The sequence below is a fragment of the Helicoverpa armigera genome, chromosome 1 (assembly GCF_030705265.1).
Source record: "Helicoverpa armigera isolate CAAS_96S chromosome 1, ASM3070526v1, whole genome shotgun sequence".
In the NCBI taxonomy this organism is placed as follows: domain Eukaryota; kingdom Metazoa; phylum Arthropoda; class Insecta; order Lepidoptera; family Noctuidae; genus Helicoverpa; species Helicoverpa armigera.
The window spans coordinates 13,516,150-13,624,796 of record NC_087120.1 but is presented as its reverse complement, the minus strand read 5'-3'; the positions used below and the strand labels follow the sequence as shown (position 1 = coordinate 13,624,796).

At 37.4% G+C, this 108,647-nt stretch overlaps 4 protein-coding genes and 1 long non-coding RNA gene across 9 annotated transcripts; 2 read left to right on the top strand and 3 right to left on the bottom strand.

Moving 5' to 3' along the window:
• Positions 1 to 3,562: 3,562 nt before the first annotated feature.
• Positions 3,563 to 30,474, top strand: LOC110374231 (eukaryotic translation initiation factor 4 gamma 3). Of its 3 annotated transcripts, XM_064035834.1 has the most exons (30): positions 3,563 to 4,130; positions 9,110 to 9,135; positions 9,424 to 9,587; positions 9,947 to 10,053; positions 10,780 to 10,908; positions 11,656 to 11,717; positions 13,485 to 13,664; positions 15,686 to 15,745; positions 16,137 to 16,207; positions 16,795 to 17,533; positions 20,495 to 20,878; positions 21,234 to 21,563; positions 21,649 to 21,782; positions 21,865 to 22,018; positions 22,100 to 22,272; positions 22,348 to 22,551; positions 22,639 to 22,785; positions 22,872 to 22,956; positions 23,419 to 23,641; positions 23,731 to 23,857; positions 23,971 to 24,141; positions 24,277 to 24,436; positions 26,004 to 26,081; positions 26,168 to 26,468; positions 26,560 to 26,746; positions 26,890 to 27,066; positions 27,410 to 27,571; positions 27,706 to 27,937; positions 28,023 to 28,124; positions 28,205 to 30,474. In XM_064035834.1, exons 1-30 carry the CDS (start codon positions 4,075 to 4,077, stop codon positions 28,282 to 28,284), a joined length of 5,205 nt encoding a protein of 1,734 aa, XP_063891904.1. In that variant the 5' UTR covers positions 3,563 to 4,074; the 3' UTR covers positions 28,285 to 30,474. The 3 variants fall into 3 exon arrangements, with proteins under 3 accessions (XP_063891904.1, XP_063891899.1, XP_063891900.1); XM_064035829.1 differs by lacking the exons at positions 3,563 to 4,130; positions 9,110 to 9,135 and adding an exon at positions 7,922 to 8,776; XM_064035830.1 differs by lacking the exons at positions 3,563 to 4,130; positions 9,110 to 9,135; positions 13,485 to 13,664 and adding an exon at positions 7,922 to 8,776.
• A 1,779-nt stretch (positions 30,475 to 32,253) lies between these two features.
• On the bottom strand, positions 32,254 to 33,152 carry LOC126056946 (uncharacterized). The gene is made up of 2 exons (XR_010276712.1): positions 32,655 to 33,152; positions 32,254 to 32,577 (listed from the first exon to the last, which is right to left on the bottom strand). It is a non-coding gene; the product is annotated as an uncharacterized LOC126056946 (long non-coding RNA).
• A 74-nt stretch (positions 33,153 to 33,226) lies between these two features.
• LOC110374236 (uncharacterized) lies at positions 33,227 to 41,803 on the bottom strand. The gene is made up of 11 exons (XM_049839694.2): positions 41,661 to 41,803; positions 41,446 to 41,570; positions 40,572 to 40,752; positions 40,108 to 40,321; positions 39,857 to 39,978; positions 39,396 to 39,574; positions 36,768 to 36,940; positions 35,125 to 35,257; positions 34,481 to 34,645; positions 33,705 to 33,863; positions 33,227 to 33,507 (listed from the first exon to the last, which is right to left on the bottom strand). Exons 2-11 carry the CDS (start codon positions 41,567 to 41,569, stop codon positions 33,362 to 33,364), a joined length of 1,596 nt encoding a protein of 531 aa, XP_049695651.2. The 5' UTR covers position 41,570; positions 41,661 to 41,803; the 3' UTR covers positions 33,227 to 33,361.
• LOC110374256 (uncharacterized) lies at positions 37,488 to 39,050 on the top strand. The gene is made up of 2 exons (XM_021331900.3): positions 37,488 to 38,186; positions 38,576 to 39,050. Exons 1-2 carry the CDS (start codon positions 37,936 to 37,938, stop codon positions 38,958 to 38,960), a joined length of 636 nt encoding a protein of 211 aa, XP_021187575.3. The 5' UTR covers positions 37,488 to 37,935; the 3' UTR covers positions 38,961 to 39,050.
• Positions 41,804 to 42,365: 562 nt separating the features above from the next.
• On the bottom strand, positions 42,366 to 92,879 carry Pico (pico). 3 transcript variants are annotated; one of them, XM_021331842.3, is made up of 15 exons: positions 92,580 to 92,879; positions 71,656 to 71,702; positions 55,720 to 55,812; positions 51,839 to 52,028; positions 51,610 to 51,746; positions 51,298 to 51,387; positions 50,978 to 51,212; positions 50,739 to 50,888; positions 50,422 to 50,613; positions 50,034 to 50,281; positions 49,387 to 49,479; positions 48,189 to 48,301; positions 47,277 to 47,368; positions 46,856 to 47,050; positions 42,366 to 46,767 (listed from the first exon to the last, which is right to left on the bottom strand). In XM_021331842.3, exons 3-15 carry the CDS (start codon positions 55,810 to 55,812, stop codon positions 45,548 to 45,550), a joined length of 3,048 nt encoding a protein of 1,015 aa, XP_021187517.3. In that variant the 5' UTR covers positions 71,656 to 71,702; positions 92,580 to 92,879; the 3' UTR covers positions 42,366 to 45,547. The 3 variants fall into 3 exon arrangements, with proteins under 3 accessions (XP_021187517.3, XP_021187518.3, XP_021187516.3); XM_021331843.3 differs by lacking the exons at positions 71,656 to 71,702; positions 92,580 to 92,879 and adding an exon at positions 59,042 to 59,338; XM_021331841.3 differs by lacking the exons at positions 55,720 to 55,812; positions 71,656 to 71,702; positions 92,580 to 92,879 and adding an exon at positions 52,647 to 53,618.
• Positions 92,880 to 108,647: the final 15,768 nt, after the last annotated feature.

Here is a 108,647-nt window from a genome sequence, read left to right as displayed (position 1 = left end):
ACAAATGGAGTATTGCACACGATGTTCTAAATTCAAATCACTTTGCCGCTCTAGAGAACCCTAAAAAGGGATATTTATTTCAATAAATTCCAGTGAAAACAATTTACTCGATCGTAATTGTACAAGTTAAGTTTTTCAAAACTTCATTATCTTTGCCAGTCCTGGATTTATGTATAGGCCATGTAGGCCGCGGCCTAAGGGCGGCAGCGTCACAGGCGCGGCAGTTTTCAGTCAAATAGTAGCCCTTAAATAGTTCAGCCCTTGTCAAAAAAATAAAGAGAATAAAAAAAAAAAAGTTCCGCCCTAAAAGAGGTCAACTTGGCTGATCCGGCACTAATCTTTGTTTTGACCACCCTCAACTTGTAAAAAAATACGCTTAGTACTTAAGCGTAGTATTATTAGTATTAAAGTACCCTCTCTCGCGCATTTTGTCACTATTCATTTACGGTGGCCATTCGCATCAGTTGAACGTTGAACTTCTTTCTGAAAGTTCCGTGAACTTCTTAAATCAAAATGGAAAGATCAAGAGATTCCGCCGCCGAAGGGAAATTATTAACTATTATACGATATTTGGACGACACAGCCAAATTATTGGAATACAAGGCCGATTCAAAGCGGAACGATCTTACTTTGCTTTGTTTATTTAACATTTGCGGGTGTGATAGCGTCGACAGGAGAAGTCTTTCGCCTGATTGTTCATCGGACGAGGAGACTTTAGATTTCTACGAAAAAATTCGAAGAGGTAAGTGACAAATCTTCAACATTTCAATTTCATGACATTGATTAAAGTAGGTGTGTATTTAGTTCACTTCAAATAACTATTTATTTATTTACTGCAAAAATGTATACAGTTACAGAAATGCATCCTTATTTTAGGTATACCTACATTACCCTGTTAGGGCGCAGCAAATTAACTTAAAACTATTTAATTCTTAACTAGACTTACATCTAAAAGGACAATATAGTTATTTATTTACATTATAATTGTGACTTAATAAATAAATACATACATAAATATGTATTACATGTGTGTATGAGAAGTTAGCAATGTTATTAATTTCTTAATTATTATATCGACTATTTATTTCACAGTGTTTATAGGAACAATATAATACTGTTTTGTTAATTATAGTTATTTATCACTTTAAGTATCTATCTTCTAGGTATTCCTGTACACTATAGTAGCATTTTTTAATCAGTAAACTATCAACTATCTATCTGTACGTCCATATATGTATAGGATTTATTATAAAACAAAGTATCCCGCCAATATCTACAAATAGTATCTGTACGCTCTGGATAACTTCGAAAACTACTGCACCGATTTCCATGCGGTTTTCACCATATGTCCATTTCTTAATGTTAACATAAAATCTATTTTAAAATGAACTGAATATTTGAAGACAAATCACTGCAACACCATATTTTTGTTATAGTTTGACTGTACTTACTTACTCTTACCATAGTCTTTGGTCCCAACCCTGGAGTGAGTTAGTGGCCTGCAAGCTGAGGAGTAGGTCAATCTGCAATCCTTTTTTGGGATAGGTGTAGAAGAAAACACATATCTCTGAGTCGATGAAAATATATTTAATGCAATTAAAGTTTGATTTAGCAATTAAACTTAATTATTCGGTTTTTACATTTGGGAACTTACATTTAACTTGATCAAGTACTAAACATCACTTACAAAATCACCATCAACGCCTGCACTTAGAAAACTGTTAAAAATCCACAATAAATATAACAAGGAAGAACAATCGGAGATACTGTTGATACAGAGGGGGGAGAATATTAACCAGAAGATGGACCAACTTGGAGCTCAAATTCAGGCTGCAGGAGCTGTGGCTAAAGTTGCTGAGTTCCGGCCTTTCAGTGACTTTATCTGCAGTGTCTCGGGTTTGCTTAGAAAGCAGTTCGCCAAGTGTGTGCTGCACATTGATAGGTTGGAGATAATGCATTGCCGAAAGGCAAGGGCTTCCTGAAGCAGAGAATGATGACTGCTCTTCCATAGTACTTGGTGTCCTAGCAGCAAATAAGGCATAACAGTGTTTAATATAAAAGTTGCCTTCCAACTTGACAGTAAAGTTCGTGCATGGCCCAATATTGTGAGATTTTCCAGTTGGGATGCCGAGTCGACTACTTGGAAGGCTGACTGGTTTCAAAGGCACCAAAATCAAGGAAGTACATCAAATTCAAAATCATTTATTAAAACTTGGCTGCAAAACAGCAGTTTTTGAACGTCAAAATTTACAAAAGACGGCCCCTTATACGCCCTCCCTTCACCACATTCGGTGTTTTTGCTGGAACGAAGATTATTCACCAATGCATGGCTATGCACGTCGGAATGCATTTTTGTTGGAATCAGGATGGCGTCATCGTCATTAAGGCATTGGATGGGCGCGCCACAGGATTGTGTCGATGGACTAGCTAAAGCCTTTCCTGGAGAAAATCTTTCCGTCGAAATCTGATGCTGAATGAATAGACTTCTTGAGAGGCCCTGGAAACTTAGATACTATATATTTGTACCTGAGTCGTGACTGACGTTTGAGTATTGGAAATGAACCATAATTATTACTTATACTCCTTGTTACTACTACTGAAGTTTATTGTGTTGTTTTACTTTATATATGATTTTTGGAGATAAAAACCAATTACCCCCCAAAAAATAATAATCAATCATTGTTCGAGATTGTCACTGTCAGTCACTTCAGTTGTCAGTTGTCACACTTTACTCAAATGTCAAAGTCAATGCATGGACAAACTTTTTTTTTTTTTTATCTTGCAATGTATGTATGTATTAACTATGTGTGTTCGGGTGGAATTTACAACTCAATTTTAAGGCACTTGCCCTCAACCGATTGAGCTGAAATTTTGCATACATGTTTAGTTTGGATGACAATGCATGTTAAGCTATGTCACGTCATCCTTAATCCAACATGGCTAAATATACAGGATGGCGGACTAGTTATTTTTAAGGTACCTATACAATATGGGTATGCATTTAAATAAAAGCTTGTTTTTAAAGATTTTTTTACCATTTTTTTATTGGGATCCGTGTTTATCTGAGTGCCATCCCATTCACCGTATACAATCCTCATATTTTGCATACTCAACTACACCCAGCGCTTTAACTACTTTAGGTTATTTACAAAAGCATACTCGGTGTCTCTCTAGTTATTACAAAACGTACTCCGAAGCCTGGAAGTTGGTGATTGATACGCCTGTGCATCGGAGAGCACGGAAATGTCGGTACTGCGCCTGATCTCACTCCAGACGGGCTATGAGAGCGAAGGAATAGTGAGTGCACCTGTGTCTGTGCTTGTGCACATATTGATTGTGATATGTCCTGCGCAGTTAGCTGATCTCCTTATTCTGAGAACATTAATAATCTAGCTCTAGCTAGAAGGACATCACACAACGTGCTCGTATGACAACACAGACTAGAATAATTAATGATACGAAGTAACATAACTGACCAAGCAAATCTACTAAAGCTTAACTTATGGTGTCTATTGCTACTCTACAGACTCTACAAACTCTACTATCACAAGACAGAAAAAAAATGACATGCTAGCGAAGCATTGCATGCGTGACGTGAGTAGACGTGAACGATCGAATGACAGTTTTAAGATTTCAAAAAATACGTGATAATATTCATATTGAGAAGAAATATTTTTACATTTTTTATCATTATTTAAACGAAATAATACATTGGCACCAGTAATAAAATTAAGTGAATAGCAATAGTTTTGGACTCTATCAGTGACAGTCACGTTTGTTTATTGGTTAACATCCGCCATTTTGTACTGTCGTTTGTTTAGTGACTGGGGCTCTATTCCTAGTGATGCTAATAGCATTATCCAGGAAACATATATTGTGATTTCACAAGTGGTGTACAATGTTTTTGCTAGAAACGTTGCTTTCAAAGGGTATAAATTAAATCGTGTGACTTGGATAACTGACGTCGGTGAATCGACTCTACCTATGTGCCGGATGTGTCCTACAATCGGTTAGGGCGATTTTACGTGCCACCTTGAGTGGTGTACGTGTCCCGATACCTATGCTGCCAAGAATATGAGTAGCAACGGGAATCAGGTGCCGTTGGCGCCGAGTCAGCGAGGGCCCGGACCGTATCCTTTATAATATAGAGTTTATTAAAGTTTGTATAATTTTATTTACGTAATATATGCCACTTCAGCAAACAGTAGAGCCGCAATTGCGAATAATTACCTATGTTGTTATTGTTGCCACTCTTGTAAGTAACATTGTGAACTGACTGACTGACACAACCACTTCCATTCTGGCTAAAGATTAACATTGAAGCAGTTTTAAATGGTTGCATACTCCATATTAATAATCAAGTCACATGAGAAATAGTATTAATAACTTTTTGAAAATATTTACATTATTAGTATATTTTGTTTTAACCTGTAGAGCAAGGCGAATGTATTTTTATTGTTTTGTGTGTTATGCGAAGTGAGTTGTATTTATGCATGTTTCCCACTTTTGTGTTATATTTGTCACTTTGCTCTACAATGTTATGTTAAATTTAAAATGTGCTTTTGGGTGTAAAAGCATTCAATTGCACATACTGATAAGTAATAACAGTTTACTGCACTAAAACAAAAGAGACTTGATATATATTATTTCTGACTTTGTTGTGTTAATTTCACAAACACCCCTCTTTTTTGCTAGAGGGAAAGACATTGATTACATTTAACATTAGTTTATTGTAAAAACGTTCTTAAGTCATGATTTTTTTTATAATTTGTTTACCTATCACAAATAATTGATTAATATCTTTGCAGTGTCACAATGCTAAGAAAACCTGTAAAGAGAATAGAATAAGAAAAACATACCTATAATTAAGGAGAATGCCCATAAACATATGGACAAAAAACCTGGAATCAATTGAGACAAGTTATTTGGTAAGGTGAAGCAGATATACTGCATCCTAAATCCGGTAATACTTTTTGCTTAAGCCATTACTAAAAGAAAATCATAAATAATTCAATAACACAATAATATTATGAAGGCGAAAGTTTTGTATCAGTAGTTGTCAATTGTTTGTTGTAGCATGTATGCACAACGCTGCTACGAAAGGCACTGTATAAAATTACAAAATAGCTACTGTCAAGTTTTTGGTGTTTCTGGTATCTCATTGGTCAACTTAGGGCTTGCCAAGGAGTCAAACACAAGAACTAAACAATGAACCAGTTATACACACTCTACTGCTCTTATTGTTAGATGCTACTGGCCAGTTTAATAGATTTCTGCAATACAAGTTACACACATATTTCTGACATCAATTGTTTGAATTGACTCCGGTTTTTTGGGCATTCTTCTTTCCAAGAACATCTCTAAAGGTATGGTTTTAATATTTGCTATACAAGGTATTTTTTTGGTTTTTAAGTTGCGTTTTGCAAACTGTTTATTTTTTTCATTATTATTATTTAAATGTTGACTGCTTGATGATGAATGTACAAGATAGTGAGGATGTCTATGTGGCTGGGGATTTTTATGGTCATGTAGGAAGAAAGAGTGATGGATATGAAAGACTGCATGGTAGTAAGGGTTTTGGAACGTGGAATGCAAGCAGCGAGACATTACTACTAGCTGTCTGTGTCTTAGACCTGGCCATAACAAACACGTGTTTCAAGTCAGAGTCGAGAGGAAAAGGTTTGATAGATAGAGATACATGGCGGTGGAATGATGAAATACTCCCTGGACAGTCCAAGAGGCCAAAAAGAGCTCTACCGAACTACAAAAGAGAGAGAGAGACAATCGAGGGACATAACCCACATAAAATGCACGAAAGATGAAAAGAAAAGAGTGCGAGAAGGGAGTGAAAGTGAGTTTTTTTACCATCCATTTATGTCACTATTTTCTTTTATTGCACCTTTGATTTTCTTGCTAACTTTTTATAGAGGCAGTATAGCGATAAATTATTAAAAAAATATTAAATCCATTAAGTTAATTTCCGTAAATAACGCTGTTGCACACCACAATAAATTTTAAAAAGGGTGCTAATTAAACAGGCTTCTTTTTAATATCATTATTCGCCCCCAAAAATGTATTTTGCCTTCTAAATTACTAAGTCAGCCACAATTAACGAGCATCTAATTTATTCTAAATAATACTATCTTAGCCACTCGTTATCTTCTAAGTAAACCACTCTAAATACAACTCAGCATGATGGTTATTTTTTAGCATCTAAATTTGTAGCATGCATTCTAAGAGCCCTGCCTGACTAGGACGCCATGGCGACGTCGCCAGTAGCGCAAGTCTGGCTACCTATGGCATCCAAAGGACGCCAAGTCGAGTGGCCATGGCGTCTCAACAGTCAATTGTTTACGTCGTCTCTGAAGAAATCGCATGCTGACTGGCGACCACACTGGCGATTGAGTGAGGGAGGTGCACTGTACCGTGTACATTATATTGGCAACCGTGGCAACGTCGCCAAGCTGCCAGAGTAGCCAGTAGCCACGTAGGAAACTGTAGCTCGTGGCCACGCTTCCAATTTGGCGACGTTGCCAAACCGTCGCCAAGTGAGTTAGGTTCCATACATTTCAATAGTAACTGCTTGGATACGTAGCCGGCGACGTCGCCATTGGCGTCCTAATGAGGCAGGACTCTAAGAGCTCATTAGGACGCCAATGGCGACGTCGCCTGCTACGTAACCAAGCAGTGTTAATATTGAAATGTATGGTACCTAACTCACATGGCGACGGCTTGGCAACGTCGCCAAATTGGAATCGTGGCCACGAGCTACAGTCCTCTACGTGGCTTCTGGATACTCTGGCAGCTTGGCGACGTTGGCACGGTTGCCACTATAATGTACACGATAAAGTGAACCTCGCTCACTGAGTCGCCATTGTGGTCGCCAGTCAGCGTGCAATTTCTTCAGCGAAGACGTAAACAATTGACTGTCGAGACGCCATGGCCATTCCACTTGGCGACATTTGGATGCCAAAAGTAGCCGGACCTGAGCCGCTGGCGACGTCGCCGTGGCGTCCTAGTGAGGCAGAGTTCTAACAGTAAACTTCTAAAATACTATTACATGACATCATAAGATATATTTAGGTATTTAGCTTCTAATTTTTTAACTTAGTATGTTTAAAATGTAAGCATGCAACATGCATCAACATACAAATAAGTTATAAACGGGTGTATAATGATCAGTGAAAATCTCAACTAGGTACCTATCTTACATATCACGTTTCCTGAGATACAACTTGGCAAACTGACAGACAAGTATTTCAAATAGGGTCCCATTTTATCTCTTGCGTAAGGGTTCCGCTTGAATGCATTTTGGACATATAAAAAAATTCAATACTTCAATATTTTTTCATTCGATAACACATTTCTTGTCGTAGAAACGGAAAATCGTAAAACGTAAGTTCAGGTGTTTGAATATTAGCGCGTACTACGAAAACAGTATTTTCATACCTACCATTTTCATTATAAAAGTGTGATATAACGGAAAACACCCACGTTCAGTTTTCATATTCAAACGATACGATACGAAACGTTCCATATAATCGGATCAAGTACTCGGCGATTCCTAAAAGCCCGTCACTAGTTGAGAGTGTTTTTGGAATAGCAACCCTGGCAGCCCTCAGAAGTCTTTACAACCCCTGCTATTTATCCGTCCCTTTCTCGCGCAAGGCCATTTTAATAGGGTGTCTTTCGTTTGTCCTCCATTACTGGCATAGTTGGTGTGTAGTCTGCGCGCTGTATGGCAACGTGAACTGCAATGGATGCCTTTGATCCGTTTCGTCGCTAACTTTACTCTGAACACGCTACGGAGGTAACTAGGGGCGTCTGGGAACGCCCCAAAAATTTTAGCGGGGGTTGTAGATACTCTTGTCTCTTTCTTTCGCTGTGTCGTGGTACATTTATGAAATGTTCATTGCTGCGAATCTCATCAGAAGATTTTGCGATATTGATTATTACTAATATTAGTAAAAACGTTTATGAATAAAATCAAAGTTTTCTATTTTCGAAGTTTGTGAAAACCAGAAGTTAATGTGGAAGTGTCACGTTGACATATATTTGGAGTGCGAGTGTAAAGCAATGTAGCGTGTAGAGAGCGGTTTGCTTATCGATTTTCTCTATGCTGCATTAAATTACTATTTAAATCGTGAATGCGGACTGCATAGAATAATATTTTACCATGTATTGGGTCTATTATTATATCGCAAAAATTATAATGGTCAGTTTGGTGCAGTGATAAATATTTTTGCGAGCTCAGGTTACGCCGTTACTTAAAACTGATCACAACAAAAGCGGCGCTCGTTTAGGCTGTGAAACTTCAAACTTACACAACTCGTGTAGAGCTTCGAGATGATATATTAAATTATAAGCCGCCTTATGCCGATGATCGTGTCTCCTTTGTTTTGGGAATGGTTCAACATTTGGCTTATTCAATTTCTAAAAGATTTATATCATGAAATTAAAATGGTGGCGCTAAGAGGAACAAACAGTTCTTTAAATACATTGTCACATGGATGTGTTAACCATGGCAGTCAGTCACAACAGAGCGCGATTGATGTGGCGCAAAGTTTACAAACATCATTGAATATGCCACAATCGGCAGTAGCACAGCATATCAATGCGAATCAAATCAATTTGCAACCCTTGAATAGTGTTTCACTGCAGTTTATACCGCAGCATACGAACGCTAACAATATTAAACATGAACAATCGTCTTCTCGCTATTCTAACTCTAATTGCATGCAGCCTTCGCATCATTACCGACTATTAACTCAAACTAGTAAGTTTAACTGCTAGTGTCATTCACGTCTTCACAAAAATACATGTTTTGCTTTCTATGATTTGAGTTGCATTTTCAAGACGAATGTTTCTTATGTTCACTTTATCTGAAGTATCGATTGTAGTTTATGTGCTATTGTTATACGTGGATGCATAGCTAGACGTTCATTATCTACGTTTGCCTGATACCTATTTACGTTTTTTTTTTTTTTTTAATAAATATTCAGTTTCGTTTTATATGTGGTAAGAGTAACAACTTAGATAAATATCGATGATTTGAAATGTACATATTTTAAGCACAACCTTCCTGCAATAATAACTTAGCGCAGTACAGTTATCCACGGGCATCAACACCACACAGTGAGTTTGAAAACACAGCAAGCAAGAAATCGCAGACTATTCACAAATCCACCAATAGTATAAAACCGAAGAGTTTGTATTGGTCCGCGCTCATCTCAGGAACTGTCGGCCCGATTTGAAAGTGTGTTAGGCAGCCCATTTATCGAGGCTACCTATAAGCACTTTATCCGGGTGCGCGAAGCAGTTCCTTCGATACGCGGGCGACACCGCGGGAAACAGCTTATTTTGAATAAATCATTGTAATATATCTGTAGATTGAATTGTTGAAACGTGTCGTTGGATTTTCAGGACCGGTGGAATGTTACCACCCTTCAGGCGCCGCCGGGGCCGCATACATGCCGAGCGCTGCCGGCGGCGCTCAGGCCTCGGCGCAAGCATCCCTGAGAGTCCAGCCGACACCGCAACCATCGGCGCCGCCGGCACCTCAGCAGGACATGTCCAAGACTACCATGGTAATTATACTCTCAATGATGTCGCCTACACTGCCGGACGCCCACAGTCCCACGAGCCCACACAAGCCAATGCCTGACACTTCAGAGCACTATAGTCAATACTATTCTATGCTCATTGGAGCGCAATTTCGTCTTTTGATAGAATCCTCCTTTAGATAGTATTGTTAAACTTTATTTTCATTGTATTATGATGATCAATGTCTGACTGTCGACTATCGCTCAAAATAACAAACCGTAAGAATGCGCTTACAAGGTATATCCTAAGTACACATCCTTTAGTTAAATTAATAATTAATTTCTGAATACGCGGCTGATTATTATCGTACGTTATAATAGAGCTGGATTGTTAATTATTCCAGGCTGGCCATACTTATGTATCGCAGAACCAAACGCCGCAGCCTCGGCCGCAGTTCGCCAACTATCAGTATAGAGCGCAGCATGGATCGAGACCCAACGCACATCCCAGGTAACAGTCATACCAACTATATATGTACTATTAACCAAGGTGAACAAAATCACCAGTGGAGATGTCAAAACGGATATTTCCTAAGAAAGTAGCGCGCCAAAATGAGCGGTGGACGAGGAACGTTCTTGTCTTCGCACTGCACTTGTCTTGTGCACTCACTATTCCTTCACTGTCATGGCCCGACATGATCGGAGAGATATCAGGCGCAGGACCGACATTCACGTGCTCTCCGATACATGGGCGTATAACATACTTTTCAGCAGTTTTGACAAAGTCCCTAACAAAGTTATAGTAACATTTTCCTAACAAAGTTACAGTCTGGATTAAAAGATACTGAAAATTTTCTGAAAACCGCCCTATAACATAGTCCGAGAGTTTGGAACATTATTATGCCAGGTGTACCTCTCCTATAAAACCAGGAAACTTTATTTATTTCATTTATTTGTTATGCTAACAGTTATTACATTAAGTACAGGAAAAATGTATACGTGCAAAAAAGTTACAAGCTAAATGCATAACCTATTACAGGCAAAGACCACATGTTGAAAACTTCAAATGTACTTGAAAGAGAGGTGTAGGACAATCTACAATCTGCCCTCATACATCAGCGAGGTGTGCGAACAGACAGTAGTTAGGCCTCCGCCTTCCCATCCTTCATTTTGCTTGTACCGCTCGAGTCACTAATACTCTCATGTATCAATAAAATGCCACAACTTGTGTTCGCAGACAACAACAGTCGTACATTCCTAGTGCTGCCGCCACCGCTACGGGACCCGTCATGTATCCGACACTCGTGTTCCAGCCTTCGCCCATGGGAATGCAAACTTACCAGCAGCCTCGTTCCACTACACCAGGGTAAGATATTCAAATCGGCTCGTGGTTTCGTCTTTGAACCAGATGAAAAGCCTGTATTTATATAGTATTAATGTAACAGCAGCAGCATTGGCTTAACAATTTTTTGGCACTATTTGGCATATTCATATGTGAACAATGTTAGTATCGATTTAAAAGAATGGGTATCTCGATATTTCATCATCATCATCATCATCTCAGCCATAGGACGTCCACTGCTGAACATAGGCCTATCTCGATATTTACTTTCAATAAATTCTTGGTTACAATATTGTCAATATGCTGGAAGTGATCTTAAATCAAGATCGTTCAAAATGGCATTCCAGCGACAACAATGTTTCATTTTTAAGTATTTTAATAATATGCAATAAACTAATAGGGGCTCTGTTGAAAATGTTATGTGAAAGTTGTCAACATTTGCATACCGTGATATTTAAATTATTTTGTGTTGAGTTGTTCCCTGCTGCTCTTGTTTGAAGTAAGAATATTTTTTTAAACTCTGTTTTGCCTATACCAATAAAATAATGTCTTGTTATTGTAATTCTACTAGTTGATCGTCTAAAAAGTATACGGAAAAGTTATGCAGAATTATGGGGAAATTCTTCCTTTATGTGAATAAAATATAGCATGTGAAACCAAAATCGGTTCAGAAACTCCTACAAACTCTCAACTTTTAGCTCTGCATTAATATTTTGATTGTATGTCAAATCTACACGTTTATTTATCGAGTGAATATTTGTTTTCTTTCAGGTACTATCCATATATGGGACATTACATAGGTTATAACACACCTCCGAGCCACACCCCACCATGTATGTAGTTCAGTTAAATATTATTTTATTTTATTAGATTATGTTTTGTGCACAAGATCTTATTTTGAATAGCTGGACTCTCGCGGATTGATAAAACAAAATGGTAGATTCTTATACTTACGGTATAAAAGTGAAAAGGGCTTGCCGGGTAAAAGTTTGACTTATTATCTAACTACACAACAACTTCATGTTTCTTATTTTAAGTAAGAAAAAGAAGCTACTGTGGCTGAACTTACACTAATCACTGACAGTTCATATTAAATTAACTATTTATCTATAAAGGTTGGTGAGATATTTAACATACTTGTACCTATAGCATTGTTTTCTATTTTAAAGATTTCTGAATGCAAGATCCTTTTTGCTTTTATATAATATATGTTTTTATACTCCTCTTTTTATGTTTTGAGATGAATTTATGTGTCGCAAAGTTTCATCTGTAGAAACTGATCTTGTTTTTGGTGTTGTCTATGTTCTTATTTTTCTTATACATATATGTGTATATCGAAATAATATCGGGCAGTAAATCCTACAATTACTACTTGAAAGTACCCTGTCTTATCGTTTTTATTTACTTTTACTTTGAACGTGTGAAATGCGAGATAGTTAGATTTTTTATATTCTCTGTTCACGAACTAGTTAGTTGCACGGCGTAATCGTCCCGTGGTAAGAGAATCCCTTTAGAGTCAGAACAGAAATCTGACGAAGCTGTTTTCTTACACGTATATTTCATAAAGCTCTGCTAACGTAAATAGTAGGATTTTTCATTAAAGCGAATTGGACGCTAAGCTAACATACCTTTTTAATATTTTTAATTCCGTCTTTCTGTAAGACTAGTGTTAAATGAACTTTTTCTTATATATTAGCCATTTTCCTCGTATTCTCGTGTTCCCTCAAGAACCGTTTTTGTATTATTTCATATAAAACATCATGTTTTACTCACACTTATACTCGCTGTTGCTACTCCAAGTTAACTAGAGCAGGGCAGACACAGTATTGAGTTTACATATTATTATTTTTTAAGATTTTTTTGTAGCTGTCTTTTTATATAAATGTTGTGTGTCTTGTATGTTGTGATGTATTAGTTTTCTTATATGTTGTACAATATATAACCAATTTACTAAGTTCATTGGATAAAATTATCTAGTGAACTGGAGAAAGAGATTGCTTACAGCGTTATTGGAGTTTCTGGTGCGTGATCCTGTCTCAGGGTCCTAGCCTTAATCTGCTAAGCAGCGTCGCCATTATATATATTAAACTTACCTATCACACGACATTTTTCGTGTCCATGTGATCGTCAACAATACTATTATTAGCTTATTGCGGCGCCAGATAACTTGGCTTGTTAAGTTTGGCAGATTTTCTAAATAAAATAATAAACATTTTTAATCACTTATTTATATCAATCTACACAAACTGCTACAAAGCTATACGATAATATACACTAGATATGAAATAAATAATACATTTAGTGACGATAAAAATGAATCTCATAGCTATACTTTGTGTCATGCAACTCATCTTGACGTGAACAGGGAATAATTTGATAAAGAAACGTAGGACAGCCGCATTTAATTTAACCTACAATATAAAAATATAATTAGTGACCGTGAATAAAAATAAAATAAAACAAAACAAACCCCAAAGGATTCCCTTCCCGAACCTACTATTACCTAATTTATTTTATTATCCGTTACTTTCATACTATCTTTCTGACCTGTTCTATTTATTTTTTAATTTTTTTAACATTATTTTGGTTTTATCCCGCAGATTACTACACTTCGAATAATCCTCAGCTGCCAACGCCAAACTTACAAGCCAACGCCCCAGGTGGTAGAAGTAATCCCACTACTCTGGTGGGGCCACAGGGTACCCCCGCCACCCCCACTGCGCCCACTGCCACGCTTCCTCACCCACAAGCTTCTACACTCATGCACCATACTATGCCTGGTAATCATCGTCTTATATTTTATTAATAACATTGTTTTACAACCCTATCGGGTGACATTTTATATGCCTCTGACACTATCTTCTATTCCACTCACCTTGTCATAATTAATAATTTTACCATTCAGCTTATTTCATATCCGTCTTCCGACTGTGCCAAACTAGCCAAGTTCAAGAACTTGAGCAAAGAGGTTTACCTTTTATAAAATTCATAAGATTACTCTTCAGCTAATCTTCAATTTGATACCAAATTCCTTTCAAAATATCCTCACTTTCCCTTCGCGCGAATAATACTAAATGTAAAACATTCGACTAAGAGCTATGATTTGATAAAACACAATTCTATAAAAGTAATGGAACGTGGGTAAGGTTGATGGTTACCCATATAAGAGAAAGGAGTGCGGTAAACGGGAACGGTACGAATTTGCTTTTGTTTTCCAACTTAGTCAAATGATTCCAATAAAATGTGGGCCCTATATTAGAATACCTATATGTAGTTGAGCCCGGTCTATTTGGTTTAAGTTCAACCAACGATCTTACATCAACATTATTATCAGTGATTAGATAATGATTATACAATAGTATTAATAAATGATATACCTTTTCAACAAATATGAGTTGCATGACACATGCTTATTAACTAATCTACACTAATAAAGAGGATAGATTTGATTGTTTGTTTGTTTGACACGAAAAGGATCCGAAAATGATGACTATCATGTAGGTGTGTAAAGTGTATATATAAATTAAATTTACCAAGTGGCGGGAAAAGCATTACCGCTTCCCAATGATAATAACTAGCTTCAGCCCGCGCTTTCACCGCGTCCCGAGGGAACTACTTCCCGTATCGGGATAAGGAAAAAAATATCCTATGTATATAATATTCCCTTATGTCATTCAAACTACATAAGTACCTACAGAATGGGCAGTGGCAAAAAATGGTAAGTAAAAGATACCATAGAGAGTTGTTCTTATTTAACAAGTTTTACATATGTTAGCAAACGACAGTTGGAAATACTACAAGTTTTGTGTACAACGTGTATAAAACATTTCATAATATTAATATAATCCTACTTGTTTGATAACTTGGTGGTCGAGTCCAGCGTGAAACTGATTCACCACCTTTACCCACAACTTGACAAGTGGAAGGCAATAGCGAAATTGTAACTTGTAAAGCGATGCTGACTACCATTGTCTAATAGAACGCAAACGGAGTGGCATTTGTTATTTTAATCTTAAATAAATAGTAATAAATAATAGCCGTGGATAGGAAATGTTTCGTAATGAATGAGGAATTCTCCCGCTCACTGGTCGGTAATGTAAAATGGTGGACATCCATGGTAATCGTACACTCACCCCGCTGTCACGTGACCCGCCAAAACCGCTACACAATCTAAAAAATCGAAATTTCCATTCAGAAATTCAGTAAAGAGGAGTTTTTTTAGTTCAGAGTTCAGATTTGGGTTAGGCGACATCTCGCCCACGTCAGGCCTGGCCCAGTGATACAAAAACAGGCAAAATAACTTTTATTTTATTATTTTCAACTTTTCAAGACCTACTTGGGTACCACTGTTAGAATATATTTATACATAACATATTAGAATCTATAAAGTTATCCAGGTTATATTCTTCGTTCGTGAAATCCCCAGAAGGTTAGTCTGGGGGTGCCACGGGTACTTTTTAGGACCCATAACAATAAACCACAAAAACCCATAAGAACAAAAAACCCAAGGTTAATTTGTTCTCTAAATAATGACGTCGAAGGTGATTTGTTACAACAATGAACTACTTGTAGAGCTCTAGAAGTGAAAGCGCTATAATTTCCAAAAACTTCTAACGTATAGGTATTAGGAAGCGTGACAAATGTGGAACATTATGCAACGGTGTAGCGTTCCATAATTATACTGTTGCGCGTCTTGTTAACAAAATTGTTCTTATCGTATCAACAATAATAAAACCACTATTGGGCCACTTTACCATAATTAACTAGTAGTTATTAATTAATAACCTTTTTTGTCCTCAAGGTATACGTCAAGCAGCTCCAAAACGAAGTCACAGGGTTCCCATCATACACCCTGATACAAGTGAGTTTAAAATTAGACATTTATTTAAGTTTTTCATAGAATAATTGTTCACAAACCAGAAACAGATTTTGTCAAGTCAACTATTGGACTCAGTTGGCCTTACTACAAAAACGAAAACGTCTGTTTTACACTTGTCTAAAAAAATTGTGGCTGCAAAATTAACCATATGTCAACATCATAATTTGACATTTTTTTAGACAAGCCTTATACTGACGTTTAAAAGTTTTTGTGGTAAGACGGTAAATCTCCAATGTGCCCCAAAATAAATCTAAATACGTCGCCTGAAATTTGTTAAAGAGTTCAAAAGAGTATAAAAATATAGCAGCTCATTTCTCAACAAATAAAATATGATGTTTGTCTATTTAATTTAATATTGTTTTTTTTTTCACAGGACAAGAAATTTTCTCAGATTATAACGATGGTTTAAACAACGAAACTAACGATCGCCACATCTCACAACCCGTAAGTATATCGTGTTATGTTGTGATTTACTGTCGATTCTCTGATGAGACACTGCTATCCTAAATAATCACTTCGTATCATTGTGAATTTAGTGCCAGTTCTCTGTTAGACCGAGACATAGGAAAGGGGGTTTTATATAACTATACAAATATGTATAACATAATAATATGTATGTTATTTTAATAATTCATGCCATTTAATTTGAATAATGCACAATGCAACAGCGTTTGAAAGAAAAGTACATACCTACCTGTTTGTCTGCCGTATCTATCGTGGCTATCGTTTGACAAGGAGATACGACGAATTATTTCAAACAATCTATGAGAAAACTTGAATTTGTTACACTGTTGTTGTGTAGGCAATTCACGTAAACTAGCATTTATTTTAACCTATAGAAAACTGTCTAGTGTATAATGATGGAATATTAAAACTCTGGCCCTCTGCCTAGTATAGTCGTATTACTTGTTTTTAGTCGGTATCTGTATGTATGTATGTATAGGGTACAAGTTCTGCTTTAATGTGCAGAAACTGATAGCTTGTTTATGTTTATACAAAGAAGTTTCATGAGTTTATTTTTGTTTATCCAGGAGCCATCAGCACACAGTATCGCAGAAGAATTTAATAGAATGGTCAATGAAGCCGTCAATCAGCCTTCTTGTGATAACTCTTTTAAAGCGAATTTTGTATCAAAGAACGTAGATGCGCCCGCTCCGCCTACGCCAACCTCTGTCCAAACCCAACCAAATGCAATAAGCTCTATTAATAATAATGTAGTAAAGTCTGAAATATTAACTGTTAACGAAAGTAAACATTTAGGAACTGATGTTGCTGTTGAATCGAACGAAACGCCAATTGTATCAGCAATATCAGACAGTCCTGTTATAGTGCCTAAAATGCCTATGAATATTAAGCAACTCCAAAAGAATAGTGAACAGACAGTTCAGTCTTTAGTCCTAGATACAAATAAGAGTATACCACCTAATAAGCAAATGAAACAAAGCAAAAATGTGCCTCAAATCGAAGAATTAGAAAAGCCTCCAGAAGATATTAATAGTGCGCAAATAGCAATAACTACAGTAGCTCCAATTACGAGTTCGACAGCGATTACGTCTACCGTCACACCAGTGCCTGCAGCAACACAAGCGACTTCCACTGTAACCACTCAGACCCCCGTTCCTACTGCCACGCCGGCTCCGCAACCGCAGAGAATAAGAGAACCCAGGGAAAGACTCAAATCAGAGGATAAAGAAAAACTCAAGGAAAGGGAATCCCAAGAAAAAGAGACAGTATCTGCTTCCAGCAAACCTAATGGCCCTACACCTGCAGGTAAGTGAAATTATACCTCTAGACTAGATTCATCCTAAAGCCGTTTATGAAATATTTTCCTCAGATTATATATAATCTCTTACGGTTCCTTCCCCACTTCACAGAAGGGCCATGAGAGAGTAGAACACTTAATAAAATCTTGGTCGTCAGGATTTCGTTGGTACATAAAGTATTTTTCTCTCTATAGAATTATTTATTTTACTGGATGTTAGCTTTTTAGCCAGTTCAAGAAAAACCGAAATTTCGATTACGTTGACTCATAGGTAAAATAAGTGTATTTTTATAGTGCTGCACGTAGAGTACGGAGTCACCGAATTTTTTTAGTAATGTAGTATACTCATCACAGTGCCACTCATTGGTGTAATATCCCCTATTCGCAACAAAATTCAAGCAATCTGTCATCGGACTTGTTCTACTGCCAAAAAACAGCCATAAAAATTAGCTTATGGAAAGAGTTCTAACCATACAGATTATTATTTAATGCAGAATTAACTAGCTAAATGAAAAATAGTTTGATTTCCCAAAGACAGGTATCTACGGAACTAACAATACCTATAGGAATTAGAACGACTTATGTCGTGGCCAAAGGTCATACCAAAAAGTATCTAATGAGATCGTAGTGTGGTAGTGTTAATTAAAGTCGATGAATAAATCGATTTCTCGTGCGAGAAGTCATTTTTTGTGAGCTCCAAATGTGTTGTATTGTTAGATAAACTACCCTTATTGGTCAAACTATGGAACAGTATACATATTACTAACGAGCCGTGACCCACTGCTTCGACATTCTTCGAAAATTTCAATGTTAAAATCGCTCATTATTGGTGCAATATTGCCATTCTTTTAACCCAGCAAAACAGCTGTGTGCTGGTCGATCGTACTCAAAGTTTTTTGTTTTGTGTATGTAAGTAACATTACGGGCTCATATTCACTAACAAGATAGACCTTCAATATTTTTTTTCCAAAAACAAGTCAAAAGTCCTGGGGCACGATTCTGCTAAGTTAATAATGTCAAAATTGAATAGAAATTGAATCGCAATAGCAGTTTTAACCATATCGGGCATTCTGATACTAATATTTAATAAGACCAGCATTCATGGACACTGCGAACAAACGAAACTTTTTTTTCCCGATCGTCAACAGTGTTGACGAAAGGGTGTTCCCGAGCGGGAACAACCCATCATAGAAACGGTCGTGACAGAATCGTCACAGAAAACAAAACAAAAACAGAATCGTGATTACTACTTTCGGTGAAATTGTGCAGAGCTTTTATGTCTCCCATTAGTCCCATCTAATAACTTTGACCCAGAGGCAGTTCAGAGTTGACTCATTTTCACTCGAGTCTCGTATTAACTTCAGCCCGTACCGGAATGAAATAAAACAAAACAAAGAAATTATTTTTATTATATTAGTATAATTAATTAAACAATCATTAATTTCCAAAAGTGACTGTTACCGTGTACCTATAACCATAAAAGTTATCTAACTATATATTATCACGTAACAAGTCCCGATTTTTTATAAAATAATGTAAACTTTTCCGAACTCAGTGGTATACCGAGCACACTGTACTGTAAGGTATCGCGGTGTTTACTGCGACGTAAGACTAAATGCTCTATTTTTTATTCTTCTTAATGAACCAAATGCATTATTAATCATACAGACAACATCTAATAAAAGAATCGACATCCATAATAAACTAGAAATGCACTTACTTTTTTAAAGCCGAAACACAACATTAATAGCTTACTAATAAAAATATTACAATCGGATCATCCGTTTGAGAGCTACGATGCCACATACACACACACACACACACACACAGAGACACGTCAAACTTATAAAACCCCGTCGTTTTTAAAAAGCGTCGGGTGTTAAAAATGATCCATACAATACAAATGAAGTATATTTTACTTGCGTTTGTAATCGTTAAAAGTGCGAAATAATATATAAAAATAATAATTTTAACCTATTCTTGTTCATAGTCGGTACTAAATTTTTTTTTTACGAAATATGATTCGTCGTGAAATAACTTCGAATCGATTAGTCGTGCACTTGCGCACAACACTAGCTACTCCGAGCCGCCTGTCCGGCATGGAACAATCCAAGATGGCGGCTCTTACCTTACAGTCACATTGAGCATGGCCGCGATTTAAATAGTTTTGAGTTTTTTTATCTAGATCTTTTTATACGCACATCAATTATTATATTATTATTACTTAATTAATTAGTTATTTAAATATTTATTTAAGTTTTAACACTAAGTAGTGCGTTATAAGTGCAAAGTGTGTCGGACGTATTCTAGATCCTTGAGTGACCTTTTGATTATACTTTCTTTTACCATATTGTTACATTACCTTACAATATTTTTATTGTGTGATGATTATTTAGATAGCATAACGCATTATTATACTGTGATATAATTTAGGTATCAGTGCCACATAAAGTCGGATATTCAGGTAGATATACTGTGCAAGACTCCCACGTGGAAATATCTCACGTCTCTATTTATAGAATACGAACTTGGTTCTTAAAAATGAATAGGATAGTTTACAACTATATTTCACGCATTTAATTCAATGCAAGTCGACTCAGTATCTGTTTCATCATGATTTACATACATCGTTTATTATGATCAAATAATATCCCCGGCAAACTAATTCGCTAGCGAACTATTTTGATTGTCACTCCATAACAACACAATGTATACGTTAAATGCTTCTGCCCATAGTTTTATCGCAGAATATGTTGTCTCCTGTCATTTTTTGCGACAACCTTGATTTTAGTAAGCGGTACAATAACAATCTAAAGATATGTGTAATTTAAATATGGCCTAAGGAAGATATTCATGAACCAGTTCATTAACTAAATATCAAATTACATGAACCTACTATAGTGAAATCACAGTGTTTATTTATCAAAAATGTATGAATTATATAATTAATATAATTTCATTTTTTACAGTGATTATTTCAGTTGATAGCTTGGCAGAAGCTTCAATATTTCCAACTAGTCAAAATCAGGGCTTAGGTGTGGAGCAAACAAAGAAACAAGTAACCATAAAGCAATATTCTCCAGCTTTAGAGGCTGAAACCCCAGCTGATGTAGCGTCCAATGTTGAACCAACCTCAAGCGAGCCCCTTGTTGAAACTACTCCCACTGCCACACAACTGTTATCTGCTAGCATTGAAAAGGTTGCCAAAGAGCAGCTGTCCAAGGCACCAGAGTCTAAAGAACAATCAAGTGCGATAGAAGCCCAAGTTAAATTAACACAGAGTATATCGAGTGTGCTGCGCACTAATCAATCTGATTTAAAAATGAAAGATATTAACCTTAATAAGACTACAGGTTTGTTCTTTTCAATATTTTATAAGTTTGAGTGTATATTAGATTTTATATTCTTTCCTTTATTTGCCTGAATAATAATCCTGAAGTAACCATATGATTTAGGATTTTTTATTTTAACTCTACTGTAAAGCTTGACAGAAATGTAGAGAGTTGATTTTAAGATTGTTAAGTATAGATATTGATAGATAAGTATTTAAATCATTTAACTGATAGAATTTGGAATTGATACAATTCTGGGTTAAACATTTATAGGCTAATAATGAAACACTATAAAATTCATTCCCTGCGTCTATCAATAATTGAATACTAAAATAACTCAGGCTATATCCTCAATCCTTATTGTTTTCTCTCTTAGATCCTGATACTGCCAATGGAAATAATACTGAAATTACTAAAACTGAGACTGTTAAAGAAGACATCAATAAAAATGAAAAAGTTTTAAAGAATATTAAGAATTCTAATAAAAAATCTTCAAACAAAATGGCTAATAATGAGCCAAATATTAAAGAAGCCGAGTCATATGAAAACGGTAAAAATGAGACTGATAAAGTAGTTAATGTAGAAAATGATAAAACCCAGCCTGCTGATGAAATGGCTGCACCTAAGCCTGCACCCGAAGATACTTCAAAGATTGAGGCACAAGCAGCACCAGCAGTCTTTGTGCCTAAATACAAGTACAGTGAAGGTTTGTCAACTTATGCATAGAGTACAATTATCTCTAATCCATTATCTACTTAACAGGTGTAACTAACATTAACTATGTTTCTCAGATCAATGGTCTCCGCTCAATACTGCTGGCAAAAAGTACTATGATATTGATTTGCTCAAGCAAATAAAGGATGATCCACTTTCAAAGAACAAGCCCGTTAATGTTTCTGTTTTGGAACACTGCAATGTCATAAGGGTAACTACACAATTCTGTTTAATGATGCTTTTAATATTAGCATGTGTACATATTTTAATGTGTTGTCTTACTTCTTTTATAGACCACGCCAATGCAGGAACCGCAACCATTCACGCCTATTTCAAGACCCATGAATGACTCTCTATTTCCTCCATTTGCCAAACCTGCAGGCATGGGATCCAGGAATAACACATCTCGTGATGCTAAGAAAGATTCAAGAAATGCTGCACCAACTGGTAATACTCTGCAGTCCATATTTAAATGATAATTGTAATATTTCCTCCAAAATCATATAATTTGTTTGTTTTATTATTTAGGCAAGGGGAGCGTCAAGTTGGCTCCAAGTCCAAGTGTCAACAGCGCTCATAAACCGGTTATTCACGTTTCTTTGTCATTGAGGGAGGAAGTCAAGCTAAACGAAGTTGACTCTGCATGGAAACCTACAAGATTCCGCAAAGATACTGTGAATGAAGAAGAAGCCAGGACACAGGCAAGTTATTATACCTTTAAGATGAAAAGAAATTGACTCTTTTTCGTATTCTAATGTCCATGATTTTTTTTACAGGAACTCTACAAGAAGTTCAGAGGCATATTGAACAAGTTGACTCCACAAAAGTTTGATACCCTTCTGGAGAGAGTTAAAACATTAGAAATTAATAATCAAAAGCGCTTGGAAGGCGTTATTGATTTAGTATTTGAGAAAGCCATTGATGAGCCCAACTTTTCTGAAGCTTATGCTGCTATGTGCAACAAGTTGTCTGTACTGAAGGTATAAGAAGCTGTGCTATTATTAGACAATTGTCTCTATGAATATGATGGTAATCAGGACATATATTCATATTGAAATTATTTACAGGTCCCCGCTGACAACCCAACCTCACCTGACAAGTGTGTTAATTTCCGAGCTCTCATTATCAATAAATGTCAGAACCAATTTGAGACCCACAAAGTGGATGAGCAGATATTGAAATTAGAAAGTGAATTAGCAGCTTGCACAGACCCTGTGAGTCAAGATAGCTAATACTGCATAATAATTACAAATGGTTGTACAATGTATGGACATAATAACAATATTTACACATGTTGCAGGTCAAGAAGAAGGAACTTACGCTGATGATTGATGAAGAGAATAGGCGAGTAAGAATGAGGTCTGTGGGAAATGTCAGATTCATTGGTAAGTTCACCTTCTTTACATTACTTCTTATAAATTATTTTTCTTTAACTATGATTGATAGTATTTTTTTCTGAATTTATACAAATCCTATGTTGTGTACTATGTTGAGTTTAAATGAAAATGCTTAATGATTTACCCACCTGCATTAGCAAAGTAGCGAAAGCATTGATTTTTTTTGCCTGTGTGCCTACTGGATAGCTGCGAATTTGTATAAATTATGATTTTGCAAAACTTTCTTCTCAATTGGAGACTTTTCTAATTCACTTACCTATAAAATTAAGCTAAGCTATATGTGCATTGCCAATTTCTTCACTTACAGTATTTAGCCAATGCGATGTAAAAATATGTGTTTTGACTAGCGATTTTTATTGTGCCTACTTATTATTTCTTTTAGAAAATGAAAACACAAAATTAACGTTTGTATTTATTATGAAATTAAATTGCTATTCATGATTGTTACAGGTGAGCTGTATAAATTGAAAATGTTAACATCCAAAATTATGGATTACTGTATGAAGTATTTAATTGATAAAGTGGAAGAGGAGAAGCTTGAATGCCTGTGCAAATTGCTGACAACGATCGGTGAACAAGTTGAGAATGAAGTAAATGGTCAACTTGATAACATTTTCAAGAAAATGCAGGACATTGTTGATCGCAAGTCTAATAAAATAAGTAGCCGTGTTAGGTTAGTTTTATTTCCTTCTTGTTGTATAAATTTTGCTTTTCAGATACATATGCAGATCTGTGCTATAATAATTTTGTTTTTTCATATAGGTTTATGCTTCAAGATGTCATTGAACTCAGGAAACGTAAATGGGTGGCTAAGACTGTTATTGATTCACAACCTAAAATGATGGATCAAATTCAAAAAGAGGCTGAACAACAACAGCGTCACATAGAGGTAATTTAAATGAAGTCATTTTTGTATTTATGATATTAAACTATACAATAAGTACAAATTATTTTTACACTTGTCCACTGTGTGCTCTAAATAAAGTACTTTATTTTTTTTAGTTAATGAATGCCAATCCCATGGGTGGATTCCGTCGTGATGAAGGCGGCCGGGGCAAACGTGGCGATAGCCGGAGGCAGAATCCTAATACCGCCTTTATCGACAATACATGGAAGTCTTCCAGGGCGAACTACCCTGTGGACACACTAAAACTTAAGGCTGTTACACAAAAGGTATGTCTGGCTTTCTTTATAACGAGGTTATTCTCTTAAAAAATTTGTGGAATGTAAAAAAACATTCAAAAGTTTAAAAACGAATATATAATTTAATAAATTATCATTGTTAATCATAAATTTCTTTGATTTCAGAATCTGAATAATATAAAATTGGCTCCACATAATTCGGCATGGAACCATGGTTCAGGTACAAAGAATACTGCACAGGCGAGTAGCAATTCCATGATCAGTATCAGCAAAAACATGTACAGTGTCCTCGAGAATGTACAAACTGATCCAACTTCACTTAGAGGTAAGTCACACAAAATGTATCTTATACATGTTGTTTGTCTATTGTCCATTAATATTAATAGTGCACAGTCCTATAAAAGTCAGTCTTTCATTAATGTAGCTTTATTTAACCTTCAATGTCAAAGCATCTACAATATAAAAATGAATCGCAAAATGTGTCAATCGCCTAGCTCAAAAACGCCTGCAAAAATTTTACCAATTCTATTTTTTTAATATTCGTTGAAGTCTTGGAACTAATATTTTAAATATACTGTTTTATCTGATGTCAATAGAGATATTAAATTAGGCACTAAACAAGCTGGTTTCCGCGCTTTCACTGATGGCCTTGAGAGTATTACTTTCTTAGACTGACGCATGCAGTATCATTTATGGAATTATGTTGCAATAATCCACTCGCAATCGTGCAGGTTTAATTGTGCATTGACTGATGTCAGCCAGTAGATTTCCTTCTTTACGAAAATAAATATGATATGTATTAGCTATGCATAGCGATATTTGAGATGATGGATCAAATAGATGACAAGTAACAAATGTTAATGTTAACTTTTTAACATACACGCATATTATTTGAAACAAATAGCTTATACATAAACTGTAGGTATGTTCCAATTATGGTGCAGTATCATGTAGGTTGGTACCTAGTTAGCATTTTGACCCATTGTAATTAATGGAGATACCTACCTGGCATTATAAGGACATCTATTGGATACTTCTATCCAGCTGAGTCAAACATAGACTCCAATTACGAATGTCGAAATGCTGCAAATGTTGGCGTATATAAAGCTTGTCATACATATATTCTTTTGCGAAAAATTCGGCCACTTAATAGAAACTTGGTTTTAAGGACTTTATGTCTGTATAATAGAATATTACTAGAGTCTAAAGGGTTAGAGTGGCGTATGAGAATTGCTAAGAAAAGTATTAAATCCTTTTACTAATTCCTGGTAGAAAGTTTGTCGGCGTTTTGAAAAGCTTTTCGATGATATTTCAAAAATTAAAAGCTATAAAAAAACAGTGAAATCTTTTTTTTAAATCGACTAATTTTAATGATACCCTTTTGTAACGTCAAAACATTTTTGAAAAGACTGCACATTTATTAGAATTTTCAAATGTACTAAATAGTGTACTAAATAAAATTTTGGTATTTTATTGTTAGCCTTCCTACTGGTCAAATGTTGTCCGAAAGGCATTAAATCCCTTTAGCAAAAATAAGCTCAATTTTGAAATGAGCAAATTTCTGTGCCGTCCTTTACTTTTTTTAATAGTTATTCCAGAACTAAACATTTTAGAAAATATTATGCAGTTTGAAAACTAGACACTTTGAGCCTACTTTTGCTGAACGTTAATTTTCCTTTTGCTTCTCATGAATATTGGTCTACTATTACTTTGGGATAATTTCAATGTTATTTAGTAATAATTTGCCAATGCCTTTGGCCTTTACCCATAACAATAATTTTGCTATGGTGATTTTAGCTGCAAGATGCAGCTAGTTTCTTATAAAACCATTCATGATTTTGGTTATCATACCAAAAATATTTTTTCAAAAAATTGATTTTCGTTGCTTTCAGCTAACAGAGACATGACACCTAATTATTCCAAAGGAGCGTCCATTGAAAGGTCTACATTCAATTCAAGAGGCGACTTTAGTAAGTTCCCAAATTAATATTTGATTCAATTTTTGCATGTTAGCACCGTTTGGACATGTGATTAATTGTACGTACGATTTGAACAGATGCAAGTGGAAGCAGTAGCCGGTCTGGGTCGGTAGGCGTGGCGCGGTCTAACTCCGGCACGCGAAGTACGAGTGCCGCACCTACTACGCCGCCAGTTGCTAACGAAGCACCCGCGCCTGCGCCCGCGCCCGTGCCACAAGAGCCCCTCCCTGAAGCTAAGAAGAAGTCAATCAAGTCCTTGATAGACCTCTGCATCATCAATTCGGATGATGTTGAAATGGTAGCAGATGTGAAGCAGCTATTCACAGCCCAGTACCACGCTGCTGTGGTTAATGAAATACTCAATATTGCTGTAGAAAAGTAAGCAAACACCACAAGAGTATAAGTAAAATGTATTTGCTATTATAGTTTATCTGTATGACGATCTATATTCCTTTTTTGTTTGTTTTAGGCCAGCCAAGGCAATTGGACTTATTTCAAAGGCATTGCTCAATTTAGTGACATCAAATATCATCTCTCCTGAGAATTTTATTTCAGGCATGAAGGAAATGCTAGAATTTGCGCCAGATCTGTACATTGATATTCCTATGTTATATGATAATTTAGGAAAAATTATTGCACCACAAATCGAAAAAAAGGTAAAATATAAATCTATGTTGGTGAATATTCGTTCAAGCAAAGACGATAAATAAGTCTCTTCACTTAACTAAACCTTTTTATGCACTTTACGTACAATGAAATCGTAACATTCGGTGATTTTAATAATATTATTCATTTTCAGCATATCACCTTTGTACAGCTATTTAAGGTCTCTGAAAGCATAATTTCAGCGCACCATGGGCATCTATTTTTGAAAGCGGTGATTAGGGACCTGAAAGAAAGTATGGGACCTTCCTTTGTTAGAAGCAAATGGCAAGAGTCTGGTATTCAGATTAAGCAATGGATGGATGAAAAACTCGTAAGCGTCTTCAAATATATTTTCTTATAAGTGGTTCACCTTACTGGGCACATAAAACATTTAAACATACAAAATAACACAGGGGTGAAAACAGTTTTTTGTAGAAACTAAATATGTAGTTCTAAAAGTAACTTCTAATATTTGTTACTAGCAGATTCCCCACGGTTTCACTTCAGTCTCGTGGGAACCACTGCCCGTACCGGGATAAATATAGCTTGTTACTTGGGTAGCTTTCCAACAGTAAAAGATCCAAAACGGTCCAGTACAAACAAATAAAAAATATTTTTTTCCTGTCTATAATATAAGCATAGTTTGTTATAATAATTTATCTGGTTAACTGCAGGTCACGACGTGGTTAGAAGATAATAAGTTCGAATTTTTGGAAGGAGATTCCAAGGTTAGCGAAGAAACGAAGAAAATCCTGACGCCAGTCCAAACTCAAAGCAAACTAATTCAATTAATGAATGCTGATGAGGGTTGTGAATGTATAAAGGGATGGATTAAGGTAACACATCCTTCTGAATCTAAATCAAAAGTCCTAAAATTAAAAATGTTATCTTTACCAAATTCTGTATACAAATAAGTTACTGTAATAATAGATGGTATTTTTAATGTTGAATGTTTAATGTGTTTTTGTAGGATAAGTTTGGCAATACTGCAAATGAGGATTGGTTTATGCGAGCACTGATTCAGGCAATTTGCGAACATGTTCTTTTCGGTCCTGAGGGACGCGATGTGCCACACTTTAACCAAGATCGCATGAATAAATATGCGAGTCTTATACACGACTTCGGCGAGACAAAACAGTCGAGAGAAGCAAGTTGCTTGTTCGGCATACAACAGCTTATACATAGGCTAGAACACCCACAAGGTATTTGTTAAAATAATTATAATTCTTTCTATCTAACTGAACTGAGGCAATACAATATTGTAATCATATTTTTTATTTGTTTCAGGCTTAACATTAGAGATATTCCAATATCTCCATGACCAATATATTATTTCATTAGATGGGTTTATCGCATGGGAGGAATCCGAAAAGGAGCCAGAAGGAAAAGGTATTTATTTTGTTACATGCTCCGTACGTGGTTGTAAGTAGTGAGTTATAGAGGTGTTAATGTGGTTTGTGTTGTCGCAGGCGTGATGATGAAGGCGTTGACCTCGTTCTTCACGAACATCAAGGAGGCGGACAACGAGGACTCGTGCAGCGAGGACTGACGCGCGCCGCGGCCGGCGGGCCCGCTGCCGCCGCTCTTCGCGCCGGTCATCGCGCCCGTGCTGATCGCAGCCACGCCCGAGGCAACATCTGCATTCAATGTCTTCTATATTTTTATATATTAGAATCATCCTAAAGGGAACTCATAGATTATATTATTATGATTATGCTTTTAAAAGTTAACAAGCTAGAAAAAGTTGTATAATATTTTTTATGCGATAGTTATTTATCAAGGAATTTAAATTTGCTTCAAAATTTTCATGCTCGTACCTAAACAAATTATGGAATACATCAAGTTGAATACGACGTGCATGGTGTTATTTCCGGGGTACAATATAATCATTATTTTACGGTTTCATAGTTTTTTCTATACTGAATTAATGTTGTTTCAAACACTTTTGTAACGAATACGCAAAAAATCTGATGATTTTTATATGGACTTGTTAAAACAGATAATTACCGCAAGTGCATTATTCTCTGTTCTCAAGATTCACGATAACGTTTTAATATATTTCTTTATTTCAAAGTTTTTACTGTTTTTAATAATAATTCTAGAGAGTATACTTATACGTGAATTAATAAGATTGTATGAAATGGCAAAGGTTTTATCCTACTCGATGATTATTTAATTTTTTGAATTGTATTATTTTAACAGTCAATCTTGTCAGCAGAGAAATAGAGTAACTTATCTCTGGCACAATCAACAGTTTCCAAAGTTTTTCTTCTAGTTGAGCTCCTGATTAGATTACCTTTGCGTATGATGTCTTGCGATAGTCAAATTAACTGTTTATTCTCTTTATTTACTAAATTGGTTGAGTTTTGGAAGCTGTCTTTGGCTTTATCTTAGTGTGCTTCATTTGAGTAGGCACTTTTAACAACATTTTATTTTAAACATAAGTTTTATTGATATCAAGATTGTTTATCTTCAGGTAAGCGCCTACTCATATGGAGTATAGAGAAGTCACTGTTTAGAGAGACGTGTACTCCTGTTTATAAGTTAACTGTTACCTGTCATGGAACTAATAGTTAATATATGGATCTAATTATTTACTTAAAACATATATGATTACTATTACTATAGTTAATAAAATAGCAAATTTTGGCGTGATGTGTTGTAGGCAGTAGCGGATTTTTCATATGGGGATTCTAAAGCGTCTGATTGTTGATGTCCTGTTAAACATAAACTTTATTTTTGTGAATATCGTTTTATGGCGCTTGGAGTTATGGTCAGTCTGTACTGAAATCCTCGTCTGCAAACAGATTGTGCAATCTGTTGACAACACAACGCCAATTCAAACTCAAGGAGAATCGTTGATAACTATGATACTTAATTAATTACGAAAATAGAATGATTGATCTATATTTACACAGTTTACTGTTATTGGCTTGTAAGTTCATTGAGAACTTATTAAGTACGTTAAAAAGTAAAAATACGTATGCAATTGCTTCATTCAAACTTCGACAAAAGTTTTATTCGTGATTTCGCTTCTTTTTAATTCATTTATTATAGTTTCCTTTTTCATAATTCAGTTAGTTAAAATTTTATGTTTTTATCTAAAGTCCCGAGTTAAAAATTATTTTATCAAAGATTTAATAGATATTTTTGTAAGTTTAATTTCACGACTTATCAAAAACCCAAGTTAATACTTTCATACGTTTATCATGTAACTTTGATTTAATAGATATTTTTATTTAGTTTTAATTAATAGTTAGCTGTGACTCAGTAAGCAGTGATTCCTGTCTCAAATCTTTAGTGAAATCAGTTGGTTGGGCCCGAGATGCGTGACCGTAGTGCCGGCGCGGGCGCTTGCATTTCGCTTTCGCGTCGGTTGCACGCTCCGCACTCCGACCTTTGCTTGTTAAGTTCACTTCACTGTCTCCGCTGCTGAGTTTTTATTACTTATAGCTACTCTTGTCAGTTACTATGTATGTTATGTAAATAAACTTTTTGAAAAAAGCTAATTTTTACTGAATATTCCTAATATTGAACACCACTATGTAAAACTAATATTAAAAGCAATAATGAAAATTCCCAGCCTTCATAAATATAAAGAATAGAAAAACATAGTACTTTTATATTCCATTGAAATGTATATTCAACAAGAAATTTAGTAACAGAACACGTTATTTATTATTAAATTTTATAAAAAAAATATAAAATAAATCTCTTGTTTGAGATTTTTGTAAATAAACGTGGTTTTCATTTGTAGTTAAAATATGTAAAATCCCATTATATTATAAGCGTATTCCTAAACATCTATACTAAGTGACCTTACCAGTGTTTTGTATTAGAATACCTATCTTTGAAACTAAGGCTACTCAGGCTACAAATGCTAACGCGCGTTAGGCGTTATAAAATGTATGTAGTTGTAAACGCGCGTTGTGCACTTGTCATCTGAAGGTAGCCTAGTGATTCTATATCAATAGTTTCAAGTATCAGTAGTCAAAAGAGGTTAAACTTAACACTCCAAAATTGCAGACAGGTTTTAGGTGTACTATAGGTACTGAAACGCGCCACATTCATTGTGTCTATGCTCCCCACTCAGAGACATTTAATGGTTACTTACTTAAGCCATTCCTTAGTGAAGGATTTATATGACATTCCGTCACTTAGGAGTAACTTAGGTAATCATTAAATGTCTCTGAGTGGACCAACATACACAAATCGTCTCTAGAACACAATGCTAGATGGTAATAAACTGGATTTGCCTTTACACTAAACCTGCATCTTGCTTCCGTAACATTTAGGCAACTTACTGCTCTATTTGCACCTACAATTAAACTTACAGTAAATAAATGCCTGCGAATGTTTTGTGGGTTCTTATCTAAACGATTGCACGCCTATTTACATTTTACTTCACAAGTCAGTCGAAACTTAGCCAGGCTAGTAAATAAAAGAGAAAATCAGAATTTCGACGGTTAATATCGATGTTAAGAATTAAATGTATGTACCTGCTTAAATAGCTGTCAAACAGTAGTGGGATCCTAAATCTGTACATACGTCTGGTTTCGGGTTACAGGAGTTGACATGGAAAGTGTGTGTAACTGCCACACTCAGAGTCAGTTAATGGTTACTTAAGTGGCTCCTTAGTATAGATTTAAAAAAGCTCACTCTCAGAGACAATTAATGATCCGTTACCATCCCTTAATGACAATTAAAGTTAAGTAAAGCAAAACCTTTACTTAACTTTCTAATGATTGATTTTGACATTTATGTTTAAGGTTATAAAAGTAAATAAAATATTTTAAAGTCTCAGGAATAGAAGTATTTTAACAATAAAGTAAAGATGAGTGATTTGCATGACTTTATTGATTGTGTAGACTATACCAGAAGGTTTAGAGTAGTGGGTCCAAATAAGAAGCCCAGGAGGAGTAACATTAGAAGTCTATAGGAATATAAAAGGGTATTTTTCTATCAATGTTCAAGCAGTCACTGGGACAAACTTGGAATTTTATGATCTAGTAGCCCGGTGGCCTGGCAGTACCCATGATAGTTTTATTTATAACAGCAGTGCAAGTAAACAAAGACTGAATACTGGTGTGTTAAAAGGGATAATTTTAGGGGACAGCGGGTATGCAGTTAGCAATGTGCTACTGACACCGTTTTTATCTACAAATTCAACTGCACAAGAAAACTACAACAGCCAAATAAAATATAATGTGGAATACTGTGGAAAGATGCTTTAGCATTTGGAAAAGAAGGTTTCCTTGTCTCCAACTTGGCATGGGCATTAAGATGGATACAGTTGTGGCTGTTATATGTGCTTGTGCGACACTGCATAATATTTCTTTACAGGTTGATGATTTGGTTCCAAAGAACTGGGAATCTCCGCATATTGAGAATGATGATGTTGTCCTGATGAGTGAAAGGCGTGAAAGCACAACCAACAGCAATGGATTTTTGGTGCGACAACCTATAGTTGATAGATTTTTCTCATAATATAATTTTTAATAAATAAAAATCCATAAAATAAGAAGAATACTTTTTTAATTGTTGAACAAGAGGCCAATTATGTAGTACAAAGTTTATTTGACTTCCTCGTTGATCTAGTGGTCGCAAGCGCGGCTGCTGTGGGTTTTCTTAAACTTTCACAAAGCAGCCCGTAGTCTGGAAGTTGGTGATTGATTCCTGATTGAACTCCTGTATTATACTATCCCATGCTGCTTGTTTCTGGGCGACTGACTATTTAAGATGCCACGATTGGTCTCTTTTTAACTAATTGTGCTAACAAAGCTTTTTCGTCCGCCGTGAAATTAGCCTCACGTTTGCGTGGGGCTCTTGTTCCTGAAGACTCCTAAAATGAAACAAGCACACGTTAAATTCTTCAAATACATATGTGCAGCTACTAATGTACATAGAAACGAAACTTACCATGATAATATGTTAAGATAAAGCTATTTATTTCAGAGCTTATCACACTTTTCTTTCCTGATGGTTAACGGAACAAGAATTTTAAACGTAACCTTGACACTGACAGTACAATATTGACAGTGATACCAGAAAAAAGTTTCCATGTACTTTATATCATTTACATGAAAATAGGTGTTTTTACGTAAAAACGATGCCGAAATTAACAAATTCTTATTTCTATTGTTGATATACAAGGTTTTAATGTATTTAAATAACAGTTTTTGCTACTTAATAATTTCACATTTTAAGGTGCGGCTACACCTTTCGTTTATCGATAAGCATTATCAAAGACAATTTGACGATACTCTGCACTACGGATACTTAAAGCTGTCATTAACTAATGAAAACTTAAATTTCGTCTCTGGGATGTATCGTTCATTAACAGATTTAATGATAATTAGTTAAGGACTCGTTAGGACTAATTTAAGTATCCATTATGAGTGTGGCAGTAAGTATTAATTTTTATATCTATCGGGAAATACTTTCTTTACCACAGAATACCAAGGAATAAGAAGTCATAACATCAGGTAAATATGTATTAAAAATAAAATTATAGGTATTCTTTAAAAACAAATTAAAAAAATTGAATAAATATTACTACCGTACGTAGGTATATCCAAATAGTTGCCAATAGATACAGCTGTTACGTTGAGAGCGGTGCCTTAGTTTCAACTTTTATAAACGCTTAAACAGAATTTGATTTCCAATAACTGCATGACGTCTGCAAACTGTTCCGTGAGAGATTCTACAGCATCTTTCCAATAAGATACTCTGTCTTCATCATCTTGTATTTGAATTTTGATCTGTTTTAAATCTGAAAAAATAGATTTTTTTAAGAGACATGTTTCCCACAGTAGGTATTCCTTAAGCAAACAAAGTTAAAAAAAAGTTGTTATAATGTATGGGCCAACAGTAAGTAGATTTGTAGGTAGCTACAATACCTACTTTCCTAGTTGCTAACACATCAAAATATTCTAACAATTTTTTTTTTGTTTAAAAATAGGTACTAACCTTTGCAAACGCCATACGAAATCAGCTTCAATAGTCTAGTGAGATCACCTTTATCTTCAACTGTGCCGACATAGAAGAGGCGGACCAGGTTAGGCATTAACTGTAAGATATGGTGTAACGGGAAATTTGCAAATCTCCACTGGTGAATGCTCAACGTAACTGCAATATGAAGCGTAAAGATAACTGGTGAGTAATGTACAAATGACTTCCTACTTTTCGCAATAGCCTAAAATGCTACTGCTACTGAGGTACTCTGGAACTGCCATAGTTCGACGAATGTCCTCAGTCCTCGCAAAAATAAATATACCTACGGGGTGTCATAAATGCTCATGATTGCCTCAGTGTTTCTGAGGAAATACACTTATTAAGCCGAGGATTCCACCTGTTGCACTTTTGACACAGGTCATCAGACAAGATACCTATCTCTGGGAACCATACATGAACCCTTCTGTAATGCCCAATGTGCCCCAACAGCTGCCCACAATACTTACGTGCTGCCACTGACCATGCCGTGAACGTGGTGAATCCCTGGGCCACTAAAATATAAGTCGGTTTACCATAGACTTGCAAAGAAGATGACCTCACTCCGCCCTCCAATAGGTAAAAGCATTCATTTGAACATCTTTAGCAGTCTTTACTTTTAATTAAATGCCAGACAAAAAGTCTCATCAAAAAGGTAACGGTTTGTCCGGATAACTGGGTTTTGGCCTGATCATCCATTGAAAGCTGACCCCTACGAACGTGGAAGTTGGGAAAAGACTAGGCAGATGACTTACTTAAGGTATTAGCGTAGCGGTATGCTAAATGCCGGATGAAGCAGCTAACGTCCGAATCCTGTCGCTGCTGCATTTTCAAGTCGATGCCGTATTGCAAATGCACTTCGCGTAAGGGTATGCTTGGTGTTAGAAAACGTCTCACATTATCGTAGTCTCGGATACGAACTGTTTTTTAAAAACAAAAGATATAGGTAGCTAATACTAGCTTCTGCCAGCGGTTTCACCCGCATCCCGTGGGAACTACTTCCCGTACCGGGATAAAAAGTAGCCTATAGCCTTCCTCGATAAATGGGCCATCTAACACTGAAAAAAATTTTCAAATCGGACCTGTAGTTCCTGAGATTAGCGCGTTCAAACAAACAAACTCTTCAGCTTTATAATATTAGTATAGATTATATCGTAAAAATTACATATTATAAATCAACTAGCGGTCGCCCGCGACTTGTCCGCATACCTACAATATTTTTTTTTTATCGTAAGCTGGCTAACTGTCAAATTTGAAGACCCTAACTTCTAAATTAGGACTTCCATGCGAACTATCAAGCCCCGTTTAACCCTGAGATTATCGGGACGGACGGACAGACATGACGAAACTGTTAGTGTTCCTAGTTGACTACGGAACCTTAAAAAAATACGATACTTACAGAATGCAAAAAGCAGGTAGATATCGGGACAGGCAATAGCCACCCGTCGCCAGGCGGTGTCAGGTATATCGTAACCTCCCACTCCAAGAGAGCCATCTGTGCGACCAGGTATCTGGTCTTCTCTGCATATTAACTGAACAAAACACCAGATCTTGGGCACACATTACTCTAAGAGCTCTGCCTCACTAGGACGCCATGGCGACGTCGCCAGCGGCTCAGGTCTGGCTACATTTGGCATCCAAAAGTCGCCAAGTCGAGTGGCGTCTCGACAGTCAATTGTTTACGTCGGCACTGAAGAAATCGCACACTCAGTAGCGGCCTAAGGGGGGGGGGGGCGGAGGGGGCGGTCCGCCCCGGGTGCCACATCTCGGGGGGTGCCATCTCGGTCGGCACATATCTACTCGACCAGGATGGCGCGGGCAGAAGGGACAAGTCACTAAGGGTGCCATTCTAATCTGCGAAGCCTAGATTCACTACCATTTACTGCGCGATATTCAAATTTTAAACAAAACTACAACAGTGCATGTGTGAGACATCGAGGCGGTCACCCCTCTCAGTTCGACTGTCACCCTTCTCTTGTATTTTTGCTTTTATCTGATTAATTCCTCAAAGTTAGAAAAAAAAAAGGTTTTCTCTTCATTTCTAATTTGTTCTACGCTTACGTTTTGAGTCCTCAATCTAGCAAAAAGAAAGCACCGAAGCAGCAAAAAAAACTGACGCCCGCTTAAGTCACGGTTTCTTTTAATTTGTGCTTAATTCTGAGTTAGAGTCCTAAAAAAAAAACAATAAAAAAATATATTTTACAGTGGATATTTCTAAGCTATTTAGGTGCTATTTGTAAGAGGAGGTGGAGGACTTTGGTGTCCCAAATCTCAATAAATTTTGAACTCGCTCGCAGCTGCTTCAATTTTTTTTTACTTTAACTTGTCTGAGTGTTCCAAAACTCAAAAATTTCGCGCTCGCTGCGCTCGCGCCTTACACTTGACAGTAACTTTCTCTAGTCTCTTTACAGATCTTCTTGCGTCACAAGTATAAAAACTTACGCGCCCTTCTTCATTTTACAGTGCTTTTTTCAAACTTTTTTTGGGAACTTTTGTGTTTAAAAACTCAAAAATCCGCTCGCTTCGCTCGCGGTTTTCTCATCATTTCTATTTTGTTCTACGCTTACGTTCCCGTGTACATTTGAGTGGCAACCGTGGCAACGTCGCCAAACTGCCAGAGTAGCCAGAAGCCACGTAGGGAACTGTAGCTTGTGGCCAAACCGTCGCCAACTGAGTTAGGTTCCATACATTTCAATACTAACTGCTTGGATACGTAGCCGGCGACGTCGCCATTGGCGTCCTAATGAGGCAGGGCTCTAAATACCTACTAATTTCTACTATGCAAGTAAGTTGCATGACTTGTATGCAAGTTATAGGTAGGTACTTATGATATATGGTTTGAACTTGTAAGTGACCTCCGCTACTCGCGAAGTTCCCAAATCAATATGCAAAGGTAATATCGCAATATAAATTGTGCTATTTTGTTAATGAACTTAATGGCAGGTTCAACTTGACGTTAACTACCTACTCGTTCTAACCGAGTACAAAAAAGGAAGAGTGTGTGAGAAGAAATTTTAATGTGCTTACTAGGCAAACCCTCACCTGTAATCGAAAATGAGGCCTCTTTATCACTGGTAACAAATACAACAGCGCCTCTCCCGTTCCATCGGCGATATGAGCATACTCCAGTGCAAGATATCGAAGGTTCCGTAACTCTCCGAGACTTCGAAGGAAAGTGTATCTGCTATTCGGTCTGGGTATGTATTGACCGCTGCCTAAAATGTTGTTTTATTTTGTCATTATATACTTATATAGTTAAGGCCATGGCACACATGCAACAGCACTCCATGGCTCCAACCCGTTTGACTTAAATCCGATCTCAAGTAAAACCAGCGAGCTTACAGCTACCTAACAACAGCTGCGCAGTGCCGTGCTGTTTCAGTGTGTTGTGACCTTAAGTCGACCATTTAATTTTAGTAATAAGATAAATGTGTAAGTATGCCTGTATCTGGGTACATATTATGTTTGTTACTCTTTCGCATCGCAGGTGCTAAGTAGCCATAATTTTTGATGGTTTTTCACTGTTTTTTTATTTAATAAGTTAACTGTCGGATCAAAAGGTAAAGCCGACCTTTATGCTACCCGGATGGTTTCTTCAGTTATAATTATGTAATTATATGAATTCTTGATGGTAATTCTAGTTCGGAAGAAAGTCGACGCTCAGCAATATGCGATAGAAAGCATACAAAAGAGACTTGTTGGATTCTTGAAAACTTTTTATGTAAAAAAATATGTTGGTGTCTATGCAAAGAAAAAGTTTTTTTTTGGAATAGCCTTCAAAATTATTTATTTACATTTTATACAAAATTAACCTTAAGTAAAATATAAAAATAGGAAACTTATAAAGTTCCACTTAAATATTGTGAAAATAAAGCTACCAGCATGTTCAATTGTGCACCGTTATTTCTCTTGTGTCCGAGTATCAAACTGTTCTGTTTTTTGATTCCATGTTTAGCATTATTGGCTATGATGGGAATTTACATCGGCGGATTGCTTTCATACTTTTCAGGCGTAGCGTACATTAAGCTCAATACGATTGTAAACAACACGTCAATCTGAATATGAGGACAATAATTTATTGATATGAAGACGCATTGGTTTATTTACCACATATTTATCTCAATGACAATCATAGAGTAGTCGCCAAGACAACGGTCATTTGACAGAACATGTGCGTTGCCGTGGTGACAAACAGACGTAAAACTTAGAAATGGCAACAGACGAAGAAAAATCGAAAATAATCAAACTCCTGCAAGATATAACTGTGCCTGAAGTAAAGTTAACGGAACGATGTTTTGACCTAGTGAAGGTATTTCAGCAGAGGTTCGGTGGAGAGGTCGAAGCAGAAAGTCGCCAAGAGGAAGTACAACAAGACTTAAGTGAAAATCCTTACAGGGTTGACAAACGATTACTAGAGGAAAACGAAAGGAAATTGCGAGAATTATTAATTGCAAGTCATCGGTTTGTATGCTTCTATTATGTAGGTATTTATTTTGCTACAAATGTTGAACTTTTTCAGGGCGATATTGCATAACTATTACATTATATTCTATTATATTATATTATCTATATCTATATATATAAAAATGAAACCCGCTTTCCGTTGTCGCGACATAACATGAAAACGGCTTGACCGATTTGGCTGATAATTAGAGAGGAAGTAACTTACCCCCGGGAGAAGGTTTTAGGATAGTTTTTGTCACCATCCGGCTACGGGACGCGGGTGAAACCGGGCAAAAGCTAGTAATTAATACATATTATGTAGGAGTATAGGCACATATCTACATAAGAAGCCCTTCTGTGTCAATTTGTTTCAAACGGCTGATTCGTCGTTTTTATTTTAATTGCAGGGCCAAAAAGCTCAATTCCAGGAATGTAATAGTAACTGGTGCAGATCCTAAAAGACCTTGGCGAACAAATTCTAGTAAAGAGAAGCTGCTTCGTGTGGACCTAGAGCTGAAGCGACATCAGGAGAAATCCACCGAGATGATTGTTCCCTTAGCTGACGATGATATGCAAGATCTTGTTAAGGAGTGCCGGGAGGAATGGCGAGTGGCACCAGCCGTGGGGCCCAGCCGGCTTCGGGATACTGTCGACGCGGCCAAGAAGAACTTGCCTCATTTCCAGTACAAGAAGATCCACAACACCACAGCCACCTCCATTATGCCGCAAGCGCATGCATTCCATGCCAAGCCAGCGCCTGCCACGCCCAAAGAAGCTGCTACCACGGAATGATAAGTTTTACGTAATGATTTTGAATGGTAAGTTTTCGTATATAATTTATGTGTATTTTGATTCTAATAAATTTTGTTGATCAAGCGTTAAGGGTGTTTCTTTTCATCTGTGCTAGGTATATTGGTAGGTAGGGTACATCCCACTATCCTACTTCCTACCAATATTATAAATGTGAAAGTTTTTGAGAATGTACGTTTGTTATTCTAACACGCAAAAACGCAAAAATATCATCACACCATGCGAGCGAAGCCACGGGCAGAAGCTAGTAGTCTTTGAGTGATATACAGTTCTAAACTACCGAGGTGTGTAGTGTAGTGTAGCTATGTATTTTAAAACTAGCTGTTTTCACCTGGGTCCTAAAAGGAAAAAAGGCTTTTGACCCTACTTTCCTTTTTCTCTTAAAAAAAACTATTACAAAATTAAAATGATACTAACCAGTGATGTATTTGTAGTTGACGAGGATAGGGTTCTCGTTAGGCAATACAAATCTCCACAAGAACAAGTATTTTAGACTATGTGCATTAAAGCAAGCCAAGTGATTTATCAGGTTAACACCCTCGAGCCTACTGCAGCACATATTCTCAAAAGACACTAATTGAAGGCGATCCTGAAAGCTGTGTTATAAAAAAAATATATTACATCCTTGATTTCCATCTTACAATTAATTCGAGTAGATGACATACCTAATGGGCATATTTTAGATCGATGGGTCATCGGCCCATACAATGCTATATGCTGCTAATGCCATCTGACAGTGAAGAATGAACAGAACTTCTCGACTAAAACTACCTCGAACTAAAATATTATATTTGTGCTTGATCTTAAACAATGCTGTATTTACTTATTTCCATTTTTCTAAAGTAATTAGTAGGTAGGTGCCAACTACCAAATGTTACCTTATTACATTGCACAGGAGTCGGAAAAATGCTTCTCTTCTGAAATAATCAAGTTTATCAAGCTTGATGATGCCATCGGAAACTATTAGTCGATCCATTTGAGCACGTTCCAATACCATTTTCTGTAACACAAGTATAATAAGAATAGGATACAATAAAGAATAGGATACACAGTAGTCGCGTAATGCGACAACTAGAGGTAGAACAGGGGTGAAAACAGCAAAACTCAAGTAACCAAATAAACTTCAGACCTTCAAAGTGAGTTCTATGGAATTCTGCAGTTCTTTCCTGTAGAGGTTAGACTGGACTTTGAGAGCTATATTAGCTCTATACAAGTAGTTCCCGAGAGTCGTGGGCATCTTGAGGTTGGGGTACTGGTAGGTGAACAACACCTTCCCGCAGTGCTGGTCGCCAGTGAAGTAACGCGATACATCACTGATCTCCTGGTATTCAGGCGCTTTAGCCCTGTGTTCGTAAAAATTATATCATAAAGTTCAAGTAGGTTTTTGATAGAATTTTGCTATAGAGACTATTAAGTTTGTGTTAAATAAACGTTAGGTACCTATGTTAATAACAAATCCTAAGTACCTATATTTACCTAATTTACCTAGGCTGACAAACGTACATTAGGTACTTAGCACTTTAGTGAACGGAAAATCAAACCAAGGAAAATTGTATTCCTTTTGATTACTAATCCATAGGACAGTTTACTTACAGTAGTACGTCATCATCAGCCAAAATACCGTCTGATCGTTCCACGTGATATAACCAAATAAAGGGGTTTGTAGTCCAGTCACCGAGACCGAGCAGACCCGGGCTGGGCCGATACTTTCGGGGATGAACCATCCATTTCACACTCTCTAAGTGCCCAATAATTTTCATACACTTGCATTCCTCTGAATAAGTTAAAAAGTTATGTATTTTATTTGTAAGAATACTAAGAAAGAAATCAGGCTACGGAAGGGTGTATCAATCACCAACTTTCAGACTCCGGGCAGCTTTGTGAAGGTTTTTATAAGCCACAGAGCGATTCCCCTTGCACAGCAGTCGCGCTACCGAACACTGGAAGACAACCTATTCATACCTTTAAATCAGTCTTTAAAGTATGATTAAAAATCTTAGTATAAACCAATTAATTAATACTCCTTCTCCAGGTACTAATCGTGAGTAAACAGTGAGACTATCTTGAACCAACGTCTCAAGTTTGAGTGCGTGGGTTCGATTCCAGGTCAGGCAAGTACCAATGCAACTTTTCTAAGTTCGTATGTACATACTTTCTAAGTATCTATATATCTTGGACACCAATGTCTGTGTTTTGGATTGCATGTTAAAATGTACGTCCCGGCTGCCATTGAACTGATTGAACACCCTTGGCAGTCGTTACGGGTAGTCAGAAGCCAGTCTAACCAGTAGTAACCAAGGGGTATTGGGTTGGGTAACTGGGATGAGGAGGTAAGATAGGCAGTCGCACCTTGTAAAGCACTGGCACTCAGCCGCATCCGATCTGGAAGCCGACCCCAACATTCTTCGGAAAAGGCTCGGGAGATGATGATTTTCCATTTGTACATAAAGCTGTAGAACACAATTACCTTCAGTGTTTGTATTAATGATTTTAACAGTAGGTTTCGACGGCTTTATTTCAAGCTTCGTAAATATGCTCGGCCGTCTATATTGCACCAAGGAATCCATCTCATCACTCTCTTCCATGCTCATGCTGAAGGAGAATCCAATATTAGTAAATATATAACTAGCTATATTACTCACTCACTTCATTAGTGCTATATAGAGATAACTGAATATTTACATTAAAACTATTGGAAGAAAATACGTAGATAAAATCAATTATGAAAAAATTAAATAAATAAGTTATCAAACAGTAAACATTACACTTTTCGTAAACAAATAATGTCACGTCATTTTTAGAATTTTAATGTGTTTTTTTTCATGTTTTTTTAAAGGCATGGTTACGAATAATATTATGTCGATTAATAAATAGGTAAGTAGATACTCTATTATAATTCAAATTGTGCTTTATCGAAGGAGGCCTTAGTTCATACAAACGGTTATAAAATTATTTCAATTTATAGGTAACGAAAACCTTTTTTATAGTTAACTGTAGCTTCCGCCCGCGATTTCACTAGCGTCCCGAGATGCCTGCTAACCGTAGGTAGCCATAGCCCTAGTATAAGTAGGTGGTGACAAAAACTCTCTATGTCCTTCTCCCGGGTCTAAGCTACCTCCCCTCTTATTTTTAGCTGGAACGGTTCAGCAATTCTTGAGTTACAAGTAGTGTAACTAACACGACTTTCTTTTATATGTTTAGGTTTAATTTTTTAGTAGTAAGATCAAGGATACTTGTACTGGTAATAATACCCAAAAAGGTAGTACCTATTGGCCTCAACGTATGTACAATTAATACAGTACATACAATTTCAAAGATCCTATTTTGCCTACCTGCAAGGCAGTGATTTTATGTAAGTACCTATTACAAAATCAATAAAAAACGATCTTCTTGGAATTTCATTATATTTGAAAAAATATACAAAGAATTAATGTTTATAATTAATTTGTTCTGTACAATTTAAACATATTTAATTAAGAATACTAATAAATGCGTTACACAAAACTGATTACTAAACCGTTTTTCAATACATCATCAGGTAGGTATGCGTCGAAATCATGAGAGTACAACCCGTATCTAACTATTAGTTTGCTGTAAACAATTTTAAATTTAGATCTAGATTACTTTATCAGATATTATATACAAACATTAATGAACAGTTAATGATTATTTAAGATTACTTTCGGTATTTTAAGTCCCGTTTTGAGACTCACGACACATCAGAGTATGCAGAACAAGTTGCCTTTATAACGAATAGATCCAGCTATGATTACAAACCATAGCACATTGCACACAGTGTTGCATGTTTACAAAATCATAATACAGAACATTACAGATACATTACAACAAACACTCATCATTTCGTATAAATGTAGATTTTACCACAACATAGTTCAATACAGTAAAAATTACATTCACATAAAACATCTAAAGCAAGAACGACTATAAAATGAATTGTGTCCAAGTAATGTTGCTCATTGAAATTTTCAAACTTTTCGCTTCCTCAAAGTTTTTCAAAAATTGTGGATACCTACTTAGTTATAATTTTTTATTTTAATGAAACAGCAGATTTTTCAGAATATCAATGAGCTTGTTTTAAATAGTGTTGGAAGTCATCAGGTCAATAGCAATAAGAATAAAAACGCCAAACTCGGCTAGAGAAATTATTTATAATTCGTTTACCACTTAGACACATAATTACAAAAAGTAGTGTCTTCTGTGGACACCACTTAACGAATCCGGATTTTATGGACGCAACCTTATTGTCAATATCGGATTTTTATTTCATATTTTCAGTCTTTGAAATCCGAATTTCATTGGATGGACTTTAACTGGTGTCATGTAAAATTAAATTTTTATGTAGTTACAGAAAGCATGCCTGATGTACTATACAAACGCAGTCATGGCATTCACATCATAACATTGTAAAATTTTATAAACAATTGCTAAGTAAGCTTTAACCCAGTTCAACGAGGATACAAACGTACATTTTTGTATTACAACGGTTTACTAATTTCCACGTCCAATTTTCAAAGTAGGTAAACAGTTGTTTTACGAAAAACGGACGTTTATGTTATCAGTGAAAATGGGCCTCATTCCATCAAGTGCAACGCTTATTTTGTGACAAGCTTACTTTTATTTCTTAAATGTTGTTGTTTTTTTTTATATAAATAAATACAGTTAGATATAGTCATATTATAATTTCGAACTATAGGAATGCAGAATTTGAATATATAATGAAAAAGTATATTTAATTAAGGCAGTTGATAGCTACGCGTACTGCGAGCAAAGACAGAGTAAAATATGCGTATTATATCTATAGTATCCTAATGGAAATGTGCTGAATTCACGATTTGTTGTTGTTTATTAGTGTCGAACTTATTTCACAGCTGACGCTTCAGTTTTATAATTTAGATTCTTAATTTTAATGCGAATGGTTCAATGACAGGGTTCTTTACACCTAGATAGAATTATCGTTAAGTTATCGATATATAAGGCCTCTTCACGCTAACAAAATATCCATATTACACTGTCTTCACTCCACAGTATTAACAAACTAGGATAAAAAAACAATCGTACGTAATTTTAGATTAAATAAGTAATTATATCTAGTCAGGTATTCAAAGCTTAATTTATAAGCTACACAAGGACCGAGTTCCATCGCTGTAGTGCTTCGCTAAAATACATAAAACAATTTACATAACATTTATTAGCTGTTTATGATACAATATCGGAAATGAGTAAGGTATTCAAAACAGTTTCCGATGTGTATACATCATTCAATAAATTGGTAATAAAAAAGTACTAATTATCCTGCCGCCGTCGTCTCATCGGGTCGTATCTTGGAAATAGCTCAGACACGACGTAATCACAGCCCAAACATAAAAATAACGCTTATTGATGACACAGTGAGATCAGATACATTGGAGTTCTGTATATTTTTCATTCTGTCCCCCTTCAATCTCTATTTATAACACTCGTTTCATTCTTTGTATACTTATTCAAAAGAATTTAAATGTTCATGAACAATGCTTGCTTCGGAAGCGCCCGCGCCTTTGAAATCGCACTTGTCAATCACAACAATAAAATCAGAAGTTATGGCACACAAGAGGATAGTGACGACTTCAGTGTGATCTACGGAGACGGCAAGCAAGAACACAGTTAAGCTTAATATTACGAGTGTGTATAGCCCTACCATGACTTATCTTTTTACTTTTACTGTTCTGGCGCACATAAATAAAATGCACTCATCCTTTTCAGCAACGGATAAGCAGGAGTTTCGTGCGTCGTGGTAGGTCTCGCATTTGCAAACATTATTTTCTGTGAGGCTGAAATAACATAATATCGTATCATCTAGCCAATATCATGTTGCAATTATACTATACAATGATCCTAAACGTAGACTGCCCGAGTTCATAATAAAACATTTATAATAATAATTAACTAGGAACATAATATAAAATTGACAAAACTCCAACTCATGCAATAAATATATTTTGCAAGTTCACCAGCAATAATTATATTATCTATCAGCGTCCTTGCACTCTTTAGTTTGGATAACCCGCCTCTTTCTAACGTTCAATTAAATAATTTTTATAACACTTGCCTAAACTATGAATTCTACTACAATTTTTCTCAATATGCAAGTGAACTTGCAAAAATGCCAACCTACACACCCTAGTACATACCTTTCAAAATAGCACCCCATTCTGATTATCATAATTTTAAATTGTTTTTAACTGCGTTCCAAATGATAACACTTTCAGATTGGTCATTTTTACGAAAACACGCTCTACATACATTTGGGATAAAGTACCTACCTATGCAGTTAGTTGCCTTTAATTTTTTTATACAAGAACATTTATTACCTAACTCCAGAGAGCTTAGTTATAATTATTAGAAACGCCTAAAGTTACATGAAAACATTTAGTTTCTATTCGCTACACGTATTTGTTCGGCGACGTATGAGACACCGGTTTCATTACAGTGGTTCAAGGGTTTAACATATAATCTAATAGTGTATAATGATTGAATATGAATAAATATGTAATTCCGGTACATGTAGCCGCTCAGACGGCGGGCGGCGGCGCGGTGCTGAGGTGCGTGGACTCGCTGCGGCGCGGCGGCGCGGGCGGCGGCCGCTTCTTGATGGGCTTGGGCTCCTCGCGGCGCGGCGCCGCCTCGCGCCCGAACACGTTCTCGTAGAACGGGTCCTCCACTCCCCCGCCGTAGTGCTCCTGCACCCACATCGACACACTCGTCTCCTTATAATCCTCTGACAAAGGATATTCCCTAAAACCCAAAACCTCGTGCGGCGTTGTCGCAGGCTCCAATTTACATTTTTGTGCTACCTGCCATTTTTTTCTCATTACCCTTTGCAAGTCTCTAAGGAACTCTTTTGGAGGATTGCTATTCGAATCTGCTAATTTCTTTGGTGACGATAACCTTGTGCTTTCATTGCGTTTAGGTGGCGGTGGCTTCCGAGGCGATAACGGAGGCTGCTCCTTTAAATTGAAAGATATTTTTTTAGCCTTCTTGCTGTCGGTATTAACCGGGAGGTCATCAGCGAAAATCACTTTTTTCATTGAGCCCGTTCGTTCTTTAGAAGGATCAGCTGTTATCTTCTTCTGAATCGAGGGACTGCCGTTACTGATTTTCTTGGTCTGCAACTCGGCGAGACAGGCGCCGTACGCGACGTTTTGTTGACCATAAATGCTCTTGTCTGAATGAAGAGACGATGTTCGGGAGGCTTCCGAGTGGACGCTGTCGAGTGAGGGTTGTCGCGGGAATGTGCGGCTCTGGTCAGTGCGCGTGGCGACGCGCGACTGGCCGGCGCGGGCTGCCTGCTCCACCTGCTGCGCCGTCAGCTGCGTCACGATGTCGTGCACGCGCCCGGCCGCCGTGTGCGCTTCTATGGTATGCTCTGGTGGGGGCGGGGGCAGGCTCAGCTGAGACCCGGTCAGGTCTTCGATAGGCTCGAGCGGAGGCGGCGGCGGCGGCAGCGAGTCCAGGCTTAGCGTCGAACTGAACATCCCATCGGGAATATCTTCAGTCGGAGGGGGCGGGGGCAAGTCTTCCACGGTACTCACGACTGGTGGTCGCTGCACTTTATCATAGATTGTGGTGTACCCATATAATGCGGATCCACTATCGGAGCTGTTTCGGTACAAGCTGTCGCGGGGAATGCTCTCGTAGTGGCCGTAGGTGGGAGAGGGTGGGTCGAGGCGGACGGGGCTGCCTGTAGCACTGAGGCGACTGGCGTTGCTGTATACAGTGGTGTCTGCTGTATCTGTAGAAGAGGAAATGGGAGCATAAGATTGGATTATTATAGAACATTTTTAATAGTAAGCATGTGTTTATTGTGTTAGGATTCTGACCGATGGTGTGGTGACGTTTGAGCGTGGAGTCGTCGGACCGCGCGGGGCGTGGACGCCGCGTGAGGGTGCCGGAGTCGCCGCCGCCCTCGTCCTCCGCGCCGCAGTCTCCGCCCTTTTCCACCATCTCCTTCAGTTGACGCGTCATCCACGTCAACGGAATGTTTGGTTTCATGGACGGTTTGCGCTTTATCGTACCTGCAAAGTGTGACACGCAAATAAGTAAAATGTGGTCCCTTACAATGGTATCGCGTAAGTCAAAAAACAGCCATTTTATCAAAAAGGTACCTAATGGTAATTTATAGATAAGTTCGGAAAATAAGAAGATATTTTTCTGTCCTGTAATTTTGACAAATACCTATATTGTTATATATGAAATTGACAAGCATACATACTCAATTAAGTTACTAAAATGTTCAATTACCCATGGGGAACTCGCAGTCGAAGGCGCTCTCGGAGGCCGTGCCGCCGTCCGACAGGCAGCCGCTCGAACTGGACGACGATGCGCGGGAGTGTCTGCGCACAACAGTTATTACAATCATTTCTATTTATAAACAAACCATTTCTATGAGTTCGCCAAATTTTACAAATAATCGCGGATCAAAGTTGTGCCAGAATAAACATACACTTTTATAAGTTAAAACTTGCACTAACTTAAAAAAAAAAAACAAAAGTATTATCTTTTAGCGTGAGTGCGTGAGGTTAAGTTTACAGGAAAAATGCACATTGTTGTGCTCGGAAATTAGTTGCGAGCCACCATTATATTTGGCGAGCACAGCTCTCAATAAATTGAATCAATTAGTTTTGCCCTCCGAAGTTAGCTACTATTGAGTCAAGTCAAATTGTTAGAAAAAAACATGGCGATGCGCGTGCGCGAGCTGGCTTCGGAAGTGCAAAGTTATTTGACGAGCCCTATGCTTTATTTATGAAACAATGGTCGGAATAACTTCACATTATAATTAAGGACACATGAAAAACATTCGCATTACAGCCTATTTAGAAAACTACCTAAATAAAAAAATCCGCAAGCTTTTTAGATAATAAGATTCTGTAGAAATTGCAGTGACATTTGGAAAGGGCAATTTATATCGTCGCTTGGAACACAAGAACATTATTAAAAATAAACATACAAACATTAACAACATAAGGGTGCATATACACGGTGCATGTAGCTGGAGCAAGTTAACATGCGCAAGTGACAAGAGCACGCGGGTGGATATTTTGCTTTCGTACATGCGCGAGTCGCTGGACCCGCACGTTTTTAAACTGCATGTGCCTCAACATGCGCAAGCTACTTCCACCGTGTAGATGGCCCCTAAAATAAGTTGATACCAACCTGCCACTGCTGATGTCTGAGTTAGCCACACTAACGTTGCTAGAGGTGGATTGTGCTGGACTGTTGATTCCCAGCGCTGGCATGCCGTTCGTCTTAGTGGGGATCGAAGTTATCTGAGGGACAACAATTTAACATTACATACTCCGTCTTAAGAGGCTGACATCGTCCAAAACAAAATATGTACGAAAGAGAAGCCTGATGACGGCACGTTTAAAATGAGTTGAGTAGTCAAAATCAACTAAGTTCTGTATTTACATATGGATTAGTTAATGTTATACATTTTATCAATGTACATTAATAAGTAATACATATAATTTTGTTGGAAGATCATTTTAAGGGTTCTCAGAAATATGTTCAAGATTAATGTATATTTTTTTCAGCAAACTGCTATGTACAGCAGGGGTAATCAAAATAATGGATTTTGGGGGTAACTTGAATACATCAGGTTTTATGGAAGAATGGTAAAATCCTGCTAAACCATAATAATGAGCTTCTAATTAATAATAAGTGTGCGACTTTAGAGTAGCTCTTTAGATAAGCAAAAATACATTAAAGCGTTGGATTCTGATTAAGCCAGTAGGTATAATACTTGCAGATAAAAGAAGTACATACAAAAAGGCAAAATACCTTTCTTCTAAACAAAAAAAGAAACAAAAGCTAATAGAGCTTTTGTTAAAATTGTGTGAACAATTACAGCAGATGTTTAGCCGATGATTGTTTAGTTACGAGGTACAACAGGCTAGCATTACTTAGAATTGTATTTCTATACAAAGAAAAGTCTAAGTCTTTGCTTTAAGCTTTGACAAAATGTTGCTTTTAGTACAGATTTTATGTGCGAATTTGACGCGGAAACCAGTCATGTTTTTTTAAGGTTGGTCAGCAAACTAATTATTCTAATAATTCTAATATTATAGTGAGGAAAGTTTGTACTGACCAATTTTGATATATATATATATTTTAATTATTTATTTATTTATCTTATATCACAAAGGTAGCCATCTTATATGCTAAGCCCCACAAAACCGTTGTAATGGTTTGACTGTGGGGTCAGTGAGTATCTTTAATAACAATTAAATTTAATTTGAAAGTGAATGTTACTTTATACACTTCTTCCTCCTGGTATGTTCGTCTATACACTGCGCGGGCAAATCCGCTGGTATAACCTTGTGCAATAGGGTATTAATAACTATATACTTACTGAACATGATCGAGCGTGGGCGAGATGGTCTAAATCCTCCTGAGTGAGCTCTTCCACTAATGAACGGTAATTCTCCAACAGCTGCCTCCCGTGCTGTTAATAAAATTAATAATTTGTCATTATTCATTATGCGTATTCTACTTATAGTATTAATATTGACAAAGAGGGAAGATTTGTTTTTAAACGAATAAACTCAAAAACTACTGAAAGAATTTCAAAAACTCAACGTTAGTGAGATAAAATGAATATAGATTTTGTGAATAAAATTCATGTAAGTAACTGAGAACTATTGAATATTGCCCACGTTAAGGTTAACAATAAATTATTAATAGCCGTCTGTCCAGCCTTTACCAACTCCGGTTAAAAGTCGCTAAGTTGCCTTGGTTAGCTTCTGGTCTAATCGGCTGTTCTGCAATCATACATGAAGCGATCACAACATATCTCGGTTTTGGCCAAATTACTCGAGAAAAAATAACACACCTACGACCGAACCCAGCTCCGTAAGTCTAATAATTCTGTACCTAAACCTTCCTAACAAAAACCGAATAACTATTGGAAAAACCCGATTCAGTGGTTTTCGAGTTTATTCAAACAAACTTAGAGACCACAAAACTATTGCAACGCTAGAATAAATATATTTTCCGTACCTTTGCTATTCGCATGGCGGTCACCCATCTCTCCAGCGTTCGCTGATCATCAGCGCACAAGAACTTAATAAACTTAACACTCTTTGGTTGCTGCAGCCTCGGGTGCTTGATCGCGAAGCAGTAATCTGTTGGGGACTTGTACTTCTTCTTCCAATTCAACCCTATGTAAACTTCGTTATTGTCGAAAGTAGCCAGGCACACCAGCTCTTTAAGTGTCTTCACCTTATCTTTAGGCGAGTAGTACAGTCCTATTTAATAACAAAATATAAACAATTAAGGAAAAGATCAGGTCACATATAAATAGTTCGCATTGGCCAATTCGCGGGGCTTATAGTTAAAGAGATAAGTTTGTGTGGCCACACAGCGCAGCGTGTCATGTTCTACTAACCAGACGGTCTCAAAACGCAGTATATTTTCTTCCATCCCTTTTTGGCATCGTTTTTGAGATACAACGGGCCTTCCATCGGCGGCACTGGGTGGCCAGACACTGAGGGCACCGTGCTGGTAGTTCCTCCGCTCTGCCCGAAGAACTCTTCAATGATGACTTGTCTCGAGTGCTCGTCATGCTCGCTGGACCAACCTTAACAATCGTAATTTATGGCAATAAGTTATTGTTTTACATGTATCTTGTGTAAAAGGTTCAACCACACGAGCGTGGAGCGTGGAACGTGGTGGGAACGTGGGGTTGATCTATGATCTACTTACCTCTATCATCCTCAGTCAGTAAGAACTTCTCAGGAGTTTGGAACAGAGATATTTTGTCTGGTCGCTCGGCAAATAGAATTTTGTTCTTTGATTCTCTAGTCCATAACATTAAATTGTCGACAAGCATCTCATGGTCTTCGTACACTCGTTCTGAAATTAAGTGTTTGAACCATTAATTTGTTAGTACACTTACTAAATCAATATATAAATGTGTTTCTAGTATGTTTTGATGGTCTTACCCATGTGTAGGTCGGGTAGGTGCTCGACAATAGCCCACTTGGGCTCCATGGTGACATGGTTCTTATCTGCCAATAGACGAGCGACGTATCCACAAGTCATCTTCTCGTCGACCAGCAGACTCTTGGACGATCCATCCATAGAGAAGGCTTTGATGAAGAGCTTTTTAATGTTGGCTTCGCGCATGCGTTCCAACGCTAACTTAATTTTATCAGCTTTGAGTTGGAAACTAGCATCCTGGAGAGTTAATACGAAAAGTTAGTGTGCATTTACGTAGAAATTAAATTGTTTTATTTGCGTAAAAGTAGTGGCAGAACTTTACCTTCTGTGTTTGGTGGAGATTCAGTTTTAGTGATTTACATTTCGTGCTGGTGCTACTGGATGCTGAAGATTCGCTAGACAGCATGGATACCTAATAAGCCAGAAAACTACAAGTCAGTAGGCAGTAACATATCGTTAAAGGACATTACAGAAAATATTTATTTTGTCAACTTTGTGAGGAGTGTAAAAATTGCAAAATGTCAAGAAGATATCCCGATACTTCTAAATCAATAGTTACGAAATTATCACTCTAAGGGTACGAGGATTATATTTACAGTTGAAATGACCGTGTTACTAGTTAATGGTAACTCACAGTGTCGCTGAATGCGGAGTCATTGTCGGGAGAATCAGTGCGGGCGATACTAGATGCTCCGTCAGAGCACTCCTTATCTTGTCTCTGGGAGCCCTCGGCTGCACTGTTCGCTCTGGACTTGGATGCCGATGATAGTGCTGTAACCAAACCCATAAACATTCAATGTTAGCTAGCTTTCATAATGAGGCAAAAAACATCTGTGATAGCAGTGTTGCATTTCGTGTATTACCTGAAGATACCCTAGATATCTCTTCATCATACTCGGAGTCCAAGGCGCAGAGTTCTCCCAGGATGGCATCCAGATCTGCATCCTGCGTCTCCTCTAGGTTGGCCATAGAGAACCGGTACGTGTCTATGCGCGGTGCCACGATCTCCAGCGGCCTCAGGCCTCCCGTGCCATCACTCGACGAGTTCAAACCCTGCAATTTAAATATTCAATTTGAATCCTCCTGTTACCCGATTAGTATTACAGTAACTAATTACAATCATTCCTTTAACACGTTTCATGGGGCCGGTAACTATTCCCGCGCCTTAAATAAAGCGACTCGATGCAATGAATACCAATGCTGGGCCCTATACATGACCTTATTTGTCCAGGAATTAATTATCTACTCACATACAAACTGACATCCCAAAACATAATTGGGAATGCATTGTCTTCAAACAATGAACTTGGTAAGTTTGTATGTCTATCCCATTGTGACAACAAATTATGTTGACTTATACTATTTATATTTCTAATGAGATACAGACTTATCTATCACAGATATAAACTGTGTGAGCGTAACAGAGAGTTATCATATCACGAAGTCACTGACTTAGTTCAACGTGCTTGACTCCCAAGTGTTCGTTAATAATCTCCGAAAATTAAAATTGAATTAGCAGCGAATGCGTTTAAAAAAACGCTGCATTCACATTGAGGGTACTTTCAAATAAAGTATTTAATAAGTTATTAACTAGTTAATTGTACTGTTTCTATAAACATAAACAGAAAATAAATAATGACTTAGTTATCAGCAGACTCATTAGTCACGTACCGTTACCGCTGTTGTCATGTCCAAACTTTGTTCAAAGCTTTTAGTTTCTGTAGGAGAGTTAGTAACACTCCGTGCTTTCCCGCTTGCTAATCGAAAACTTCTATTGAGAGTTGACAGAAACCCTCCGCGCTGCCACTTACTGGATTCGTTTATTTGCACATCCATCATTACGTCTACATCGCAACGTGCAATGACTCATAAAACAACACTTCTCACTATTAGCAAAGCGTGCCAAAAGCCGGCGCTATGTCGTCGGGACCGGGACTCGCTCCCGAACCTAACAGCGGCCGTCTTAATTCATACGTTTTAATTCAAAACTAATTGTCAATAAATGCCATTTTGTTATTTCATACTAGTATAGTCAGTCAGTATGCACTTAGGATTAGTATGTATGGAAACGAGTTTGTTATTTCAACGGAGCACAGAACACGGAGCCTGCGCGGAACTGCACCACAAGTCTACCGCACTACAGTTAGTTGTTATATCGTAGGCGACCTCGCCCGTTCACTTTGCCGAAAACAAACTTTTTCGCGCCTGCTATCACGTTTGGTAAAATCACAGAACAAAGAGCACTAACGAGGAACCCACAAAACGCGTACGACATTCGCGGGCTCCAACCACAACTAGGCAGCGTCGAGCACACTGAAGTGAGTAGTATTACAAAATGAAGCATGAGCGCTCGCTGAGTCGGCCGTTCGAGGCAGGCAGCGCAGGGGGGGCGCAAGTAGACAAACGGCAACCGTGTTTTGTGACTTGCGCACGTGTGCGCGGCCCGCTACGCTACGTTGTTTGATTCCAGAATGAGTGGACGAAGCTCGGCGCGGCTGTGTGCGTGAGGGGACCGGGCTCGAACCCCGAGCGTGCCGCGCGCCCCGCCTTGCGCCCGGTGCCCAAAGTCGACACGATGCTCCCTCATTCACGCATATCAACATTTTTTATCACTTTTTGCTAATGACCCCAGAATTATTATTTTATCACGAGATTGTTGTATATGGTTGTATATCAAAGAAATAAAAAGTTTATCTCTTTGGGGACTCCAACAAAGTTTTGTCATAGAATATTAGGTGATAAAAAACAAGTAGGTATGTGTAATAAATAAACTGTTAAAAGCACGAAAGCTCTACTATAAAAATAACAACTAAATGCAGAAAGTATCTTCCCACATTTTGGAAAAAAAGGACTAGGTATAACACGCAACCAGCACGTGACAATGAAATAAGAAATCGACTGGATGACCTAGTTTTGTTCGGGTTTTGTTTAATACAAGGAAGGGCCGCCCTCTGTATCTCGAACAATGATATGCATATTAGAGACTAGAGAGTAAACTGAACTTATAACGAGAGGCCATAACTCTGATACAATAACTCTGTTTCGAGAGTTTTAACTATCGAGTTACACAAATGTACCTTATTCACAATCAAAATCCTGAAATATTTCAAATTTTTGATGCTATTTAAAATCTAGGTCTCACCTATCACATTTTACCATATCTACTTCTTGTAGATTGCAAAAATATTTAAAATAGTTGAGGGTGTAGCGAAGTTCTAAACAAAACGTATTTAACCACAAATAAAATATCGAGTTTAGTAATCATTAAAGCAAATTTCAAAATGATGTCTTTAGGCGGAGAACGTATAATGGATTTTGTGAATTGTACGGGACTACACCAGAAGTTATATGAAAAAGGTTGGACAAAAAATGGGAAACAGGTGTTGTGATGGAAACACCTGCCCGCACGAACGAGCGATACTCGACAGATGTGCAGGATCTATATTTTATCGATGTCTGACTTACTTTAGCATAACTACTCGATAATAATCTGAAATATGCAAAGAATAATAACTTGACACGGTTCACGTTGCGTTAATTACGTAGCTTTTTCTGTGAATGTTGTTCGAAGTCAAAACATATAAAAATGAATCAGAGCGCACCCCTCTAGATGGACTTTAAATAAAAACAAACTTATTTATTTGAATTTAATGTCTGTTTAACAATATCGCTGCATGGAGCAATTTGTCAGTATGTTCATACATCTGTCGCTTTACTGCTGTACCTATTGTTCATGAGAACAGTTGCCTCAATCTGTAATTATTATGAAAATTGGCGACATTGTTCAGTGGGGGAGCTTTATCAAATATGATGCAAAAGAAACAGTAATCATGTCACGAAAAGGTTAATAAAGAAACAGCTAAAGGTCTGTTGAAAATCAAGTTATCGCGTGTTCGTAGCCGAGATGTTAACGCCGTCGCAATAAGCTTGTCCTGGCGACGCAAAATCATGGCAAAAGCGCATATGCGCGCGCGCACCTGTCCCGCGGCGCTCGGGCCGCGCCGGCTGCAAGACACACGTGCTCTCGAGATGCAGCATCAATCATCCCTTTCGAAGTTAAGCAAGCACTCCGTTTTTATTTATTTAATTAAAGAAGGTATACTTATCTTTCGACTAAATTACGAACTTAGACCAGATGCTTCTATTTATGGCTCACGTTTGGGTTCTATGAGGCAACATGGAGTTTTCAAAGAGCTATCTAATAATAAAGTAAGTGCGTAACCTGTTACTTTTACTTGGCGTAAGCTAATGAGAGTGTTACTGACTAATTGGATTAGCAGGAATTGGCTGGAACTTTAAATATATTTGCGGACCCACGGCTGAATAAGGTGCTATTTTATAGTTTTATGTTTGAGTACTGAAGGATAATGTTTAACTTAACATTTTTTTTTCATATCATTATGTGTACCTATAGTGATACATGTACAAATAGCTCAGACTTTTAAAATAATGCCAGAATAGCGGCGAGATTCCGAAAAGTTATCTCGTCACTTTTAAAGTTTCTAAAGGACTTGAATATCATATGGAAACTATTAAAACAAATCTAAGCCAAAAACTACTAGACCTAAGCATACAGTGAGCTCGTTCTGGGGCGCGATTCTGCTAGACGACATACGATTCACATCCGACTGAGATTCAATCACGACTCAATTATGATTGAAGCGTATGTGGCATTCCGCTATTTTTTTCTTTTAAATAGTATCCTGTACGGTTGATATAAAAAGGGAAAGATTTTGTTGCTTACCGCAGTGAGCACGGTGAGCTCGCCGAGCCACTCGTTCAGCAAGGCCTCCGGGTCGTCGGCGGCGCCCGCGCCTTGTTCCTCTACCAACGCCATCTGAAAACAGTTGATTTATTTATTAGTAGGGAGTATTAAATCTTCTGCCTGTAAAAAAAATCAGTACTTGGCAAAATCATGTACAAGGTGTCTATAAAATCTCTTTTAAATATGTTTTTAAAAAGTCATAGTGTCAGATTTTTATGAAGTAATGTTTCTTGCATTTGCCAATTGTTTTCAGCCTTGTTAATAAAGGCATCGATAAGCGAAATTGCAAATTATTATCGATCAGCATTCATATTGTTCGGGCATCCATCCATTCACTATTTTGTACGAACGGTTTGCGAACAATATTGTGCGAAAAGATTACCTCAAAGATTAAAGTTAAGCTCGAAAGTTACTCTAGTAGTGTAACTTGCTAAGTAATAAGTAGCTAGGAACTAACGGCTTTGTTTTAAAGCTTAGGCGAAAGCTACCAAACTTTATGACGCTTATTTGAATACTGATGAGTGATTTAAGAGCTTAAGTGATGTGTAGAATTTGTAAATACTCGGTCGCAGTCACATTCGGTGAGAAGTTACAAATGTGTGTGAATTAATTTACATTAATTGAAGATGCTAACGAGGATTAAAAAAGCCTTCCTGAATGAAATAAGGAAAAATAACCAGCATAATTTAGTATATCAATAGCTTAATAATCATTCATGATCATCAGTCTATGACGATCACTCTATGAATTGGAATCCACATGTGTTTAAAAAGTAAGCCCATGTTTCAATCAGTTCAGACGTTGGACCGCTACACCGTAACTCAAAAGAAACTCACTTTAGCATTTATAATATAAACCAGGGATTTCACTGAGAAGTTTACGTCAGAAAGCTAAGTAAATTGTAACTTTAAGTAAACTTAGACATGAGATAATTGCGTTCAAAGCGAATCCAGAGTAGGTACTATTTATAGAATTGTTAGTAGAGCGGTCGTGGCCTCGTGGCCAGTCTGGCACAAGCAAATTATGTTTTGTGCTCCTAGCTTCCATAACCGGGAAGGAAAGTTGAATTGATATAACATTTACGTAATAATACTAACAGCAGTAGTAATGCATATAACAGATATTTTCGTAACTTTATTACAATGGAGTATCAAGCCAGTGTCGTGGTCGTGGCGCATGATTTTACGGACTGATACGAATGAGTACCCACAGAAACGGGCAAAAAGTGCATTTTACTAGCAAACGTGATCTTGGTTCTATTAAATATCGCGTTTGCATTGCAATTGCTGCTAACGTCATTGCTATTTATAGAAGAAGTAAACGTTGCAATCGACGTTTTCACAATATTTGTATCGATCGCGAAAAAATGTTTTTGGCAATAACCATTAAAAGCTCTGCAACGACTCTTATCAATACTTTTGCCTAACAAAATGTAAAAAAAACACACTTAACTAAGAAGGAGCAGCCTAGATGTTAAACTAGCATCCAGCTAGTAATGAAGACATTAGTAACAAAAATCCTGACGGCTCCATCTTAACAGCATTTGTTTTTGTTGTTGCTAGAAAGTAATAAATAACATGTGAGGCTAAATTGCAAATTATTATAAGTTGTCCATACAATAAATGCATGTGTTGTAATAATATTTAAAGCAAACGAGCTTTCTCCTAAAATATGATCGCGTTTAGTTAGGGGAAAGTGTAGCAGTAGTTAAGATTATTAACGGAGCGGGCGTCAACTTGACATGAACTCGTCAATAGACTGTGATGCGGGTCGGTTTAACACAATATAAACCTATTCCAGAATATTCTTGTACCTCACATAAGCTATTTTCCGTGCATTTGATTATGTTTGATATTACTCCGTTCCTTATACATTAAAAAGTTAAATGTTAAAATGCAGTGTTCGCTTGTACATATGCCTCCCGATAGTGTAGCTTCCCACCCAATACTGAGTACACGGTAGTTTCGGAGACCAAGATATACTTAGAAAGTACATACATACAAGTTTAGAAAAGTTGCACTGGTACTTGCCTGAACTGGAATCGAACCCACACCCTCATACTCGAGAGGTTGGTTCTTTACCCACTAGGCCACCACGACTTTAGGGTATTTAAAAAAAAACCTGATATCTAATATGATATACCCTGCGAATTTTTACGAATATTGATTTCATCTCCCGGTAATTGAGTAAAGAGACCATAATTTACCGCTTGGATCATTTCGCGTTTAATCAGGTTATGATGCAATCTATCGATTATTCAGTGTTCATGTAGGTGGAAGTATGGAAGGGGCATACACAAGTATATGGAAACATCAACACTTCCCCTGCCCTTCAAACCGCCCCTAACACATTATTCTCGCATGGATTCTACCTTTAGTCGTCTAAAATTAAATTCGGCGGAGAGATGACTCATACGGCTATTTTTTATTATAAATACCGCTTATCTCATAGGACAGTGATGAATAACAAATAAATATTCAGAGTTCTTAATACAAAACGATAAAATGTCAAGTGACAGGAAATTGTTAAAGTTTAATGACCATCTCGGAGAAGAGGAGTGTTTGTGGCTCCATTCAACTGCGTTTTCCTCAGAAAGTTTAGGTCTTGAAAGTTTCGGTCTTCGGAAAGCTTATTTTCTGGAAGATGACAAGTACAATGCATAAAATTCTGAATAACTTCCGGATAGTGTCCAAAGTTAGTCGCTGCGCTATTCTGAGCTTGACGCATAAGAAGTGGCGAATTCTGTCATTTAGATGCTTGGAGCCATCATCATCATCCTCCTGCCCGTATACTTTTTGGCGATGGGGCAGTATTCCTTCTTCTTCATTTACCAGTAACATATCTGTCTTTCATACACCCGTCGTCTCTTTGGTCGTATATTCCCATCCTATGAGCTTTGATACAGCCAACGAACTGGACTACCCTTAAGGTTCTTATACCACGGAAGTAATGTGATGTTATGCCTACGTCATATTATAACTCTACTTAGTATCAGTTATCCTTCGTATGTCGTGGTCCGTGGTCACCTTGACCGAATATAATCATTCAAATGGTTATTACTGCTGCTTGCCATTACGTAGGGAACTGGCTGTCTACTGAATTATTATTTTAATTACTAAAGCAAGAATTAATTATCAGAATACACATTTAGCGATGTCTTAGAATACATGTTTAGGTGTACCTATTCTAGTCAGACATACAGACAGACTAAGCTTTCTTCAATATCATTACTATCAGGTTCCAAGTCTTTCCGTCTACTATAAATCTATGAAATAATATTGCGATAAACGACACAAATTACCTTGAACCATTCAATTCACGCCTTTGTCGATGAGCCACGGTCCGATACGGCTGCGGAAAGTCCTCGACACTTCGAGCTAACCGGTAAAAGTTTTAAAGTGAACAAACAATACAATCCAATTTCTTGAATGCTGCACTTAGCTCCGTCGGTCTGCACAATAATACGTTTAACAATAAACGCGATCCGTTCCGCGATTCGTTTCGCTCACAATCGCTCGCGAGTGATCCGGCCAAAGTGCGAGCCACATTATAAATGATATTGCAGTATAACATGCGTACTTGCTGACCAACACTAAATGAATGAATACTCTATGAGGTCGTGTGACGCGAGCCATCATCATTATACTAAAAACGCGTGTTACGTCATTTTTAACAAACACAAACACGCTCAAGGGAAAAGTGAAAAATAGTTCGCAGAACAAGTTCTTGGTCACGTCGCTTATCAGTTATCATACTTCGACTATAATACTCGTTGTTCTTATTACTGTGACGATCCATGGAAGGGTTATATTCTATACACAAGTTATCATATCACACAGTTACATTTAACATTTCCACATTCACATTACTCATTGAGAAGGTTTGTTCCATTCCCATGAGTAAAATTAACAAGTACATAGGTACATATAGTGTCGGAAATGCTTGTCGTAAATCCTAACATTGAGGTTAGAATGAATAGTTTTACATTTCCATACATTTTACTTATAGTGTTTCTAAAACGTCTGCCTACGTTCTCACGTTGTTTACATGAGTCGGTCCAAGTCGATGACTGTTCCATCGGCGAAGCTGGTTCATGGCGTGAATCATATCGCATCGAAATTATTGTTTGTACAACCGGATTAGTTTATCTTCTAAACATAATGTTAAAAATATTCCTATAGCTTTGAGTTCTATGTCGTTTAATTTGATTGACAAACATGTTTTTATTTTTTAAACCGGCCAAGTTCGAGTCGTACTCACGCACGAAGGGTTCGTGCCATTATCGAAAAAAAACTCGTATTTTGTAAGGGAGCTCCATAAAATGTTTGTTTTGTTTTATTCTAGTTTTCAGATTCATTGTTATAGCAGTACCAATAAGACATTAAGTATTTGCGAAAATTTCAACTGTCTAGCTATCACGGTTCCTGAGATACAGCCTAGTGACAGACGGACGGCCAGTCGGACAACGATGTCTTGTTAATAAGGTTCTGTACCTAAAGAGTAAAACGGGAAACTAAAAACAGAAAACCCGCTTGCATGAACATATCTCAACTAGCAGAAAATGGTGAAAAAAACTTGAAAAAATGGCAGCTGGGAGACCTCCTAGTTAGACCAAGTGTTCCATTTAACGATAGAAATAAAAATAATAGGTACCTACTATGCCTATAACAGTCCCCCAACTGCGGTTTTTGGCAGTCAGGCAAAATATTAACTTAAATACCAAACACGCGTGTACGCCTCGGGCTTGAAACATCAATAAAAGCAAATGTATCAGTTTGAAATATTGGCTATTAAAAATAAATGTCTGGTGCAGACTGCAAAGGTAATTCGAATATAACACTTTAATTTGGCAATATTGAGTTCGGAACCTGATAAATAAATTCCGATTCCCCAAATATATTTGAATAGTTGAGGCTCAGTGAATGAGTAAATACGTAGGTAAATTCCGATGTTTTTATTTAAAATCCAATATTTCCGTCTGCGCTTATCTTGTTTCCTTTGAATGATCGACAAAGCCAAATTGTTAAGTATTTTAATAATAATATATGATACATCGGAGCTTGTGGTTTCGCGAAATTGCTGCGAGCCTTTGCGGGGATTCAAGTAACTTGTGCGGTAACCATTGTTAATAAAGTAAGCTTAATTAAAGACTACGAGACATATAATTCCGATGTGTAGTTATAATGTTAACCACCTGTATCTGTTCTGCAGTAAAAGCTAATAACAACAATGGCCGTAATAACAACTTTATAAATATGGAACATCAATGCAAGCAAAGATACGATCTTTTCTCGGAATATCTGGTTTACATTTCTAGTCCAAGCTTCAGCTACATACACATTGAATGAATATTTTTATCTCATTTTGTCAAAGGACTCACTGGCAGAAACTAACTCTTTAAGCTTGCCTTTGAATACACCGGTCCATTCGTAAGTTATAAACATTTTCATTTTATGTTTAATTACGGAAAGATTTTCAAAAGGTAGAATAAGACTTACTTCACCATTTTTTACTTTGATAAAAGCAACGTTGGAAATGGAAATATTATTTTAGCTTTATGACACATCTGATACATAGAAATACCAATGTTTTTATTTTATTTACACAGACTTAAATGAACATCGTATTTACAAATATAAAGTTACCTTTTAATAAATATTAAATAACATTCCATGATCATCGAGCTCGCGGCTCCGTCCTTCGAACTGTGATGAATAATAATTGCTAGTAGTCATGATGATAATACGTACAACACTTACATACGGAGTCCAAAAGTGTAAACAAGATCGTTTCAAATATTTATTTAAAATATAGACAGTTTTGAGATTCTTGCATGAGACATATCCTATCTGACCCTCCGACCCAGTCATCCAGACAACCCGATACCCCCTCCTCCCCCCTTGCTAGTTGTTGCACAGACTTTCTGGAATGAAGGAAGAAAAAGACATGCTGCGCCGATCTCAAAGACAATTGGAACAAGGAAAGGGAATGGTGATGATATAGTAGAATGCATGGAGACATCTTCTCTGATGGTAGTAGTGAGAAGAACAGCCATTTATACTGAACAGCATTATACTTGCTTATAATATCAAAATAGCAATGAGGAATTGAGGATAGACTTAAATAGAAAAACGTGTTCAGATGCAACAATATCATAAGTAGGTACGTAGTTTACTGAGAATTACGTCCATTGCTAGTAAGCATGAATACGAGTAAGTAAAATGTTTATAATTTGAGTAAGTACTATTCCCATACTTCCAGCATTATTGATTGCAACAACTGCGCAATTCAAATCATTAATAGCTCACGATTAGCTCATTGTTATTGTAAATTAATATTGGCTTTATTTTCTGCTGATTTGGCTATGCTAATGTTCATTGGTATGGTAGGCACGAAGTATGTTATGTAGCTGTAGGCTTGTAGGCCAAAATAAAACCTACGTCATCAACTTCTTATAAGGTATCCCATACTAAAAGATTACATTCTATGGCAGTAGATGATCAATAGATGTGTACAGCAATGACCTCTTCAATAATTCAAGAAGGTACTGAGGCACCGGATCAGCAAATCTGACGTTCGCGAGACGGCGGCAGACGGAACGTTTCCTGTGCACACTGTTTTAACTCTAGATCTAAGTCAGTTCCTCGTTTATGTTGAGAGCTTGTTCAAATTGCATTACCATAGGGAAGACTTCGCTCCAGTTGCTCCTTTGAGATATTATTTTGAGTTTATTCGGCAAGGGAGGTTGTGGCTGACCAGTATTTGAATACGGGAACATTACATTAATATGAAACAATAGGCTATTGCAAATAATATAAAAGTATCAAATTATCAATGGCACCACCGTTCACGACATGTGCATAAGACATTGGAGAGGTTTAAATATCAAAAATGTGCTGAAACCGTAAATAGCTTTCGTACGGACGGTTTAGCCATAAACTGCGAAAATGTAAACAAGAAATAGCGCGCATGGCTGCATACCCACTTTGTTATGCGCTCGCGCAATTTCGTTTTAGAGCTTCCAAAATAGTTTAGTGTCGTGGTTTCCGTACAATACAGGCAGGTGTGAGCTAAAATCCTTATTATTGTTTGAATTGAGTGGTTACACGGTAAAACGGCTGTCCCCAATAGGAATTGATAAGAAGTTGTCATGGAGATGGGGAAATGTGTATTTGAGAACTGTAGAATAAATTCTGCGTAATGCGTAAGAACGGGCTTGTGTCCAGTAGTAAGTAGTGGGAAAATCAAAAAGGCAGATTGTTTTATTATCAAAACTTCATGTTTATTATGGAACATGAGTTAGATTCTCCAATTCTCCTTGCACCTAAGATAGAATTCTCAAGAAAAATGAAACCATCGGCGAGCGTGGCTTGTAAGATCTCAGGTAAACATAAGAGGTTCATGACGCGTACTTGCGCCGCTCGCCGTGCCCAAATATAGAGCAAATTCCAGCTTGTTGAGGCGACCATTAACATCACCCGTCCCCCTCCATGCGTGCTTGCCAAGCCGCGCGCATCAAACGCTGCGGCGCCGCTGAGCCGTCAGCACACGGACTTTGCCCTCCACATTCTTCCAGCCATGTCCAGACATGCACTTTATTGTCACAAGACTGGCTATACGGTACACATACCAAGGACAACTAATACATTCGACAGACGCAAGCTAAAAAACAAAAACTGAGAGATTTCTTGCAACATTGCGTCAGTATTGCGCGATAACAACCTACAGAGCTATTGACTTCACAGACATATAATGTTTGACTGAATAAAGGCGTTCTTGTAAGTCTTTACTATCAGAACATTTTAAATGAATGTAACAAGCTGGTTAGACATTAATGCTGTGAAACAATGGGCTCGTGTTCGTATAACATAGGCGAACATTTGTGCGAAAGCTTTTAAATGCGTTTGCGCCCCAGACGCATGACGCTGCATATTTTAGACACATGAGAAATGCCTCCGCCCTTAATGTATGCGGTTCGTACGCATGTTACAACACCCACTCTGACGAGGAACACTGTTATTGCGGAAACTATGTCTGGAAAGGGCTTAACAGATTGTGGAGTTTCTCAGGTAAGCCCCCATCTAAAGTCAGCCAGCATAAATCCCTAACAATCTATACCCATACAAGTAGAATATTCCCTTCGCAGTTTATTTCCATTTGTGAACCACTAACGCCATTTCATGTTAGTCTATATAAAATGGCCATCCATGGTGGACCTAAATAAACTCGTTATTTTCAATCATCATCTTCCGAGCATTTTCCCAATGATAAATGGGAAAGTCTAAGTCTATTTCTACGTCTGCCGTCATACGATATGTTTGAGCTACCTAAAACTTTTCAAAGAAAAGGTGACAAGTTCCACCAAGTTCGGAGTGCTGAACGACGGGGGATTTCATAACTCGGGGAGAGTGGGGTCTTAATTAAAATGAATTCCTCTGAGGAGCGAGTAGCGGCGTAACGAGCCATTGTGGCTATTAGCAAAGAACAATTGGAACGAACACGCGAGTGCAAGCAAGTTTACTGAACATCAGGAAGCTATTTATTAACATTTAAGAAAGAAATGCATTGTTTAAACATGGAACGACAGCGTTTTCATAATATTGTATGTAGTACTCGTTTATTGGTATCAGTTTCTCGGTGTGCTCATTAGTGTTGCTATTTTGATCATGCGTTCGGATATTGGGTGGTTCCGCAGTTATTTCCTGTGCCGTTTCAGAGGCATTGCAATCTCTATGGCGGAATGTTTATTTCCGTGTGCGGTTCCTGGGCCGTTGTCAATTAGCGCCGATACCGGCGTGAACCCCGTTCTGGTTTGTTTACTGTTCTCTATTCATCCGTGCGCACATGAGCTTGCAACTAATGGCTTTGCATTGCGCTAAATAATGAACTACTCCCTAATTGTATTAGAGCGCACTGTACGTGCAGACCTAGCCTGCAATAGGTCACTTTACGATAGCTCTTAATAACGTAGGTCCTTCTTACTAATAGGTATTATTAATGCGAAACTAACTAAACTAAATGTCAGTCTGTAGAGCTTTCACGCCCTCCCCACGCGACTGCGGGAAGTAGTTATCTCGGGGCGCAGTGGAACCGCAGGGAACTGCTAGTGATATTTTTAATACAATATCAAAAAAAGTGATTTTAATAAATAATACTATACTTAATGATTTTTCAAATATGATATAGATACTAACTGTTTTCCTGCGGCTTTACCCGCCTCCCGGCGAACTTCTACCTTTCTTCTCTTCTGTATCCGGATAAAATATAGTCTACATATGTAACCCGGGAATAGTCTAGCTTTTCCACAGCGGAAGAATTTTTCAAATTGGTTCAGCAGTTTCGGGTACAAAAAAAAGTTTCCTCTTTTTTTACAGCACTATAGACATCAAAGAATAACTGCTGACACATCATCCGAAAGGTTCTTTTTGATTGATCAAAAAGCTCTTTCATACACCTTAATTAATATTTTTCCATAATTAAAGGTACGAGACGGAATTTCCACGCCGAAATGATTTTTAAATACTGTACGAAATATTTCGTTCGGAACTCACATACTCCCCGAATTGTTCGGCAGCTCAAATAGAGGCTCGCTTTTGCAATCAAAAATGAACGTTCCTTTAATTTGTATTTTATTTTCGAGAGTACCAGGTAAATTGCAATGGAAAAACAATTGATATGCACATCTAGTGTACTAACATAATAAAGAGGAAACATATTTTGTTTGTTTGTAAAGGCTCCGAAACTACTGAACCGATTTGATTTTTTTTTACTGTTGGAAAGCTACACTAACCGCGAGTAACATAGGGTCAGATATTTAATTCCGTTAAGGGAAGAAGTTCAACCAGGACGCGAGTGAAACCGCGGGAAAACAGCTAGTAAAATATATACATAGATATTATAACGATGATAAATGTTACGTTGTCCGTTGATATAACCTAGATCAGGTTAACTTGATTGATTAGAACGAACGCAAATTACTGCCAGGAAACTGTGGGTCTAACTATTATGTATTAAGTATAAAATAATAGCGATCCGCTCCGGTTTCACACGGGATAACAGTATTTCCCCACTATTTAACGTAAATTATTATACATATAAACCTTCCTCTTTAATCACTCTATCTATGAAAAACTGGATGAAAATCGGTTGCATAGTTTTGAAGATTTAAGCGTACAAAGGGACAACAGGACATAGGGACAGAAAAAGCAACTTTGTTTTATATTATGTAGTGATACTAGTTTCAGGTCGCGGCTTCACTTGCGTGTTTTGATAAAAAGCCCAAGTCAGTTTAATTAGGTAGGTGCTGTACTGTTTTTTTTTTTATAATTCATACAGACAGGCAGTCTGTTACAGCCTTTTTTATCGTCCCACTGCTGGGCACAGGCCTCCTCTCACACGGAGAAGGTTTGAGCATTAATAGAACGCACGGAGCACGGAGAAGATAGGCAGTCGCTTCATGTAAATCATTAGTAGTCAGCTGCATACGGTTCGACTTTTTAAGACAATCACAACATGTTTGGGAAAAGGCTAGGCAGATGATTTTACCTAATTCCATCAGTTATTTTAAAAATATATATTTTTTTAAAATCCATACCGATATTTGATTTTCATTAGGTATGGTGTGTTTGTATGATTCTGGGTGTATTGATAAATAAATATTTTCAGTGAGCGTTTGATAGAAAATATTTGTAATAGGTTCAGAGAGAGCAAACAGCTAATCTCGTCCGCAAATAGCGGATTGATGACCAGTGTTTAATAAACAGTGTAATTTACACAAGTCTTCATTAAAAGCGTTGAAATTCGGCTGTAGGTACATGTTTTTTTAATATTTACCTAAGTATTGTGTACCTAAGTAGGTATAAAAATGCTTCAAAATTCATCGGCATTTTCTGTAAAGGACGAAGTCAAAAATGTTATTACAAGAAGTTTGTTGATTTGAAATTTGAGTCAACTAAACTACTAGACCGGGATTAGAAAAATAAAATGTACAATCTTAAATAAAAATATATAGGTACTTGCGGCCGATCTAATGATTAAAAAGTGAACTAGCTATACAGATACCATAAACAAATGAATTAATATGATATTCATTATACAGTGTATACAGTATAATAAGTGAGTGGGTGCATGCGATGTGGCGGCTGGCTAGCAAGGGGGCGGGACGGGAGGGTATCGATCGGGCCCCATTGCACCACCTGCCACTGCAACTTGGAAAATTCGCTTTTCTCATAGCACTCGGACAATACCGATATTGTCCACTCGACTCCAATACTCGATCCATTTCTTAGATTACTACGCAATTTACAGCGACGACCGTACCGCCAATTATTTTTTCTATTTCTTCAGCGACCGACTCGGTATAGAGTTTTAATTATTTTTTTTTATTTTATCCTATCAGCACAGGAAGCTGGAGCATTTTTTACCGCCTTTTTTTTTAAGGAGGAAGGTGCACCTTTTGCTTTATACTTTGAGCAGCATTTTATTTACGAAATAAGTTAGTGGTCGTATCTTTGCTCGAACTTTTTAAGCATTTTTTGCGGGAATTTTAAGCTTTTCCTTGCTGAATATTAAAATATATTCAGAAAAGGACTTTGACGTACCTACTTATAGTTTCTTAAGTCTTCCGTATTGAGTTACCAGGCTTCCTCTTTGCTACTTATGAAATTAATTTTACTTAAAAACTTTCTTATAGTGTTACAGTACAAGTTGCAAGAGTAAGATCCAAAGAAACAAGTTATATTGTGCGTAGGCGAGACCGCGGGGTGACACGCTCGCGCTGCCGACATCAACAGAACTGCATCGCGATTGCTATCTTCTACAAACATGTTTTTACGTGGCAGCCTTTTGATTTACCCAACAACTTTTCCACTCAGCGTTAACGCAAATTCGCTCGGAGATTTACGCGTATTTCATAAAAGGAAACGTTCCACATTCTGATAGTTAGGTGTAGGTAATACCTAGGAGTAATAAGCGCCGGTGGCAAGCGTTATATGGCACACCATACGACGCCATTCAATAGGCATGCCACGACATACCTATATGCACAAATACATCTCTCATGCATCAACCTGGTGTATTAATCATGCAAGGGCTGCGAACACGTATTTACGCTAGGCATGTGTATTTGAACTGCAATTACTTGAAACACTCAATGTGGATTAACGATCGAATGCCTGCATAGCTGATAGTGTTAAATGTCTTACTACAGGTATCTACTCCATGGATATGTAGGTAGTACATATATTCATGTTTGCTTGCATACAATACCATTCATAAACATGAAATCTATGATTTTATTTATATGTCAATGTAAAAAATGATATAAAATGACGTCAAAACTAAGAGTTGGAAAATGTCCTTTCAGTATAGAAACAATTTGGCAAAAAATGCCTCCGTACAATAGTAATAATAGAACCGTTTTCGACTTATATTATTACAGCTTTTAATCACAAGAATAGAAAACTTACGACTCATATTTGGGGTTCAATGCATCCTATAGCTACATTACGTCTTTATACAACTTCAACATAACAATCCCTACTTAGATCCGTGCGTATCACAGATAATATAGCATTTGTAGTCAGATTAATGGCGCGTATTCATCTCTCTATGACAGTACGGTCCTCACGCTTAGAGCACCAATTAGTATAGACAAAGGACTAATACCAGGTCTAGGAATACTAGCGAACCATAACCCTCTATTAGTCAATAACAGTATGAACACTGCCAATAAAGGATTATTGTCACAAAGGGATTCAGAGAGCGGATGTTAGTTAAATTACGGCGAAACACTAATTTAATTGACATAACAGACTCCGTACCTGGCATAAATTGTCAGTGAAGCGGAATTTTGCGTGAATATTAACGACACCATTTTAAAAAATCCCATCAATTTTACGTGAACGTTATTTTCTCTGGTAGTTGAAAAGAATCTTGTTGGGATTCACTCCTACTTAGAGATACTTTTATGAGCGAGCTGAAAAAAGTGACTTATCATCGTAGTGAAATCGGTCTTCACTATTTATAGAGTTATCGTTTCTAATAAAAACTTTAGAGCTTTGAATGACGTAGAAATCATCAGTACTAATATGAAAATCGGCTCAAGTATATATTCCTTTTTTTTATCGACATTGAAAACATCAACGTCAGTTAATATTTGCAAAATGTTGAAACATTTTCTTCATGTTGCAATTTTATACGTAAACCTTCTTAGCTTCTGACCCTCATATAACTTTCTAAGATCTGGCAGTCGAAGTTTTATTTGCAAGAGCAGACCCCACTCACATTAAGGCCTTGTATTGTTAAATATTTTTAATTATGGTTTTTCCTCACGAAGCCTAATGAACACGAGAAAACTTTGAGTCACGTTGATTTTCAATGCAATATTTTCAAAAGTTTATTTTAAAATTGTTCGAGGGAAACCCGCAATGTGACCACGTTTATTATTCACGTGGCAATGGCGAGGCGGAGGGTGGCTGGCGAAGGCAAGGCGGGATGAGGCGCGAGGAGGTGGCGGCCAAGACCTTCAACTAGCGGTGCTATTGACCTGCAAATGGATTTTGTAACGTCATGTGAACGTAATCGAGTGTTAACGAGTGCCTATATACGTTTTCGGTGTGCGCTCACGCCAATGCACAATACCGTGCCAGCCGCATCGGGCCTCACACCTCGGTACATTCTAGCCGCGTGCAAACCCCAACTCGGGGTATCTGCGCATATTGTTCTAAATTGCTCTATCCTGGTCAGCTGGCTGTTAAGTGAATTCACATCCTGCATCACCGAGCAAATCTTGTCAATTGAATGTTATATAACAATCGCTGAAGAGAATAGAGGTCGAACAAATGCTTCCATTTTTGTGCGTTTCGTCGGGTGTAGTGTGTTGGTGTAGTACCTACTCCAGTAAGAACTTTTCCTCTCAGCAGAGTTTGCGAGTGGCGACAACACAATGTAAGGCAACACAATGGTGCAAATTTGGTGGCATCGTTCCTTCCGGCAATGCGCACAAGGTCTGGGTTGATCGGGTCGACGTCCTGCGCCCGCACCCCGCGCCCCGCCAGCTGTCTCCGCCTGGTTATATTTAGACCGGATGGCGGAGTTCTCACTGAAACAGATTCTCCCCTCTGTTTGCATAACGCACCAAATTGTGTGGCGGACTGACTCCTTTATTGCAAGACAATATGCACGGCTCCGGGTCACCTGTCAGTTTCAGTACTTTGCCTTCAATTGTATCAGATTGGCAATTTCATCGAGGCGAATAGGCTTTACCTCTAAAACGGAAATTGACAATTACTCTCATGGCTTTATGACAAGCACATAACACAATGCGTCACATTAAGGTACTCGTGCTATAATCGTGATCGTAATCTTTACTACTATAGTTAATCGTATGTTCGATCGGTCCCAAAAAGGGCAATGTACAGTTAGGTGACTAATGCAGTGAGATGCAAACGACTGTACAGCTTGCACAGTTAAGCACACACCGCCGCCTGACATATCGATGCGATTCTCACCACTAACTAATGCCGGTATTATAGAAAGTAAATATGTCTCGACAGTAATGACTATGTTAATTTCACCACTCACGCACGTTAGTCCGCCTAAGCGATACTTGAACAAAAAAAAACAGAACCGTACTCAAACATTACCACGGACATGACGAAATTGTGAAATATTGAAAATACCATCATTGTTTGTCAAGAATCGTAGATTATATTATGTGCATATTATATTTATCCACCATGGCTAATCGTCAATATAAATAGCCTCCAAGTATTTCCAGTAAGTACTCGCTGTCAAGGAAAATATATTTATTCATAGCTTTATGGTCTGTTGACATCATTTTCTTTATTATGTTGACAAGAATTCACTTTATTGCGAGACTTTTAATATTATACGTCCTACATTCTAGATAACCGGTTATTTCTTTAATTAAAACGAATTTATTATTTATTCACCTATGATATAAATTGATATGAATGAACCAATCATAAAACAAAAACACAAAATCAAGTCCAAAACGAATAACGATTCTAGTGCTTCAAATTGGCAAAAAAATTAAAGTAGAGTTCGTCAAAGATAAAAACTAACAGCCAAAAATCGAAACCCGACAGTGCTATATAAAACGTAAAAAGAGAAACATGTCATCCGTACCCATAGCCGTAAAATTTGTTCTCGCTCAAAGTTAAATGGAGCCATGACAGGCATCCCTTTGAGCTTTTAGAATCCGGTCGGTCCCTAGCGTGCACAATTTGTACCCCCTAATAGGTTTGTACCCATTGCTGATGCACACAACACTACATGTTCGTGTCCTAATTGGACTTTCAAATAGCATGTGTGATTAAATGGACTTTCTCGCGCTTATTTGTAAATCCGAAGCTACCGTTACTCGAGAACACGTGGAAGTCTGACTCCTGAATGCAATCTGTATTTGCCTACATTTTAATTCGCCTTTTGGATCAAGTCGGGCGACATACTGTTACCGGTGTTCACGCACCTGCTACGTTTATTATAATAAAATGTTTAACTTACTGAATAATTATAATTAAACGCTCCGACTTTTCTCAGGTCTGAAATGAGTTAAATTGCATTGCAAATGGAAAAGAGAGAGTTTATTTGTTGTTTTTTTTTGTGAGGTTGGTTGGAGCGTCTGCAAATTACAAACGTTCCCGACGATGGCATGAAAAGAGTTTATATTTTTATGAAATGTAAGGTAAGGTAAAAGGATTAATTGCAAAATTGGCAGCGCTCTGGTTATTTTGAAATATCTTTCTATTCAGGAGGATTTAATTTTCATAGTTGTAATATTTTGGCGCAGTTATGAAATGTACTACAGTTATTCCAGCTTTCCAACTTCCTTATCTTTTGAATAGGTATACAAATTAGGTACTTAACAGAAGTCTTTCAATATCAACTCACCCGCTAGAATTTGATGTTTACCGAAGCTGCATTTTATATAAAGGCATCTGGAACAAACAAAAGCATTGTTAGTACCGAAAAACCATAAAAATGACGAACCTACCATCGAAAATAAATAAAAAATATGTTTCCATTCGTTGATGAAGTTACTGGCGGCATTTCGTTTGCGCTTTTACGATCCATTCGTAAATAAAACAGATAGGTACAAACCAAACAAAAATAATAAATCCGTGAAACTGCGAACACGGAGTGCCCGGTGACTCTTTGTCGCTCAAAACATATCAAAGAGCTTTCAACGGGATCAAAAAAAAACAAAACTTAAATTCCCGTGATAGTGTTAGGCGAAGGTAAAAATGGACAGTTGACATGGGAGAACACAAACCCTAGGAAAATACCTTTGAAGTAGATGTAGTGAAGGCTAGTGCAAAACATAGTATCAGAATAAACAGAAAACAATATGATAATAAATGGTATTCTGGCAGTAATGTGAATTTATTTATCGAGATGTTTATTCTGAAGGTCGAAAAACAGTGCAGGATCCGTTTGCGGACAATGATAACCGTCTAGCTTGCTTGAAACATCTGCATGTATTAGTTTTATCCTTTGTAATGAGGTCTCGTTTATCAGAGCCGGTTCACAATTTAGATCCGAGGTCGTTTCGTTAAACGGAAATGCCTTGCCTACACAGCCTGCGCCCGCGAATATGTAGATATTGCACATAAATCCACTGCCTACTACGATTGCCTACTAGTATTAAATGTTTATACATTATTTATTAATAACATTTTAAGATAATACTATAGAAGAAAACTTGATACCTTTTAGTAGGAAGATCTCTGTATAAGCTAGTACCTGTATACTATTAATTCTGTGGTGAGAAATTTCGCGTCTTCTCAGTTTCTGATTGCTTCACTCAATTCGTCTAAATGTCTACAATTGATTTCAACATCAAACTTAAAGAAACAGAAACATTAAAATCAATAGTTTCGGCAATAAAATTAGGTTCACGTAGTTTTGCAAACTGTTTCAGATTGATCCAGGATTTGTCATGGTCATGTTACAATTTGAGAATCTAAGTTGCCTCTAGCTACTCAGAACAACTGTTCTTTCATTAACTATGATAAATTAAAAAGTAAAAATGAGCATTAGAAGGTAGAAGTTTCAATACCTGTAAATAACGATAAGCCGCACTTTCACTACATTAATTTTTATCAGATAAGACGCGAGCAGGAAATTGATTTAATATAGACACGTAGCGTAAGAAAGTATTAAAAAGCTCTTCATATTTGGAAAGTTTTCATAAGTCAAAGGACTTCCAAAGAGTGAGTGCGCCCACGTTAAATGTTACTTGTGTAATGTCGAGGATTCGTGAATGTGGGTAGTCAGAGACATCAGACAATAGAACCGAGGACACTTGCATAGAACCCACGAGGCACCCAACAAAAACTGGTTACATTTAAATGATAGCTATGGCACTTGACCTACTTGATAGTTCAGACTAAAAAGTTCAAAAAACGTGAGGATTTTGTCAATGGCCCTTAAAAAATATTTCGTTTGACAATTTAATCGGTGGATTCGTTGAAATCAACGTTTTGTTTATTCTTCTTTGAGTTGATGGCTTTCATTTTGGAGGCCCAATATTTCGCCACGCACACAGCATTCACTGTGGGGCGCGGCTAAATCGTCATGTTGGGGAGAGCTTCAGTCCTACACCTTTGTATAACTTCCTAGCGCTACTATTAATCGAAATCGAAGGTAGTCAATCACGAGTGGCATTACGTGCTCTACTGAATTATTCTGCATTGAACTGGAGTGTCCGGCGTTGGCAGTCGCATCCAATCCCGTCCATTGCTAATTTGCAACTTCGATATTAAGCTGGGCATCGACTAGGTAATTAGATCGTACGTACACTGGAACTGTGTTAGTGACAGGTAATAAGGTTACGTGTTGGGCCGAGGATAATGGACTTCCGATGTTTGAGGTTAACAATGCTAGTATGCTTTTTATTTAAATGGAAAGATATTTTACATAGTACCTACCTAGATATTTTGTGTGACATAACATGACTTTAAATAAAGTTATCTTAGAAATTAACTTTTCTGGTAACTACGTAGAGTAATTTCCCATCCCATTCATTTCTCAACACATTTTCGACAACAGATTTAAAATCAAGCAAAGTCGATTTCAGTTTAGAAATAACACAATTAGTTTTCGTTGGTCCATTTTTGCTTCTGAAGATTTTTTCTTTTCGCAAAAACTGTCAACTCTTAGAAATCGGGGCGGCATATTGACGTGGGCAGTCAATCTGATAGCGGATAGGCCTATCGGATATTGACACCTATCCACGTAGGAGTAACTTGCAACACAGTTATAAGATAGTTAAGGCACTATGTTATATTAACTTCGTAATCGGGAAATGCGTAGGCTATCTACATATTTCCGCCCACCCTTTACGAAACTAGCTGGCAGTTTTTGAAATAGTTCTTCCGTAAAGAATAGTTTTGAAGTTTAAATTCTTTTGCATCTGCCTAGATTTTAACCCTTTAAGCCCCAAATTGTGACCGGGTTCAAGACTAGCCGGACGCATCTGAGTAGCAGTGTTACAAGGAGCTACTGCCTATCTGACCTCAACCCTGTTACCTGGGCAACCCGATACTCTTTGGTGAGACTGGTTATCTGACTTTTTGGCTACTGACTAACCAAAATGCTAAAGATGACCAAAAGTTGAATTCATTATTCATAACGGAAGATTGTTTGTTTTTAGTAATGAATTCTCAGTAGTGATAAGAATATTATCTTTGGAGTTAGAATAAAGACACATAATTATAGTCACACAGTGTTGCACGCCGTTGTGAAATTAATTATTTGGAAATTACGTCTGTTTATTTTTATCATTCTTGGGAAGAGAGGTCAGGATAACCGAAATAACATAATTATAAAGACCGGAAATTAATACGATTAATACTCAAAACTTATAGATAATTCATTTTCGTATTCAGTTTATAATATTACAGAACAATCAAACTACAATTAGAAGTTTCTATTTGTTCAAAATGTGTACTATATTATGAGATCTTAAAGGAAAATACACGAGTTTTGCATTTCAAAACATTGAATTTGCAACAAAAAACGTGTCATCTCCAAACTAGGTCAAGTTAACTAAAGACGAGGATATAATACAACTGTCAAGTAAAAAAAACTACATACTTATAAGGAAAAAATAACAACATATTTCTTCATGCGATTTTTGTACCTAAAACATATTTGAGTTTTCTGATAATAACTTTACGCAATATTGAAGTGAACATAAGGTAAGAAACGTAATAATGTAAGTACTTATGTTAGTTTTGCACTTCGCACGCAATGCTAATAATAATATGGCCGCAAAATAAACGAGCGATGTAAATTCTGATCACACTTTATTTGCATTATGATAGTCGGCACGGCTCAGATACAGTAACAGATAACTTGTGGTTTAGGGTTCTCTGTGCATTTTATAAGAACCTTCCGTAAATAATATTTTAAGTAAATAATATTTTAAGAAATAAGTGTAAGTCATCCTCCGAGCCTTTTTTTCCGAACTATGTTGGGATCAGCTTCCAATGAATTAAGTGTAAGTAATTATTGAATATGGCATGGTACGTGATATACGATTTATCCGAAAAAAATGTTACGTATACGTAGAATTAGCATTAACATATAACAATGCAGCCAGTCTTCTGCGCACTTTTCCGGAGGACTGTGATGTGGAGGAATACTACCTACGTTTACATTTATTAACCCCTCGTATTGTATTGATCCACGCGAGACACAATTGATTTTCTATTGTTTTCTAATTAGCGGCATACGAGAGGTTAAGCAGCTCATCAAGAATTTTGATTTCCAAGTCTAACCTCAAATAGGTAGATACTGCTACTAACTTGTTACCTTGTTCCAAACAAGCATCCATAAAACTCAATTTAAAACTGCCCACTTTTTATAGCCACAGATATTGTGTGGAATCTGTTTACGTATGTAGGACTTTGCTTACCGTACTGTTTCTCAGAAAGTGTAACCACTAGTGCAACCTTCGAGATCACACGACCGACCTAAACACGGGCCTGACAACCCAACAACTTACGAACTTCTAATAATAGTGATTGTTCAAAGAAATATTATAGCGTTTACTCTATTTATGTTGATAGCATTGAGTGTAAATAAGATGACGTCAGCCTCGATCATTGTTTTCAAGACCAGCTCTGAGCAACGTGATGTTTTGGTTCTTACCTGTTTCATCTCGATGTTTTGAAATACTATGACTAGCGGAACGCCAATATATTTGTCATCAAGTCTATCTGGATTGGTGTGTAACATAACTGAGTACCATGTGTCTGCGTGAATCAATATCAACAAGCTCTTACCGGTTTCAATAGGGCTTACGAACTATTCAAAAGAGAAATAATTAAAACAGAAATGGACTGCTCTTTTTTATTGTTTTTGTTCATTTCGTTATATCTGTTTTTTCTATAGCTCTTCAGGACCGAGTTAACCGACCGAATTTCCATGTGAGTAGGTACTAAATGTACCTAGTCAATGTACTGTTAATGTGTTGATTCATATTATTTTAAACTTCAAGTAAGATGCAAATGTTTTCGTCGCTTACATTTAAACCCAAGAAAAGAAACAATGTACCTACCTAAGAACTTAAGGGGTTACAATACACTACGAATTCAAATTGTATGTTTAGGGTCAATTCACACTGAAAGAGCAGCGGCCGGCAGCGGCCGGCAGCGGCCGTAATTGCAAGGGATTGAGCGTGAGCGCGGCGGGCCGCGCGGCGCCGCGCGGCTCCGCATCGCGCCGCGCTCTTACATTTTCCGTGCTCTTACGGCCGCTGCCGGCCGCTGCTCTTTCAGTGTGAATTGACCCTTAATCATCATAATCATGTGAGCAGGAAACTAGAGAGAGAAAAATATATTACTTTCATTGTAACGTCCCTTGAAAAGTCATACTTATAAAGAACTACACTTATATATAAACAGAAACAATGCAATAATTCGGTGCGGCATATATTTATGCACGTAAGTACTTGCACTCATTAAGCGACAAATGTACCGTAACTGGCAGCGCATACGCTGCCCAATGAAAATTGAAATGAGGCGTAGAGCGCGCCGCGCGGTGCCTGTCATTCCCGAGTGATGTACTCAAAAACACGTTAAAATTTACCAAATTACTCGTAATTTTAGTGTGAATAATTGAGACAATTCTTGCAGCCTGAGACTAGAAAAAACCTTGAATATGTTTCCTAAGGTTTAACTCGCATGATCGTGATGTTAATGTGAGACATTTGCACTGAATCGAGTCTTTATCGATATGCATTCTTAATCTACAAAAAGACTTCTTTATATCAAAATTGCAGTTGTATCTTTATTCTAAAAGAAGTAAATCTCGTTGCGACTCTGAAATGTAGTTTCTGCCTTTTGGACAATTACCGGGTCCCGGCGCCGACGCGAGCAGAGAAACCGAGTACGTAATTAAAGTAGTTGTACACGATTATTTCGAGTGTGTCGTCCTTGTAACGAATACTAGCTCGATGAATCAATTGAGAGCTCGCGATTATCACCATTCAGTAAAAGTGATGTCGCTTGTAATTCAAGCGCCACCATATAAAATGGAAAATTACTCCTCACTTCAAACCTGTTAAGTTTCATAAATATACTTAACAGTTATGCAATAGTTCAAAAGTTAAATAGAATGGGAAGTATGAAATCGATTAGCATAAACGTGTATTTCCGACTTCCCGATAAGCTGGTACATTCGATAACATATGTGATAATATTATAGACGAGTGTAATATACGCGAGTCTAGGCACGTGTTGTTTTGCCCCGAAACCACCGGAAGGATGTCCCGGGAGTGTGCGCGTGAGTTGAATCCGAAGCTTTGTATGAACAGTTTGACACGCGACGCTTATGTGGGCAAGTATTAACCAGTAATATGTTCTTCCAGTGTCAAGTAACTGGATTCGATGACGATACCAACAGGATAGAGTGGAATAAAATTATACTTAGTTGCCAAATGGAAATAAGAATTTCTGTCTGTATCGATGCAATTTCGAAACAGTTTAAAAACGGATTTAGATGATTTAGTAATCGGAAAACAGACGTCTGCTAGCTGTAATAATTGTCGGCCATGTACCTAACTCTGGTAACTGGGTTGAGAAGGTCATATACTCGTAGATAGTCGCTCCATCTAAGACAGTCCATCTTAAGTTGGCTGAGGTCTGGCTGAGTACCAATATCCGCATCAAATAAGTTGAGAAAACTCCAAGCAGGTTCTAAATCTCTAACAGCGTTGTAAGGTCCAATTTCTTGCTTATTTTTAAACGACTTTAGATTCCAAGTAACATAAAATGTAGACTGCAGTTTATTTCAATCACAGCGTGTATTTATACGGTCGATGGATCTATGGACTGCAATCCATATTTTTAAAATGCGTAGGTCTTTTACGGTCCAAACTGGTGGACAATCACCAATCAGATTGGACAATACTATGAATCGGCTGTGATTTTAAATGCAAAAATGCTGTCGTGATGACCCTTTTGTTTAAAAATATACAAAAATGGAGGATTAACACGTTTGAGCCGATTTGCAAATATTATGACAACATTGTAGTTTTTGCGATTCACTAGTGTATAATTGTTTAGTGCTACAAGACAAGGCTTTTCAAATGAACTTAGTAAATTAAGTTTTGTTCTATCAAAGTCATCTACTTAGACGGGCTGGGTTCAACGACTATGTCTAGACTAATAGTCTTCGTGCTAGCTTCACATGATAAAGCTAAATGGGGCGCCCCAAATCGCAAGACTTCTGTCTTTCAACGTGGTTCAATTTGTCAGATCTGACCTTAGATACTGAACCGGAATATTGTCTACGTATAACTGTTATAGTAGTACTCGTTTTTTTTACTGTAAGTATTTAACTTCTCAGTAAACATTAGATGGTTGGTATACTGCTGACCTAATACTTCAAATATAGTCACAATATCTTTTGAGTCGAGTTGAGATACATCCATGCCTTATGCAGATGTAGTTTGGAAAGTATCAAACATAATACATCGGCTGGCCGGAGTATTATTGTTATGATAATACTGGCGATTTCATCTGACGCGCCATAAGTTGGCCGAGCCATACTGAAAGAGAATCGAGGCCGTGCGAATTGAAGATGATTTTAATATTTGGAGGTGTCATGTTGGGAATGCAGTGTAGGTAGGCATGTTAGTAGTGGCGGTGTGGCGTAGATAAATTATTTTATTAGATGCGGCCACACGCAGGCGGTTCGGCGAACCCACTCAACGAGCATAGCCGTCGCCGTCTCACGAGCACAAACCACCAACATGACGTCTTATATGTTAGTAGCTAGGTATAGTGTCGTCATCCACAGATTATTATAAAAGAAAATACAGTCCAAAGGGTTTTTGTGCTGTTTTCACCAAGAGACAAACTTGAAAAATGTCAGGTCTTCCCAAAAAGGAGCTTCGGATTCGTAAAATCTATGTAATGATGTTGACATCCTAGCAATGTCTCGGCATTCGGGAAGATTGAGAAATGTGTTCTAACTCAATCTCACAAATAAGCATCAAAACGCATTGCAGTAATTAGTGTGGAAATATTATTCTACCATAAACAACACGGGGAGAATTTTCTGTTTCCTCCAAAATTTGTTGCTGTGGCTTCTTTCCAAAACTGTTTTTCTCTTGTTATTTATTATCTGAGCTACTTCGAATAGATTTCTATGCTGACACAGTCCCAATCAATGTGGCACATGGCACTATAGATATAAGCGTGGAGACCCAACACGATCGCTGTGAGATCGTGATAAAGCATGCCTGCATGAAACATAGATAGGTACATTCTAAGATCTTGTACACATGCAGATGGCCAGTGACGTGACTAAATTAGGAAAGTCACAATACTTCCATCTTATATGATCGTTGATAATAGCTAGCCACTAGGAGTTTGTATGTCTTGGTAGGCTTCACCAAAAATATGTAATCATCATTACTTTGATTTATAATTTATGTCAAACATATAACTGAAGGAAGAGAAAGCTTTTTCTTCATTAAGCCTGATAGAGAAGACAGCATAGGAGAGTTGGTACCATTTAGGTATACAAATGTTAAAATTTTCGGATAGTACAAACATAATTCAATATTAAAGGTACATATTATATCATCAGGGTTTTGTATCCAAAGTGCAGTAAAGCAAAGTCACAGTGACGGGGTAGTTTCTATCTAGCAGAACTTTCAAATTCCAAAACCTTGACAGCAAAAAACAAGCTTGCCAAAAAACTAGATCAACAAAACATTGTAATAAAGTTACAATAACCTTTTTACTAACGTTTTATCAGCAAACCAATTTCGATTTCAATCCAATTAAATTAAAAAAGTGGTATACTTTAAATCAAAAGTGTTACGGATCTTTCTTTGACTACCTCTTATAATGTTGCCATCTAATACCAAAGAAATCAAATCATGGGTTGGATTTGATGAACGCGTGTTTTATTAAACACCCTTTGTTATATTCTAGGTATCGCTACGCTTAAAAGGCACATTTAGCGTGGTCGTCGCGGGTTAACGTAAGCCGCCTGGGGTCTTAGTACTCCGAGATGACGATCTACGCAGCTAGCGGGATAAACTGCCCTTATAACTTGTAGTTGTTGTTTAAGTTTCTGTCAAGTCAGAGTCCATTGGCGCCTGCGAGGCATCGGAGCGAGTCCTCCCACGCTGCTTGGTGCATTACCTAAACGACTGCACTGCCCACATAGCACGACACCCAACTTCTTCAACGTATCAAACATACACAAACGTTCCAATCTTGTTTTCTAACGGCCCAAGTTCACCGACGACATAAACGTCCGTCTTTTCTTAAAACAACTGTCGACTTTGGAAATTGAACGTGAAAACTCATAGGCAGTTGTTTTAAGAAAACTGTCGTTTATGTTGTTGGTGTACTTGGGCTATAGTCTCGCTGCGTAAATCAAAATTAATGTCTTGTCGTTGTAAACTATCATTATTTGAACACAGACATTAACGTATTGTCTGTTTGCAGTGTTCACTTGCATGAATGGGTTTATCGATTAAACGAATTTCCTGCTGGTTGCCATGTGCAATCCGCAAGTCAAAACTATGAACACCGACTAGCTAACTTCAAGTGTTTAATATACCTACATAAATATGTTATGAATACATGCACATAATTACGTCATAAATACATTTAGATCTCAGAACGTTTGTATAACTATTTTAGTGCAAAATACACAAATGAATCTTTGTTATTTTAAATACATACGGAAGCTTATAGGCTGCAAACTTAAACCTTTGACCTAAATTAGATATACTTAGCATGGAAATACATTGACAACTAGAAAAGGATAAGAGATTGTTTACCCACTCCCCTGTTTATTCCCCCGGGCGAAAACGGGAGAAACGGCCGGCAATTAGGTAGGTACCACTAACTATTTCCTAGAATAATCAGACAATAGTTATCAGCATTTTTAATTGGCGACAAATCATTAACGATAAACAATGGATTGTCACATGTTTATTCAGTAGCATTAATACGACTAATTTATTTCTATAGAAATGACTCAGTCTTTACTAACTCTTACTTTTTCTCAATCTATTGCTTCTTACACAACTGTCTAAAATAATATTACGTTGTCTGTTTGTTTCTTAATTAAGTATCTACATAATAAGTAATTAAAGTGATTATGTATGTATGCCTATTGTTTCCTGTGGAATATTATCTACATGTAACTATTTAAATAAATATTTGTTGCTAGCTGATTCTCGCGTTCTCACATAAATGAGGGAACTGCCCAGAAATTTTTCAGATTTTGAATCCTGAAACATCTGCCATCAAAGCACTTTGGGAAAAGTTACTTATCTAGGTACCCCTCTTTCATTTCTCTTTTTCTCCATATCCCTGAAAAAGGCTTTTTATTTCAATTTAACATATATACTATAATAGATCTCGCCATCACTTTCTTTAATCGATTTGTTTGTTGATTAAAGTTGCGAAATGAACACTTAGTAGGTACGTACCTATACCCCTTTCATTAGTGTAATACGCCGACCGGTTCCATACAACACTCTTATCGATACGATCAAAATTCAATCGATACCAGCGATAAATTATTTACGGGCTTCATTTAAAATTTCAGTTCCGCTATCGAATGAGAATGAAATTTGCAAACGAGATACCTATACGAGATATGAGATGTCTCATTATGAAATTCAGCTGCGTGAAATTGAGTTCCAAAAGTGATGTTATTTGCACACTTTATTGTTTATCGATATTTTATGTTGCATAGGCACCTATGATGTACGCTGTTAATGCTTTAACAATTTTATAAGAACAAAAAAAATTATAACTTCCTGTTCTACACTAAAACAACAAGGATACTAATGTATTGTTGATTGTCTTCGCAAAATACATTAAAACAATCGAAAGTCCATCTCAGAGTAAAGCCACAACTATTGACATTTAATAAATATTGAACCCAGCAGCAGCCGATTGTTTTTATATTAAAAGTACTCTAAATAGAGAACAATAAAACATTCTCGTGAGAATAATGATTGTTTTTCATTAACTCTTAATTACTAGGTTTTTGCTGCGGTGCCACTTTCTTCCACAGGGAATTATTTCGCATACTTATCCATTTTCTTTCCATTTCGGATAAAATATACCTTCCCTATAAGTAGTCTTTCCTATTGGTGTCTTGCAGAAATATTAACTATTTTTTTTCTAATCATATTGAATCAGCCAATTTCGACCACTGTTAATCGTAAGGAAATTTGAAGGAGGAAGATCGTAGGTGTTCCCTAATTGTCCGCCAACCACTTTGGTCTTGGCCAGCCCGCATCGACTCACTGCCAACATCCTTCTGCACCATTAAGTATGCACCATTTACAACTGCAGGCTACAGGTCTCCAGGAGGTATGATCATTGAACACAATGTGGTGTAATCTAAGTTGATCGAGTGACCTCCTCACCTAGTTTTAATGAGGAAGAGAAAAATTATCAAGTAGGGGAACAAGGGGTAGGTAGAAAAATGTTCTCAATGATTTCTTTCTTTTTTTAGACATCTGGAATGGATTTCCGATGACTTTTCCATTATGAATATTGCTACTGAACACGATGTTTGAATGTGAGAATTAAAACATTTTCCCACCGAACTAAGATCCTATTAAATAGCCGAATGAAATTAAATGATTCATGAAAACTCTTTCACTTGTTAGCTCGTAAATGGTGGAAGCCAGCCCGTGTAATCCGCAAGCAGAAGCAATTAATAAGCTTATTCTTGAAAGTTGTTCAGAAATGAGAAGTGGTCGCAGCGCAGCTCCGGTAAGAGGGCTGATCAGTTTGGAGAACAAGGCAAAGCCGATTACAGGAAACTATTTGTTGCAACTTAAGAAGAGTTATATTTAATTATGGTTTTGGTTTTATAACAATTGAAGTTTTATTATTGTGCACATTTTTCGGTGCTTTTGATACGGTATCATTCTCGAGAAATGACACCAACAGATGCGTAAGCAACTTTCGTAGTCACGTTGCAAACATCAGACTTTATATTAATTATTATAAATTGTAAAATCGTTACGCTGGCGCATTGCTATCAATTCAATCCGTGTAGTAAACGTTGTGCCCCTTTCGGTAAATATAGGCACCAAATAGTGTTATCTTTCACTAGGAATATCTGGCCAGCCTCGTTCCACGGTCGACGCCCTTGGGCTACGCGGGACGCGAAACGGCGCGCATACATTCATTATTATAATTCATATTGATTGCTGAGAAAACTTGGAGGTAAGTGAAAATACTCAGATACTAGAGTAAATAATCAGATAACCTTATAATCAGCACGTGCTATAATTGCAGCTAAGTGATCTGATAACTTGTGTTTTGCTGTTTGCGAGAACGCAACAACTTTCTTGGGAATGCAATTATTATTGTAAACTAAACTGTAAGAAAGTTTTCGGCGTAATACTGTTGCAAGCCCCAAGTAAAAATGATGCGAGTGCGAGTTTTTCATTTAGCACCGAGTACCATTTGTTTGAAGCATCATCGTAAAAGGTCTAAACGAGTGAGTGACAAAGCGAGCGCGCTGCATTCTCGACGCATGGCGCACTGCGAGACGCGAGAGCGAGCCATACTCTATAAATAGTACCCTATAAAAATACAACATCTTCTGGGAACTTCCGCATAAAGCAGGGCCCTTACAATTTATCGATTTTTTTGCGTCCATCCGTCTTGACTGATAAAACTAGTTTGTTTCTAAAGGCTGGAGACGAGGGCAGTGCAACAACGATATTGATTTAAGTAGCTCTGCATTTAAATCTTCTTGCATCACCTGAGTATTTACTATCAAAAAGGCTGGTCAATCTCAGTGACTGTTAAACATGTTAGAAGAAAATAAGAAAAATTCGCATTACAATGTACGTACTGGTTCAATTTAATCCGTGTACGCTATTAAATTGAATCGCAAATCTATAATCAGCGGCGTGGCGATCGGCCAATGTATCGTGAGTCACGGGCTGGCCGGGCTGCGAGGTTGCCGGCGGAAGCCCCTTCCGGTACCGTGCAGGCGTACATGCCTCACGGTGACGATAACACTACGCCTCGTATCGTTTCACAAACACCACAGAACCTCGGCCAGGGATGCCGTACCCTTGGCACGTGTGCCCTTGGTGGGACTCAGCAAAGTAATTTGGCACGTAATTTTTTTTACTATACTATTTAGTATATCAAGTGGTGTCAAATGTGTTAAAGAGCATCGAAATTCACCAGTTTCGTCGTTAACTATTTGCCATTTATTTATGCTGCAGTTTTTTTTAATAATATTTAGTAGCCAAATTGGTAGTTAAAAACCTAGTTAGCAAAAAAATGTTCGCTATCTCTGAACTGCGCCTCTGCAATCTCATGTACGAAGGAAACTTGCCAACTGGAGGCTTTCCTCAATTTCTACGTCGTGTGGCACGGCCGGACTTGGCCATGCCAAACACTTAACACTTGACAGTTCCGTTCCTTATCTAGACCTGCGGGGGAATTTATTTGTGGTAAACTGACATCTAGTTTCAATACTAATAGGCTTTTACTTAGTACCAGCAGTTTTCTGGTAAATTTTCTTAGATTCGGAGTCTCTTTAGCTGTTCGATCAAACAGGCGTTGTTCGGTCAATGGCTAGTTGTTCGATTGAAGTTAACCAGCGATGGATTAGACCAAATGAACTTCCTGTATCCCATGGATACTTCTTTGCGCACTGGGAAGGGTGCAAAGTTCTCCCCATAACCCTAATAAATCTCAACCGGGCCATCCGTTTTACTGTAAAGGCAGAGGCAAAACAAACAAACACACTTTTGCATTTTGTAAACGGAATGCCAAGGATATTAGTTGGATAATGAGCGGTCGTCACTGGTTTAACTTATCACAATGATGAGTCGAGTTTACCTATACATTTACATACGCACTTTATTTATTTGCATGGTAACATGTCAACGGAAATTAACTGCCTATGTTTGGTATGATGGCGAACTTAGTGATCCATCATCCAGGCTGACGTTTTAACTCTCGTTTAATGGAACATTTCCGGCGAAGTATGCGCCGACGCATTGCTCCGATTGTCGACACTCGGGTCAAGGGTTGACCTTTTATTGTTCGGCTATCGATAAGTGTGGCGCCGCTGTCAACACACATCACTAATGTAAGCTATTACGCTTGAAAGCTCTCGGAACTAAAATGGAAAGTTGCAAAACAAATTGGACGGTTGCAAAAAAATATGAATGTTTTATCAAAGATACTTACAAACTGTAAGTAGCTGTACGGTATATTGCCGTCTAAAGTCTGTAGTTTCAAGATTTTTTTAACTTTCGCAGTTTTGTTGAATTACTACTGCCACCGATTAATTAATAAATGGATTCGGCATGCTAACTTGTTGAGAGTCGTTTGAAGGAACTTTACACTTGATAATAGGTGAAAGGCAATTATGTTTGATGTTTCATATTTTAGGTTTTCCTATGGAATAGCTCTGTAGTTCTATCTAATGCGTAAGGCATAGGCAGGGCGCGCGCCGGAAGCTCGTCGCGTGGTTCGGTGCCATATACCGGGAGTCACCCCCCGCGAGGCGCACCCCTCCCCCCGCAGGCGCGCCTCGTCCCCCGCGCCGCACCCGACCATCTCCCTCGAGGTGAATGAACGTCTTACAGCGCATTTCTATTATGTATATTAGGTGCACTCACAATTACACTAAAATACGGGGACAATATTTATTCGGCGATCCCGCTACATTGTCTTGCAGTTCATCTGAATTGGCTGAAAGGTACGTCATCACTGTTATTAGGCGGAATCTAAATGCGTGCGAAATTTTACGTAAACAGAATTTAGTGATGGTTATTATTCTTCTAAAAATACCATGAGAGTGAAGTCTTCTGCTTGAGGATAAAAATAAATGAGTAAGTGTGTCGTTGTTATAGTAACATAAGTATTATTTGTTTTCGGCTTAGTGCGGGCGTCGGCGGCGCGCGGCGAGCGAGCGGGGCCGGGGCGCTCCCTAGTCGCGGCGCTGCGGGCAGGGCAGTGACTCATCCAAATGTCAGCTGTACTAGCACATTTTGACAATCAATCCCTATTTAACATTACGAAAGCTCCTTTTAAATAAATATTACGCAGAACGGCGAAATCTTCATTTGATTGATAATAACTGAAGATATTGCTCAACAAACGTAGCTACATTAGCTGATCAGGCAAATGTGGCAATGGACTAATAAAATTCTGATCTTTTTATCATTATCATCTTCATATCAGCCTATTGCCGTCCACTGTTGACGGTAGACTATAATCAAGGCTAAAAATCTAAGTAAGCTAACCACCCCTACCTAGAATTGCAAGCATAATTATTGTCATCAAGATACACTGTGCGAGGGTTCCGTCAGAGAAAACATGATTCCGCCTTCGCTGGCATGAACGGGCGCGGCAGTCGAGGGCGAGCAATTTCCTCTGCACTAAGACTGTCACTCAAAATTGAATCTGTCGCGACGACATGCCTGCTCTCTTGTCTTCGCTTTGTGCGGAAATAAATTGAAATAGTTTATTTAGCATCAAATATATTCAGTTTTACACTTCAAATAGAAGGAACTGGAAGGATAACGCTGGAAAGAAGCGCAGTTTCTCAATGTTTTTGAGACAAAAATGACAATAGAAAATCACCTTATTTACAAGCCAAGCTTTAAATTTTTCTAAGTTTAAAGGTAGAGCTTCGATCAACAATACTACTTATACTATATTACTGTTCGAAGAGGTAGAGTAAACACTATTTGCAGTGTATCTAACTATCTTAAATAGGAATTAACCAACCGCAACCCACAGCATTTACACACGACGATACCTCGCAACAATTCAATTCAAATCTGAAATTCGCCGTCCATATTCAGACTAAATGTCTGAAACTCGGAACTAAACTACCAGCAACGTGCAACTGAGCCCTGTTAGTCTGAATTGTTACTGAATAAACCTTCGTCTGTGATGTATCTTGTATTGTGGACCTATGTATTTAATGGTCCTCAAATGGGATTTCGTGTGCTCTCGCCTCTTGCAATTTCTGTTCTACATCTAAATTCACAGATGTCTTGTATCGTAATCAAACAGGTGATTGCAGATCACCACACACTACTGTTCTTTTTATAACACATATTTAATACAGTCTTGCAGCATTGTGTCAAGAAAAAATAATAATGAGTCTCTTGTTTGTAATTATAGGATACATTCACAATCAACAATGAAACTCTCAGAGAAAGTAAATAACTGGACGTTTGAGCGTGGTTCACGGATGTAGATTGAATGTCTTGTCCTTAAGAAATGGGACTCAAACAAATTAGAATAGAAAATTAAAAGATTAACCAACTCCAGAACCAGAGGGTTGAGAAGGTCAATGGCGGTCGCTCCATGAAAAGCAGTGGTCCTCAGCTGTATCCAGCTAGACTGGAAGCCGACCTGAACATAGTTGACAAAAGGCTTGGCAGATGATGATGTCGGAATACTTAAGCTGTATCGTGAATGACAGAAATACCAACAATTCTAGTCTGCTCATACGCAGTTAGATCGGATCGAATTACATATCGAATAACAACATGACTTTTCATGATCAACCGTTATCACTATACAATTATTATGAAATAAATAACTCTTGCGTCTGTCTGGCGGTTCTGGGATTTCATCCGCGTTGGGAAAGTTTAGGTTAGTTTATAATTAAAAGGATAACCTGGCGGAACCGGGGCAAGTTATATCGTTTACCTGATTGCAATTAACTGTTCACCAATATTTTAAAACTCCATTTATAGTTTTCAATGTCAATATTTAATATACGATGATTATAAAATCAGGCGTGTGATCACAAATCCTCTGAACAGTCATGTAACTTTAATGAAATATCAGGATAGTTTCTATCCAATTATCGATGTTCGGGTCAATTTTGCTATAAATAAAGGGACATTTTGACGCTGCCAATCCCGTTTGGTTAATAGCCCGCATAGCTCGCAGATATCGCGTCTAACCGCAAACTGTGTGTCGGCTATCGACACACGCTCGTCAAAACATTCATGTTAATAAATACGTACATTTCACTAACCACAGCTTTAATTTGTTTTGAAAACTAGCTTAATTCGTGCATTTGTAAGTAGCATCATAATTATGAAATAATCAACGTTATTTACCCACTTATAGCAAACCGCGCTACATTGTGGTTCGTTAAAATTATGGTCGCCATTGTAAATATTGTATCGTAAAATCGCCAAGCAAACACATTTAACGTGAGGGAGATTTTGGTTAGCATGGCTTGAAATAAACTGGACGTAGTAATACATGATACTTGTCTAACTACGTCTAGTTTTAAATCAAAGACCAAGTTGCGTGTTTCAAATGACTGGATGAACCTTGAACGCTTTTTTCTAGATCCTCCGAGATTTGAGGGCAACCTTCAGATCTTACTAATTGGTTTATAATCTTCAACGGTAGGAGTTGTTTGTTTCTAAATATAGATCCAAGTCTAGGTATAATTACAAGTATACGAGATTTATGTAACAAAAACGAACAGGTAAGTACCGAATAATATATTCGTCAAGATGATACAGTTAAAGTTGGAAAACCCATTGGGGTAGCCCGATCCATTGCATTTTTGTTTGTAAACCGAATGAATTTTTAGAGATAGAAAGCTTTCCCGGAAAAATCCGGAGAGCTGGAGGTTTTTTTTATTGGATTTATAGCTCAAGCAAATAAGTCTGACAGGCTTGCTTGATCAGCTTATGATTGAATAAATCTCTGGAAGACTGGATCTACCACGGAATCGATTCAGCCGCACTAATCTTAGCTTCTTCAGATTCAATTTTTATCGGTGGATAAGTTAAACCCTTCGATGAAGAATGAAGTAGAGCTTTAATACTTCTACATCTCGTTAAGATTTCTTTTAAAATTCCCATTATTTTTTACCAGATCTGAATGAAAAGATGTTCTACGATCTTCTAAGACGATAAGGGATTAAACATTAAGGTGAAAATGTGCAAGTGTGTAGTTTTATTTTTTAATTTTAAAACTAATTTTTATTTTCAGGTTATGAAATGGTGGAGCAACGAATATTTTCCCGACACCTTCCTAGTCTTTCTACTCGTACAGGAATTTGAACAGGCGCGGTGATTCACGCGAGTTGTCCATGCAGGCACTAGGTGTTTACCATGCATTGGGTCAATAACGGGCCAGTATTGTAATGAATGCAAATGAAGACCAGCCATCGCTGTTTACAGGACCGGCGCTTCAGCGGGGCTATACTGACGAACTGTGGAGCCGGGCCTAACCGCAGCACCTACTATCAAACGAGAATTAATTGTATCAAGTATACTTGAATATGTACCTACGCACAAATAATTTGCGGTTTTATTTCCGATGGGATTCTGTCAAAGCTCAAAGAACATAATTAAGTGATATTAATTAAATTGTAACGTGATTCGTTCGAGTTGAAATGGAATCGGAATTTCAGTAGTTGCTATTAATTACATTTTCAATATGCAATTTTCTACTTTGTGGAAGTTAAAATACTGTGTATAAATCACCGCATTTTATAAAACAAAGTTCTATGCGGCACGTCTGTGTTCAGGATGTTTTTTTTTATTCAAAACTAGGATTTTTAGGTGATTCATGAGGAATGTTTGGATATGTATAATTTTTATCCCTGCGAAGATATGGGTGGTTGATACTCAACGAGGTTTTGGATCATATCCCGGTCTGAATAATAAGCAGATTATTCCCTACTCCATTTGAACACCATATAATTTTCTTCCTGTTTTTCTCATCGCAAATCGATCCTTCGATTAAAAGGTAAAGGTGGGTAAGCTGAATGGCAAACCATTGATCATGGACATTATAAATCCGATGCGTAACTGATGACTGATGAGCCCAGACATCTTTAATAACCGATGATGCAACGTACACTGGTCACGCGATATTAATATAAACAAGTTTTTATGGAATGGCGGACGCGAAGGGCGATTTGAAATTACTCTGTATACCTATTTGCTTCGTATTAGAATTCATTCAATTATGCCAGGACATTTACAATGAATGTTTGTAATTGTCAGCTAGAATAACATGCGTGACATACCCTTTTAAAGTAATTTAAGGTCAGCCCCTACAATGATTGTTTTGTAAGCTTTCGTAAAGTAACGGAAAAATATTGAAACGTTTATGTGGTTTTCATACATTCCGGTGATGATACAAGTCCTATTTGTTATCAAACCGTTTAATTGATTGTGTGAAATATATTAAATCGTTGCCATACATAGCAGTCCACTATTCGATTAAATTTAATCCGAAATAGCGGAGCTTCCGCCGCGCCGCACGAGATTGTGGTTTATTTAAGCTCACCCACTGTAACCAAATTCAGATTAAACTGAAAATCCTATATTGAGAAATTTTATTTTTGCTATTTTGATTACTTCGTGTATTTAGTCTGATGTTTATAGTTTACTGATATTTTAAGTAATCGTGTTGAAAACCTAGAACCTACATTTTAGCGAGCTCTTAATTTAAACTAAACTTTATTTTTGAAAAAAATGCGACTCAGAATTGATAATGATGTTCTTGACTACAAACAAATAGTAATGCTTAGCGCATTTTTTTCGTATTTACTGAGTGTTTTAAAACTGTCTACGGATGGACTATCCCACAGAAAACCATTCTAACCGAATAAAGAATGCATCTCATACTCTACGTAAACTAACTGCAGAATATTTTAGAATTTTTCTCGAAACGACGCCGTTCAGTTTATTGGATCTCGTGCATTTCCTGAACGCTTCGCAGGGACCGGCTTACGTACCCTGGAAAAAGTGCAACACGGCTGCAGTTTGAACAACGTGGAAATTCCGTAAATGGACCACTATTTTCCGTTTAATTTTATCTCCAGCAATAGCATTGAAATATTTTGTAACTTGAAATGAAATAGAGCACAGCTTCAGATGTTATGATATAAGTTGGTACATCTGGCGTGCTTGTCAATTGGTTACGCGGCCTAACTAGGTACATGAACTGAGAACATTGCGCCATCTCAGTTATTACAGCTGTTTTATTCATATACAACCAAATGTTTATTATATCCGTGTCGACCTGCTTTTGCGCAGTTTGTGACGGCATCATTCAAATGAGTACATCATCTGCCTAGCCTTTTCCCAGTTATATTGGGACCGGCTTCCAGTCTAATTGGAAGCAGCTGAGTACCAAAGTTTTATATGGATCTACTGCCTGTTTGATCTCCTCAATCATACCCAATACCATACCCTACCAGCAACCCGATACCTCTTGGTAAGACTGGTTGTCAGATTCTGGCTAGTGGTAGATTGCTAAAGATGTGCAAATGACAACTAGACTGGGTCCCATCAACTCAACGTGACTTCCGAAATGCGGAAATCATAGAAATGAGTATGAAATGGAAACTCTTTAGTGGCAGTGATTTTGTAAGCAGCTGGCATGAGTGTCCACCCCCAAGCTACCAACGCTTGAAGTTGCAAGAATAATACGATTTGAATAAACGAGACGCCTACGGAATAGTTAAATCGTGCTTGGGTGACAAAATAGAGGCTAGTCTAGGAGAATGTTGTACATTTAATGTTAATAATTATGCTGAAGACAAGATAACACGATTTCTAGAAATGCTATAGCGTCAGCACTTACTCATATGGAGCACGTTTTATTATAAATGCGTGAGTAAGTACCTAGGTACATACTGGGAGTATGTGGTACTGAGGAAGTCGAAACTTATAAGATTCTTAATCATATCTAATAATGACAAAAAGGAGAAGGTTCATGTCAATATGAATAGATGGTGCCTAGCCATCTTCTGTAATTCGCATGTCATAATAAAGTTCCTTAGCTTAAATCTTCCTTAATTGAATTCCCTCGATTACGCATAGAGTCAATTTGGAAGATACTTTACCGATTGCGATGAAATTAAGAACGGCAGTAGTTGGAATCCTGGATATGTGTGCCTACTATACTTTTTATTCAGGTCTAGAAAATATTTCACAGAGAAGTGGTTGAAACCATCCAGAACAGCTGTATCTACTTATGTGTTAAATACTTGTCCACTAGTAAACCAAGATACGTATGGTACCTTCTCGTGTGTAAGTATATTTTATGATCTTTCAGCTAATTAATCTTGCTTACATGCGACACCTAAATTAAACGATCGTTGCGTGAGGTCTCAAATTAAGAAGGGAGGGACATATCTAGCCGCCTTACCTACCTACTAAATAGTCTGAGAACACACTGAGTCTAGCTAGGAAATGAGGACATAATTAACAAATAACTTGATATAACCCAACGACTTATCACAACAAGAAATGGAACACTTACCAGTTTCCAGATACCGCTCCAAGATTGTGAATAACAAACATTTCCAATCAGTTCAGCACATAAAGTTTATGATTCGTAACGGAAACTTGGTCCTTTGATTTATGATTCACTTTTAAATTCGCGAATTATTAGAGTCGGGGAATCGTGCACATTCTATCGGTAATACGTGATGAGCGCGCTGCGAACGTCCGTACCGCGGCTCGGCCGGCGTATCTTACCACTCCGATACCTAACTGGCTTGCGGCGCGTGTAGGCGGAAGCGTAAGTTTGTATACCACGCGTTTGTACGATAGCAAGCTGCGCATTAGATAAACGCGGCCGGCGACATCTCGTGGCGATGCCCTGTATCAAAACAGTTAGCAGGCTCTGCGTAGCTTAGGATTTTGAGCTCGACTAGCAGCGCCATCTAGGCAATTCCACTAAAACTAATGTATTGCCTGTAGTACTGAATTAACTAGACGAGTGGACTACTTTGAAACATTTGATGTAGTGTCTTGAATTGACGAAAGATGCCGCTTGTGCTGTGTTCTTGAAATGATATCGACAGTGCTTTCACACTGGCAGATTTTCCGATCGGCTTTCCCTACTACAGCAAACAGTTGCCTACAGGTACAGATATGACATTTATGACGATCGGAATATGTTGCAAGTAGGTTCACGCTACGCACGGAAAAATCGAGCTGGAAATCCGCCAATGTCAACGCACTCTTATACGTAAGTATCCAGCATTTTCGATAATTGATACACTTGACCAATTCTAAAAATGTTGCAGAAATATGATTACGTGAAATTCCAATATTTTCAATATTTCAATAAGATATGTGAAAATAGTACAAAATCCAAAACCCTCGACCTTCTAACCTACCCTAGGTATCCGAGTTGGTTGCTCTGATGCAGGTAAATACCATATAAGCATCCATTGATATCTTGAATATGAATAAGTAATCTACATTTCTCATGACATATCCAATTGCATTGCTATTCATTTGCATAATATTTCATGACCCGTTTTCAGACCCACCGTGACGTAGGTCAATAAAAAAAAAGTTAGTGTACACCTATAATATCTTTCTATATCGGGGAAAATACGCCAAATGTCGGCCTCCCCCCAAACTTCGGCCGTCTGTACATTTTCAGCTTGCATTCATTCAAAAGGTAATTAAGTGTTAGTTTTGCTCCTCGAATTGCAACCTTGGTTTATACTCTATACGTACAAATCGTTACTATCCGATTCTGTCACTTACTCTTCTCATACTGAGCGTCAGTAGCGATTGCGCCGTTGAAACATTAAATTCGCACGTAAAGTAGCTTACTCGAAGTGAATACTCACATTTTGGGGATTGATATTAGAACGATAAAACATTTATTTATTTTTGTTTTAAGCTTGATTATCACTAATGGGTTATTTTTACTATATTTTAAGATAGTTTTTTCAGCGTTTTGCGTATATTTTTCAAGGAAAAATAGGAGGCCGCCATTAGGACAACAGTTTTGACTTAAAACCGGAGTCTCGGCCGTGGCCGACTTAAAGCAAATGCAGTCTATTTTATAAATTCCTATTGTACTAATTCCGTTGGCTTAACAAGAGAATTTGCAAAGCTTATAGGAAAATAGATCTATTTTACGTTTAATAGCCAAATAACGGCCGGGGTGATATTAGTTGAATCTCGAGAAATAAGGTACAAGAAATAGGGGCCGACATTAGAATCGTAAATAATCGTAATGTCGACCAGCCTCGAACTCAAGCGCCACTATACAGGCTGATGAAAAAATATAAAAGTATTTTTTCAAAGAAAAAAGTAAAAATAATTTATTTATAAAAATTCATTATATCGTAAAGGAGTTAAGTTTAAATGTAGGAGTTGACAGTTTTGTAGGATGTTTATGGTAGCTTTATAGTTTGGGACTTGCTATCTATTAAACCGTTCTTATTAGCTTAAAAAATATAAATGGTTGGTTTAGGAATTTTTTTTGTTTAGGGGAAACAAAAAAATATTTTACTATAAATTAAACAAATACAATTACAAATGTATTCTTAGTATTATATTATAATTCTGCTAAAATAAATCATGTTAATAATATTTGTCACTGCCTTAATTTAAAACAGCCTATACCCGGCCGACATTTGGAAAAAACGCGACCGACCTTGGGCCGTGAATGGCCGACTTTAGGGTTTTTCTGTTCTCGACGCATCTAAGCCTTATTACTTTTTTCTTATCGTAGAAATATCAATCTTATGCCTATAAACATGACATAGATTAATCAAACTATCCAAAACCGCATCAGAAACTATCTTTCGTTGGAAACTGACGGTGCTATAGCGAACCGCAATCAGAAAATCGCTAAGGGGGCCGACATTTGGCGTATTTACCCTATCGATATTTATTATTATTATTTTAACTCAAAACCTGTCAGCGTCCACAAATTCCAGAATGTAAAATTAATAATGAAGTGAAGCTTCATTTTAAACCCGTTTTCTTTACTTACTACCTACTTATTATTTTATTTACACATTTTTCTAAGCCAGTTTCTACCATAGGTAGGTATACCTACTTAGTAAGATTTATATTTATTAGTATACAAATTGAAATCAATGAGACGAAATCAAGATTTTTTCGACATCTATGCTTATGTTTTCGATGAACTGTAGATCTATGGTTAATGCTCAATCCTTCTCCGTGTGAGAGGAGGCCTGTGCCCAGCAGTGGGACGATAAAAAGGCTGTAACAGTAACAGTATCTATGGCAAGATCATTATGGAAAACCGGGAGCTGATGTTTACAACGAACTTACCAAAAAGCAAGTTCTCAATTCGAATGTTAGTAGGTAGATATGCTTTTTGAATCTTTTAGCTTTACGAATGCAGACTATGTCTCAAAATTGTATAACTGTTCAGAAATATAACTGTTTCTAAATACATTAGTATTGTATTCAGTACAAAACTAAGTTGGACCCATGGGATCACAATAAGCCGTGTGGGAGTTATCTGGTGAATCGCTTTGTCACTCCAGGGCAATGCACTTTGATGACATAAACAATGCGTTGCCTCTAGAGTTGATGGACCCCAATCACATCTATACATATAATAAAATGATAGGAAAGTCAAAACTGTACATTGAATTTTTTTTTTAAAGAATTCTTGGGGGGTGATCCAAAATCGATTCTGAACTAAAATATGTAGTTTTTAGAATTTTTGTCTGTATGTCTGTTTATCTGTTTGTCTGTATGTTTGTCTCGGATAAACTCAAAAAGTACTGCATGGATTTAAATCAAATTTTGCATGACTATTCCCTGGTGGCCGGTCCAACACATAGGCTATATATTATCACGCTATCACCCACGGGGGTTGAGCAATGAACGATTAAATAAACGAAATTGGAAATTCTATATTGTCCACGTAGACGAAGTCGCGGGCAACAGCTAGTATTATATATATGTTAAGTTGTTGTAACTGCCTCATTGGTCTAGCTGTCGCAAGTACGAGGTCTCAGGTTCGACTTTCGGATTCGATGTTCAGTTTTAGAAACTTTCACAAAGCAGCCCGGAGCCTGGAAGTTGGTGATTGATACACCCGTGCATCGGAGAGCACGTACCTTAATGTCGGTCCTGCGCCTGATCTCACTCCAATCATGTCATACCATCGAGCTACCAGAGTGAAGGAATAGTGAGAGCACGTGTGCACTATAATATGTCTTGCGCAGTTACCTAGTCTCTTTACATGAGAACAGCCACCGTAGCCGACAATCGGCTAAAAGGACGTCATGTTAAATGGACATGAATATTGGTAACAGTCTGGATGAAGGCCTGGTAGCTAGAAAGGTCAAGTTCAGAAACTAGTTTCCCTTTTATTAGACGTTTTATGTGAACGCTTTCGCACGTTTTTTTACTAGTTGCAAGTTACAAGGGAAGAGCGATTTGGATTTATGAAATTTAGAAATATATATGGTAGATAATAAAAAAAAAAGATAAAAAGTGTGGGCAATTGTACGAATGACCCCCGGTAAAAAAACTTGTTACATATTCTGGCTTCAGATTGCAAAATCAAATACATCAAATTGGCCAGATAAATCGGCACTTAGTCTCACTCGCTGTCTTAGCTACTTCTGGAATAAGGGAGTATACTCCGCAGCAACATTGGTCTGTGGTGTCGTACATTGGAAACCGTTATGATGTGGATGGACATGGTCATCCAACCACGGATCGACCGCGCCAAACGCTGCTTCATCTCATGATCAATCCGACTAGTAGATACTTAGAAACGAGCTCCTCGTTCTCGACCTTACTAAGGATATTTTTAATTTCAATTTAATCTTTCTCGACTTGAGTCTTCAATATGTAGGTACGTTTAGTTGTTTTGTAAATGTTATAGGCATGGATCGATACGGCACGTGCAATGATGAACTTGGGACAGTGAGAGCTCAAAAGAGGAAATTGCGAAAATTTGCATCTTTTAATTTAGGCGGCCGCCTTTGTTTGGTAGTCGTATTTCAATTCCTGAAGCTAAAATAAACAAGTTCTTGCACTTTACTCAAACTGCAATAAGTACCAAGTTCAAATTTTGTCTCAATGAAGGTAGAGTAGAGAATGCGATGCATTTCAGTTATTTTCAATATCCTTCTGAATTCCATAATCCAGTGCTGGGGTTGCGGGATTGTTCGAAATAGTTACAGCGGCTCTGGTACATACAGGGCTCCATAAGGAAAGTAGCTGGTTTTGGTTAGTTGTATTCTGACACTCACTCACGCCAGACATATAGCGTGAGGGATTGATAATAATAATTTCCCTAATGATTTCCCAAAAATGCCCAAAAGTGCTATACTGTAACCCGGTTACTGTAATAAGGATCTCTTAGTTCACCTGACTCAGGTTATCACATTCTTCTGACACAGCCAAGAATCCATCCTCATGATAGCTTATTGCCGTCCTTTACTCTGTATGCTTGCCAATGAGCACCAATCGTCCCGGTCCGGGAATCCACGTCTAAGACGCTACATCATCTAAGCCTTGTCTAGGTATGCTTCTTTTAAAACCTTTACATTGTAGAAAACTATGCATAATGACGTTTTTAATGTTTCTATTTTCAGATTTTTGGAGCACAGTTCCTGATGGAGCACAGTTCCTAAAATTTAGACTTGTCTAGTTCAAAATACAAGCGCAGCAAAGTTGACATGACATCAGGAAATGAGAAGGCCCTCTGCATACAACGACGTGATGTTATGCATTAGGGCGTGCACTTAAAAGTGGGTTAACTAAAATATTTCACTTTTGGGTAACACTGAAACAATCCAAAATTCGAAACATCTCATACAAAGAACAATTTTGTATTGTTTTAGACAAAAAGTGTGCTATGTTTTAAATTATCAAGCTGCTTCCAGCAATTTCACTCTACTTCCCGTATCCCTACAAAATATAACTTGGTCAAGCTTCCCAACAAACTTTTTTCAAATCGGTTCAGTACTATCTAAATCTGCTTCCTCGTTATTGTATCAGTAGAGATCAATGCAAAATCATATTTTTATATCTTTAAAGTCTTCATAAGAATTTCTTAAAGACATTTCTGCAATTTTGGAGTTACACTGCTTTAAAGTGTGCGAGGCGTGGGTCGCGCTAACACGTGCCCACGCCTTTTCACTGCCAATGTCAGACTTAACATGTCATCAGGCACTGCACGGAACTGAAAGATGAGGGTCACGGGCAGACTTGCAAGCTCACCCAAATTTTTGTAACAAAACTACGAAAATATGTGTACCACTTATCTTGAATTCAACAAAAATATTGGAGCTCTTCATACTCCAGATATTGACAGAAGATTTACAATAGTAAGCTCGCTCATACTTTTGCAAAAATATGATGAAAATAATTGTGCCAATCCAAGCTTTATTTATTTAGCCTCTGCTGTCCCACTGCTGGGCAAAGGCCACCCTATAGCTTTCCATCTTTCCCTATCGGTCGCTCCTTGTCCTAGTCCTTGAGGACGCTGTCTTGAGATATATATTTTTGGGTATAATTTAGGTGGTCACCAAAAATATTTTTAAGACTCTAAGCTGAGGCACCAAATAAAATAAACAACTCCAAAAAAAATAAATTGACTTTATTAAAAGGGCACTAAAGTATATAATATTATGATCCAAAAAAAATAAAATAACATCAGAAAAATCGCAAATCTCGCACACATATTATTTTTGGTTCCCAAAATGGATTAATGGTCACCAAATTCTATCCAACTAAAAGATTAATATTACTACCAAAAATCAAAGTTAGTGACGAAAACGAATCGCTGCAAAACCGACTCCACGTAGTCTTGTCTGCCCTACCCCTAGAGTGCAATTCAAAACCGCGTAGGCGCGGAGGGGCGAGGCGGCCTGCGAGCTGAGGCGGAGGTAGTTTTAAGGCTCGCCGCTGCGGCTGAGGCTGGCCGGCTGGGCCGGCCAGCAAGCCGAAGCTGCGGTGGTGAGCGTGAAAACCACCTGTGACGATAAGCTCGCATAGGACCGCCGGAGCCCTGCAGCGCCGGAGCCGTGACAGAAGCCATGCTTGCTGCATGTTGCGTGCTTACATTTTAAACGTACTGAGTTACACACAAATTCATATAACAATAAATAAGCGACGTACGTTTGGGAACCCCAGTATATTAATTGGTATTTGGGAAATATTCTAGCGATCGTTAGCTTTTTTAGTCTAACAAAAATGACCAAATTAGGAGTCATGGTATTACATAATTGGTAACATCTAAGTAGTGACAATATATAATATTTGGTCTAAAGTGTATTTTAAAGGCGTCCATATATTTTTTTAGTAGTCAATAATACGAAAAATTGGTTTTATCTAATAATATTTTTGGAAACGTTATTTGGTGACCATTTATCCATTTTGGTAACCGTTTAGAATTTTTTTGGTAGTAAAATAGGTACTTTTTTGGGTGGTGTTTAAACACAAGCCTATATTTTTGTTGCTGAACATCGTACGAACATCACAAGGAAAGTAATAGACAGGTGCATGCGATTAATTGTACCTCTAGAAGTCTAGATGGCTATTTTGATAGCATCTAATAATGAAGACCTTGTAATCAAAAGAAGGAAATTCTGACTAATGGATTTCTTCAACAATACCTAGGTATTACATAGTAATTTGACTACGATCTCTCCATGCATATTGGTAATCAGCCATTAAAAATGAGGTTTGACACCGATATCAGGCCATTTAAATTTATTGAAGAACCAGGGAAACAGAAGTTTCGTTTCTTAAGCGTATTAAGTACGTTACTGGAAGCGTTATCCGGAAACGTTTAGCCGTACGCTCATTGGCATGCGTAGACTGCGCTGACCAATGACCTTTACGTTGGTTTACTATGCTGTGGACAACAAGGATGGGCCAAGCGTACTTCCAGTGCAATAGACAACTTGATCTCTGGTAACTGTTAGCTGTTCCTTTATCTTATGCCCAAGGTATAACAACATAAAAATCAGTTTTTATTAAAACAACTGTGAACGTGAATCCCTACTATAATATTATAAATGCGAAAGTAACTCTGTATGTCTGTTACGTTTTCACGTCTAAACCACTGAACTGATTTTAATAAAATTTGGTACAGAGATAGAGTAGACCTTGAGAAAGAACATAGGATAGTTCTTATCCCGGACTTTTGAAGAATTCTCTTGGAAATGCGACATAACCGAACACTACACGGGCGAAGCCGCGGGCGGAAGCTAGTTCATACTAAACAGTGGATGTTTTATCGGCAAAAGGAAATGGAAACATCGAGTTTGCGCTACACAATTTAGTGGATGAACGTTTTAATTCTTTAAAGCTAGGTATATCTCTGCAATTCTAACTTAAATATGTTTATTTATGCGTGTTTGAACTAACTAAAACATTACCATTACGAGGTTAATGACCTGAGTCTATAACACGCTATTAGCATCTTTTAATTGTTTAGATTTCTGCAAAATCCCGCTGTTTTGTTGACTGTTTGTCTTTGTGACTTTCTTTTCTTTTATTTAGAGGTAGACGTCAATTTTATTGGCCCAAAATGTTAACCTACATTTTTTATGTCAATTTCTTTAAAATTGTAATTTTTTTAATATCCGTGATATCTTATATCTGTTTAGGTGTAAAAAACTAATATTTCTTGTTTCCCAATATTTACGATAGTTTTTGGCATAATGCTTACTGCTAGCGCATAAGTGCTAGTCATGCCAAATATGCCAATATACTACACTCGCGACCAAACAAAAGCAATCACTTGCGCTATACAAATACAACGATTGCCAATGATACAATATTTACAGTTAAATGTTTATGGTCTCATTTGAAAGCCTATACTTTAAACTTTAAATTAAGGGTAGAAACCAAAAAAAACATTTACCTACGTACCTATTTCAGGAGCTAATCATCTTATGCTTATGGGACATGGGTTAGATTATGGGAACAATAAAGTATTTAGTTTTGTACCTATAGCGTAGTATCTACCTAATATACATATAGTTTACGGATGATGGCTAACTTAAGCAAGGGTCATCAGATTTTCGTCACGCGTAATATCAACGCAAACGCAGGATCATCAGACACAAAGGTTCCTAAAGACATCAAGTTTTACATATTTACTTGTAATTGTACATTTGTTATATAAGTCTGTTTCCTGTTTGAGATGTCCAGTTCCTCATTTCCTGCATACGTCGCATCAGTGCTCGGAGATGAGTAGGCATACGGAACGGATACTAGTCTGACCTTGTTCACAATAATACAAAAACATTTATTGTGCAGGTAAAATTATGGTAACGCATTCACTTTATTGCAGCCTACAGTTTTGATGTTGTTTATGACTACCTGTTTACCCGCAGTTTCTCTCGCGCCCCGTAGGAACTACGGCCCGTGCTTGGATAAAACATAGGCTGTAAGTCGGTGATAATGTAATTTCCCAAAAGTGAAATAATTATGCTCCTCCGACTTTTAATGACTTTTAATTATATTAGTATTGAATTCCGAGAGAATCTAATGGTAATTTTTAATCTTATACAAGAAGAAATTGATTACATTAACACAGGTACATACACAAGAAAACAGGCACATGTGAGTAATACAGGTACCATAAAAATAAATGTTGGCATAGCTTTATACCCTCTGTATTTACACTAAGGTTATCCAAAGTTGTGAAGAAATTCCAATCGAAGATTCTCTGTGTCCGATTATTCAAACGGATTGGTTCTATTAATACTCACTATTCTTCCGATAAGTAGCCACGAATATAATTCTGAAAATATCTAATCCGATTTAATATTACACAAAAGAGTTCAACACCCAATTCTGTTAAAAATAACACAGTTAGTCGAAACTGTGTTATTCACCCTTCAAACGCGAACCTTTTATCTAACAACTAGCTCCCGCCCGCGGCTTCACCCGCGTAGGATTCGGTTATATCGCATTTCCAAGAGAATTAGTTCTACAAAAGTCAGGGATAAAAACTATCCTATGTTCTTTCTCAAGGTCAACTCTAACTCTGTACCAAATAAGTATTAAAATCAGTTCAGTGGTTTAGACGTGAAAGCGTAACAGACAGACAGTTACTTTCGCATTTATAATATTAGTAGGGACTAGTAGGGACAAGCAGTGCCGTAACTAGCCTTTTATGCGCCCGGTGCGAGCTTTCAAACTGCGCCCTTCAAAAATGCTCTAACCAGGCTCTGACAATAAAGTGGACAAATGTGCATAAAAATAAATCTACCTATTTTTTGTTTACGAAGGTGAGAGCCGGCTTTAACTCTACCAGCGCCCTGGGCGAGATTTCTACGGCGCCCCCCAACTGCAATTGAAACCCATACGAAAAACAGTGATAGTTACCGATTGCGCGAGCGAAGCGAGCTCGAATTTTTTTTATAGTTAACAAGTCAAAGCAAAAATGACATAAAATGTAGCCCAATCGTACATAAGTTATTGCTGGTTGGTGAATGCGAAAACACGGGAACATAGCTTTTCATTGCGCGAGCGAAGCGAGCGCGAAATTTTTTGTTATATTTTAGAACTCAAAACATAAATGACTTAAAAAAATGCAGCCCAAACTCATTGTTTGTGTTGACGCCTATGTATTAAAATTGTGACTTAAAGTAGTACCGTAAATAAGAAAGTTCTTATTAATAGAAGGACTTAAAAACGACGCTACCTTTTTGCTAGTGTAGAAATTTTTTTTTGAAAAATACAAACAACTGTAAAGTGAAGTAAGCCCGAAAAAGCTTTTTTGAGTTTTGGATCACTAAAAGTCCTAAACATATATAATAAAAGGCTACTGAGAGGTGAAGAAGCCGCGAGCCAAGGGATCGCGAATTTTTTTGAGTATTGGGACATTAAAGTAGCTATATGTGATAAAAAATGCAAGTGCAAAGTAGAGAAATCGCGAGCGAAGCGAGCGCGAAAAATTTTGAGTTTTGGAACATAAAAGTAGTGTATCTAACGCACCCGGCATTATACGACAATACATTAATTTAATTGAAATTTCTTGGTCCAGGAGCGTACAGCGGCGCCCCTGAGCCCGCGGCGCAGACGAAGTCGCGGGCACCAGCTAGTACTAAATGTATGAAACCGATACCGTTCTGACGCGTCACGTCACGACACATCAGACAAATATAAAACCACCTTTACAAGTGTTGTTGTTTCAAGATCGCTTGAAAAATACCATATAGATAATAATATAGATAGTACAGAGGGCGCGTCTACACCATATTCGCAATAAAACAAAATGTACCTACTAACTACCATGCATGAAACAAAACTAGATACTGGTCTGGTCGTTTCTGCGCCCCTCCAGGGTCTGCGCCCTGTGCCTGGGCACCGCTGGCACCGCCCTAGTTACGGCACTGGGGACAAGTAGGGATGGCTAACAGATTTCCAACTGTAGGAGGTCCTCCTAATACCTAGGCAAATTTTTATAATTATGAGTGTCGTTAAAATTGTAACTACACTCTGGTAAGGTTTTTTTTTTAATCAATCAAAACATTTTGGTCTGATAACGCCCAAATGCCAGATCTTTGAAATGTGCGTACGTCTTAATACCGATTTATGAATCAAAACCAACTATCGGCCGACTAAAAGTTTGTAGCGTGGGGAGCCCTAATACCTAGGACATTACCATTAATTTTGATATCAGCACAAAGCATGTCAGGTAAAGTAACAGCTAGGTTAGAACTACAATCACAGCATCATTAGCGTGATAGCTAGATAGATTACTTACACACAGCCAGCGAATGTTTAACCATAATAAGTTGTAAGCATTGTTGGGTCTCTATTATTTCATTATATCCTACATCTGTTACTCTGTCCTACAAATATAATGTACAAACCGGAGGTAATTATGTGATTAGCATCGTGTGGTAGACGTGTAAGCAAGTACATATTTTTATTGTGATCATTTCAAAGCGGGATTTCAGATACTGGTTTATTTCTAGAAAGTCTATTTACTCTTACGCAAAAATATTTTGAATGGTTAATGAATTTTATATCTCCATCAATTTTCAGAACTTTTGGGTAGGCTCTGAGAAGCGAAAGATACCTCTCCGGTCGTGCCGGATTGTCCCATCGGGGTATGGGAGTGAAGGAATAGTGAGTGCACCTGTGTTCGCGCAAATGCTTGTGCACTATAATATGTCCTGCGCAGTTGACTAATCTCCTTACACGAGAACATCATGGCCAACTGCTAGGCTTTTGCCATTGCCAGGTAGAAACAATTTGCTAATGAGTAGTTCTATTAATTAACGATCATTAGTATCGATACCAATTATTTTTGGTGGTTTACGCATATAATCTGAAGTAACTTATTTTTAGATTTTACTTTTTTCGCTACTAAATTAGTTCCCTCAGTGGTTGTTATACCAGTTCTTAATTTTAGTGTAAACAGTAGGAAGTGGGAAGGGCTGGAGTTTCGGTGCCCTCACAAAACGTTAAATTACGAATTTGGAGAGAAAGACAAATACTGATTTTCGGCCCAATATAAATAAGTGATTATTGATTTAAATTACTTGATTAAAATAACGAATTTCAGGGTATATTTATAGACTTCTTATTGATATATCTACTAACTTTTGTTATCATACTTAATTATTAATATGACGAAACTCAACTACGATAGGTCATGAGTTTAGTTGATATTATACTGTTTTATTACCCACAACTTGTACTTTAAAAACTCTAAATGTACGTTGTATGTTTGAAGAAAAGTCAGATGCAACCGCAGTCTTTATAAATACAACATATTTGCATTGAATAAAGTTGCCAATAAAAGGAACTGTCGAATAAATATATGCACCTTTATCATTTGATATTCTCACAACCGTTATTCCAACTCAGAAGGGGTCCGTAGCAAAGACAGCCCATTTTAAACCGACTTCCAGAAAGAACATTACTGACATTCGTTTGTTTTTTTCAAACATTTGGTGGTAATAAACGTTATTAAAAACAGCTGTGACATCAACTTAGGACGCTTTTCAACACCCGTTGTGGAAGTAATGTTGAAACAACCATCCATTGTAATTTCCTCCAGGAATTTGAAATACGAGAAACTATGATTTTCCTGATTAAATAATTTAAGGAGCAAACACGTGTGAGCACGTGACAATGGCGTCATTTAACTATTGTGTTTTCTGAAGGTATTAGATTTTACGACCTTTAGTTTATAATTTCAAATTAATGACCAGTTTAGTACCTAACTTATAAGGTACTTACAGACATTGGCAAGACGTTCAATGAACGTGACTGAAATAAAAGAAGTTCGAGATATTTGGCCGATAAAATTCACTTTGTTTACGACATCAACAAATAAGGTTTTGCTTGATTGTTTAAAAAAAAGTAAATGCAACTGGCCAGTGTTAGCCAGCAACACTGTGACAAGAGTTACGGTCCACTGACCGTAAGGTTATTGGTAACACTGCTTGTAACTGGTTAAACTCTTTTGAACCTCACTTTTTTTCAGGATTTCCTGTCTTTGTTGGCTATGGTTCTAGGTCTACTTTTATTTTCTGGGTTAAGTTACACTGCTTAGGTGGAAATATTTTTCGTCGGAATGAAACTCGTAAGTATATTCAATTGAGTACCTATTCTAAAGCTAATCATATGGGATAAATAAATAAATAAATATATAAAGGAAAAACTATGACTACGAGAGAAAAATGAGAGGAGTTGTAGAACCTAGAAGAAAATTATTTAATCAAAATAATTTAAAAAACAACAAATTCAATGATCAAAGGAAGAGGAAAAAATAAACGTATTAAGTAAAGATCGAAACTAAATCGTGAACTAAAACAAGCTTGGGTTATAGAAACATAAATTACTTTCTAAAACCAGAATAAAACTGTGTTTTTAGGTAGACAATCTGATACAACCTGATATTCAAAGTAAATCACACAGATATATTTTGTATACGAAATATAGTTTTAGGCGTAAACAAATATTTATTTTCTATGTATCGAAATCTTTTCCTAATTAATGTTATCTATAAAGCTGATGAGTAAGTTTTTCTAAACCCGGGAACTTTTGGTTTGCTGGTTTTGAACAAATATTTTGGTGTAACGTAGCCCAGTTATCTAAAGCTTGGGTTTCCTAGGAAAGCGGTGCCGTCATATAGCGGCCGTCATATTACGGGCGCAAATAGACGGTCGTCTTTACGGTGATGATATGTGGAACGTTCCACGGCCGTTTTAACACACCTTCATAAACTTTTTGTTAGTTGTATCATACTTACTAACCTGTTTTATTTAATATTTCTCAAATTTCACGACACCAATTCTGTTTTAGTTGACGTTTTCTATAATCTTTACTTTTTATATTATATATTGCTTCGTGGTTACGAACGAAATCTATTAAAATTTCGTCGTCCTCGCTGCTCCAAGAGTTGTAACTAATTTTTGACGTTGTTCCGAAAAAAAAACACAAATACGTATTAAAAAAGCTTCACCGCTTTCAATAAAACGTTCACCAAACTATCTGACACCGTCAAGACGGCCGTCATGCAAATGGCGGCACCGCTTTTTGAAGTTACGGCGTCAGTTACCGCTCTCTAGGAAACCGCCCCATTTTGTTTACATAGACAACGTTCTGGTGACATCATTCACCGCTGTATTACGGCCGCTATATGACGGCACCGCTTTCCTAGGAAACCAAAGCTTAAGGAAGGGTGAAACCACTGGCAGAAGCTAGTTCTTACAATAACGGTTCAAAAACATCAAAACACCTATGTACGAACAAATAGTACCAGGTATTATTACAAAAAGTCATTTGTAAGCTATTTTGAAAACTGGATAATCCAACAGCACTTTAACTATTAAGTATAATAAACAAACGTACCGTTTCTCGTCTCCAAGATCAAATATAGAATCTAACGGTCCAAGGAATATATTATGACTACCTGTTTTCCGCGGTTCCACTTGAAAACTAACTTCCAAAAAAACTATTTCGTGCACCTGAATAAAAACGTCTCCAACTTCAGTAAAATTCTAGCTTTTTTTCACTGTTTCACATGCGTCTCGAGAGAATTACTTTCTATACCCCGGACAGCGATTGAGGGATTCCAAATGATTTTTTTATCGGTCCAGAGTTTGTTAATTCGCTGGTTACACACAAACTTACACATCTTCTCTCTTTTATAATAACATGTAGAAAAGTGTAAATAATAAGTTAGTTCGGATTTGCATACTAACCCTACTGGAATGAAAACCGTTGTCGCCTTTTGAACACTAGCCGTTCCACGCGGTTTCACCCGCATCCCGGGTAAACTTCTACTCATGCCTTGAAAAACATAGCCCATGTTCAGCGCAAATAGCAGTCTTCCTAGCAGTGAAAGAATTATTTAAATTGGTTCCGTAGTTCCGGTTGCCCGGGTAACTGGGTTGAGGAGGTCAGATAGGCAGTCGCTTCTTGTAAAGCTCTCGTACTCAGATGATTCCGGTTAGACTGGAAGCCGAAACCAACATAGTTGGGAAAAGGCTCGGGAGATGATGGTTCCGTAGTTTCGGAGCATATTCGATTCAAACTAACAATCAAATCTTAACTCTTTAAGTATATTTCTCTTTATATTCTTATATTTTTGTCGAACTTACCTTTATAGTTGCCTATAGTTGAAGTTAAAATTTTGTTGAATTTAAGTTAGTCCTAGTTAGTTTGTACTAGAAATATTGGTTTTGTCACGTTTTCAAGCGCTCGGCATAGAATGCATTAACGCCTGTCCGTCGTTATTCATTTACTACGATGTAACGTTATGAAGAAAATTATTACATGATCATGACCTTTGAACTTTAGACTAAAAGCCAACAAAAACCGGCCAAGTGCGAGTCAGAAGGGTTCCGTACTAGAGCAAAAATGACCAAAACAATCACGTTTGTATTCTAGGTTTCAGTATTTTTTGTTACAGTGGCATCAGAAATACACATTCTGTGAAAATTTCAACTCCCTAACTTTCACGGTTCATGAGACAGCCTGGTGACAGACGAACGGACGGACAGAGGAGCGAAAACAATAGGGTCCCGTTTTACCCTTTGGGTACGGAACCCTAAAAATTTGCTCTACAGATTTAGCTGACATCTTGCTTCCATAAAATCAGTTTTGCTCTTGAATTTCAGCGACGTTAAAAACCCACATTTTGCATGTGTAAATCTATATTTTTAGTACTTAACTACTTTCCGCATCAAGTTAAAAAGTGTTAATGTCCTTTTTAAGGTTTTATGTGCACTTTTAAATCGTTACTGTAGATTTGGCGTGAAAGCGATAGACAGACACACAGTGACACTTTGCGTTTATAATATTAGCTAGGATTGCCATTAGCAAATTCCATCCTCCGAGCCTTTTTCCCAACTATCTTGGGGGCGGCTGCAATTTGCAAATTATAGATTTTGTATTTTCAATAACATTTGACAATTAACCTCTAATTAGTATCGGATATTTAAAAGCAAACATTAGCGCTGATTCTAATGAAAATGTTGGAAAACTTAAGTATCAAATCAATGCTTACAAGCATTAAGCATTTTCCTTAAGAAAATCTCGTAATGAACAGTCATGTTAAACCATTACTTTTTTATCACTATATGTAATGACC

Excerpts from the sequence above, each read along its gene's own strand:
- LOC110374231 (XM_064035829.1), top strand. The coding sequence starts at position 8,374 with ATGCCGATGATCGTGTCTCCTTTGTTTTGGGAATGGTTCAACATTTGG. Across the intron at positions 13,665-15,685 it reads CATGCACCATACTATGCCTG|GTATACGTCAAGCAGCTCCA; the intron begins GTAATCATCGTC and ends TTTGTCCTCAAG. Across the intron at positions 22,957-23,418 it reads GGGAAATGTCAGATTCATTG|GTGAGCTGTATAAATTGAAA; the intron begins GTAAGTTCACCT and ends TGATTGTTACAG.
- LOC110374236 (XM_049839694.2), bottom strand. The coding sequence starts at position 41,569 with ATGAGCATGGAAGAGAGTGATGAGATGGATTCCTTGGTGCAATATAGA. Across the intron at positions 39,979-40,107 it reads CCATAGAACTCACTTTGAAG|AAAATGGTATTGGAACGTGC; the intron begins GTCTGAAGTTTA and ends CTTGTGTTACAG. Across the intron at positions 33,864-34,480 it reads CCGCTACGCTAATACCTTAA|TTACGTTGAGCATTCACCAG; the intron begins GTAAGTCATCTG and ends TTCATATTGCAG.
- LOC110374256 (XM_021331900.3), top strand. The coding sequence starts at position 37,936 with ATGGCAACAGACGAAGAAAAATCGAAAATAATCAAACTCCTGCAAGAT. Across the intron at positions 38,187-38,575 it reads TTATTAATTGCAAGTCATCG|GGCCAAAAAGCTCAATTCCA; the intron begins GTTTGTATGCTT and ends TTTTAATTGCAG.
- Pico (XM_021331841.3), bottom strand. The coding sequence starts at position 52,814 with ATGATGGATGTGCAAATAAACGAATCCAGTAAGTGGCAGCGCGGAGGG. Across the intron at positions 52,029-52,646 it reads ACATGACAACAGCGGTAACG|GGTTTGAACTCGTCGAGTGA; the intron begins GTACGTGACTAA and ends TTTAAATTGCAG. Across the intron at positions 51,213-51,297 it reads ATCTCCACCAAACACAGAAG|GATGCTAGTTTCCAACTCAA; the intron begins GTAAAGTTCTGC and ends TTAACTCTCCAG.